The sequence below is a fragment of the Tasmannia lanceolata genome, unplaced genomic scaffold, assembly GCF_043159265.1.
Source record: "Tasmannia lanceolata isolate RefF3 unplaced genomic scaffold, GAP_Taslan_0.1 ptg000007l, whole genome shotgun sequence".
Lineage (NCBI taxonomy): Eukaryota > Viridiplantae > Streptophyta > Magnoliopsida > Canellales > Winteraceae > Tasmannia > Tasmannia lanceolata.
The window spans coordinates 10,078,144-10,219,480 of record NW_027518684.1 but is presented as its reverse complement, the minus strand read 5'-3'; the positions used below and the strand labels follow the sequence as shown (position 1 = coordinate 10,219,480).

The following is a 141,337-nucleotide window of genomic DNA, read 5'->3' as shown; positions in this document are numbered from 1 at the left end:
GTGACCATTCAACATCAACAAGTCCGCCACACTCCTCGGTCTTGGTGATGGTTACTCGACCTTCACCATTTCCCTCATGACCAGGACTCCATTTTCGACATTTGCCTGGCTCCATGTTTATTTCCTATGTTGGCTTTTAAGCCATTGAGGAGTTCTTCTAAGCCTTCCACGATCTCCACTACTAATTCTGACACCTTTGATCTGCTTTACTCATCTAAAAACAACACATGGGAATGAGGTCATGGACCTCATGGTTGAGGTTGTGGATGTGGTAATGGTTATGGATCGCTACATTCTCAATATCAACAATAGCAGCCACCTTATCAAAGCAACAACCTTCATTTTAGGGTTCACATTCCATTACCAATCTTGCTCGATTAGCACGAGGTGGACCGTAGCATGATCAGGGTGGACTACTCCCTACTCTGCATCAACAGTTTTTCTCGTGCTCCAAGCATTCCTTCCCCTTATCGTGTTCCCCACCAGCTCAGAGATATAATAGTTGCCAGACCTATCGCCGACATAACCACAATGCAGTGGATTGCTACTATTGATACGATTCTCAACCTTCATAAACTGATCTCGCTCACCATCTGGGAGATTTATCTCTCACTTCCCCATCCAAGGCTTCGTGGATTATAGCTGCATGCACCACCTATAATATTTTCGATGACTCGGGTAATATCTCCTCTATTCATCCTTACTCTAGCTCTTCATGTAACATTATGAAGGCTTAATCGTCCATTCCAATCTCCCATGTTGGTACTACATCCATTCATCTTCAATTAATTTACTCAGCATTCTGATGAGCATTTTGTCCCTACTGTTCAATAAAAGTTCCTTTCTATCTTCCAGCTTGCATCTCAATTTTGTTGTTGGTTCATCTCTACTCCTACTTGTGTTCTTGTGAAGGATTTGTGAACGAGAAACCACTTTGCTAGAGGTGTTACGGTGGAAAAGTATGCTTCCCGACAGTTGTTTATGGGTTGCCATTTTCACATTCGTGTCCAATGTTAAAACCCTCTCTACATCAGTTTCTTCACTATCATTATCAGTGCGACATCACTGTTTGGCCCACAACAACACTCATATTTTACATTTTCTAGAGTTTAGGTCTTTTATCCCATCATGTAATAAGTCCCTCAATTGCAATTGCATCCCAATTGTACGCATTGTAAACTCATTTATTTTCAATAGTATTATTAAGACATCATTTCCCTCAATTGCAATTGCATCCCAATTGTAAGCATTGTAAACTCGTTTATTTTCAATAGTAATATTAAGACATCATTTCCCTCAATTGCAATTGCATCCCAATTTTAAGCATTGTAAACTCGTTTATTTTCAATAGTAATATTAAGACATCATTTCCCTTTGAGTTTGTTTATCTTGATATTTGTGGTCCTGCCCCAGTTTATTCTATAACTGGTTTAGGGTGTCATGTCATTTTTGTTGGTGATCATTCCCATTACCCTTGGATTGATTTTCTTCGCAGCAAATCTGATGTCTTCTCTACTTTTTCTTGCTTTCATACACTTGTTAATGAGCATTATGGCACAAGTATCTTGCACCGGTGAAGCGATAGTGATCTGAGTACACCTCTCCGGAGTTTCAAGCATTTTGCTTCTCACGTGGCATCCACCAGCAATTTTCATGTCAACATACACCGTCACAGAATGGTGTAACCGAATGAAAGCACATTCACACTACAAAGGCCAAGTTTTCTATGCTATTTCACTTCAGAGTTGGAAGCGTCTTTGGACTGAGACCTTCGAGATTTTCGTGGCCAAATGGAAGCACACGCACACTACAGAGGCCAAGTTTTCTATGCTATTTCACTTCAGAGTCTGAAGCGCCTTTCGACTGGCCTTCAATACTGCCGTGCATGTTATAACATGCTCCCGTCCACCACTCTCGAACATGCACCACGTACACAGGTACTTACAAGGACAATGCTAGATTATTCTTTTCTTAGATCTAGGAGATGCATTTGCTATGTCCATGTACCATTTCACTCTGAAGAAATTCTCCCCCAAGGTTGTGTATTTTTTAAGGATATAATGATAACCACAAGAAGTATCTGTGTTATTCACTACCATCTCACAAATCATTATCTTGAGGCATGTTACATTCGATGAATCTCACTTTACAACCCACCGAATATTAGCCATGAGTTTAAAGGGAGAGATATCTAACGATGCGGCATTTTTGTCTAACACTACTTCTGCATAGACTGTTATCCCAGCACTTGCACTCAAGGCTGTTCCTACTGTTGTCAGTCCCTGAATAACACCATATGAGAAGCACTATGTGAAAAACACATGCAGTAAGAACAATTTTGGACTCAAAATCAATACTCAAAATCCAAAACGAACAGAGCCTAAGTAATTAGTGGGTAGATTGTGCTTCTAAGGTAACAAGCAAAGCAGAATTTTGAGTCGGTCGAAAGGGTCTCACCTAATTCGAAAGAGCATGTATAGGTTTCTAGGTATATCTGGACTGGCTCAGAAGTAAAGTGGTAGATGGCAAAAGCATTAGATTATGCTTACATGGTAGTGAGTCTTGTATAACAACATAAAATGCGACACCATGATGACGGCTATAAAATGTCTCTAGCTCAAAAAAAGGTGGGAAAACGTCCAAAAAATGAAAAACAGAAAAAATGGTGGGTGAAAAAAGAACCAGATTTAAACGGCGGAGGTGTGCTAATCAAATGTGATAAAACTTGTTCATATACACCCAAAGTTCTAAAATAATTGAAAATACATGTCCAGAAATTCTAAAATCTAAAATAATAACCTATGATTCATCTATTCTATCATATTCTATTCACAAAATTATACAACCAAAATTTTAAAACGTTAATGAAAGTGCTACAGAGTGTTAACATGGAATAAAGGGTCTCAACGTGGTCTTTACGACCTATGAACAAAACAGAACTCTATTTTTGTAGTTCCTAGTTCCTACGACGCATTTGAAGCTTATAGAGATAAAATACATCCAACACAAGATCTCTATTCAACACATATTAGATTCCATCGAAGACCTAAGGATGAGTTTGAAAAGCACTTATTTTCTTAGTTTCATCAAAAAATTTACTAATGAGAAGATCCTAATTGAAAAAAAAGAAGGAGAAACATAAATAAAATGAACTAAAGAGAAGAAAAAACACTGGAGGGACACTCAGACAGTTTGAAGTTTTTTCAAATGTTTTTTTTTTTTTAAAAAAACTAATAATTAAGGATTCTTCAAAGTTTTGATTTTTTTTAAGTTTTATTGAAAACAATGCTAATAATACATTAATGGCAATACAACAGAAATAAAACATAAATTAGATTAAAAAAACAGAGAATTTTTCTACTCTTTTTTTCATTGTGATTTTTACCTGCTCGCCATTAGAACGAGATTAATGTAGTCGTGTTTACAATTAGAACTCCGCCATTAATCTCTATTCTTTTAATTTAAAGTCATTATTTTTGAAAAAAAATACCTTTAAAAGAAAAGAAAACCCCGGTCGCCAAGCATTAGGCAGCCAATAGCAAGCAAACATCTGATTTATCCAATGCTGCTTTTGGCTGAAGACCATCACTTGCTAGCAAGAGATAAGGAGAGAGAGCGGGTGTGGATAAATCGGAGATGAGAGAGAGAGAGAGAGAGAGAGAGAGAGAGAGAGAGAGATCACTCTCTATTTTATCTGAGGACAAACTTTATGTTTTTGTTTTTGTTTTTTTGTAATTTATTTTAAGTTTTATATTAATTCAAAAAATTATTATAAGTGGCGACCAGGAGAATTTTGCCTCTACTCCACAGTTGCTTGGTTATACATTCGGTTCCCTTAAGATTTTCCTTTACAACAGAATATATGTTGAAAGAAAATTAGAAAGAAACATATATGATAAATGAAACATAAAAGGCAAAACCCAAATTCCGGATTCAACAGCACATGTAATGTAACACAACCAAGAAAAGAATAAGCAAGAACAACACCTCAGAATATTTTGTTAAGCGAACTCTGAAACTATCAAACTCATCATCTCTGAAGACATTTAGTTGGCACAGTAATGGATGTTTCATTAGATCAAAGATGGTACTTATGCGCTCATCTGCAACTTTAGAAAAGTAACGATTCCCCCTCTTCCCTGCAAAAAAGGTAAGCAAGATTGACGATGACTTTGACAGACAGGGATTGTCCTAAATATGATATGTTTACTGTAAAACAGGTAGAAAAAATACCCGCAATGAAATCCAAAGGCAAAAGGCAAATTCGAACCTGTTGAAGAAAAGAGATAAATTATTTTCAAAGAAAACTTGCAGTTTACCAAAATATTAAAATCAAGCAAAGGAAAGAATATATAAAATCTGTTGAATTGGATGTGTAGTGGACCCCATCGTAGTGCTCACACTTCTCTCTTGGATATATTACGTACAGATGGACCCTATCCTTATATAGTCACTTATAAATCGCATGCTTGTAATATTGGAGAATAAGGGCATATATAATATATTTTGGGATTTTTGTCAGGTACTGTAAACCTCAGGGATTCTCAGTCCCCCCGTTCTCATATTTGTCCTCTTTTTTAGCCCTGGAACTTATCTAGGAACTCCGGAATTGGGACAGAACCTTGAATTTTATTAAAAATATAATAAACAAATCAGATGGGACATGTCACGTAGCCTCTGAACCCAAGAAAAGAAAAGAGAAGAAAGAGCAAGATTATGAGAGGCCTCGATATGTGCCAACACCTAACGCATCAAGCCTAGTATCTCTCTAAGGAGATCATTCCACAAACTAAAAAACTTGTTATCTCTGATAGAGCAAGTGAAATTCCCAAAAGTATTAGCCGCTTGGTTGCTTTCTCAGAATTGGTGAGATGTAAAAGGGTTTATCTGCATCTTTTAAGTGTTCAATCTCCCGTCAGTAATAAAGAATAGAGCAAGGAATGTTATCATTACCTTATATAATGTTGATCAATACCCGACCATCCGATTGAATGCAAAAATCATAATAATGCATGGCCTTACAATACCTAAGACCATCCAGAAGAGCTCTACACCCGACTCGCATATTGGTGCCCATTCCATAATAGTAAGAGAAAGTTAAGATCACCTTAGCATTATTATCTCCAATAATCCCTCCTCCTCTTACTGAATCTTCTGGGTTAGCCTTAGAGGCTCCATCTATGTACAATTTAAGAATATCCCCTGAAGGTCTTTTCCATGACCCTAGAAAAGGAAACTTTGGGTTGGTCAATACCTGATTGCAAGATATTGTTGATGGGACAATCCTTCTGATAACAATAAATTTAGGTCAGCACTTACCATCCATACGTCTTCTAAATGGAATGGGCACTAATCAGAAATTCTCATTTCTAAAGTAAACATAGGTCTGGTCATATAATCCATTTAGCATTAGAGAACCATTCCTCTTTCATGCTAATCATATCTCTCCACATCCTTGAGTCACCCACCTTTAGAGTCACTAAACAAAACTTAGCATTACTTAGGTAATGAGAATTCATTATGGGCATGGATGAAAGAATTGGTTAAAAGAACAAGCGTACCTCTCTGAGATAGAAGTTTACCTTTCCATCCATAAACTCTACTCTGATTTTATTAACGAGCTTCTCAAAAGACTCAAGTCTTCAACCTTCCTTTCTGAAGAGGAGCACTTAGTTAGGTGATTTCACCAAAGCTCTTGCCCGTAGTCGGTTTTCATCTGTGTTCCAAGTTGTGCATAGCTGATATATACTCCAGCTTGGGGGAAGTGCTGAAGTGGATTATGTAGTGGGCCACATTGTAGGGCTGACACTTCTCTCTCAGATATATTACGTACTGAGAGGCTCTATCCTTAAATTCTCCCTTATGAGTGGCATGCCTATAATATTGGGAATAAGAATATACAATATAGTTTTGGCTTTTCGTGGGGTACTCTAAACCTCATGGATTCTCCATTCCGTCGTCCTCGTCTTTCTCCTACTTTTTATCTCCGTTACCATGTTTTAACAAAATCATACAAAGAGCATCCTCCTACTCGGATAACTCCAAAAGAGAGGAAAACGAAAATAGAAAAAGAATAATATCAACCATAAGTTTTATAAACCAAACAATTAGGTACGCCAAGTAACCAGCTTCAGTAAAGGTAAAAAATCCTTATCTAGATAATTAATAGTTTAATTTTGATAGAAGTCTGAATAGTTATTAGCCATACCTTTTTGAGAATGTCATTGTAGAAATCTCCAAAGTTGCTAGAAGAACATTCTAGAGAATCTCCATTACTTTCAAGCCAAACTAGAAGTGCCTCACAGAGTTGCTTTTCACTGTAAAATATTACTAAAAATTTGAGTATTCTAAATTTCTACATGTTCAAATAATTGAATTGGACAATTGGAACAAACTATCAACCTGTCTACAGTAAGATGAGGGTGTTCTAAGCAAGAACATAACAAATTATATGGAACATCGACAAAAGAGCTAGAAGAGATGGCCCGTGTCTGCACGAGGATAAACAGCTTCCATTATTGGAAAGAAGAGACAACTTGACAATAAAATAGTTTAAGACCCATAAAAATATATCAAACTAAATAAGATAACAGGCAAGTAGAATGTTATGCATAGACAACTTTAAAAGGGGAAAGAAGAAAATTAAAAAAACAGTAAAGTTCAGACATTTGGCAAATGAAAAAACAAATTACAAATTCAACTAGTCTGCATGATTCTCATATTTCTTCTACCCTGACGTAGAGATCATAGCTTAAACCATATTTAATGGACAAACTCCAACAATTAGTGAGAAAATGCAAACCTATCTCTAAGGAGAGCCTATATTTACTTAAATAAATTTAGAGATTCTAGTTAGTAAAAGCGTCCACATGCTTAATGATCAATACCAGACTTGTTGAGATCAGCAGGATGGGTACAAGGATGTGTTTAAAAGAATAGTCATATGAGATACATTTCATTATTAATGGACGGGAGAAAGCATGGTCCTATGACAAAACATAAGATGCATGGAGAAAGGGCTAAATCTCAATAATACATGTCACCATGTTCTATTGATTATTGAAACATATCTAGTATGTAAAGTAGATGTATTTTTGAGCTTCCCAGAATGAAATAAAGCAAACATAAAAAAACTAAATCCTTCAAAATGAATACATTGTATTAATGTTGCAATCCACTTCTCTAAATCATTATCATGTGTCCAGCATGCCTGCCATTAGTTATCCAAATATTAAAAACTATTTAGTCTAAATCATGTAAGTGGACATAACCTAAATATTTCTGCATCCTTCCTATCTTAACTCCTTGTTCATGTCACTTTTCTCAAGTGCGGCATTTAAAAATAATAGCTATTAAATGTTTCAAATGAATGCACATTTTCCAGAAGCATATCAGTGCATCTGAAGTACACCCGGGCAACTATACATATAAACTAAATGGGATTTGCTAGGGACCATCACAGAAGGCATTTCGCGGAGCATCTATTGCATGAGAGAGGAGCCACCTCAGATGAATTAAATGAATTAGACAAAATCTGAGCCTATGCGGCTGCTCTCTCATGCAACAGACGCTCTGTGAAATGCCTTCTGCAATGGTGCCTAGCAAATCCCAAACTAAATAAAACAGAACATTAACAAGAGAAAATAGGAACTAATGTACCTACAAAATTTTGTGCAAGATAGCCCTTGCATAGTTCTGGAAAGAAACCAATTGCTGCAATAATGTCAACTCAAAGCTATCAGGATGAGCTTCAACGTAGATACTGTATCAGAAATTAAAATACACCCACCATTCTCTAAAGTAAAGTTCCAGATTTCAATCAATGCATCCAATGACATTTGCAGGAAAGGAAGCCCCCTTACAGAGGTAATCTCACGGAACCAAGCCTCCAAGTCCAACAAAAGAGTCTCCACTCCAAAAAACAGTGTCCCCTGAAAAATATTTTTATTCCAGTAAATTTTCCCTTGATAGATAACAAATTAACCTCTTTAAGGGTTCAAATTAGTATTATTGGTAAGGGGGAATAAATAAAGCATGCAACAAGGTAATTCTTACGTTCCTGTGATAGATAACCTCTTTAAGGGTCAATTTAGTGTTATTGGTAAGGGAGAATAAATAAAGCATACAACAAGGTAATTCTTACCTCCAAAATCGGAAGGAAATTATTAGATGTATAAGTCAATGGATAACCATCAATAAACCGCAGAATATTGATAACTGTTTCCAGGTGCCACTGGATCGAAACACAGTTAAGACTTGATTCACTGCAAGAATGGAAGATTTAAACGAGAACTGAGTCATGTATGTAGTAAACATATATGGTTCAGGCATTGAAGAAATAGTACAGTAATAAGGGCGGCCCAGTGCACGAGGCTCCCGCCACTGCGGGGTCTGGGGAGGGCTAGATGTACGCAGCCTTACGCCTGCTTTGCAAAGGTGTTTCCGTGACTCGAGCCCGTGACCACCAGGTCACAATGGAGCAACCTTACATTGAAGAAATAGTACAGTGGTGAAAGATTATCAATATACTGCCGCCTGCTTTGCAAAGAGGCTGTTTCCGTGACTCGAGCCCGTGACCACCAGGTCACAATGGAGCAACCTTACATTGAAGAAATAGTACAGTGGTGAAAGATTATCAATATACTGAGAGAAATAATAGTTTCTCGAGACATTGTAGACGCAGTTCCATATGTTAATTGGGTGAAGTCCCAAATTTCAAGGAAATATTTATCATCTTCCCAACTTCCAATAAACAGCAAAATCTCCGTCATTTTAGAAAAATTAACAGGAGAGAAGTAATGGCAGGTGAATACAACAAAATATTCCACTGCATATATCACAATTGATATCTCTCATAAGATACAAGTTTAAATAATTGACTAATAATAATGATGGGATATTAATTTCTGAGCAAAGTTGATGGAGGACCATCCACAATAAGGCATCCAAGAGAAGATATGTTGATTCAGTTTTTTTTTTTTTTTTTAATTTGATCTTGTGTATTTTAATTGAGTCTTTGTAAGCTTGGATTAATGTAACGTAATAGTTAGAGCATGTAAAAGGAGAGCACCTATGTAGTTATACCCATCTATCATCTTCTCTTAAAAGAGGGTTATTTTGTACATTATTTTGTGAATGAGTAACGCGATAAATAAAAGAATTGACGCAATGTGCAGGTGGAAATGATTTCCTCCCCTCATGATTGTGGGAGTGATGCCCTAGATTCAACCTTAGAGTGATTCTTTGGCAACTAATAGTGTAATGCCCTACTATCTATTTACATCCCACCTAAGATCATATTTCTCTCCTTATTATCCTTCTTTGATCTTTTCTTTTTCTTCTACTTCTCTTCTCAGACACCAGTTTTCCACTTTCCTGAATTCGCGTGGCTGAAACTCTAATTTTAAATCAATTTCAACTAATTCTAGTGTCAACACCCATGGTAGTGATTCCTAAAGAGTTTTGAACCCTAGATTTGGTCTTTAGATCGGTCACATTCCTTTTGGTTCCCCAATATCCCCCCTCCCCCTATCCAGCATCAGTTTGGTATCAGAGCAAAACCTAGGTTTAACATGTTGCAGTAGGATTCCTATGATAAGGCTAACATCTGTTCAAAAGAATGAAACTCTATCTATATTTCAGAGATACTCTTCTAGTTGAAATTTAACCTGAACTAAATTAGGATGACGATTCGAGACAGAAAGATCTGCGAGGAATGGATGAACTATTTGTTCGAGGATAGATGAAAGATAGATCAAATTTCTCAACACAACGTAGTTTAGTTTCTTTCCAGAACAAGTAAAGTGAAAGCAAAAATCAATTTAAACATGGAAATACATGAATTTTGAACTTTTACCTAAAGCTTCCACCAAAGAGACAACGGAAATACGAGGATTGTTGAATGAGTCTGAAAAATAGAATAAAAATTACAAAAAAGAGTTTCAGAGTATTTGAGTACATGACGAAAAAAGAGGATAAAAAGAAAATAGGTTTGCCTGTTTCGGTTCGCATTGATCTTGACGATCTCGGAGTTGAGAATAAGAGGAAGATTCGAATTGCCAATTTCTAAGGTTGAGATGGAAATCTCTGACTGTAGAAGCTCTCCACTGATCGAAGAAGGATTTCTTAATTCGAGAACGACGAATTCATCGTCCGAGGTGGAATCCATGGATAAGAAATCCCCGCCTCGGAGAAATGGAAGAACCCTAACTAGTCCGGGGACGAGTTAATTCCTCGTGTTGTCTTCGCACCATACTGCATCGATGTTGGATTTTATCAACCGGTAAAAAAAAGGTATGCGCCAAGATATGTACACGCTTGAGAGAGAGAAAGGCAGGAATGACAGATGATATTGGCAACTCCTTGTTTTAATAATTGCACTGACTAACCTTGTCATTCCCAGAAAGCTCTGAAAAGACGATTAAAGGGAGAAAGGACAGGTCACTTAGTGCAATTACAAAACATGACAGGGCTGATATTAGTTACATATAATAATACTAGGAAAAATGCACGTGAGACCCAAATATTAGTTCAAATAGTGCAAAATAAAGTGGCAATCTAATATTGGAGTTGATTAAAATGAATAACTACCTAGGATCTATTCATATAATAGGAAAAACAATATTACTTTACCTTTTACCGAAATTTTCATCTGAAATGGAAACGTCCACATTTCCAAGACGATCGAAATTTAAATTGAAATTTAAAACTCGCTCTTAAGCATGGTTTGAAATTTCGACCAAAATCCAAATCCGGTCAACTCGAAATGGTATGAAATTTCGTTACTCAAAATTTTGTTCCGAAATTTAAGGAATATTCCAAAAAAATATGGATTTTATCCCTTATTTAATATTATCCTGAAATTTCGGCCAAAATTACTGAAATTTTGACTGAGTTAAAGTATCTTTTAAATTGATTTTTATGGATTTCGCGGATTTCGCCTGAAATCCGACTAAATCAATGAACGACTATTTTTCTCGTATAGAATTTTGACCTAAATTTCAGTAATTTCTGTATAATATTAAATAATTATTAATATTATTTAATATGATCATAGCCCTCCAATCGATATAGGCTGATCCTAGCCCTCCAATCGATAGAGGTTTCCATAATTGTTGTTCCTCTTGAGGTGCCCGGAATCCGTCAATATTTTGCAAATGTCCTGCATGAGTAATAAAAAGTAGTTGTTTCGTCATTGTCATATGTCTTTACCTCTTCTTGGTTTTTTTTTCCGTAATTGTCATAGACAGGTACTCGTGTTGGTACTTTTCGTATGTAGATTACGATTTTACCCTAAAGAAAGTAGTCATAATACAGCTGGGATATAGATGGGATTTTTGGCAAAGGGTGGAAGAACTTAACCCACGATTCCACCTTTATATATAGTAGTTAGATTAGATTAGATTAGATTAGAATTTGAATTAGATTAGGAGGAATGCTAGAATGAAGATAGACCTTCCAAAAAATGAGATGAGAGGGCTCCCAGCTCCCCCATTGGCTGCATGTCAGTCTAAAATGTAAAAGTCAACCAATCTCTAATTTTTGCAAGGGCCCCTTCAGTCTAGAATTCTTCCAGTTCTAGTATTAGATACTTGGGGATTTGCTAGCGTCCATCGTAGAAGGCATTTCGCGGATGAGTTGTTGCACGTGACAACAGCCACCTCGTGAATGAAGACAAAATATATTGAAAAGTGAGCATGTGTAGCTGCTCTCACATGCAACTGCCCATCCGCGAAATGCCTTTTACGATGGACACTAGCAAATCCTATATACTGATATCAACCATGTTTTGGTAATGGTGACTAGGGGTGGATATGGTTCGGTTCTCGGGTATCCCCATAACCGATCCAATCCCTATCGGGTTCCCAATATTGAGAACCGGAACCGAACCATGGAACCGAACATAACCAGAACTAAACTTGATCAAGTTAGTTCGGTTCCGAAGAGGGCTACCAATTGGCTATACCTTGACTTCTTCTTCTTCTTCTTCTAGGAGAGATCAACTGGAATAAGAGGGACGGAGGGACCGAGTGGAGGAGGAGGAAGAAGAAGCCCTAACTCCAGCCGTAACCTAAAGCATTAAAAGGGGAGAAGAAAGTTAGAAGACCTAACTCTAACTCCACCCGTAACCTGAAGCATTTAAAGTTAACAATTTCTATTCAAGGGGGTGAATTTATCACATGCCCGAAATACCCCTATGGCCCTACCAAATTACCAATCAATAGGGAAACGTATTAGCAAACCCATGTTTTGTTATCTACACTCTTGCTTCAATGTTCAGGGGGTGAATTTATCAAATGGATCGGTTAGGTTCGGTTTTGGGTCCCAAAACCCCAAACCTAGAATCAAGCCAAAAACTTATGGTTCCCAAATTTGGGATCCTGAACCAAACCACCATTTTCCATAACTGAACTGAACCAAGGAGGCCGGTTCAGTTCAGTACTTCGGGTTGGACCCAAACCATGTCCACCCCTAATGGTGACTCATTTGTGTTTCACACTTCTCTAATTGGTTGCTTAAAGTTTTTTGGAAATTGTAATAGCCGGTTGGCTAAAACATTTAAAACAAAGGGATTGAGCATGTACCTCCGATGGTTGAGGCTTTCTCAACCTTGAGGTCTCCCGTTCAACGCCAGCTTACCTATAAAAAAAAATTATAAAACAACGTGAGATCGTCTCGTTATCAAAACACGGTCGTGAATATCAATCTGTTAATATATTAAAAGGGATTGCGGAAAGCCATTTCACGGCTGGCTTTTGCATTTGAGAACAGCCACACAGGTTGACTTTTGGGCACATTTTGTCTTACTCATTCAATTCATATGAGGTGGCTGTTCTCGCATGCAAAAGCAGCCGTGAAATGGGTGGAAATACATAAGCAATGATACCCACCTGCACTTGCTCCTCATCTTCTTCATGCAACTATAGAAAAATCTGAATTGGATTTTATTGGCATTGATTTACGAGATTAACCAAATAAACTCTCATATTCAAATTTGAATTATAAATTTACAGAGTTTCTCAATTGTAGCTTATCAATACCAAGGGCTTAACTTACATTAATAAACTCTCAAATTCAAAATTTGATAATTTCACTAACTCACATTGTCCTTTCCTATTTAACAAGCTATCAATATTTATCAGAAATTCTGAAAAATAATTGGTAGCAAATTAATAAAGAAAAGACATTGTGAACCAGTGCAAATATCAAAACACGGCAATGCTGATTAGGGCAAGAAGTGTATCACCTTCATGGGCTCAATTTAGCCCATTTCGATTTGTTTATGAGAACGAATTCCTTGTCAACTCGAGTTGATTTGAATCGAGAAATAACTTTGGCTACTGATATTAGCATTACCACGTTTTAATAATTACAGCATGCCTGCTTGTCTTTTCTTGTTTAAACAGATGTCAGAGGTTATTACCGTCCCCAAAAGACAATTTTAAAAATAATTGCACCAACCCAGCTGAGTTTGTCTTATATTTTATTTTTTATGGTAACGAAGGGTGTCCCTACTCTTTGGATGCGCACAATCACCTGGAAGCCACGTGCATCGGGTAAGCAAGGGGGGATTCGAACGCTCGTCACTGGAGCAAACCCATGACTTTACGCCAAAGAGCCTTTTATTTTGAAGTTGTCTTTTGGGAACTGTAGTAGCCTTTGACAGCTATTTAAACAAGAAAAGACAAGCTGGATTAGGGCTGGCAATTTCACCCGAAAAAGAGGGGATCCGCCCCGCCCGGCCCCGTTTGGGGAGGGGATTCCCCGATTTGAAAGGGGAAGGGGAATATAAAAATTCCCCGGTGCGGGGAGGGGAAGGGGAAGGGGATGGAGTTGTCCCCGCCCCGCCCCGCCCCGCCCCACTACGCCCCGCTAATCAATGCCATTTCTTTGTAAATTTTTAAGTGTTTTTTTTAAGGAAAACGACTAGAAACTCTGTGGATCGGCTACAAGATTCCCCCAAACATAAACTTAGCTTGTCTTTTCCTTTTAATTAACTTCTGAGAGCATTTTGGGAACTATAATAACATTTTCACAGATGTTGAAATAATAAAGACAAGTTGAGAGCCTGAGACACTGAGTGTATGCAATTATCAAAAAATCGTAGTGCCAACAGAATTTTAGGGTTGGATTGCAAGTTTTAATTTTCAACAAGAAAAATTTAGCTACTAGAAATTTGTTTCATGTCAACACTAGACTGAATTGCAATTAAAGAAATAAGTCATTTGTTGATTTTGTTCTCTTCTCCATTCTCATTTCTCATGCTCATCTGGGGGTTAACATGCTATACAGAATGAACTAATGAACATTATTTTGCGTGTGTGAGCGCCCACTTATGGACTTTTAAAGTTCATTGTGACTACTGAAATAGTTACTTTTTGCACATTGGCTGCCTGTTAATGAAGGTAATCCTGGTGCTCATTTCCTATTTATCATTCCATAATTTATGCAGAAAATTGCTGAAAGATGAGGTCCTGTTGTTATTTATGTTTGTTGTCTCATCCATGCATTTCTGATTTTGTTCATCTATTTGTTGATCACATGAATAGAATCATAGCATTCATCACAATATTGTCTGTAATGGACGTAGAAGAAAGAAGCTCTGTTTGCTGGTTTGGTTGGGTTCCAAAGAGGGGGCGGGGAGGGGATTTTGTCCCCGAAGGATGCGGGGAGGGGAGGGGGATTCCCCACCATCCCCGCAGAGGGGAAGAGGAAGGGGAGGGGGAAAATTCCCCGCAAAGGGGAAGGGTAAGGGGACCCCAACATCCGGCCCCGACCCGCCCCGTTGCCACCCCTAAGCTGGGTTGGTGCAATTATTAAATTATGGTAGTCCGAAGTCCCAACATCAGTAGCATTTTTTTCGTATCATTAAACTTTTCTGATTATATCTAGACGTGTAGAAACTATGGTGTTTGGATATTTAAAATGGCTAGATAAATCCTTTACTAATCATCTTAGGGTATCAACCAATCTAAGAGCTGCCCGAGCATCTGAATCTATCATCCTAGAACCAGACATGCTTCAACAACCTAGCTAATATGTCATACTCCCAATAGCAACCACTTTACGGGAAAATTGTTTATCTTATAACAGAAAAGACAATAGTTTTAGCTTCCATTAGATAGACCAGTGGTTGAACCAATCTATCAGGAAAAATAAAAATAAATGAGAACTCGAGGTGGGCAGGCGCGTGATAGACGCATGGAAATATTTGAATTCCAAAGAACTATCAAAAAAGAAAAAGGAGAAGGGAAATGATATCCTCACTCCATTATTTTAGTGAGTAATGCTTCGGCCCATCATGGTATAGTGGGTCACGTCTTCAATTGATCCGGACCGTCCAATTGGCAGGCCTTGTTTTGATCTTGATCTATTAAGGTCCAATATGTAAACCCGTTATTCAAATCTAAAATCTAATCATGTGTTTTTTAGTCTTTAAACATGGATAGTAAAAGATTACTTGTCAAAGATATGACCCCCTTTGTAATATGATGAGGTCGGGCCCTATGGAAGCATTATTTTGCTTTAATGATCTCACTGCTCTCTTTTTTTATATTCAGCTTTTCTAATTAATAAAGTAGCAGGTCATTCTCCCTCGTAGAATGAGGTAAGCTAAGTATGGCATTTGGGTCACACATTTAATTGAAATCAACCGTTCACTTGATAGGCCTTGCTTTGGACCTTCTATGGTCCAAAATTGATGCCGATGGAACAGTCCGTAAAATTTGGAATTTGCTAGGCAATTTTGTAGAAAGTCATTTCACGCCTTACTGTTTTATGCTTCAAAAGTGAGCCGTGAAATTGCTTTCAGCGAAATTTCCCAGCAGATCCGAGCTTACCTACCAAAAAAAAATAAAATGGTGAACTTCTAGCTTTTTCATATTAGGTTTGTTTGGTTGCACTAAAAATAAAGAAAATCAAAGTAGAAAGAAATATTTTCCTTTTCTAAGCATTGCTTGATTGCCGTTTTGTTATTCACTCGACAAGTAAAATTTCAAAGAGAAAACAGTTCCTACGAACTCTACACACTAGCTTAAAATACAGTGGAGGCGCACATTGTTTGGGTGATCCAAGCCATCCATTTTAAAGGCCCTCACATAGATAGGGTGTCTATAAAAAATCAGATCCATAGGATCAGCCCAACCCTACGATTTGTGGAGGTAAAATGGATGTCTTTAAACCTTCACAAATTAGTCCATTTTTTGCCTCAACAGTTCGAATGGTTAGGATGATCCTATGGATCTGATTTTTTGTGGACACCCTATCTATGTGAGGGCCTTAAAAATGAATTGTTTGGATCACCCAAATAATATGGCCCCCACTGTATTTTAAGCTAGTGCGTAGATAACTTATCTATACATATGTGTAGCAACCGTTTTCTCAATTTCAAAATACGAGCTATTTTCCGAGTGAGACTTTTCTTTTGAAATCAAGAGGCAAAGAACAATCAAAAGAGGGAGTGATAAATCGACCCCAATGGGCCCCATTTACCTACCCAAAAAAAAAAAAAAAATCTTTTCAAGGGTAACAAAGTAAGAACATTTAGCCTTTTATATCAGACGGACAATTGTCATCTATTCGTAGTCTCAATTCAGGGTCATTTTGGTCATTTTACTTCTACCCAGCCCCACCGCATTAAATCTCTCGTGATAGCTGATAGGGGTGGACATGGTTCCGGTTCGAACCGAGGAACCGAACCGAACCGGCACATATGGTTCGGTTCCATAGTTATATGGTTCGGTTCCGGTTCTAAAAACCTGGAACCGATGGAAATTCGGTTCGGTTCTGGGTTTGGGATCCCGGAACCGAGAACCGAACCGAGAACCGACCCACCTTAAAACCCTTAGATTAATCAGCACTTCCCAAAAAATAAAGTGAATGGACTGATTCCACTCACTCGATTTTATAAAATGTTTGGCAAACAAGCCATAATATTTTAATGGCAGGAAAGAAGATGTGGGAAGGGAAAGTGACTGCATGCTTTTCTTTTTAATATTAACTTTGTATAACGCCCCCACAAAGTCATATTCATCATCTCATTAGAGACTTTTGTGCTCTGCTTTTCCCAACAATGATAGGCTGGAAACATAAAGTTATTCTATCTCAAGAAAAAAATAACCAAACATTCAAACAAAGGAGGAAACTGTTGTGAATAAATTCCGTTGATTTGGTGAAGGTCGGGTAAACCCAGAACCGAACCGAACCGAACCGATTATATATGGTTCTGGTTCGGTTCGGTTCCAAACATATATGGTTCTGGTTCGGTTCCAATTTCAGGGAACCGATTATATATGGTTCGGTTCTGGGTATACCCCAAAACCGAACCGAACCGAACCATGTCCACCCCTAATAGCTGACAAACCTCCGGTCTTGGAGGCATCGAACGATTATCTGCCCAATTTAAATCCAGTCCATTCATTTCTAATCCAACGGTCTTCATTTGATTCTAGTGTTTACTTGAATCCCAAGAGACAACCTTGCGAAGTACTACTTCAGCTTTCGCTCTCTGCAACAAGAAATACGTGAAACTCCATAACTGCCGAAATTAAAAATAAAAAAAAAGAAAAGAAAGATACACAAAAACGAAAATCTTGAAAGGAGAAAAAAAAAAAAAAAAAAAGTTTCTCCAATATTTCGATGTTTTGCAGAGGCCTTTATAATGTTGTTTTTGCAGGTATTTTCCCTCTCTATCAATGAGATTCGTGCCTTTATCATTCTCTCTCGGTACTTTTGATTTTGCGCGGGAGATGAAAGGAGTTACAGATCTGTAAATGGCAGATTTTCAGGTCTTTTTTCCCGATCATGAAACGTTATTTAGAAGCCGATTCGGCTAGGGTTCGAAAGATCTACGTATCGGAAGAGAAGAAGATCGGATCTAGGGTTAGGTCCGTTAGGGTTAAAGCTTTTCCTTTCGGGGAAGTGCCTATGCCGTCTGTGGAAACGAGACGATCTACTAGGGTTTTCGTGCCGAAATCAGTTTTGAAGTCTTCTGATTCTGATGCAGGTAGGGTTTTCGTGCCGAAATCGGTTTTGAAGTCTTCTGATTCTGATGCAGTTAGGGTTTTGAGGTCAGGGAAGAGACAGATCTCATCGGAGTCCGTCATAAAGAAGAAGGAAGGAGAGGAAGATGAATGGCTGAGATTGATTGGGAATCCTCGCAGAGATGCGACTGATTTGGCCGGTAAGGAGTGTGATCCGGCCGGAATTGATGCCGGTGGAGCACCGGAGTCCGGCAATCCGGCTGGAATTTCCGGCTATCTGGCCGGAATTTTCGATAGGGATAGGATGTGTGGAATTGTGTATAATAGAAAGAGGAGGAGATTGCCGGAAGCTAGGGTTTTGATTGATCGAATGTATGGAATTTCATTTGTTCGGAAACAGCGAAGGAAGAAACTGATATTGGCACCTAGAAACGGAATCTTGGAAGGAGACACAGTTCATGAACTGAATAAAGGATGTGAATTTGCTGACACATTCGCAAATTTGCCCAATTTTGTTCGTGGGCGGGCATTGCTCGTTGCTTTTGTAGAGTATTCTCATGTGAGTTCGTATCGTTTTGTTTTGTTTCTGGCATTGGTTTTGGGATGGATGAGAAGGTCTAGGCTGAGATTGTCTGAATTGGCCATTTTTTTGTCATTGGAATCGATTGCCAGAATTTTCTCCATACATGGGGTTCATTTCTTAGCTGTTCCTACTTCAGAAAATGTGAGTTTTTCTTCCTATCTATTTGTTGGTTTTGGATTAAAAGAACAGATTATGGGTCCAAAACTGATTATTGGACACAAATTTATGTTTAATTTTGAGTCCAATAATCAGTTTTGGACTCCCAATTAATCCTTGAAATCTAAAACAAACAGGGGCCTAAGGCTGTTTATGTTGGTAATCACAATATCTGATTTGTTTTTTATTTTTTACTTACAATGTTAAAATTTTCTGTGATCAGCATCTTTCTTGCAGCACTTCTTACAGTGGTGCTTTTCCTGCTGCTGGAATTTGCACAATTTTTGGGGCCCGGCGTTTTGTTCCATTGGTTTCGTTGAATTTCGCTGTTGCTCCTTTGTATTTTATGAGCTTGCTTTCGGGTTTATTTCTTGGTTCTCTGTATCTTCCATGCGTACTTGTAAGATATTTGGAAGGGCCATTTGAAAATGCTTCCAAATATATTGGTTGCATAGAGCGTGATTCTTGCATCCCAACAGAGATGGGTATTTCTAGAAGCAAGATTGTGGGTTCCGGAAGTCCTGCTATGAAGAGGAGTGCAGTGGATTCCACTGTTGAATCAACTAAATTAGCTGCCCAAAATGTAGCAGTACGACACAGTGTGAAGTTAGAAAAACATCAAACTAGGAGGAATTCTATGAGGTCTTCTAGGGTTACTAAAAAACCATTGACAACAGTAAAGAACGGTGGGTTACGTTCCGAGCTCGATGTTATCATGAAGCTTCACTCAGCTGATAAAGCTTCACAAGTAGAAAATGGATTAGCGGTGTCTACGTGTGAAAAATCTCTTGACGTGTGTGGTGGTGGTTTCTTTGGAATTAGGGATAATAATGCTGTATTCTCTTCTCCGAGGACGAGTCACAGGAAGAGGAAGTTTGCTAGGAATAGTTCTGCCGAGAAGGTAAAGGAATTGGATTCGGCCTCAATAGATCTAAAGCAGAACATAGACTCACTACATTGCAGTGTGAATATTTTGGTTGTTGAATCTGATAGATGTCGGAGGGAATGTGGAGCAGAGGTTATGTTGGAATGCTCAGATTCTAAGGAATGGCTGCTTGTGGTGAAGGCACGAGGGTTAACAAGGTACCTACACAAGGCACAAGAAATGAAACCTAGCACATCCAATCACTACACACATGCCATGATGTGGTCATGTGAAAGTGGTTGGAAGCTAGAGTTCTGTGATCGAAAAGATTGGTCTGTATTCAAGGAGCTTCATAGGGAATGTTGTGAGAGGAATATGCAGGGTGCTACTGTTAGGATAATCCCAGTGCCCGGAGTTCGTGAGGTATTTGGTTATGGGGATGGCGAAGCAGTTCCTTTTGTGCGGCCTGAAGTGTATATCACCACATCAGATGATGAAGTTAGAAGGGCTCTAGTGAGCGAGAACACCAACTATGATATGGATTCTGTAGATGAGGAGTGGCTGGACCAGTTGAATTGCAATTTTCTTGATAGCGATGGCAGTGCAGGTCATATTTCAGAGGACAACTTTGAGAAGATTATATATGTGTTTGAGAAGGCTGCTTATATTCATCCCGATAATGTTTCTGACGAGAATAGGGCTATTAGTCTCTGTCTAGACTTAGGGAGGAGAGACATGGTGGCAGCTGTCTATGAGTACTGGTTAAGAAAGAGAAAGCAAAAAAATTCTGGGCTGGTTAGGGTTTTCCAGGTAAAAATGCGTTGCTGTTTATCTCTTCTTTTATCTAATACCATGTTGTATTTGTATTGATCTATTATTATACCATGTTGCATTTGTAGTCTAATGTGTCCTTGTGGAATGTGTCCTTCCGCTATTGGGCGATCTGCATAAGTTTATTCTACCTTTGTCTTTGAAGATATAAATATCAGAATAATATTTGTGGTTAACTTGTACTATTGGTAATCAGGATCGGTATTACTTTTGAATTTTTTTTTCAAGAAAGTATGTCACTGTTGTGTTGGCTTAGCGTGAATCTCTTTATTATTGCAGTTAAGAGTTATGACTGCATATGGAAGTTCTTGAATGAGATGGTCCCAAGTGCCTGATGTTATGCAAGTGTTTCGTGTTTTTCCCAGATCATTTAGGGGGCTGTTTTGATACGCGGATTTTAGAATCCGGAATTTCTTCAAAATTGTAGATGAGAGACAAGAGAAGCAGCGGACCAGCCATCGTTTTCTGATTTCTCGCCCCTCTTTCCGTCAGCAAGAGAGTAGCAGATCATCCCATGTTTCCAGGTTTTAGAAATCTCAGGATGCGGGAGAGATTTCTGTAACCTGGATTTCTTACTTAAAATCCAAGAAACGCTGTCTGGACAGCAGACAGCAGCTTGATCATGAACCCTCTTTTACACTGTTTTCAAACTAAAACCTGGATTCTAAAATCCGCATATCCAAACAGCATATCTTGAACATTGTATTTTTACGCATCACCTCTGTTCCTAGCATTTCTGCAACACCATAGAATTGTGCTGCATATCTTCCCACATGACCCAGTTCCGCGAGGTAAATTGGCTGTTGATGAAAATTTCGTTCTTGAACTTATAATGCTGAATGGTGGTAAAGAATGGAACGCTCAATCTAGAAGTGTAAAATACAAATGCTACACCATTTTTTTTTTCAAATGACGAAAATACTTATTATGGGGAGTGTGTGCTATGCCATATCGTTGCTTTCCAACAATTCCAAGAAAAAACAAATAATTTCTTTCCACTTGAAGGAATTGAACTAGCAACCATTAACAATGGGAATTGATTGTTAGTCATATACCTTCCCGGCATATGTCTACATATTCCCGGCCTACGTCTTTTCTCTTCTAAATCTACTCTATACCTTGTAGAAATATTTTAGGTGTATCAGTGACAGGTTTTGGAATAACTCTTGTATTATTTGTTATACTGCTGCGGACAAATCTGTTTATTAGCAATTTGTCATTTGTTTCCGCTTTATCAGAATATGTTTTTAATTGTTGCTATGACCCCAATTATTCCACATGTTGACCCAACTTTTTATATGTATCATGTAACTTGAATAATCTCTGTGAACAGGGGCAGCCACCAGAAAGAGCTCAACTATTACAAACGCCGTTTTTACGGAGGAAGAGATCTTTTAAGCGTCGGGCAAGCCAATTTGGAAGAGGCAAGCCAGAATGCTTCTTGCAAGGTTGGTTTTGATCTTTCTTGTTTTCCATTAAAGCAAGATCCACTTCACTTGAATGTGCTGCTATAGATATGGTTTAATATTGATTGCATTTGATGAAGCCATTCTAATATGAGCAATGTTTGCTAAATCCTAACCTGGATGCCTTAATTGATCCAGCTTGGTTCTGAGCTGTTAGTCTTGGCTAAGTCAGTCTGGACTAGTACTTTGTTTTCACTTTTCTTTTGTTGGGGTTTCCAGTAAGCTCCGCGAGTCTACACCTTGGCTATGTAAGTCTAAGGGCTATCAGGACCCTTTTCCGGGAATATGAGCCCTGATAGCCCTTTGAGTAAGTCATTCACTCATCTTTTTTTTCTTTTTTTTTTTCACTTTTCTTCTGTTAGGTTTTTTTATTAGTTTTAAGAAGTCCCCAAGGCCCCATCACGCACGCACAACCAAGGCCCAGTATCATTAATATACAACCTGCAAGAGTAACCTTCAGTGCCTTTTTGTTTCTTTGAATGGTTGCAATTTCATTCATAGAAAAGGGAGAGGACCGTGATGCACCTGGTTCCATTGAAGGTATTTTTCGGTTCAAGTGTAGGGAAACCACGAAAGGGGCCTGCACATATTCACTTCACATGAAATTCCAGTGTGCATTTGCGAGTGAGATAAGAATAGCTCGAGCCGACAATGGTTTCATGGACATGGTTCCTTTCTTGAAATTTGTGAAACCTAAGGGCCTCTCTGGATCCATAGAAGTTATGATCTTATATGATAATGGCTATAAGAGTTTGATATCATAGTTAATAGCTTCGAATGTAGCTTTAATGTCCCATTTCCAAATAAAATTAACTTAAAATGATCTTTTCAAATAAGAACTGATCTTGGTGGTATCCAAAGAGGAGAAGTTATGATCTTATATGATAATGGCTATAAGAGTTTGATATCATAGTTAATAGCTTTGAATGTAGCTTTAATGTCCCATTTCCAAATAAAATTAACTTAAAATGATCTTTTCAAATAAGAATTGATCTTGGTGGTATCCAAAGAGGAGAAGTTATGATCTTATATGATAATGGCTATAAGAGTTTGATATCATAGTTAATAGCTTCGAATGTAGCTTTAACGTCCCATTTCCAAATAAAATGAACTTAAAATGATCTTTTCAAATAATAACTGATCTTGGTGGTATCCCAAAGAGGCTGTAAATGTGCATCCCTCCCCCCCCCCCCCCAACCCAACCCACTCCATGCACCCCTCCAATTATGACAAAACCCACCTCTATTGATCTTTATTCGTTTCTCCCCATCTTTCTTCGGTCCGTAATTGCAGACTTTCTTGCTCTTCGTTTCATGATTTTTTCCCTGTTTTCTCATCCTTTTTCTAGTAATATCCCATGGACCAAAGGTTGGGCCTGCAACTCGATGATTGAGGCTTTGTTTCTCAACCTTGAGGTTGTAGGTTGAATCCGCTTACGTACCAAAAAAAAAATGCCATGGACCAAGTCGGGTTGCTAATTTCTCATCAATTCAGCTAAGTCAAGTACCTCCTCGCTTGGAAACCCACAGTCTGATTTGTCAATATTATTTTTTCACGATTGGTCAGCAATTTAGTGTTATATTAATTTGTATCCAAGTAGTAAGACATGCATGGTCAGAATCAATGTGTGGCAATTCGTACATATGCATTAGAAACATTTTTACCACCACCATCTTATTGTGTTCTTCTGAATAGTTCTCAAATTCAGCAGGAGAAACACTACGTCTAATGTATTTTCTTTGATATCCATGTGCAGCCGCCCTGAAACAGGAGGCCATAAAGAAAGTCCAGGAAGCTGAGCACGCGGCAAACAGGGCTGCAGAGCTTGCTATAGTGAAGCGCAGTAAAGCCCAGATGCTCATGCAAAATGCTGACCTCGCAACCTACAAATCCATCATAGCACTCAAGATCGCCGAGGCAGCCGAAGAGTCTCTCGAGGCTGCTTCCATGGTTCTTGGTGGAGTGCTTGACTATGCGGATTAAGCACACAAGCATTATAAATGCAGATATGGCGAACCATATGCATACAACGTCAAGTGCATTTTGTTATTGGTATAGGATTTTCAGGCAACTTTGGCCGTTGCGGGTCGATTCTGAAGCATCAGGTGCAGGATTCGATTTTCCGGTGGGTTTTGGGCATGGTGGGGGCGATTCTGAAGCATCAGATTCAGGGTTCTAAAACTCTACTTAAAAAAAATAAAAATTCTTTAATCTTGTGTAGATGATGATGTTTGTATATAATGTGTAAAATTATCACGTCAAATTTGTGACACTGAAAATTTGGATTACTTCAGACACGAAGAAAAAAAAAGGAAGAAAAATCAAAAGCCCACAGGCATACATGTATATATAGATCTCTGAGGTACAAATTTTTTGACGGGGCTATAATTATAGAGAACTTATATGATGCCCGACCGTCAGTTTATAAAGGGCGGAGAGAGAAAACCATCTCTCCCTTTATTTTTAATCCAAGAGAAAGCCCTTTTTCTGACTTTTTCTTGGTTCAAAAACCAAGGCAACATGTTTTGTCTCTACCTGCCCTTTACATTCTATAAGGTCGGGCATCCTATAATTTCTCATAATTATGTACTCACAAATATCTCTGAATATGTAGTGATATTTAACAATATTTTGATAAAATGATAATTCTGAATTTTCACCAATGCTCTAAAAAAATAACTTGAGATATATTCGTATTTTATTTTTTACAGTGAAAATATGACAAAAATATCACAATATTATTTGTTGTCTTAATTATGTTCTTGAATTATATATATATATATATATATATATATATATATATATATATGAGTTAAGTGAAGCTATACATACGTGTAGCTAACTTAGCTACACTGACGGCTTAAAATACAGTGGGCCCACATTATTTGGGTGATCCAAACCATTCATCTGATAGGACCTCACATTGATAGGGTGTGCCCAAAAAAATCAGCTCCATTGGATGATCTCAACCCTTCAAACTGTGGAGGAAAAAATGGACAGATTTGTGAAGGTTTTTACACGTCCATTTTTGCCTCCACAAATCGTAGGGTTGGGATGATCCTATGGAGTTGATTTTTTGGGCACACTCTATCTATGTGAGAGCCCATCAAATGAATGGTTTGCATCACCCAAACAATGTGGGGCCCACTGTATTTTAAGCCGTCGGTGTAGCTAAGTTAGCTACACGTATGTGTAGCTACACTTTTTTCTCTCTCTCTCTCTCTCTCTCTCTCTATATATATATATATATATATATATATATATATATATATATATATATATATATATATATATATATGAGAAAACGGTTCCGGCACATATGTGTAGAGAGTTCTCTACACACTAGTTTAAAATACAGTGGGGCCCCACATTGTTTGGGTGATCCAAGCCATCCATTTTAAAGGCCCTCACATAGATAGGGTGTCTACAAAAAATCAGATCCATAGGATCATCCCAACCTTACGATTTGTGGAGGTAAAATGGATGTCTTTAAACCTTCACAAATTAGTACATTTTTTGCCTCCACAATTCGAATGGTTAGGATGATCCTATGGATCTCTCTCTCTCTCTCTCTCTCTCTCTATATATATATATATATATATATATATATATATATATATATATATATATATATATATATATATATATATATGGGAAAGGTGTGCGTACTCGGTCGAGTAGATAAGCTTATCTACTCGGTCGGGTTAAAAATAGTGGGGGCCCACATTTTTGGGGTGATCCAAACCATTCATTTGAAATGCCCTTACCTAGATAGGGTGTCTACAAAAAATCAGCCCCATAGGATCATCCTAACCCATGCAACAGTGGAGGGAAAAATGGGAGAAAATGGACAAACACAGCTTGTCCACAAATCTGCCCATTTTTCCCTCCACTGTTGGATGGGTTAGGATGATCCTATGGCGCTGATTTTTTGTGGACACCCTATTTAGGTAAGGGCCTTTCAAATGAATGGTTTGGATCACCCCAAAAATGTGGGCCCCCACTGTTTTTAACCCGACCGAGTAGATAAGCTTATCTACTCGACCGAGTACGCACACCTTTCCCTATATATATATATATATATATATATATATATATATATATATATATATATATGAGAAAACTGTTGGTGAGCTTGCGCACCATTTTTTTGGTGCGCTTAGGTTGTTATAACGCCTTTCATTGGTGCGCTTAAGCGGGACCCAAACATTTAAACGAATGGGAGGCGTTATAACAACTTAAGCGCACAAAAAAAATGGTGAGCTTAAGCGCCCCAATAGTTCTCTCTCTCTCTCTCTATATATATATATATATAGAGGAAAGTGAAGCTACACCGCCGGCTTAAAATACAATGGGCCCACATTGTTTTGGTGATCCAAAGAATTCATTTGATTGGCCCTCACATAGATAGGGTGTCCACCAAAAATCAGCTCCATAGGATCATCCCAACCCTACGATTTGTGGAGGCAAAAATGAACGTGTAAAAACCTTCACAAATTTGTCCATTTTTGCCTCCACAGTTTGAAGGGTTGGGATGATCCTATGGAGCTGATTTTTGATGGACACCCTATCTATGTGAGGGCCAATCAAATGATTGGTTTGGATCACGAAAACAATGTGGGCCCATTGTATTTTAAGCCGGCGGTGTAGCTTCGCTTTCCTCATATATATATATAGGGAAAGGTGTGCGTACTCGGTCGAGTAGATAAGCTTATCTACTCGGTCGGGTTAAAAACAGTGGGGGCCCACATTTTTGGGGTGATCCAAACCATTCATTTGAAAGGCCCTTACCTAGATAGGGTGTCCACCAAAAATCAGCCCCATAGGATCATCCTAACCCATCCAACAGTGGAGGGAAAAATGGGCAGATTTGTGGACAAGCTGTGTTTGTCCATTTTTCCCTCCACTGTTGCATGGGTTAGGATGATCCTATGGGGCTGATTTTTGGTGGACACCTTATCTAGGTAAGGGCCTTTCAAATGAATGGTTTGGATCACCCCAAAAATGTGGGCCCCCACTGTTTTTAACCCGACCGAGTACACACACATTTCCCATATATATATATATATATATATTGGTGATCCAAACCATTCATGTGATAGGCCCTCACATTGATAGGGTGTGCCCCAAAAATCAGCTAGGTAGGATCATCCCAACCCTATATATATATATATATATAGGATCATCCCAACCCTCGTTTTCCTCTATATATATATATATATATATATATATATATATATATATATATATATATATATATATATATTTTTTTTTGATATAAACCTAAAAATGATTTAAAAAATTAAAATTTTCCGAGGTACACCCTTCCCAATATTCAAAGCATCCAACATGAAGTTCTCTCTGCCACTAAAATTTTTTGTCCTTTGCATGTGCAACCTTTTTTCGTAGAATGTATGGCATCTGCATGTACAACTGGGCACGGCCCGATTTACTCTGCCTACGGATTTTACATAGATTTTTTGTAGAATGTATGGCATCTGCAACCTGCTCTACAGCATGTTAATAGTTTTTGAGAAAATTAACATGCTCTAAACCATGTTAATACAGTTCAGCTTTTCTTTAATTTATTTAAATCAAAGTAGTAAACCTGGAGGTGAGGATCCCGTCCTGGTTGTTGTCAGGGCTTTGAAGATTGTCATACAAAGGTATGGTAAAAGAAACATTTGGTAAAATTCATAGTTACCAGAAACTTTAACTTTCAAGTGGGATGGGAATTTGTTTCACCATAAGCTGACATTGGAAGCTAAGCTCTCTTTGGTTTCAAAATTTAGAATAAGGACGCTTCCCACACATTAATTCAAAGTACATTTTCTATTTAGGTGATTAATTTTTCCAACAAATGTAGCTGCTCTTTTATAACCTAAAAAATAATCAGTCATGCATTATTCCTTTTTTCAAAAATTTAACATTAAATCTACTTGAATAAAACTTGTAAAACTTCCTAAACTTATAATTCTAATCAGTTGCAAAGTTTTCTTTACTACTTGTAATCCTTATCTACATCCCTAATTCTACTATACATTACTTATTCCCTTCTCAGAGTACTTTTCACACTTGCTTCCCACTCTGGCAGCTATGCTCATGGTAAAAATAACATCTGATTTTTCTGAAGCACATAAGGTTTACCTCATCAAAGTGGTTGGCCTGACTGCCCTGACATATTAACTTCGGGGCCACTACTTGTTTAACAGAGTACACAAACCATGCCCTCAACTAATAAAGGCCCACAAGAAAAACAAAAAGAAAAAAACTACATATCAAGATTGCTCATAAGACATAAAACCATCAGTGGCAAGCATGCTAACTCTGACCCAACAGACTCCAAGATCCATAACCAAAGTTCTTTAACACACATGGTAAAATTAGTAGTTTAGGTGCTTATGCTACTGGCCTCAGATATAGGGCCATAAGGCTTATGCAAGACACTCGTCGGAGAAGAAGTCGATATGGGTGAACGAAGAGCCTCAGCGAGAGGGCCTCCCATTGAAGCTTCGTGTTGGCTCCCCCACCCTCCCCAATTCGGTTGCCGGTCCCCAACATTCCCTCTGCCTTCAGTGGGTTCGTCCGTGTCACCAGTCGATAATTTCAATGAGAAATCTGAAGATGAGTTTCCTGGTATCGAGATGGACAGGTGAGTAGTGGAAGCTTCTTGACTGGCATTGCCGCTGGTGATGCTGGGTTCTTGCCGCAAACTTGGCCAGTCATCGAAGAAGTGCCGGAGAAGTTGACCCTCAGAGTTAGACCCACTTGAATACTTGGCCAAAATGTTGTGCTGATGGCATTGTTGGAGAGACCCACTTTCTGTTTTACCCTCTGAGGATCTACCAAAAAAGAGAGTATTAAATAAACACCCTTGTTGGCTAACAGGAACTGTAAGAGATCCAAAAGAGTTAATTAAATCTACACTTGCAAAGAACCATACCAGAAAGAAGTCCCACCAGTTTATAAGCAACTAGTTTTGTTAATCAAAGTTAACAAAAGGATTTACAAGGATATTACTGGTGCTTTAAAAAAAAAAAACTTTGGAAAGATTGTCATTTCTCGAAGAATCAAACTCATTGCCTCAGTTACTCAAACAGATTCTGCTGCTGAAAGACACAAGTAGAAAAATCTATTTCATTCTAAGTTGACCCAGAAACTCTTGAGATTCCAAAGTGGGATTCTAACCCTCAATAGAACAGGTTGAGATAGTCATTCCTGAAAAGAAAGCTTCCAAAAATGCCATTGTTTTCTGAAGAAAAGAAGCAGAGGAGACCATTTCCATAAATCTAAAAACCCTTCTAGAAGAATTTATAGAAACCCTAGCAATGAATTCTTAGCTCTTTTTTTTTTTTTTTTTGAAAATGAAAATTTTATGATCAAATGCTGAGCATTCTTAATTCTTCGGGTATCTAATTGTGCATTTCCCAACTAAAATTTTAAAAAATAAAAGAAAAACTAAAGATAGGCTCAGGTGAGACCATCACCTTTGATCAGGTTGAAGATTACTTGAAAATGATGACCCAGACAGCTTGAAATGGGTCTCTTTAGCTGCTGTTGATGATGAGGAACTTATTGTGGTTTTTAAGACAGCGGGTGCAGTGGGTATGGGGATTTCCACAGGCTTTCTTGAACGGTTTCGGCCTCGGTGCACATGGCGCTCACAGTACTTTTGGCCGGTCACAACGTCTCTTGAGCACCTCCACTTCTTCCCATCTGTTCTCCTACATCTTCCTGGCTCCGCGTCCATAACAGTCCTCCCCCAATACCCTGTCTGCAACACTGAGAAAACACAATGGAAATTACAGAGAAACCTTGCCTCCTCGCATATATCCCAGTTCAGATACTGCATACTGATATCACATTCAGCAATAAATCAAGGAAAGAACAGAATAGAAGAAAATGACATAGACAAGATCCACCAACATGTAAATCATGAAAGACTCATTTCAGTTGCTTCTCTGCATATCTGAGAATCAGTACCCATATATGTAGATATATACACACAAAACACAAGAAACTCATTACAGATCCACTTTGCAGGATGAAATAAACAAAGAAAGATTGAAAAGGAAAAAAACATGACATTAATTTGCAAAGTAACTCAAAGAAGACTCAGAAACAAAAAAAAAGAAGAAATACAGGACAAATAAAAAAATAAAAATTAGATGAATGAATAAACCAGAAATGTTAATCGGATTAACAACCTAAGCAGTATAAAAGCCACCTTTTTTTCCCAGTACATTACCACTTCAGCTGCGCCTACTGATACCTAATCCAGAAAGCAACCTAGCAGAAGAAAAACAAGAAAACACAGAACCAAACAAGTTTGCAGGAGAGAAAATGGGAACCCCACACATTTCAGCTCCATAATCTGATATCTCATCCATCAAGCAACCAAGAAACAAGGAAAATAAGCAAAAAAGAACTAAAATTATTCAGTAAAGAACTAAATAAAAATGTCACTATGGGTTTATCTTGCCATATATGATAAAAAGTAGACAAGGGAAACCCTAAAACTCTGAGGGAAATGAATAAGAGAAAAGTAGCCCCCACATCAGCTACACCTTCCTGTAGTTGAACCAGCCAGAGAAATACCAGAGAAAGATTAAATGACCCTAAAGTTTTTTTCATTTTCTTAACAGATTAAGAGACCCAAACACATTCACAAAAATAAAAAATAAGAAGAAAACAAGAAAAGAAAATCACACTGCAGATAACCCCAAATCAGACATCCATCTTACCAGCAAGAAGAACAAGATAAGAATTTAGAAAAAGGAAACAGTCATAACAAAAGCCCAGATAAGGAAAAAAAAAACCCAGATCAGGAAAAAAGAAATTACTATTCTAGAAGAGAAGGAACACAATAACAGTACTCACTAGCTGGTTGATAATAGTGATACTGTTGATACTGATGAGGATGATTATAGTAAGCAGGAGTATTGAGAAGGCTCTTCTTAATTAGTAGAATAAGATCCAAAGGAACAGAAGCCCCAGCCAACATATACTTGAAAATCAAGGCCTGTAGTTCCAGTTCCTTCCACTGAGCCAAGCTGAAAAAACCTCCCATCCCTCCACCCAAAAAAGAAAAGGCAAAAAACAAAAAAAGAAAGACAGCCCATCAATGAAAAGGAAAAGAAAAACAGATTCTGAAAAGAACCCAGAACCTTCCACATCTGGGAATGCAATTTTCTGAAATAATGTGAAGCTGTTCTGCTCATAAAAGAAGTGAAGAAAGAAAACTTACTAGGGGTGGTTGTTGAATCTGGAAATGCTGACAGATTGGTGTTAGGCTCTTGTACAAACAATGGAAGAGCAGACCCAGATGACTGATGCTCAAGAAGAAAATTTGCACAAGGTTGTTGATCTGACTCATGTTGGTTTCTCCATTTCTGCAGAGAGAAGTCCATGGAGAGAGAGACAGAGCAGATGAAAAGAATTCAGATAAATGGGAAGACAGAAAGAGATGAAGGAAAGACAGTGGGACAGTAGAGAGCAGAGATATGAGTCTCAGTAGTCTCTCAACTAGGACTGCATTGCTTTGGAAATGGAACCCAAGGCAATAAACAACACGAGAGTGAGAGAGAGGGAGAGAGCTACATAGTGACTCAAACCCTAGCACCTGAACTAAGTGGCCTCTACTTGTTTATTGTTTGTTAATACCTGCTTATTGTTATTGAACACTAAACTACCAGGCTGTTGAGTACTTTTTGTGATGGGTAGTAAGAGTTTATTGAAAACTGTGGAAGAAAATGCGAGTATCTTTCTCTACTACTTCTCAATAGCAAATCTTTAGTTGGAAACATCTCCCTGTTTCTTAATGGCACTCCATTCTTTGTTTTACACTAGTTTAATGAGATTTTATACGGGTGTAAGCCCTTTATATGGTGCAATTTTGTGGAAAATTTTGATTAGGGAAATGATATCAGCACAACCATATTTTTGATATTTTCACAAACCATCTTGTCTTTAAGTACTAAAATAGCTGTTAAAAGGCTATTACATTTGCCCAAAAGCTCCCACCACGCGATGAAAGAAGAAAAGACAGCTGGGTTTGTGCAAATATTAAAATATAATTATTCTGGTACCCATTCCCTTCTGATTAATGCCATCTGATATTATGGTAGCGTGCATAACAGCTCCAGCTGGCATAATGGTGGTTTCGTAATTTCAAGGGAGCAAGCAACGAACTTGACGAAAAGTACGGAGAGACATACATCTGACGAGTGTCAGAAATTCTAGGGTTTCGAGCCCCTGTCTCCATGTTACCAACCACTTTTCTTTAGCATTCTTTCCACACATTGTAATGATGTGACCATTCGCTCTTCAAACCACACAAAAATCAACCTTATCTTTCATTATAGATGATCATAACCGTCCGATCTGTAGAGAAACTGTAGAAATTTCTATAAATCAGAGGGTTAGGATCATCCGATGGAAATGATCAAATGAGTTACGGCCTATTTTTGCTGTGGCCCCCCAAAAAAAATTGAAGGGATCGGATCATCCTACGAAGGGTGCCTCAATTTTAGCGGGGTCTATCTGGTACATACATGCTTATATCCATAGATCATATATCCGCATGCATAAAACCATTTCCAAGAATAGGAGGGGATCGTACTCTTTGACAAACATGAATACGATATCCTCTCCTTCCCCTGTTCAGCAAAAGAAAGGACCCGATGTATTCTAATTGGCACAGACCGGAGAACAAATGGGAAAAACTCAACTCGGACGCCTCAAGGACAGATGATGGAGCTGGTATTGGAGGCCTAATTCGGAACTCCGACGGCGAAACAAGAGTAGCTTTCTCATACAGTGTTGATCTAGACAGTGTACACAATCTGGAATCGGAAGTGATCCTCTGCGGGCTTAAAATTGCAAAACAAAATCAGGTAACCAAGCTTTAGCTGGAATCGGACAAAATGGTTGCCTTAAAAGGCCTAAAGGGAGAGTTCCCCTGCCCCTGGAAAAAGATCACAACAATAGAAAAGACCCAAGACATCCTAAGCAGCTTCGACTCGTGGAAAGTCACGCACGTCTGGTGAGAAGCTAACAGTGCAGCGGATTTTCTATCCAAGTGGGACTGTCTGTTCAAAGGAGTTATAAATTCCGAACCCCAAGAACCTTTCTGATAGTGAATTGCAGATTCTTATCCATTTGAAACTTCTTTCCGGGGTTCTGGTAAACTTGTTCCATGAAAAATAAAAAAGTTACAGAATTGTGTTAAACTTATTTTCTGTAGAATTTTTTCCCTCTTTTTGTATGTTTTTTTTTTTAGTACAAGTTTCCAAGGAAAATGTAAACCTGCTAAACTATTACTTTTTCCATGGATTTTTTCCTCCCAGATCCAAACTGTCCCTACATGTTATAGAAACGCAGCGATTTCGGTCAATCACTGTCTTCATCGTGACAAAAAATTCCCATGGAAAGAGGTTTTCACGGCAAAGCTTTAGCCCTCGGATTATCCACTTTTTGACTTCTAGAAAAGGAGCGAATTTTAATACAGACAAAAGCTACTTTATTAAAAGATATTTACCCCATTTGGAATCTTTAATAAATAGTGATGATAAATCCTAAAATCCGGCCCTTTTTACCAATGGCCGACCCCCTCATAGTGTGCATATCACCATTTTACTAGTTATAAAACCACTTCCAGGGCGGTGGATTTATCATCTCTTAGTGTATCATATAATAAGTTGTGTAATACTTACTTATATTTCCAACTGTGGGTCCCACCTTGTAATACAATGAATTGCACCCACAAAGATGTAGTGGATCCCACCCTTTGCTGATCAAGACCGTCCATTTGATACGCCTTGCTTTGGGTCCATTTGATAGGCCTTGTAATAGCTCTTGTTATATACAGTGAATTTTAATAATCCAAGGTTCATATTCAATGGCTGAAAATGCATATCATTGGATGTCACTGGGATTGGATAAGCTTTTCCTAGATTGCCCATTAGCTTAGATAATTTATTTTGAATCTATCTTATCCCCAGTTTACCAATTTACTAGTTCTGGTAATATTTCAAAGAAATGATATATCCGCCCCTTTTGATCACAAGGAACACCCCCTGTCAGTGTTCGTTGCAATCAGGGGCCCCTCTTTAGTCATTGATACACTGACAGGGGGGTGTTCCGGTGAACAAAAGGGGTGAATATATCACTTCCCATATTTTATCCAGAAACAAGAGTCGGCGTGAACGAAGGATAGCAAACCTATCCAAGGATAAAATAAACCCCAACTTGCTATCCCCATTGGGAACAGTTAGGATGGGATTAATTAATAAGGTTTGGAAGCCACTACTTGGACATTAAATTTTTAGAGATTAGTGTAGATTCAAGTTAGATGCTAGTTATAACTTCTAAATTTTATATGAATTAAGTAGGTTAGTAAAAAAAATAAAGTGGTAAAGGAGATCAAGGTGGTTCTCTAATGATTTATAAACCAAGGTTGGTAGTGTGTCACATGACAAACTTGCCACAGTTACCTTGATAAATTGATCCTAGCTCAACGCAGTGAGGAACGGCTGTTACCACCAACCCAACCAACATTTCATAAGAAGTACAACAGTGTATCACTTTTCAATGGCCCCATAAGCCCTTCTTTATCCTTCATCTTTTTGTTCTTGCTCTATATCTCACATTGTTATACTTTTAGCCCTATTTTCTTCTCAGCTCTATCTACTTTTGTGCATGCGTGCCTGTTATAAACCACTTCCAATGGTTCTTTAAGCATTAAGGCCCTTTTTTTATTTTATTTCATTGGTGTTGGCAATTCTTAATTTGGCTGATGCAGTGTGTTTGTTGTTGAAGTATAAATGCTTAAATAACACCAACTCTAACAGCTTAAGATTTTGGAGTAATTGGTTGTTTCACATGTATGTGATCTAGATTTGCTCATTTGGCGAACCTCCTTGTGGATGGGCCACAACTCATATCAAAACTTTTCCCATTGGATGCAAACCCAAGATAATTTTTCATATGAAATTAATGCTTCTTCTTCTTCTTCTTCTTTTCTTTACGACTGAGACAGTCACGGGAATAAAGAAAACGTACAGTACAAAAAAGGGAAAGGAAAGAAGAACAAATAGTTGCTCCGGATACCCCTTTGTGAGCTTAACATCAAGGGAATCCCTCTCAACTAAGGGATCATCCTTTTCGCTTTCCGCCAATAGTCTTATACCCCGTAAGATCACCCTTACTTCCGCCTTATTTGTATCCTTATTCCGACCCAGAAAATGCCCAATTAGTATAGCCATTTTCTTCTCTAAGAATGCCAAATGAAATTAAAGCTTCTCTTAATACTTTGCAAAAATCAAGTAGGTTTCGTCAATTTTGCAAAAAGGCACACCTCAGGACCACCCCTTCACTCGTCCCCAAGGACCACTTTGGTTCCTTCATTGGACCCTTTGGGCGGACCACTTTGGTTCGTTCATATGGAGACCCCCGAAACAAAATGATAGATATTGGTAAATGATATATTCGCCCCTTTTTCTTCCTCGGGCCACCTCCTTGTAGTACAAAAGGGAAGTCATAAATACACAAGGGGCCTGGCCCAGCGAAGAAAAAGTGGCGAACATATTAAATGTTTGTATTAAAAGGACAAGATGGCCCACAATGGGTAGAATTTGGGACACAGCTATAGGCCCATCACTCCTAACAAGGCAAACTATTATGGCTACTAACAAAAAAGTGTTACCTTAGGCAAATTGGGGTGTCAATGGGCCAGTCCCACAGATTGATTGGGCCCAAATTTAGGGAAGTAATATATTCACTCCCTTTTCTTCCCCAGGTCACCCCCCTTTAGTGTATTTATGACTAAGGTTTTAACACCACAATGTGGTGGCCCGGGGAAGAAAAGGGGGCGAATATATCATTTCCTCAAATTTATGATGTTATTGGGCCCGACCTAGGACTGGGCTATTTTGCTTTTAGCTTCATCATGTGGAAGGCGTGCAGCCAAATGATTACACACAATCCGCTGCCTAAACGCAAATGGAATCTCAAAGAGCCTCCTTAGATACCTCCATAAAATATTTGCCTATGATCTTATATACATATATGGTTTGAAACTTAAATTTGATTATTTGTAAATAATTATTATAGGGGAGTGATGTCGGCATCGCCATATTTTGACAGGGCACTAATCTCTTTATTTTACACTTTTCTGATGGGCTGGTGATAGGGGTGCAACTTGAGTTGGGTCGGGTTGAGCTTTTGCTAAAAAATGAATTGGAATCAACCTCAACCTGACCCGATTTTAAGGTTAAACCTCAACCCGAGTTGCACCCCTAGCTGGTGAGACCTTTTTGGGAACTGTAATAATAGACTCTCACGGCTGGTTCACAAGCGTAGAGAAGAGAGTAGTGTTATTATCAAAATATGATAATTGATTCAGTTCCTTGTTATAATAGTATTAGAAATGATACAATCCATGGCTTCTGTAGAGGCCTTAATGTCACATTTGCAAAGTAAATTAAGATAAATTAAATTTGATATGCAAATAAGCACAAATTTTGGTAGCATTTAAAGAGGCCATAGGGTAAATTGAACCAATGGCTCAAACTAGACAAGCAAAAGTCCTTCAGTTTGGTTATAAGGATTGTCTAATTGGTTTTGTTTTGGGGCTATCGGCTATTCGGCTGTTCACAGTGAGACCCATCTGATGGATAATTTATTTAGGGCAAGTTTGGCAAACCGTGGAAAAATAATCCATGGAATATTAGTGGGGCTAGTTGTAAGAGATGGGCTAGACGTGGAAGGCAAATAAATAAGTACCAATTTTTCATTATTTTTAATGATTTCTTGTGCTCTCTCCAACCGTGTCCTCTCAAGTCTCTGTCCCTTCCTCCTTCCCAGCTCATCTTTCACACTTGGGTCCCCCAATATTACATGGAATAATTTTTCATGGTTGCCAAACATGCCCTTAGTATAGCCTGAAAGATGATAAAAAAAATGTATTCAACAGATATTTCAAGCCTAATCTTCCCTTTTTAGTAGTCAGAGACTCAGAGGAGCCCTCACGTAGGGCATGCAATGGGTGAGGAGTGAGACATGTAATCATTGAATGTAATATAGAATATAGAGAGACAGAGGGGGGCCAAATTCAAAAGATAAATCCATTGAATTTTGAACTTAGAATGCCTGTCAATTACCAAGGAAAAAAAAACCCTAATCCTACCAGCACTCTTGTTTTGGTCATGGTGCTCTTCACTTTATTAAACACTTCTCTCATTGGCTGTTGATATCTTTATGGTAATGTCATTAAGCTACCTACAGAAAGTTTGAACAGTGGCCTTTTTTTTATTGAGAGAAGGGATTGGGGATATCATGTCCTATTATATTTAACAAGATGAAAACCGCTGAGAACCGCTGAGAACCGCTGAGACATGAGAAAGTACTCAAAGGGCAAATGGGTTTTGAGAAGCAATGAATATAAAAGAAACTGAAAAAGAGTGTGTGATGCCCAAGTTGGAAAGCTAGCTGAGAGATAAAGGTAACTGTCCTATCCTCCAGCTCTGTCTTAACCTCCACGGCTCTCTTTCCTCTGTGTAGGTGAGCCCTTACTGTCTACTCCACAATAAGACGTCTACCTTAAGCACTCAAAGAAAAAGAAGATTTACCAATATTTCTTAGGACCATTCAACAGAAACAAAAAGAAAAAACACCATATCTTCTCTAAAAAAGACCCTTCCTATTGTCTTATGCTTTTCTCTAAAAGGACCCACTAATCTTTGAGAAAGTAGAAGATAAAACACATACCAATATACCATGTTCTGATTTAATGGAAATACAATGTAATATGTAACTTAATATAATATAAGCTACAAGAGACTGATAAACGACTGATTTACTTTCTTAGCCTAATCCTTAAAGTATAGCAAATATTCAAAAAATCTAAAATAAGGGAAATGATCTCTGCACTCCCTTTTTATTATGTTAAATATCTTCACCCACTAAACATTTTTCTTATTGTCTCTTGATAGCTTTGGGGAGATGATATCTTCAGGCCCTGATTTTGATAATGGCGCTCCTCACTTTATGAAACACCTTTCTGATTGACTGCTGATGGCTGTTTGGGAATTCTAACAACCTTTAACAGCTAATTGCAGAACTGTAAGATAGAGGACACTGCAAGAAATACACTCATTGTGTGCAAATTACAATGTGGGTAGTCATAGTAGTTAGTTGAACTGGCCAATATACCAACTTAGGAAAATAACAGGTCCACCAAAGAAGGACCCATCTAAGATTATTGACCAATTAAGAAAAAATAAAAGTAGAAAACACAACAAGAAAGGGAGAAGTACTTTCTCTGTAGGAGGATAGTTTGGTCATTTCATGTGATGCTTTTTTTTTGAAAAGAAAGATTGTTTGAGAACTTTAAAGCCTTCCCATGTTTATAAGCAGCCACAACAAGAGAAAAAGCAAAGCATCACTCACAAACAAAAGATAAAGCAAAAGTAGGAGGAGGAAGGAAGGAGAAGAAACAGAAAAGAGAAGACAGAGAATTCAAAGAGAGGATTACAATTACAGTAGAGGAAGAGATGCAAGCACAACATCAACAATTGGTGAGGGCTAAGAATTCAGGCAACATCCCAAGTGGGGAGGACGACGAGATGGCGAACTCGCCGCTGACTTCTTTTCGGGCGAAAGAAGATGAGATCGAAAGGAAGAAAATGGAGGTGAGGGAGAAGGTGCAGGCTCAGCTGGGTCGCGTGGAAGAAGAAACCAAGCGCTTGGCAGAGATCAGAGAAGTAAGTTTATATATATATAAAAAAAAGATGTTAAGAGTGTTTTGATTATCTTCTCCCTTGATTTGTTCTTTATTTTCTTCTTTTATATTCTATGTCCTGTATTGTTCTTCCCCATGATCGCCTTGGTCATAGTTTTTCTCCTATTTAATATATTACACCATTTCAAAAAAAAAAAAGGAAAGGAAAATAGAAAGCTAACTGGCTCATGTGCTAAACCAAAGCCACATGATCTGAACAAAACATGACCAAAATCTGAAGAAAACAAATAAACATGTTTCAGTGTTTCTTTCTTCAAGACACTCCAACAAAAGTTTTTCATTTTTTTTTCTGTTATTTTTAAAATTTTTTGGTTAGTTATGACTAAGGAAGCTTTTTTTTTAACAATCCTTTCTTTGCTGAATTATTCTCTAACAAATGAAATAAAGTACAAGTATTAAAATTTAAAAAAATCAACTGAATTAGAAGTTAGTTTGTGACAGGCCATCTTTGTGAACTTTTTTCCTCCATTAACTTTCAATATTTGGTAGCAAATACAGGCTATTTAAGGAATATTTTATTTTTGATTATTTTTTGTTATATTCTTGATGAAAACTCAAAAATGGATTTACTTCATCGATAGTTGTTTATAATTGTAGTCGAAAGGAGTTGAAAAATTTAGCGCCATCCATGATCAATACCATTCAAAAAGAAGAAGAAAAGGATTTGGAAATTTTGATTAAGTAATTGCAATTATTATCATATCCACTATGTTTACAGGTAAACATAGGGAAGGACCCATTTCTTTATTTCCTTATGAAAAGTATTTATTAATGTGATATCTATTTATAATAAAACTAATTTTAATTTGTTATCTATTTGTAATAACACTAATTTTAAATTGTTTACTATTTAAAATCATAAGATATCTGATTTTGTTTGTTTTGATAGGAGCTGGAAGGGCTGATAGATCCAATGAGGAGGGAAGTGGCAACAGTGCGTAAGAAGATCGATACAGTTAACAAAGAATTAAAGCCTCTGGGACATACTTGCCAGAGGAAGGTAAGCTAAAATCTGCTTTGAATCAGAGGAAAAAAGAAGAAGAAAACAGTCTTTTCCTAATTTGTCATTAGTCATAAATCTGGTTTTTATTGTCATAATTCATATGCACTTTATTTATTTATTTTCTTTTTGAGTTAAGATTTTTGATGTGATTAAGAGAATCACAGAAAACCATAAAGGTGTGGTGGGTTTTAATTGATCCCAGGAGAAGGAATACAAAGAGGCACTTGAAGCTTTCAATGAGAAAAACAAAGAAAAAGCTCTACTAATTACCAAATTAATGGAGGTAAACTGTCATATCAATACATACGCAAAACATAATGCCATTTACTTAAATTTTACTTCTTTATTCTTACTTTCAAATTTCATTTCTATTATACCTTATTTTTGTTTTCCTTGATGACTGTACGGGCAGCTGGTGAGTGAGAGTGAGAAGCTGAGAATGAAGAAGCTGGAGGAGCTAAGCAAGAACATAGACTCCCTACACTAAGACATGCTAATGTTGCTAAGGAATTAGGCTTCCATGCTTTGTTAAAGAAGATTTCTGTTTTGTTGGTGTTTTGGCTTGGTTTGAAATGATTGTTTTTTTTTCTCCTGTATTTTATTGGACTTTGCCCAAGAATTATGCTGATTTAGGAAAGGAAATACTTTGTAAGCATGTCTGTAACAGAACCCATTGCTTAACTTTGGAATTCTTCTTTCTTTTTCTGGTAAAGCAAGCTGGAGGCTGGTTTCACATGAGCAGATTGAATGTATATCTGATCTGTCACAATTTTAATATCCTAGCTAAAAAACCATGTGGCAAATGGGTAAAAACTACAAATGACCATTAATCCTAAGTGTGTTATATGGGATTTTTTTTAAAAGCAAGCAAAACTCACAAGCAAGCAACAATGCCTGCAGCCAACAAGGCCTCCAAGAATCAGTTGATACAATTGCAGATCACTTGATATGAATATTGCAGGGTCTGTTCGTTTTGGATTTTGAGCAATGATTTAGTCCAAAACTGATTATTGGACTCACAATTAAAAGTGCAATAATCGGGTTTGGACTCAAAATCAATTCTCAAAATCCAATATGAACAGGGCCTAAGCATTTTTTCGGACAGATTTGCCATGCATCTATACCAATGGGTAACCAACAAATTGTGCTGCACAAGAAAATTATGTCCTCTGTTCATGTACGAATGGAAATAAGTTTATAAGAATCCTTCCTTAAACATGGAACCCAAATGTCGAAGTAGTAAACTAATCAAAGAAGTATAAGTCACAAAACTCCTCCTTACTGTCAGAAATTCTCTTAGAACTTTCTCTGTACTACTGCAACTTGCTCTTCAAATCGAGAACAACTTTGGCTAATCATCCATCCTCCATCCGCAACTGAAAGAATGAGAAAAGTTAAGGTTATAAGCTGTTGATCTAGTATACATATGGTAACTGCATGGCCATTTGAAAGGTTGGAAAAAATCAAAGCAACCAAAAAACTTAACTGCAAGGATCACAAATCAATCACCAGAAAATGCAGATTGGTTCTTCTAAAATCTATTAGTGAATAAAACATTTTGATGCAGGATGTCATCTTACATCTCTTCAGTCCGTGGATCCCTAGTCTTGTTGCTCTGCGCTCTCCCCCCCCCCCCCCCCCCCCTCCCCACCCCCCCACTTCTGTTAGAGCAAAAATGCACAGAGGATCCCAGTAGAGACGAAGTCATGTCATTCTTTATGAAGGACTGAATCTCCAAATAACATATTATGCCAACAAAAAATTATAGATATCGTATACCAGCATTTAGTGATTACTGGAAAATGTTAGAAAATGCTCAACTTGCATTATGACATCTTTGATGGAGATGCAAAATCAAGGGAAAATATTGAAAATTGGCCAGCTCTGGTTTTGAAGATGGCCGAGTGATAACATCTAACCAACCCAATTCTGGCTAACAGAGGCACTTGCATGATGGCTTTCAGAATTTGGGCTCATCATTTGATCTTTGTTCTTAATAATTCCAAAAATAGTTTTAAGACCTGAAAGCATCTAGGAATCATAAGATCAAAGAGTGAAATTGTTAGTGATTTTGCATTTTCAAAATCATGTATATTACATGTTTTAGTGTTTTGGAAAATGTTTTATCAAAAGCGTTTGGGAAAAAGAAAAAGTTTTCTTGGAAATATTTGCTTTTACAAAAGGATGTAGAAGTGTAGTTGAAAAAGATAGTTCCACATCGGATGAGAGAAAAGAAAGAGAAGGGCTTATAAAGCACTACATTTTCTAACTCTTGTTGATTGCACATTGGGTTGAACCCATGGTTGGACCCGCGGGACGGTGCAACGCACCGTTCGCACATGCGCGCGCGCGGCGTGGGCAATGGGCTATAGGGCGCATAGTGGCGCTTTATTGGCGCTTTTTTAGGCGCACTTTGCACTTCGCACGTACGCAACGTCGCGAGGAGCGATTGGAGCCTTTAATCAAGATGAAGGTGGACCGGTCGGATGGGTGGGTCAAATGGTTCGCAGGCCCATCAAGCCGAATGGTTCAGTTGGGTTGGGCTTCGGTTCGGGCCTAACGGTCGGCCCAACGGGCCCATGACTCCAACGGTCAAAGGGTGTGATCAAATGGGTTGTGTCCCTTTCCCCAACGGTCATGTGCCAAGGGGGTGCGATCCACACCATAGATGGTTGATCTAACGATGACTGGGTTGGAGAGAGGTTTTACTCAAGCCAACAGTCACATCTAGGATCGATCAGGACCGTTCAATATCAATGGGTGCGATCTAACGGTCAGATTTCAAACATTCTGGAAAGGTGCCCTGTAGAGGTGTTTTTCACACTGAAAAGTCACCAGATGGTCTATAAAATATGTGCAAACTTCAGTCATTTAATACAGAAATCGAATTGGCAATTCTGACTGACTTTACACTCTCTTTTCTACACTCCTACTAAAATCCCCAAGTATTTCTACATACTGTTTTTCTTTTGTTTACTGTTCTAGATACTGTTTTTCTGCAGAAACATAATCTAGAGATTTCTCTAAGGCTTGAAATTTCGGAAGGGCATTTCGGGTTTGATTCCGCTAGTGCTACGCGTCATCAAACATTAGTAGGGCTTCCCTACTAGGCTTCATTGTATCTTGGAGGCAATTCGCGGATCCCCTTTGCACACTACTAGTGGGGGCGAATCTTGTCTTAAGGAAAGTGATATCACGCCTTGAAGCAACAAGTTTCTGTTTTCTATCATCAACAGTACCCTCAACAAATTTTCCAACAGAAATTGGTGCCCAAGTAGAAGATTCATGGTCTGGCCCTGTTGCAACTAATTCAAGTATTAAATAACATGCATGCAAAGCTTTCAGTTAATAACAGGTTGCGATAAATAACAGCAGTGCAATAGAAATTTCATATGAAGTCATACATCAACTGGTTGGCACCTTCAACACCACATTTCACATTTTATTGTATTGGTCTGATATGCAGTTATATGCAACACAACAATTTTCCTTTCAATAGATGCCAATGGGACTACTTCCATCATTCAGTATGCTGTGGCACACATTCAATTATGATGTTAAAAGCACAATAAATCTATAACTAAGAGTAGCTCAGTAGCATTGATCCCACCTTACAAGAACTAGGCAAGATTTCTACATTCTCTCTCCAAATTCCATCGGTTGCTACATTTTAAGTAGCTTCCTCTAGATACTACATAAAAAAGGTCTTGTGATTTCTTTCTTCCTGTAGAGTTTGTGTAGCATCCGCAAAATTACAAAAGAAGTTCACTTCATTCATCTCTTTACCTACAAAGAGAACATTTCTTGGAGAAGATCTTCCATCCCGAACGGCAAAAAGCTTTTAAAACAAGCCAAACCTCACAATCTCTGCCTAGTTAAGAGGGGGATTTTATATTCATAAATGGAATCTAACACTATTTTCAGAAAAAAAGAATCAAGTGCACAAAATCCACTTATGCAGAGAAAGGGAGAAAAAAATAATCTCTTAAATAGCCAAAGAGCTTATTTACTACATTGAACTTCTTTACATGAAAAAAAAACCTATATTTTTAGCTTGAACAATAAACTTGCAAAGATAAGTTTAAGCTCTGTTACATGACTAAACCATATAATCCCACTTACTTTAAGTTACATATATGTTGCCAAGCTAGCTCTTATGGGTCTTATAAGAGAGCTCCACTAGCTTCTCAACAAATACCTCTATTTCTCCATCACCTTTCTTATTCATCTTCTCAGCCATCTCCTTGGCCTTCCTTCTCACTCCCTCTCCTTCATTTTCCATCATCACCACTCTAATCCCCCTTGCAACCTCCTCCCTATAGAACCTCCCATCCCCACTGGGGTCTCTCTTAACCTCCACACCTACACCAACCTCCACCACCAACCTTGCATTAAATGGTTGGTCAAGCTGCAAAGGCAGAGCAATGAGAGGAACACCAAACTTCATTCCTTCCAGCACAGAACTCCATCCACAGTGGGTCAAAAACCCACCAATGCTAGAATGTTCAAGTATCCTTCCTTGTGGGGCCCACCCCTCCGCCACCAATCCCCTCTTCCCAACCCTCTCCAAGAATCCACTTGGAAGCACCTCTTCAATACCCACTTTCTCCTCCTCAAGGAGCCTCAAAACCCATATAAAATTCACATTGCTAAGCTCTAACCCATAAGCTATCTCCTCAATCTCCTCGTTAGACATGAAATACTCACTACCAAAGGAAACAAACACTGTAGAGGATGTCTCCTTATTGCCAAGCCATGAAGTAAACTTGTTGGACTCATGGTTGTCTTCTTGTGGAGACTCTTGAACAAGAGGCCCTACAGGTATAATCTCCTTCCCCATGAGATCCGAGAGGTGATTAATGTATCCCGATTCGATTTCTCTAAACATTTTGATCGCTACAAAGCCCGAAGACCCATAGATGCATTGAACAAACCGATCCATGTCGGTATTGCCACCGATATTGGAATTCAACCTTTGGGCGATCTTTCGAGCTTCATATTCATGAAGGTAGATTGCGGGAAATGGGAATTGGCTACTTGGGTTCAGAAACTTATTCAAGAAGAAGGAAGAGGAGGCGGCCCCAGTGGTTAAGAACAAGATGGATGGGATATTCAAAGATGAAGCAAGTACTGGGGCCCAAGGTTGGATGAAGTCATAAATGAGTAGGTTAGGTTTCAAGAGGCTAAGGATATCAGAGAAAGCTGGCTTTGCTAGATCAAATGCCTTCTTGAGAGTGGGCATTAGATGGGGCGGGAGTGATTTAGTGGTGTGAAATTTTGGAGGGAGGTTTGGGAGGTGAGGGAGTTGGATTTCCACCAGTTGAATTGAAGGGAAGGCCTTCTCGTTTAGTTGTTGTTTGATGGAACTAAGGTTTATGGGTGTAGAACAGAAATATACAAAGATGTTCCTCTGAGTGAGTCTCTTGGCCAGCTCTAAGAACGGAATTATGTGACCATGAGCTAACCATGGGAACATTAGAACATTAAGGGGATGATCCTTAGTCTCCATGACACCTCTCTCTTTCTCTCACACAGTCTCTCTCTCTCTCTGGTTGAATCACGGGTCTCTAAATACGTGTGAGATGGCTGTGGTTATAATTTAGGCAACGGGGAGAGAGAGAGAGAGAGAGAGAAAGAGAGAGAAAGAGAGAGAGAGAGAGGCTAATGGAAGTCCATGGAAGAACGTGAGTGTTTTTTTGTGAGGGAATCTTAGGAAAAAAAATGCTAAAAAGAGGGTGGCTGTTAGGCTCCTTCCAAAGAATCCAAACAAGCACCATTAGAGTCAGCTTTTGCAATGTTTATGTGATCAGATTCTTTATCATTTCGAAAAAAATCTTAGTTCTCAATCTACTAATCCCCATTTAGAGTTCCTCCTTGAACTAACTTACACATGGGTCTAAGCTATTGATTTTTATAGTCCTTTATCTTATACATGGGATATCTGTTCCCATGGGATAAAGACCACTTTTTTTTTTATGAGTGGGATAAAGACCAATTGAGTCTCTTAACGATGATAAAACATATTAATGGTCTAGATTGCACATGCCATGTGGAACATTAAAATTGATCTTTAGCATTGATTATTCTTACAGTATTTTTCTCTTCTAAGAGAAAAGTGCTAAAAACCTGTGGACTACAACCATCTGATAACAACTTAAACAGAATGATAGTAGCCTATTGATCATCAAACCTCAATTAGGGTTTCATGACAAAAACCAATTTTTTTTTTCGTAGTAGTCATTTCAATTCCCTTATGACCGAGAACATTTGAGTCATCTCATGATGTTCTACAAGATCAACAGGCTTGATTACACATACATGTCACAGTGGGGCACTGGGGCCCAAATATTGATAGTTATCATTTATCCCAATGGTGACTCTCTATCTAGTAGATCACATTGTGTACCTGTGGACGTTGGACCTTTGAGTATTCTCGGCTAAAATACAAGTATTGCATGCGTGAGAACATGAGATTTTGAGTGCGACCAAACAAACCTAAAACGTATTCTTCTTGACTTCTTTCGGTTGAAAGTCTAAGAATTTTTTTTGTTCTACTGTGTATAGAACACGTAACATGTGATCTGTACTACTACGATCAAAGAGCTTACACGTATTCTCCTCACTTCTTTTGGTGGAAAGGCAAGAAGGTTTTTTTGTTTCTTCGGGAGATTGAATGGGCTTTTGTTTAGGAAAGTATCATAGGCCCGAGGGACCTGCCCAAATGGTATTTCGCACCTATCTGCATTGTATGGGTATGATCAAAGCTAATCAATGGTTGGATCTCCTACTATGAATATGTCATAGATAAAAAATTACACTGAAGAGACAACCCTGGGTTACCATTAGAATTGCTGTCAAATTTAAGCTTTACTGTATTCGTTTGGTGGAGGTTTCCATTTTGGAAAAGGCTTGCATGACCAGGATCCTTCTATGGAGGGTCCTCTCTCCGGCATCTTAGGAAACCAAAAACCGAATAGGACCAGCTCTGAAGGGCTCTGCGGTACTATTGCTATTGTTTTATAATGGGCTCTTAACAAAAGTTTGCATTGATTAAACAATATTGTGACTATTGGAATGGTGCTTTTATTATTTGTCCCCACCACCTGTTGAATTGATGTGCATTGGGTATATACGATTTTGCCTCCGAGATACAATGAAGTTCAACAGATAAAATTTACCGATGTTTGTTGACGTTATGCACAGACGGTAACTGACTTGAAACACCTTCTGATTTGGCAATTCTGTGAGATACAGGTTTCTGTTTCTACAAAAAAAAAAAAAAACAGAAAAAGAGAGTTTAGAAAACTCTAATATTCACAATGCAATCTAGGATTCTCGCACAAATGGTGTGTTGCTGGTCTATTTATAGTCATTTTGATGCCTTTTTCATGTTGAAATGCACCTTTTCATGGTACCTGATCAATGCGAGCTGCTTATCTGAGATTGAGATCACGCTATATTGTAATTCTACAGTCCAAATCGGCAATCTAGTGACTGTTGGCTTGTGTAAAACCCAGGTCCGCCCCGTAACAATTATTTGACTATTAAATTGTGACCGATCACCAACCTATGGCTCATACTGCATCCGATCATGATTCGTAGGTACACTAATAGTCACTATCGTACGATCCAAATCGCACACTGACTGTTACCACACAATCTTAATATCTAATTGTCTGGATCCCACCCAACCGAGTATAACCATCTGATCACACCCCAAGTTGATCCTGTGGTCAATATTGCACCCGCTCAGGATCGATCACTATACGATCACACCGACAATCAAGATCACGATCAACGAATAAGATCCAATATGAAAAATTTAAGCGCTCCGATCACTCCTCACTACGATGGAAAATGCATGCGCCAAAAATTTCTCACTCGCTTGCATTGCACTGTACCATTATTCCCACAATTTGCACAAGGTAAATGAATTTAAAAAGTGGAAAAGTAGATACTTTTCTCACTTTCTACTGGAGATTAAATTTTTAGCCTTCCTACATGCCTTTACTTCTTTAAAAGCATCTATTTTTTCAAAATAAAACCTTTTTTTTTTTTTTTTTAATCTTCAAAATCAGTTTCAAAAACTCTTTTAATTTGAAAATCACTCATGCGCACAGTTTTTGAACGTATGAATTGGGCACACATCTAATGCTTTGATTGGTACACACCAGATGATATATGAATCGTACTAATACTGTGAGAACCCTTGTCATGTTGGCCCCATGACAACATGAGATTGGGCTGGGCCCATCTTACCGATGTCAGCTTTATCCAAGTCATTCATCTGTTGGGGCCCACTATAGAGGTGTCATATCCCCAAAATCTGATTCAATAAAAGTGGCTCGGGACAGACCAGTGCAAAGGACCAAATCCAATGGGCAAAAGTCCATAATTTTGGACGGTTCGGATAATCTTTTCGTATTTTTGTATCTATAGTGGGTCTCACAAGATAAACGGCCTTGATTGTTCTTTTCAGTGAGAGTAGTGGGCCCTATTAACCCTCTTTAAAAAACCCCACACGACCCTATAGAAACCTTCATCAGTCTTCGGAGAGAGCGAGAGAGGGAGAGATGGAAGAGGGGATCGAGGATCCTGTGGTAAACCCTAACCCTAACCCTAATCCTAGAAAAGCAAAAGTGGTGGTGGTAATGGGAGCTACAGGGTCGGGAAAATCTCGCCTTGCCATTGATCTTGCCTCTTTCTTCCCGGTCGAGATCCTCAACGCTGACTCCATGCAGGTTTTTTTTTTTTTTTTACTCCCATCTCCATATTTCTCTTCCATTTCCTTATTTAGATCCTCTCAACATCTCTCTATCTATCTTTTTTCAAATTTAGGTTTACGAAGGATTGGATGTTCTCACAAACAAAGTCCCGATCAAAGATCAGAAAGGTGTGTTCCGAAAATTCCATAATCTAGCTTAAATTATCACATTTTATTGATCCAGCTCATTTATTTTGCTTCTCGGATTTATTTTAGAGAAATTTAGACGTTCGATTTGATTGTAGGTGAATTAATTTTTCCTTTGTTTGAATGGTAGGGGTTCCGCATCATCTATTGGGGAGCATTAGCACGGATGTCGATTTCACTTCAAAGGACTTTCGTGATCTTGCAATTCCTGTAAGTGCTTGGAATTCATTACTTTTCTCTGTTCTGAGAGCAATCTCTGTTTCATTGAATTGCTGTTTATGACATAGTAAAGAATTGTAGCTTCTTTTGTACACATTCATTGTGGTTGCAAGTAATACGAATTCGTTGGATACAAACCTAGAATTTGTATTAGTGGAATGCGAAATAGTTGAATGTCTTGCTTTGTTTCCTGCCAATTTTATTTAGCCATTAATTTGTGTTAGTATCTCTGATCACTGACTCTGATAATTACATTCAGGAAAAAAGGTCTTTCGTTTATACAAACAAAACATAACAAGTAAACAGCCAGATTCCTTAATTGAAACATCATTGTGAAATTTTAGAAAATGAGGAGGTATTACTTGGAAATTGGAAGCAATTGTGTTTTTAACACAATAGTTTGAATCCAGTTTAGCTTCTTGGAATTTGAGGCCGAGATTCTTAGATAATAGATTTTGATGAGGATGAGCTAAGTGAATTTGCTTGCATTACTCTGTCTAGGCTTGAGCATGTATGTGGTACTTTGTTTGGAGTGATGGAGAGAATTTGCTTGCATTCTGTCTAGGCTTGAGCATGTATGCGGGACTTTGTTTGGAGTGATGCAGATGAAATGAGAACTATCTTTGTTGGAATATGGTACCAAAAAGGAAGGTGAGCTGGTCCACATTGGCAGTCGCCTACCCAAGATGCTGGTTCACCTATAGTTCTAGCTCTGCTTTGGAAGCAGTTATTTCTCCTACTGCTAGCTAACTGTGTGCCTTCTCAAATTTTAGAAAGATACGAGTGGGAGATAAGAAAGCAAAAATAAAAATAAAAATATACAGATATGGTTTCCACATGAACAATAAGTGGCAAAAGATAAAGGCATTAGAGCAAAACAGAAAGAGAATCATGGAGGCATCACATAAAAAATCTGAGTGTGACAACTCCAGATCGGACAAGATGGTCCGTCTCACGGTTGGCCGATCTGATTTGGAAACTCCACCACTTGATCTATAATCTCTTCAATCATTCCAAAATTACCGAAATCGGACGAAATCTGGAACGAAACGATATTTTGGTCATTTCGTTCCCGTTTTCGAACAAAACCGGAATGTTTCGGCCATTTTGCCTGAAACGAAATGAACAACTAGGGTTGGAATAGGTTTTATATTCCTTATCTGTATACTTTTGCACTAATACTTTGGGGTGTGTGTGCGTGTGTGGTGGACTGGTGGTGATGGGGTTGGGAGGGGGGGGGGGGTGATGTGATGTGATGTTGGGGAAGGCATTTGCCTAGGTGCTTTGTGCTAGAGGAGAGGCTGTTTTCATTGTAGTGCATTGCTTATTAGAGTGGATGAGCAGGAGGTTTGGAACCTGAGATTTAGGAATGTCTCTCTTGTGGCGGAAAAGGAAAACTTGTAGGGTGTTCGCATGGCTTGTTATTCATTCCTTAACGGATGCCTTTTTTCATTATTGATATTGGTTGGTTGCTTCATGGGTGGTATGCTCCCTCAAATTGCGTGTTTGTTAATTAGTTTAAATTTTTCTTTGTAGTATGTGGTTTATCAATTGCAGTTACCAAAACCTTGTAATATCATGTTTTTGTTGTCCATGTTTTGTCAATTGACTTGAGATTGGTTTTCAGATTATAAATGATATACTGTCTCGCAATCACTTGCCAATTGTTGTTGGGGGTACAAATTATTACATCCAGGTATTCTACTGTACTATGGAATAATTTATTAAATTTGTATCCTGTCTTGTAGTGTTGATGTTTTCCTAGAAACTATAGAAATTTCTGATTTTGGATAAAAATTTCCTTAGAAAACGAGTTAGCCAAATGGTGGAAAACTCATTTTCCTTGGAAATGTTTCCCTATATAAAATTTCCCAGCATCCAACGTCCAAGGGCATGTTTGGAAACCATGAAAAAATATTCTATGTAATATTCGTAGGCGCAATTGAAAAAAACGAGCTGAGGAGTGGGGCTTTGATGCGATACACATGGAGAAATCCCTCAAAACAGTGAAAAATAACACTACTTCAAATTTGTTTTTCCCTATTTCTTGGGGGCTTTTCATGCTCCTCTCATTCACTCCCTCTCAAGTCTACCCGTTTCCTCCCATCTCTCACAACTGTGCTCACTAAGAATCTATGGAATATTTTTCATGGTTGCAAACACGCCCGCCCTAAGGGTCTGTTTGGATACTTTGGATTTAGGAAAAAGATTATAGAAAAAAAATCTTGTTCCATGGAAAAAGAATTCCAATGTCTATTAGTGTTGCAATTATCCTAGAAAACAAGGATAGCTTTTTTTTAATTGTACCTTTTAATTTCCAGTTTTACAGGTAGTAAATACATAAAATGTTACAATTCCTAAAAAAAAAATGCATAATTTGCAAACATTAAAAAGTGATATCTTTTCCCCCCGTAATTATCACATTCAGGACCAACTCTACTGAGTTGGATGTTTCAGAAACTTATATTTTCGTTCTTTGTAAGCGCTAAGACTTTTACAATAATTTACAATATGGAGCTATGGATGTGCGGAATTTTGCATGTGAAGTCTAAATAAGCACTTACCTCACATCGCTAAAAAATAAAGCCGTTAAAATTTTGTCTTTCGAACCACGTCGGTTAACTGAAAAGTGATGCATGAACCATGCAATCCTTTTGTTCATAAACATCTATGTGAGCCATCAGATTGATCTAGCTTGTGAGCAGTTAAACTGTCACTCATATAGGACCCGCCATATTTTGTTTTGGCCAAAATATTATTGTTGATCCTGTGGTTTTTTGTTTTCCGTTGGCACATCTTTTTCTTTGATATCACCAATAAAAGCTTCCTTTTACAAAAATCTGTAGTTTTTTTAACAGCAAAATTTTTTGGTTGGCCCATAGTTAATTTCTTGATGACTGTTTTAAGTGTGTGTTGTTGCTCAATTTCTTTTTTGTGCAATTCGAACTTCTAACTTACTATGTGGTGCATAAACCAGACCAGAAATTATTGGCTTTTGAATTTTATGAAGAGTCTGAGCATTAGTTCTTGTTTTTGGTAATGTACTCAGGCTCTTGTGAGTTCATTCCTGCTGGATGAGTCAATCGAAGATATGGATGATAACTGTCCTATTCCAGTTGCCCCCCTTGGTAAAGACTTTTTGCTTTACTAGAGTATAATACATTACGTGATACTTGTCATCATCTTATATTCTCACATTTATTACAGGGGACCTAAAGCCAAATTTTAAATTTGATCGGGGTTGTGATGATTTGACTGCTAGCTTTGACCTTCTTAAGAAGCTCGATCCAGCTGCAGCAAACAGGGTACATCCAAATGACTATAGAAAGGTAAGTACTTCTAGCTACTTTGATTGATCAAAAACTTTATTATCTAATAGTAAAAGAAGTGAAAACTTGATATCCATTCACTATTCCAGTTGAAGACGCTTCTTTGATTAAAATGGTATATCAATACTTAATGCCAAATCGTAATTGGGGGACCCTTGTCCCTTCTTTGCTCCTATCAATAAATCGTTACCTTTTTCAAAAAAAAAACTTAATGCCAAATCAAAACATGGCGGCATCACCCAAACGATGCAAGTAGATCGATGTGGATATCTAGTTTTGGTGCTTATACTCTTCCTAATTGATCCAATGCCAAAAACTTTTCTATCATACTATTAGAACTCTGTTTGTAAACTCAGTTATTACTACCTTACATAGTTAATTATCATAATTACTCTAGCATATACAGTACTCTATGGGTAATGCAAATTTCCTTTTTAAATGACCAACATAACCCTAAACTTTCTTATTTATCTGATGACTAAATGACAGGGAATTTTTTTTAAAAATTCCTTTAAAGTTTATATACCAAAGTGCCCTTAAAACCCCTGTCCTTTAAAGTTTGACTCCCCGAGATGACTGCATCAACAGACTACTTAGCCACATCAACTAGGTAACCAAGTACTCGATCGTGTTGTGCCAAGTCAACGAGGATTTTTCTCAGCCATGTTTTGGCCCACATTCACGTTTTGAAACACTGGAAAACTACTATTCTCAAATCTCAACCCATGACCAATATGAATCTTTACGTGAAACAAATATTGTGTTTAGCAAATTAAGCTTTTAGAAGGGCCCTATTAGCTCCATTTAAAAAGAATAAGAAAAAAGAAGGGCCCTATTAGCCCTTAACCTACCCCCCTCCCCCAACCCTCTCTCTCTCTATATATATACATGTATATTTAAATATATACGCACACATATGCACATCGGTGTACTCAATTAACCTTACCAGAAAAATCATATACACTCATATATGCACTTTTCTGCTAAGGTTATTTGTGTGAGCCGTTGTGCATCACATGTGCCCGGCTGTATGTTGCTTTTGTTTATAGGCCAAGTTGATTTATTTATTTCCAAGCATATCTTTGATGTTGGATCGGTCACAAGTTGACTAATCCTATAACTTTTGACACTAAGAAACTAAGTAGGATAGGTATCTACTATTTTAAAACTTTTGGTTAGTGTTGAAGGTTGTATATTATGGTTTTAGGCTCCTTGAGGGAATGATGTCTAACAAGAGCAACAATGATTATCATACTCAAATAGTATGCTGGAACCATAAATTTAACCAAACGAGTTCAAAAGAACTACGGACAATTAACACCTACAATTCACACCTTAGGATCCAATAGAAATGGATTGGGAGCTTCGTTGTTGTTCTAAAAGTGCAGTCCACTTTAAATAGTACATCCAGATTTGGCTTGCCATCCACAACCTCAAATGAGGTGCAAACAACACTCCAATATGGAGGATTTTACCTTTCAATGGTAAATTCCAAGAGAACAAGTTAAAATTTGTTGATTTTAGGGATTTAGACTTTAATGCCATCAATTAAAAGTAGCAATATCCTGTTAAGAAGGCTAAAAGAACAATAAAAAAAATTTAATTGTGAAATCTGGTTTCGATTTGGGGTGGATTTGACAAATTGGGGCGGAAGGATAGTTTTGTCTTTTTGAAAATATAGAAGGGGCTGAGAAGATTGGATAAAATTGATTCAGGGCCTGTGGGAATGAATTTTGATCTAGTTGTGAGTTTGAAATCAGAAATTCAAGAAAGTGAAACCAGATTGAAATAGAAGTGATTGAAAAATACATTGCTTCACGCAAAAATCGTTGTTCTCACACCAAGGAGTCCTTGATTTTGCACCAAGGAATCTGTAAAGATTCACACGCTGCAAGAAAGTTAGAGGCTCACCCAAAATTTTATATTCGTTCCATCATCCTTCAAAAATGTACAATGCTTTCTCTTTTAAGAGAAAAGTTCTGGTAGTTACATAACGATTTGGGATAATTTGAATTGTTTTGTTCCCAAGCAAAGATATCCATGGGGCCTGTTTGTTCTATTCAGATATTCCTGACCAAAGACCATCTCTTCGACGACGTGGACATGGCCCATCATGGGTGTTCCAACAAGAGAGATACAGAAGAAAATGGATTATCGGCGTACCCCTCCCTATGTGATTATCCTCTGGATGAATAAGTATCCATTCGAGTCCTCCCTGTGCTCGACAAGTAGTGGTTGGGTGCCGTCCAATGAAAAACAAAGGAAAAAAAAAGAAATTTTTTGTTTTTTAACGGTCTTGAGAATGGAAACTGAATTACCTTTCGGTTCTCCACGAAAAGAATAAAAAGAGAGAATAACACATAGCAATGGGCCTCCATTAAAAAAAACACATCAATGGATGGTTTTGGTAGGAGATTACTATTTAGGTAACTACTTAGGACTCTCTCTTTTAAAAGAGAGAATGACAAATGGCAATGGGGGGTTTTAATAGGACATAACTACTTGGGTAACTACTTAAGACTCTTTTTAAAAGTGAGAATAACATATGATAATGAATAGTTTTGGTAGGACATAATTACTTGGCATGGTACAAATAAATTTGCACTACATAAAAAATGTTACACACATTTCCTTACCATTCAAAAATAAAAAAATGTTACGCCCCACAATTTCCTATTAGTAGCTGGGTACAAAATTAACTAATACTCTAACGTTCTATGAAACACTGGACAATCTGTGCTCTAGAGTTCGGATCAATCTTGATCAAAGCTCGAAAATCCATCACTAAACAAATGGAGGTAATGACTGGCTGCTGGCGCCCCTGTCTATGCTTGGCACAAGGTTTTAAATTTCAGTTTCAGTTTCGGTATCGGTCATCATTGAAACAGAAATATTTCGGTTTCGGTACGAAATTTCGACCGAAATCCATGAAAGGTTCTTTACCTTTTCTTTTTATGTTTGTCATTTTTAAAATTATCTTAAAGGAATCTCTTTGTTCCTCTATTTTCTGCTATGATTTGGCCGACACTTTGAATTTATTGCCGACACGTGTCGACACTCCTTTAGACACTTTTAAGTGTACTGCTAGAAGTGTCAGTAACTTTATATGTATGTATATGAGTGTGACACTATTTCTAATTTTTTAGGGGTTGCCATGTCAGATATCTCATATCCGTGTTAAATCTCGGCACACAAATCCGCGTCCACAAATCATGAGTATATGTACTTTCTATTTTAGCCGTGTCCCTGTTTCTAACTTTTTGGAGTTTGCTGTGTCTGACACTCCTCGTCCGTGTCGACACGCGACACTCGTGTCCGTGTCGACACGCGACACTCGTGTCCGTGTCCACAAATCATAGCTTTTCTGCGAGTGAAGTTGATTTTTGTCAGGATTTCTATAGAAATGTCGACATTTCAACAAAAACTTTACTTATTTTTTAGTCTGAAAAGTTGCATCTTTCGCATATTTCGATCGAAACATTAACGAAATCCCAAAATTTCGACTGAAACTTGGTATTTTTCCAAATTCAAGTGGATTTCATTTCGATAGTAGTCGAAATCGATTTGTTTTGGCCGAAATTTAAACCCATGTGCTGGCATACTTGAAATCCTAGTTGGATGTCCTCATCAGTCTCATTATATGAAATATGCTTGATAACATGTAACCTATGATATTTGACCTGAATATATTTAACGGTAGTTATTACTGGTTGCAGGTACAGCATTACCTGAGATTGTATGCTAGCTCTGGTGTTCCCCCTAGCAAACTTTTTCAAGGAAAGGCTTCAGAGGTCTGAGCTCCTTATCAACTACTACAATCGCTTGATTTGATTTTGCTGATTTTTTTAAATGAAAAAAAAGCATTTACTAGAATTTTGCTGTAGTTTTATAGTTCCTTTCTTAGTTTTTAGGATGCTTTGAGTTGTAAAACATTTTAATTGTATGCTTTCATCTCTCTTCTCAAGTGCATGTATTTTTGTTTCATATATATATATATATATATATATATATATATATATATATATATATATATAAAGTTGTTGCTATATGATTACACTAAGACTGGTTAAAACATTTACTTGCTACCTTTTTAGGCTATGTTTTCTCTTATGGGGTAAAATTGAATTTTGAACTTTCTGTAATTTTTCTTTATGAGCTGGTATTGCCATCTATGAATTTAGGCACTTCCATTCTTTTTCAGCTTGTCTTATTACTTTTACTTCTTTTTTTTAACATATGTGACAAACTGACCAGTGGAAATGGCTAAGTGTGCTTCTTTCTCCTCTCTTTTCCTTTACTTATCTCTCTCTTCTTCTGCCTATTTTTCCTCTCTTTTTCTTTCCGTGCTCATTTCTTCCCCCTACTTTCTTGAGCGCATGGGTATTTTGATCATTTTCCAGACAAAACAAATTAAGTATTTATAACAACCAAATGGTATGGTTAGCATCACATATAGGGGCCACCACTATGATGAAAAATCAAAATTTACTTTCTCTAGTTTGAATCCAACACGCTTTCGATCATTCAGATAATGCTCTGATATTACACTTGGCAGGGCAGAAGTGGAGTCGAGCTGATAATTTCAGATATGATTGTTGCTTTATATGGGTGGATGCTTCTCTCCCTGTGCTGGATAGATATGTTGACCAAAGGGTAGACTGCATGATAGATGCAGGTTTACTCAAAGAAGTCTATGATATTTATAACCCAAATACAAACTATACTCGAGGCTTGCGGCAGGCTATTGGTGTTCGTGAATTTGATGATATTTTGAGACTTTCCCTCTCAAATAACGAGGCTTTCCATCCTTCCTATGAAGAGAATGATTGTATCTATGGCGCAGGGGTTGGTATTGCTCAAGATGCCAACTTAAAGGCCCTTCTAGATTCCGATGACAACAAGCTTAAGATGTTGCTGAGTGAAGCCATTGACAAGCTAAAAGTAAACACTCGGAGACTCGTCCGTCGCCAGGTAACTCTCTCTCTCTCTCTCTCTCTCTCTCTCTCTCTCACATGCACACACACTGACAAACATGCACGGGAAAGCATGTGGTTTTTTAGAACAGAAACTTTTGAATAACTCAAATTATAGAATACATCTTTTAGTGGATACCTATAAAGTTTCACATTAAAGCTTAAAATTGAGTGTACTTCATTGTTTTTCAGAAACGGAGGCTTAATAGATTGAGGACATTTTTCGGATGGGACCTGCATTATGTTGATGCAACCGAAGCATTCCTTTGTATGCCCTGGTGGTCTTCAGCTGTGAACATATTTATTGCTTTCGTTCCTCTTTGCCCTTGTTGTTCCACACTGAATCAACCCAAATACTCTTCTTGGCAGGCGACTCAGGCAATTCATGGGCAACACAAGTGGTTGAGCCCTGTGTAGACATAATTAAATCTTTCTTATATGAAGATGCAATCTCAGTGAGGGACTCCGAGACAGCCAATGGTGCCGATATCCAGAAGTCAGCTCCACGGGACTTATGGACTCAATATGTCTGTGAGGTTAGTATGCTTCATAAGAAAAAGGAAAAAAAAGTTTCAAGACTCAAACTAAAACTCAATATGGTCTTGTCACCTTTTTTTTTGTTTCTTTTAAGGACATTACAGGTTGCCTGTTTGCCAATTGTGTTATGCCTTGTTTGCTTGTTAGGCATTATATGCGGCATGTTAAAAGTTATGATTGGTCTCGGCCTGCTAACTTGTTATTATCACTTTTTCGATGGGAGCATGTGGAATAGAAAAATCACTTTTTGCTAATTTTGGCAGTGTAGAAGTGCGGGAAATTCAAGACTACTTTGATCATATAGAAATTCTGTGTAGATATGTTAATTTGTTTTGTTTTTATAAATAAAATCCATATGAGGTGGATATGTTAACTTGGTTTTGTAAAGAAATTGGATTTCAAACTCTCTTTTGTTTCACATCATCGTATGCATGTAATTTGGGGTTGAGACTCTAGCTCGATTGGTTAAGACTTTGTTTTTCAACTTTGAGGTCGGAGGTTCAATCCCTGCTTACCTACTCCAAAAAAATCCCATGCTTGTAATTGAAGTTAAATAGATTCCTTTGTCTCGTGAGTTGTTGGTATTCATGCATGTCAGAGGTTGATCTGCATTGGTGTTGTATGGTTATTTTGTCTATTCTTGCTTTCTTTTTCATCCTATGCCCTCCTTGTAAGTAATTGGAATGAGTTCTTTATCGCAACTTTAGCTTGTGCTTTTTTTGAGCTTCAAGTTCTTGTCATGTTCTTGAACTCTTTGTTTTGATTGTGGTTTTGGTGGTGACAATTTGGATTGCTACAGTTTTCAGGATTACATGCATGGATTTGAGACCTTGCATTCCGGAACACAATCGTGCTCATAATTGATAGCTTTACCTCTAAAACTTATTTGCACATAATCTTACTATATGCATGTGGTTTTGAAAGTTAAATATTATTGTTTCCAGCCCAAGGAAGCAGGATTCTTCCCTGGGAGCCTTCGATTCCCGCTCTGGCAACCTTGAGCAGGATTCTTCCCTGCGAGCCTTCGATTCCCGCTCTAGCAACCTTGTTCCAGACAACAGCTATAATAGTTTTAGCAATGATACAGTTATTGGCTTCCAGAGAGACCTTAATGTCTCATATACAAATAGCTTCAACTTGAAATCATTTATTTGCAAATAACAACCCAATTTAGTGGCACCCAAAGGTTTGACTTAGGGGTGGCAAAATTGGCCGAACCGAACCGGAACCAAGCTGAAACCGAACCGAAAATTCGGTTTCGGTTTGGTTTAACCAAACCGATTCAAATTTTGGTTTGGTTCGGTTTGGGTATCAAACCGAACCGAAACCGAATATTTGCAATTATTATGAGTAAGGGGTGGCAAAATTGGCGGAACCGAACCGAAAATTCAGTTTTGGTTCGGTTTTGGTTTGGTAAAACCAAACCGATTCAAATTTCGGTTCGGTTCGGTTTGGGGGTCAAACCGAACCGAAACCGAACCATTGCCACCCCTAGTTTGACTGTTTCCCTGACCCTGGATGTTTTAAACTCAGAAAAACAGAATTATCAAATCTCTTAGCTATAGTCAAAGTCAATTAACTTTCTTTGACCCTGTTCATTTTGGATTTTGAGAACTATCATAAAACTAATTGCGATTTCGAGTTCAATAATCAGTTTTGGGCTCAAAACCGATTCTCAAAATCCAAAACGAACAGGGCGTTCATGTATATGTTTATAGCTTCAATTGCATGCGTTGATTATCCTCTTCCATTCTCTGGCATGTCTTGGACTTGTCTGTTGACAGGCCTGTGGCAATCGCACTCTTCGAGGAGCGCATGAATGGGAACAACACAAACAGGGCAGCAGACATCGAAAGCAGGTCTATCGGCTGAGGAAAAAGTCCCAAAATTCATGCTTGGTAGTTGGTACATCATTAGCTCAAGAATAAGGCAGAGGCTTTGCAACGCTGGATTTGATGCCAGGCTGGTGTCTGTAAATCAAATCATCAGACTATACTGCTGTGAACTTTGAAGAGCATCCCTTGAATCCGATGAAATAAACAACGTCTGAGAAAGCCGTGAGCATGAGGTTTCTGGTCTCCAACTATAATTCCAGTATGTTGATTTCTCTTCAAACTTTTAGTGCAAATTAAGGTTATGAGGTAGGCACTGTTGGTTGAATGCAAATGATACTTTCTGTCAAGTCTTAGGTCTACGGCACCCTGTTTTCTTTAGTTTTGCATGTAAAAACTGATTCCCCCAGCCTGCCACGATTGTCTGGTTGCTTCTCATTCTAGAATCAGAAAACTCCTTTTCCCTGCTTGGATTTCTTCATTTGGAATCTGGGTTCTACTTCTTTTTTTTACCACGTTATGTTATTTCTTCATTTGGAATGAGGGTTCTACTTGTTTAGATAGTGTTTTCAACTCTTTGCTTTCTCTGATTTCCCTGCAATAGGTATGCTTTGCGATCAAAATCTTCTCCATTAATGATCCTAACCCACCTCCATATTTGGTGTAAAATAGACTTCTAAGAACTGTACAAATGGCCTCCATTAATTAAGGGTTTTTTTTAGGGCAGGTCGATTTTTTAGGGAGGGTTGGATTTTTAATGTTTTGCGCATAGTGACTAATTTCAAAGATGGTAGAAAACATTCAAATCTTCACAACAAAAACCTTTAAATGTAAGTCATCAACTGATCACCTCAATGAAACCAATTATATCAATATACTGGAAAATAGTGTCATATTATTAAGGCAACATATAAGTAGTTCATATAACACAAGAGTTGGCTCTGGTTTCGGATTTTTTCTTAAAACCCAATTCAGCACGAAAATAGGTGTTTTTTTTTAATAATAATTTGAAACCTGACTCAAGTCAAGACCCATGATTTCTAAACCTTTCTCATGTTATTTTCGGGTGAGGTAAAATCCGACCCAACTTGCAACCTTACTAGCAGGTATAAGATATAGACTACGCAATTTATTATAAAAAATTATTCCTACTCTGTACTGTTTCTGCTGGCCATCCATCGTAATCGAGCCTGGAGAGAGAGAGAGAGAGAGAGAGAGAGAGAGAGTAACAACTGTCAAAGCGTTTGTTCTGTTTGGTTGCTTATTTTGGGGGGATTGTGAGAGTTTCAAATGCTTGAGATCTTCCAAAGATCTCCCCAAAACATGTTTGGTTGTCATTTAAACATTTGACCACTAGACAACTTGTAGACATCATTATTGTATTTTATCCTAGGCGGTGCTTACGTGGCGGAGATGTTTCCCCCATAATTTTCTTTTCTTTTTTCACCAAAATGGAGAAATTTGTGTGGGGAATTAGGAGAATCTCTATTGTCTTCTTCTTTTTTTCTCTTTCTCTCACTTCCCTTTCTCTCTCTTCGACCCTACATTTTGATAATGACATCCTACATCTTACGCTAATTTTCTCATGCAACCAAACACTACTCACAAATCTTCGTCCAAATCTTTCATGCTTGTCTTTTTCTCTCTGACTTCTTTTTCTCCTAATCTCCCAACCATCTACAAGCAACCAAACAGAGCTACTAGTGACAGGAAGAAATCAACAGCAAGCAAAGTACGAACACACATGAAGATATTTAAAACCCAATCAAACGCCCTACCTTTTTTGTAACCACTGTCCTGATTCAAAGCTTCATGACACTATCTTGTATATACCCTAATCATCTTATAACGGTGGGTATCTTTGTGTTTGTGTTGGGCTCCAGGGAAGACCTTGACATAGATGTATACAAGGCCCCTGCTTCGGAATTTTTCATAAAAATTTAACTTTTTTCGATGGAGCTTGCCACCTGGTACCCTTTGCTTCGTTTCAAAAATCTATGAAGAGATTCCCAAGTTCGGCCTTTAGTCCTAGCACTCTGAATGGCCATACTGCAGCTCAGTCAAATCTTTTTGCAAGATCATTGTTTTCGACTTTGGTCCTAGCACTCTGAATGACCACGTTTGATGAAGACGTCTCAAAATTTTTAGACTTTGAAACTAAGATACTCTGTCAAACCTTCGAGCACACCCACTTTGCAAAGTGAAACAGGTTGGAGAATTAACCCATACGGGTGTGGCTCTTTGGCTAAAAGTCATGGGTATGCTCCCCATTGATGCTAGTTCAAATCCCCCCAGGCTCACCTGATGTGGGTGGTTTACGGGTGATTGCGTGACTGTCCGCATCTGTAGGGAATAGTCCCGCCCTAAAAATTGGAGTGGGATACCCTATGCCATCAAAAAGGAAAAAAAAAAAAAAAAGGTTGGAGAACCATAGATTAGATGATCAAGTATTTGTCCGCTACAACTTGAAGTTCAAGCTAGAGCACAACAGATTAGTGTTTCTCAATAGGGAAGTGAAATATTCGTCCACTTTTTTTCCCGGTCCACCCACTGTTAATGTATTTACGACTACTCTTTTTACACTAAAGGGGGTGGCCTTGGGAAGAAAAGGGACGTGAATATATCATTTCTCTTTTCATCAATGTCCAGATGGATTAATACCCATACTTTACCGTTAAAAGTAAATCAACTAGATTTTTAATTATTTTGTGATAGGTTTTCTCTAAAACAGACATCAACTACTAGTGAATCATTCTCACGGAAATCGTTTAGGAGAGGGGGGGGGGGGATCATTCCCCTATGTTTATAATATTTATATTTGGTATTTGATATGACAAAGGGCGAGTGTCATTGGTGTTTTGCACTAAATTTGATATTAATTAGCCTCATCAAGAGTCAATTTCATGCCTGTGTGTATATAGTAAAATATGCCATTGATGTCATGGTTTCCTGTTTCTTTTAAAATATTTTCTATTGTTAAAATTTTAAACTACTTGAATAAAAAAAATCTCACCAAGATGTTCCATTTCAGATGTAAAAGGAAATGCTCAGAGGAACGGAATCAATAACTAAGATGAACACATCACTGTCAAAACCACCACTTGTTACAGGTAAAAGAGTAGTTGGGTGGGCCCAACCCATCTGATAACCATTAGATTACAATTTAACAGTGGCCATTCTGTTATGCACCTATTATATTAGTAGACACACATGGAATACCCATCAATTTGGCAAATCATAGGTTTTTATAGGTCATCTAAACTCTAAATTCCATGACAGGTGAGCAATATTTTCCATCTTTTATACTTCCATAATAAGTAACATTCCCTTGAGATTTTCAAGGAGGGTAACAAGCTCAAGACCATTTTACCCATCAATCCATCAACAAGATTCCTTGGACTGATCACATGTGAAGTATATTGGGTGCACCCAAAACCATGTGTTTTGTGCAGTAATGGTACTACAATAAAGGACTGAATTTCCCCACATACCAGAGAAAGGTCTGAGAGTACGATGATGGTGCCCATTGAAACAGAGAAAAGACCCATTGAAAGTGAACGAAAAGCATCATTTTCCTATGCAAAAAGACAGATTCCATCGTCGTTTCCTTCTTCCTTTCTCCATTATTGCTGTATTTTTCTGATCAGTCTGCTCCGTTTATGGGCTACGGGTTTGTCGCTAAGTGGGGTAATTAGCTATCTGTGGGCCAACAAAACAGTAGAAAGATTATAGCTTCAACTTCATAAAATGCCAATCTGCACTGGCCTCTTGATGGTGTAGAGCCATGGGAGAGTTGAAGCATTTAGTTCTGGTTAAGTTCAAGGAGGTAGTAGTGGAAGATATACTGAAAGAGATGGAGAAATTGGCTTCTGAGATTGATCTTGTCAAGTCTTTTGAATGGTACCTTTTACTTCTCTTGTCTAAAAATTGTTCTTTACCATAATGTTGCCTTCAAAATAAAGTTCAGTTTTGCTATTGACTTTGTAAATAAGGGAGATTCTTTTGTTTATTTATTTCTCCCACCAAAAATATAGGTTCTTTTATTTGTGCTCTGAATTGATGGTTCTATATTCAGATCTCTGTTGAATGAATTTCACCCACCAAAAGGGGAATGGGGATAGGAGTGCAACTCGGGTCAGGTTAGTGCGGGTTGAGGCCAACACTAGGTTGGGTCAACCGTAACCCAATCCCCCACTAGAGCTCTCAACCCCAACCCATCTAACCTGTTGGACCGGGTTGGGTCGTGTTGGCTCGGGGCAAAACAGAAAAAAATTACAATTAAAAACGTAACCCAAAGATTTTTAAAATAGTTATAAAATCACAATAAAATTGGGGGACGGGGTTGGATCCGGGTTGGGTCGGGGGTCCAAGCCTTTAACCCTAAACCAAGGAAATGGCAACCCAGCCCAATTAGTTAGATTTAGGTTGAACCCATTGGGTTCGGGCCTGGCCCGGCCCAAGTTGAACCCCTAGTTGAGGATTTAAATGTCATGAGTTTCTTTCTACTCTTTTTCTTATAGGGGGCAGGATTCTGGGAGTGATGAGATGCTGAAACAAGGGTTCACCCATGTTTTCTTGATGACATTCAGAAATGCAGAAGACTTCACTGCTTTTTTAAGCCATCCCACTCATGCCGCGTTCTCTGCTACATTCGCTGAAGCCATCGAGAAGATCGTGGTGTTTGATTTTCAAGCAGTTTCAGTCAAATCTCCCACTTGATAAGAAGTATCTTCGGTTATGAAAATATCCCATGTTTAATGGCTGTTTCTAAAGCATCTTTGTTGGAACAGTGGCTCAGATAAAATATTTCGTGTATGCCGGTGTGTTTATAATAATGTTGGTTTCGATAAGGAGTACTAATCTTGCTCTTTTCTATACAATTTGGTAGATCCTAGAAGGTTCCAAGTTCCAACAGCTAATATTACTTGACGTGCTTAACTAAAAGCATAAATGGCTAACAACTTTAACCAAAAAAATGCCCTGGTTTAGCCTGTTTTGAGCGTTCTATCATCTTCATCTCATAAGCTTCTGATAATATGCCTGTCATGATATTTGGTTGCTCATTGGATGCAATATGGGTATTACATTCTAAAATGATATAGTCTAAACTCACAGGAGCCCTTGTAGAAAACGGCTACAAGGGCTGCACTATTGGATCCACGTCGGCTACAAGGGCTGCACCATTGGATCCATGTCATCTGCCTCTACCGTTATCGGTGTCTTTATAAATGCACTAAAATGACGTGGATCCAATAGTGTAGCGCTTGTAACCGTTTTCTACAAGGGCTCCTGTGAGTTTAGCATCCCTCACTATTTTATCCTAATCATACTAGTCTATCCTAATTTTTTTCTAAAATAATATACTCTTTTATCCTAATTATCAAGTAAGCATTAAAGTTTGGGGAGTGATAAATCGACCCCCATATATCTTAAACCGACCCCTTTTAACGGAAAGAACGTTAGGGCATGTGAATATGGGGTCATTTCTCAAAACTTTGGGGTGATAAATCGACCCCATACATCTTAAATCGGTCCCTTTTAACGGAAAACGTTAGGGCATGTGAATATAGTTTTAACGGAAAAAACGTTAGGGTGTTTAACGGCATATGAAAACTATATTCACACGCCCTAACGTTTTCCGTTAAAAGGGACCGATTTAAGATGTATGGGGTCGATTTATCACCCCAAAGTTTTGAGAAATGACCAATTTGGTTTTTTTTTTTTAAATCTAAAATAGTATTTTGATTTAAAAACCCTAAAAAGGCTCTCTCTCTCTCTCTCTCTCTCTCTCTCTCTCTCTCTCTCTCTCCCTAGTAAAAAATTTATTAAAATAATGTGACAGCCACACGTGCTCAAATTTGAGAGAATAAAATATTTCTAAATGGCACTTAGTTGCACCAGATCGAGCGAGCTGGTTTGCATCACTGTTAGCCGACAGCCACACATGCTCAAATTACACCGGGCCCTCCATGCATTCCTGGATTTCTTCAATTGCATTTGCAAATCTCTTCTGGTGCTCAATTTTCAAACCAACCCAAACCCCTTAATCATTAAAACAGTGTGATACGATTAAATCAACTTGTCATTTGCCTTAGTTTGGATCACTACAACATCTAATCAAATGAAAAAGCATATAGAAAATCATACTAATTAGGGCCCATGTTAGCAATCTTGTCTGCCACTTGATTTTCTTCTCAATAAGTGTGAGATGCACTTTATTTGCAATCAATGAAAATTATTAGCAGGTTGGCTTGCATTCTCTTGCTTTTATAGGATTTAGGGTTTTAGGGATTCATCGAGAAAGATCTCTTGTACTTATTATAAGTTCGTGCTTTGATCAACATATTTTGGCAAAAAGAAAAATCATCTCCTTCCTTATAGAGCCCCTTTTTTTTTTTTTTTTCTTGGATTGCAGGGGAAATATTTTTTCCTTGTTTTTGTTTTTGTTTTCACAATTTGGGGGAACATAATAAATTTTCCTGACATTATAAATTAAGGCTATTGATACTGGCACACACGACCATGTTTTCATAATGAGTTGAAATTTATCTCCAACAAGATCTTTGGAGGTAAAAACACAAGCTAAATTCTCAGGTGAAATTCCAAGCTTGAGTATGTTTGGTTGCTTGGGGTCGCTGGAAGAGTAGTGGAATAGGAAGTCAAAGGGATTAGACAAGCATTTTGATTTGCGTAGAATTACCTCGAAGAATTGTGTAGTAGTGTTTCGTTGCGCGCCATATACTGAGAGAGTAGGAGAATAAGTAGGGGTGTCATTACCAATATAGAGAGAGAGGAGAGAGAGGGAAGAAAGAGAGAGCATCATTCCCTAGAAAATTCAATCATAATTCTTTGCTTTTGGAAGAAGGTGACAAGAAAGAGACTAGCAATTATTACATGGAAGACATCCAAGGGAATCAAAAGAATGGCATGCCAAATCCAAGCAAAATTCCGATGGCTGCCGAACTTTTGTGCAACCAAACAAAGCGGGCCTTGTTTAGATTGCAGGAATTTTCTTGAAAAGTGTGAAAAGAAATTTTTTTTTTTTTAAAAATGTCCAAGGTTTTTATTTTTATTTTTTTACACAAACAAGATAATTTGAACCAACCCTAGAGTGACCTTCAATTTAAGATAATATCCCAGTAATTAACTTTAATCATATCATTTCCCTCAATATTTTAGAAAGAAAAAGGTTTCCTATGAAAAACTTTTAAGGGAGAAATGCTTTTCTTCCAAAAGAGGCCTAAAGACAACCTCAGAGCAAACTTGAAGCAGGGCAGTTCCCTTTAAAGTAAAGTAGTAGTCATAATTCATAAATACACTAAGGCCACGTTTGGATACCAGCAAGATTTAGATTTAGTTGATATTTTTAACTGGATTAGATCCTTAGATTTCCAAATCAGCTACAACAGTGCAAAAAATTCCGATTTTCAAATCTTTTCTATGAGACATTATTTGGAAATCAATATTTGTGGCAACTTCCGTCACCATCGCGTCACCATCGCTGCTCCTCGACGTTGCTCTGGCAGCAGCGAGACATCCCTCCCTCCCCCTCTCTCTTTCTTTCTCTCTCTCTCTCTCTTAAAACATGATCATGAAGATGATTGATGTGTTTGTATCCAAAACTCAAATCCAAATCAACATCCAAATGCATGAGCTAGGCAGAGAAGAATTTGATTTGGGTTTCTCACATTTGAAGCCCTTTTTGCATTGTAATTTGGATCCGGATCAAATTCTGGTACGGGCTGGCTGCTGTTGCCCTTACCTACCTTGAATATTCAATGAAAATGAAAGAGGATGGATTATTGATGTTTGAGCCGCTTCGAGGGGACTAAGACCTCCTGTTTCACACGATAGTGTATAATAGAAATCTGGCACTTTTTCTTTATTCCTCGCCCACTTAAATAGAGATTACACCAATCGTTCATACCAACTAAAGAAGACTCGAGTTGAAGAGTCCAAGTAGATAGACTCTTTTAAGATAAATCCTAATAGAAAGCTGACTCTATCTAAAAGAGAAGTCCCAACTCAACTAAACTCCTAAAACAGAGAGCTCAAATAGGAAACTAAAACTTATTCAAATGACACGTCTCTAGACAAATAAATCTTATTCCAGAAGCTGTAACAAATTCTTGGATTTCCAATTCCGCAACTGACAGTGAAAAAAATCAAATTTCCAAATAAGCTGTGGAAATAAGAAATTGGAAATCCAAAGATTTGAGCTGCCGGATCTATTCATTTTGTATTCAAAACTTAATTCCAAATCCAAATACAATATACATGGTATCCAAACTCGAAATTTTGAGCCCAGTAATCACAGTAGGCTGCCACAGTCGGCTGCAACAATCTTAAACAAACAGGGCCTAAGTAAGAAAAGTGAGCGAATTTATCACTTCCCAAAAGTAAAGAATCTACGAATAAAGGACCAAACGATAGAGAAAAAGCAGATTATTCTCTTTTTTTGGACCTTAACTTTTTACCTTTTTCACAAATGTTCAAAGTTTACCACTGAAAATTTCTTTGCCCTTCATACCATCCAGAAAAAAAAGAACTCAAGGAAAGATGAAAATGGAGACACCCAAGAAACCCACCTTCCTTTTTACCCTCCTTAATCTCCTCTTCATCTTACCATCTTCATCACAACCTACGCTCAAAAACTCTACTCCAACAAGTTACTGTGGCAAAATCAAAATCCAATACCCCTTCTCTCTCCACAATTCTATCAACTCTTCTCCTCTGAATCAAATGCTCCTTTGTAAATCCCCAAACCTCTACTTCAGAACCACTCTCGGCCTTTTTCCAGTCTCCTCTATTGATTACAAAGAGAAAACACTCACCATCTCTCACCTTTCTTGTTCTTCTTCTCATCATTTCATCTCCCCTACTCTTCTCTCTGCTGGTTTTCCTTCTCTTCCACAACCCAATTCACTCCTCCTCTTTAACTGTTCGAATAGGGAAAAACCCATCTCTTATCTTCCTCAAAATTGCACCCATTTCTATGGTTGTAGACCTTTGACTGATTCTAATAAACAAGTAGATAAGGGACCTTTTTCTTGCTTATTCGTTGATGATTACGAGAAATTGGAAACGGGTTTTGATCCGAAAGAGCTGAACTGCTCCCATTACAGAAGAATCTACAGATCTTCTTCTTCTTCTTTTAATGAAGGTTTTGAGTTTGGAACGAGAGTTTCTTTTGGTATTCCTGACCATATTCCAAATATCTGTGACGAATGCTCAAAGCCAAGTGGCAATTGCGGGATTGGGCTGAGATGCATTTGCCATCCAAGCGAGTGTAGTAAGTGATTGAATTCTTCTTTGCTTTGAAGTATAACTGATTAAAAAGCGGCTGTTCGATCAAATATCAAGGGCGCGGTCGGGCACCGTATAAAAACTCAAATAACACAATCTCTAAAAGCTCAAGGACCTGTTCATTTAAGATTATGACAACCGATTGTGAACACCAAACCCATTATTGGACTCAAAATCATGTTTAACTTTGAGTCCAATAATCAGTTTGGCATTCATAATTGGTTGTCATAATCTTAACTGAACAAGGCCCTAAGCTTCTGGAGTAATTGGTTATTTCACACTATGTACTTGGAGTATTCTTATCTTTTTTTTGGTTGCTATTTGATTTGTTATTCGTATTTGTTTGGCATGGTGATTTTATTTTTCTTGCAGAGGACAAGGTCTTTTCTAAAGGGGTATCTGCAAATCCCTGTAATAATCTTCTTTTCTCTTTGCTATTATTCACTTTTCTACTGGTTTCTTTGATGGCTTAATGTGAGGATGGGCAGGCAGTTGGTGAGAGCAATGCCATTTTACTTTTATTTTTTTCTAAATGCGGATATCAAAATTCAGTGCAACTTCAGTACTGTAGGGTCTCTGTTTGCAGGGAATTTTTGGGTTTTAGCAATGCAGAAGCTTTGCCAAGCTATCCACTGGCCCACCTCTTTTGAAAAAGCTTCTCTTTCCCTTTTGACATTTGTGGGGGACTTTACTGCTAGCTTTTCTCTGTACCATCTGTTACTTCTGAAAAGGAATGGTTTTGCACTGTACATTTAGTGTCACATAGATATGATGTAATGCCACTATTTTGATGGTCATAGAATTTACTAGGGCTGCAACTTGGGTCGGGTTTTACCCCCACCCGCATCGACCCAACCTGAAAATAGCTTGGGTTGGGTTCATGTTTCTCGGGTTTCGAGTCGAGCCGGGTTTACGATCCAAAAGCTCCCATGAATCTCGGGTCGAGCCGGGTTTGAAGGGGCCCGACCCGACCCGAGTTACTTCAGTTATAGTATGTATTTTTTTTTTTCTAAAACTTTGTTACTTTAAAAGTGAAAACTTAAAAGTAAAACCCAAGCACGCACGCAATCACAGGGACTCTTTCCATCTTCTGTTTGTTTCCCCCATTTAGCTTTAGGGTTTCAAGTTTCAACTAAATAGTTAATACACTAAATAGTTTGTTGTTTATCTCATATGAGTGTAATCATTTTCATTTGGTAATGCATCAATTTATTCTCTTTGAACTAGTTATTAGTTAATGCACTAAAGAGTTTGCCATGCTTGAGTTTTTCTACTTCCATGAGTTGAGTTGCCTTGCCAAACAAGAGTTTTCCTTAAAAATTGCGTCAACGAAAAAAAACCCGACCCGAGATTTATCATGGGTAGGGCCAGGTCTGAGAATCGTGGGTTTTCTGGAAAAAAACCCGACCCGAGATATTTCTCAGGTAGGGTTGGGTTCTTCAAAACCCGACTTGCTTGACCCGAGTTGCAACCCTAGAATTTACCCACTTTGATAGATTGTGAAAATAAATAATGTTTAGGTGAATCATGTGGCTAAAATCTCTAGTATTGCTCGTAACAACTCTAGTGCATTCAATACAGTGTAGAAAAACCCAATTCCTACTTGCCAAAATTAGGTATTTTATTAAAGAATTGAATTTGGGAAAGCAAATTTATACCATAATTCACTCTCTAGGCTCTGTTCACTTCTTTTACCCGAAAAGGAAAGGAAAGGATTTCGTTTTCCTTTCCTTTCCAAGTGACGTGGTAGAAGGAAAATGAATCCAGGGAAACTGTCAAGGAAAATGTTTCGTTTTCCTTGGAAAGTCTCTTTCCGATATATTTAATCGGAAACCAAATCTCGAGTAACAGGGAAAAAGTCAATTTCCACGTCATTTTCAGCTTTTAAATAAGAAATTATGTCTTGTCAGGGAAAAAAATAGACTGTTGCACCAGGGAAAAGAAGTGAACATAGCCTAAGTGGGGATGATATATATAGGGTAATGGTTGGAAGCAATAACTCTAGAGAAGTGGGGCTTTCATATAATAAGTGTTCCTTTTGATGTTGGTTGATTGTGATGAAATTTTATTTTCTCAAGTGCTAACATTAATGATTTTAGCCATGACAGGGAAAGCTTTACAAGATTTTCAAATCCTTGGTTTGTAAAATTCTTCGTTCCTTTCTATGCGTGCATAACTTGTCCTCTCTTTCTTCATATATTATTATTTTCACCGTATTTTTTAACAATAAACAATAGTAACTCCTATACGTTCTTCAATAAAACACCGACAAAATACAATCGAGTCTATATACTTGTATTTTCTCGTGTGTGCACGCTTGTAAAATTTTCAACTCTCATTGGGTAGAACTCAACGAACAAAAGATCATAATGTAAATAATTGATCTTAACTCTTGGTGTAGCCATAGCAAGATCAATGGCCAGGATCTAAGATAGCTAGATCATTAAAATAAGCCCCAACTTGGTATTCCTATAGTGATGGGCTTAATTTCACTGAAAATTTGTATGGTGTGTAGCTGTATGGTCCATTATTTTTCAAAAGGTACTGTACGGTCCACTCGATAGGATGATCCACTGATTCTAACCCTCTGACCGAGAGAGGTTTCCCTAATGTGCAGTCCCTCTATAGATCAGAGGGTTAGGATCATCCTATATGGAAATGATTTTTGACTTAGTCTATTTACATTGTAACTCAACAAATGGTTGGTTTGGATCTTCCTGTGGAGTGGACCTTAATGCAGTTTTTGAAAAATATTACACTATACGGCCACACCATATAAAAAACTCAATTTCACGAGATAGTCAAGAGTAGCATTTAACGGAAACCAGACCAGTCTCTACCCCAACCACCCACCACACATGTACCCAATTCACTCAATTCTGGGGAAAAAGAAACCAACAGCTAAAGCATCTAGAATTTTAAAATTAAAAACTAAGGACTAGAAACAAGAACATTTTTAAAAGGAAGTGGTAGCAGGGTGTTTGAAAAATATTTTTTATTAAAATTTTTGCCTTTGGCATGCACCAAATGTTTCATATTGTAAAAGAAAACGGAAATTTTCATGAAATAACTTGTCACAGAAATGTGAGGGTAAGGTATCCCTTTTTCAGTGAAATTCTATGGTGCAACGATGCAAGTCCCTTGATTTTTTATCCACCAGCAACCTCTTATAAATTCGGCTGCTGTTGGATCAGATATCAAGCCTGTGGCTCTTCTCTCATTCATGTCAAAGAAATGCCCTTCCGTGAAATTGACATGCAAATCCCATAATTTTTTTATGTGAATTATAAAGAACCCCAACCACGATAAAAGTAAAATATCATCCAGTTGTACGACGGGCATGAGAACTCTCCGAATTCATGTACACTACGGATACATATAGCGTTGGGCCCCCAATGACTTGCAAAATCCCTTTTGTTAGTACAGATATTGGCCACGCCCCTCAGTGGATGAACCACTCTGTCCTAGTGGAGTACTGGTGAACTGATAGATGTGGAGTGACACTCATGGTGTGTTTGGTTGTTAAGGATGGATGATTTGTTTGGATGCAAAATTGGCATTTAGTACTAGTAGTCTCCTTGTAGAGCAGTGGTGAAACCCATGAGAACTCCCACCATATTACAAAGACTTTACTGTGTCCTCTTATGAGGCCCATCAAATCAATGATCCCACTAACCAAATCAGTGGGGATAGAATTTTCAACTTGATTTCCAACCATCTCTGCCATGAATACTGCTCCCCTTTAAGAAATTCTAGCCAAGGACATGTCAAATAAGGCCCACCACAAAATCAGTAGCAATCTGCTTATTATATAATATGACCCACACAAAGCAAAACCCTTTTCCTTCTTAAATAAACTCACACCATATAAACTATATATCACCAACCACACTAAATAATTAAAAAAGAAAAAGAAAAAGTAATACAAACCCAGTGGACCCTACCTTTTCAACCTAGATAAGACAAATCCGATCAAACAACCTCCACGTGTCAGTTTCCGTCAACCGGAGTCATATCCATAACACCCAACTTCTTCCTCGGTTTGATTACGGCCTGTAATGTCTTCTCCATAATAACAGTGAACTCAAACTTATCAGTAAAGTCTATCGTGCGCTGGGTGGGCAGTGCGCACCACTCGAACTCCTGCACCAACCTAGCCACCATAAGATTAATATGAAGAGTAGCCATAGACAAACCCGGACATATCCTCCTCCCCGCACCAAACGGAATCATCGTAATCCCCTTAACCCCCGTTATATCGGCGTCCTCTTTACCCGTTACGAACCTTTCCGGATCGAACCGGGCCGAATCGGACCACGCTTTCGGATCCTCCGACATGTGCCGAATGTAAAAATCCAAGTTGGCATCCGTAGGTATGTCGTATCCTGCCAACGTGGCAGGTTCTACAGCCGCATGTGTGAGCGAGAAATACGTTGGAGGGTGTTTTCGTAATAACTCTTTGGTAAAGGCATTAAGATATAACATCTTTTCCACGTCCTTATCTCCCACTTTTTTGTTTCCAACAACCGTTACGATATCTTGGTAGAGTTTCGCTTGAATTTCGGGGTTCTCGATTAATCGGGCCATGGCCCACTCGATGGCTGTGGCTGTTGTGTCGGTCCCACCGTTGATGAACTCGGAGCAGAGTGTAACGAGCTCGGGGTCCGTTGGGGCTGATTTACGACCCTCGATTTTGAGATCGAAGAGGGTGTCTAAGTAAGCGAACGGTGCAGATTTTTTGTCCGGGTTTTCGAGCTCAGATCGACGGCGATTAATGAGTGGGATCAGGGTTTTTATCTGCTCTTCTCGGACTTCCATTGCTTCTTTCTGTTGTTTCCTGAATAACGGCCTTAAGAAAGGAATGTAATCGTCGATTCTTGGATTGATGGTCACGATTAAAACACGCCTCAAGATCCTTTCAACGGTCAGGATCGTCTTTTCGTCCATGTCTATGCCGAAACACATGGATAGAAGGATGCAGAACACGGCGAATCGGGCGTTTGCCAGGACCCAGACCACCCCTTGAGTCGACTCGGACTGAGTCGACTCGGATAACTTTGCTTCGTCTCGGAGTCGCTCAATGAGTCGGTCCATGGCTGATTTTCTAACGTGGTGAAATTCTCTTAGCCGAGTTGCACTGAGCATGCCGGAGACCATATTCCGGCGAAGAGAGCGCCAAACCGGGCCGTAAACCGCAGCATTTACGGTGAATTTGTTGCAGCTAAAGATAGTACGAGTTGGGTTTTCACGGGGTCGACTCGCGAAGGTCTGACTCTTTTGGACTAGGGCCTCATGGGCTAAATTTGCACTACTCACTATTATGAGAGTCCGAGTTCCCATCTTCACAGTGAAGATGGGACCATAGATAGGAATCATATCGCGAACGAAGTGCATGAAGGGCTTCCCGGTTCTTACAACTTGGAGAAGATTGCCCACGATTGGCCAGCCCGGTGGGCCAGGTGGAAGGTTGAGACCATTTGATTTGCTTTTACGTGAAAACAAGAAGATGAAAAGAGAGAATAGAAATGCAATGGTAGTAGTAAAGAGTATATGAGTGTAAGAAGAAGGGAATTTCTCTTGAGGAGAAGAAAGGAGAAAAGAAGCCATTAGAGAGGAGGAGTGTGGAAAAAGAGAGGTGGGCAAGTGTTGATGTAATACTGTGGAGAGCAAAGTTATGTTGGGTATTTATTAATAACCCGCCATCTTCTAACCTGTGAACGTATTAATGAGAAAGGGAAAACGGGTAAGGAAAAGAAGAGAAGAAAAATAGAAAGGGTAGTGAAGACATGATATGAAGAGATGAAAGCATGTTTGGTAGATTGATTTGTCTAAGCCTAATCCTAAACCTTAAAATGCAAAATCAACCGCGACACGGCCCCCCTGAGACTTACTCTGGCGGCTCTTTAATGATTATATACTTGTTCGTTGGTAGACCTGGCAAATGGGTGGGCCGGGCCGGGTCAACCCACGGGTGATGCGGGTGCGGGTCACACAGGTCGGGTCAGGAAATGACCCGCATTTTTGCAGCTCAGAATTTACGTGACCCGCGCGGCCTGCGGGTGGGCCGGGTCAACCCGCGGGTCACCTGGGTTAAATTCAAACGATTTTTTAAATTTAGAAAAATGTTAAAACTTAAAAGTAGGGTATGGCCGGCACCGTGGGATGATCCAAACCGTCCATTAGATGGCCCACAGTCTAAATAGGTTGTGCCCCAAAAATCATTTCAATAGGTTGATCCCAACCCTCCGATCTATAGAGGGTTAGGATCAAGTGATCAACCCTCTAACATTCAGATCGGAGGGTTGGGATCAACCTATGGTGCCAGCCACAACCTATTTATATTCTATGAAAATATCAAAAGAAAAGATTGGGTTTGTGGAGGGATTGAGAATCTGAGATAGTTTGATTAGTGCGTGCCTTTTTCAGTATCTCTACGTAATCCATTTGGGGCCCACACACAATAGAAGATTGGATTTTATTGAATGATTGAGATTGTTTGATTGGAGCAATTTGTGGGACTTTGACCTTTTTATGGTAGGACCCGCAGTATGAACGGTTGTGATGACCCCCTGTCTTTTTCGCGGGTGCCCGCGGGTTGACCCGACCCGACCCTTGTTTTTGCGGGTTGGGTCACCCGCGGGTTAGTTTTGACGGGTCACTAAAAGTCAGACCTGTGCCCGCAAATTTGCGGGTGGGTCGGGTCGAGTTTGCCAGGTCTATTCGTTGGTAATGACGTACACGTATGTAGAATGTATATGTTCTCGAGACTGCATCAAAGGAGAGCACTGAAGAAATGCAGTCAGTTTGAGGAAAAAGATGCTGTCATAGGGGTGGAAATAGAAATGTGGGGGTTTGCTAGTGGTATATGAAGTAATAAAGGAAATGATAAATTCGCACTCTTTTTTTTAAAAAAACTTGGGACAGCCACCTCTGGTGCAAAATAGTAGTCATAAACAAGGTTTAAAATTTTGGTTTCGGTAATCATTTCGGACCCCACCAAAAACCGTTTCGGTCCGAAATTTGGCATTTTGGTTCCAAATTCCGGACCCAAATTTCAAATTTTCGGACCCGAATTCCGAAATTTTGTAACACTTTTTTTTTTAATAGATAATGCCATTAAACCGAAATTTCAGACCGAAATTTGGCAATTTGGTTCCAAATTCTAGACCCGAATTCCGAAATTTTGTTACACTTTTAAAAAAATAAATAAATAATGCCATTAAACCGAAATTTCGGTCCAAAATTTTGTAAATGGCAAAAATTTGAATTTCAGAAATTTTTGGTTCGGTTTCGGCTCTGTTCCGGTTCGGCTTGGCCAATTTTGCCACCCCTAATCAGACACATGTGAATCATCTAATTACAGTCTACCAGATCAACGGCCCTGATCGCCCAATTTCCCTGTGACATCTAACGTTGTCCTTCCACGAGATTTTACATGGTGTAAGCCCTTATAGTCCCTTACTTTCAAAAAATACTACACGGACCTAGGATGATCCAAACCGTCCATAAGATGGAACACAATGTAAATAGGTTGTATTATCCTATGTGGTCCGTACAGTACTTTTTGAAAAATAAGGGACCATAAGGGCCGACACCCTATAAAAACTCGTCCTTCCACATAGCCTGTTCCCATTTATAACACGACATGCGAAGAAAGGTATAACCGTATGACTACTAAATACTAACTACCGATGATCATGCTGTGGCACATCCAAAGGACTCCAGCCTTTGTCTACCAAAAATGAATAATGAAATGTACAAAAAGCGGTTGATAATGGCACTGGCAGTTTAAATAGTTGCACTAACTCATCTTGTCTTTTATCATTTATTAAACAGCTGTCAAGTGTGCATGGGACTCGAAAGCAAAGAGAAGTGAACCGACAAAAAAACATGGCCTAAATTTCTGACAGAATAGAAAAATAAAGAATAGAAAAATGGATTTCGCACTTTTTAATTATTATGAATTAGGAAGGGAAGTGATATTTACGCCCCTTTTCATCACCAGGGACAGCGTCAGTGTATCAATGTCAAAAAGGGGCTCATGTACTTTATGTCAGAAAAATCCAGAGGCTTAGATTACAAAGTACACTGGCAAATGGGTGTCCCTGTGGAAAAAAGGGGCGTAAATATCATTTCCCATTATGAATTATGAATTATGAATTGGTTGGGAGGAAGTGGCGGTTGAAAAGTTGAGCGGTGTTGTAAATAGGAGGGTCATTGTGGGGCCATCTTGTACGTGCAAAGCAATTAAGAGATGAAAATGAAATGTGAGACCTTATGATAAAAGGTAGAGGATTGGTAAAATGTCGCAACAGCACATGAGGCCATAAATTCAGTGTTTCAAAACCCGAATCGCTCAAAATACGGACAAAGCAAATCCTAGTCAAGTCGGTCAAGTTATCGGTTGCAAATCCGAGTCAACAATCAAGTTCTGGGTTGATGAGACTAGAGAATTTTCAAAATATGGTTATAATTACTACGGAATGGATTCTACGGAAAACCTAGTCAAAGAATAATATACCCTTATTTTCTTACAAGTACCACACTTTTCTAGAGGCATGCTACACTGAAGGGCGCCCAAGTTGCATTTATCATTCCTTTGCTTTTCATTTTTTAGAGCTATTACAAGTGCAGCTTCTTTGCTACTGATTTTGGCAGGGGGGGGGAGCACTTCAGTTTAGCATTCCTCACTTTTTTAATGGGTAGTTAAATTTTGTTATGATCCATTAAAAGCTGTCGGCATGCCGAGATAAACTGTAAAATAAAGAGAGGAGTGCCATTATCAAAAGTAGATCACTTTCTCCCAAGAAAAATATAAGGACCACCTTTTCAATGATATAAGCTCTCCATTTATTGATCCCAACTGTAACTAGGCTGTACATCAACAATCTCCCCATTGTGCACTATGCTAGCCGTGGTTATCGAATAGACGTGGCACAAAAAATTAAAAAACAACAAAACAAAAATCTCGAAGAAACAGAGAGCAAAGAGTGTCCTAATATTTTGCTATATGAACCATTGATTTTGAGGCCCGACAAATGAATGTTATTGGTCGTCACTAAACAATTGCGTCCCACATTTACTTTTTCCACCAACACTAAAGAACTGGGTCCCACACCATATAACTCCTCAAAAATCTAGTTCCTATTCTTAATCTGAGTCTCTCATTTTAGCCAGTTCCGTTGTAAGACAGCATGTAAAAATGCCAAGGCCAATAATCGGTTGTCACAGTGAACAAGGCCCGAGAAATGAGGAAAGAAAAGAAAGGACTAGTGGTCCAAAGGGACAGTAGATGTGATTGTCATGGGAATTTTGAAAAAAGCTACTTCATGGCTCACTTTTTCAGGATAGAACAGCCACCTCAAGTGAATTAAATGTTCAAGTCAAATTCTGCTAGGTAGTTTTTATTATTTACATTCGTCATTTTATTTGTAGCATATTTTGTGGGTGTTAAAACTTGTCCGTTTAGCTTGATATTGGTATTTTTAAAAAAGTTTTTCGATTACCTATCTAACGACTCAAGATCACGCGATTTGGACGTGATTTGAAAAAAAAATATAGACGATTTACGAATAGGGTAAATGCTTATTACGTGATTTCTATTTTAGAATTTTGTAAGGTTTCTTCCTTTTATTTCAGCTACTTTTGATAAAAGACTAAGATTAATTATTTAGGTAAGTAATATTTAGGGTTTCTATTCTTGAGTTTTGGCATCTATATAATGTAATGAGATGAGGAAGATGGATTAGATTTGAATAAAATTAATTTGTGGAATATCAGTTGTGAAGAGAGCCTTGTGTCACGGGGAAACAGTTCAGGACACAACCGGTATTAAAATCCATCTCGTCTTGTCTCGTTGCGTCTTGGAAATGCGTTGTTTATAGCACCTTTGGTCGCCACTGGTGGTTAAGGGGGTTGGTTGGCCAAACACTATAGGAGGAGGTGACCCTGTGACTTGTGACTTCTCCCCCGTTAGGCCCAGCAGGTGTGGGCAGGAGCCTTGGTGGCTTGCTCATGGGTTGCAAGAGGACTTGCTTGTGCATCTGTTGCACACAGTAGGAAATCATACTTCAACTCGTAGGCGTGCCCTAAGGGAGCTTTGGGTGCGGACTGCGAGCTATCCATAGGGATGCTCCAGTTTCTTTGGTTGAGGATGGGGCCCAAAGACAGTGCATGTTGGATTGGGTTCCCACATGCATTGCGCGGCGGACCGGTGCAGGGGGCTACTTATACTGTTTGCCCCTCTGCACCGCGGTACGTCTCGTGGGTAGGCCATTCTCTAGGCCTTCCATGGGTTCGTGCCGGGGCGACTTCGGTTGCCCTCGCGAGGTGTACACCTTGCGGATCAGTCCATGGGGAATCTTGCTCCTTGGATGACCAAGCCCTAGTGCTTGGCGGATTGGTGCGTGGCATCGTCATGCCTCGTACTCGATGGACTTTGCATTAGGCCCCAAGGCCTTATGTTCGATGTACTCGTGATGCAGGCTGATCATGAGTGTGGGTATCTAGAAGCGCATGTCAAGATCTGAGCCAAGTAGCCTGTTGAACAGCTTAGAGTTTGTGTGCACATTTGATGCATCAAGGGGTGTTGGCGTGCAGGGCCTTTAAAGGCTTGCACGATTGAAGGCTGGCCCTAGCATTCGTGCATGTTGGGGCGCCGCACGGGTTATTCCGTTGCTCAAATATTTGGCCCGTGACAGTTGGTATCAGAGCAGAATGTCCAAGCTATGTATTCAGAGTGGGCTTTGAGAATTGGTGCCAGATGGTATCTAGTGCCAGATTAGAGCAGGTTGTGAATCAAGAGTTTTCAAGGAGCTATGATACAGTTGGTGTCTGTGCTGGCATAGTTGCAGCAAGTGGCAGTGTTTGCGGCTATGATTAGTGCATCTCTAGTGCATGTTGCTTTGCACAAAGGAACGGGAAATGCTTTCTGTTGTGGTGGAGTTGGAAAGAGCTTGAATGTTAGCACACCAAGTTGGAGGTGCCAAGTGCGGATGTCTTTGAATCTAGCACTTTGAAAGTCCATTAGTCAGCCGAAGAAGAGCTGAAATTGCGTGGGTATGTTCCTTTCTGTGGACTCTCACTTATTCTACTTGAGTCGCGCAACAGAGGCGTGTTGGCCTGGAAAGATTAGTACCATCAGTGTTTGTTCAAGCATTGCTCAATGGATTTGCTCGAAGCTTGATACAGTGTTAGAGCTGCAACCGTCGGCGAACAGGTTGGCATCTTTCAGTGACCCACCGATGTGTGAGATCGGAAGTGGCAGTTGGGGAGTTGTGAATGCTCCGTTGCAGTGTTGGCTAAACATTGATGTGTTAGCATATGGCCTTAAGGGCTTGCTTTGACAAAGGGTTGGCTGCTGGCATAATAAGCCTTCCCCTATCAGATGAGGTGTTGAACGTGTCGGCACCAAAGCGCTCATCGAAGTGAATTTGCTTGCTTAGTGTGATGGCATAACCAATTTGACGAACTAGCAGACATGCTCAGGATGAAGAGCTGGTCAATGACTGAAGTACTTTTATGGCAGTTCACAATTATAATCGAGCATGTGTGATGCTCTTCTCAAAAGACCTTGGAACGAACGCCAAGGCCACTTAGATTTGATAATGGGTTTGCTGTGCTGGTATGGGACAGTGTGGTGAGCTCAGATGGCATATGGGCAGACTGTGTTGGTATGGGTCGACATGGTATGTTTGTGTGTTTCTTGCTGCTTTAGAATATCTTTGTTTGTCGAAATTGAAAGGACAGCTCAATCTGAATGATGGAATATTTGGGTGGTTAGCAGTGTGAGTACTAGCCGCAAGTGCCCAAGGAGACCATTTGTGGCATAAGGGTTGATTGTTCAAATCAAGTTCTATAGTGTTGAACAGAAGCAGGCAAGACTAAGCGTCGCGTTGATTGATCCCAACAGGGGATTCTTGGCCTCAGGAGGAGGCGAGACCGATGTGGTGGTCTCTTTGCTTGGGAGTGCTTTTGGACTCCGTGGTTGGCTTGCACTTTGCGGGTGGCAAGTGCTGCACTTGGCCGAAAGTGAGGCAGGTGATGTGCCAGAAGTGGTGGCACATTCAGGGAGAGACGAAGCCGTGCAAGTTGGCCATTTCGGAAGACCACTCCAGAGGAAGCTCGAGTGTAGCTGAGGAGGAACTTGAGAGTTGCTTGAGGAAAGGATTCAAGGTTGGTCGCTCTGCCCTCATGGAGTTTGGTGGAGTGCTCAGAACCATCATCACCGGTTGTAGGTGAGCCAAAACCTTCCGTGTCGAAAGTGATGGCACGTTATCCGGTTGTAGGTGAGCCAAAACCTTCCGTGCCGAAAGTGATGGCACGCTACCCGGTTGTAGGTGAGCCAAAACCTTCCGTGCCGAAAGTGTTGGCATGCTACCCGGTTGGAGGTGAGCCAAAACCTTCCGTGCCGACAGTGGTGGCACGTCATCCGGTTGGAGGTGAGCCAAAACCTTCCGTGCCGAAAGTGGTGGCACGTCATCCACAAGCGTTTGTAGGCACCGTCAGAAAACCTTCGCCTAGTTTGATGGAGTCCGAGAAAACCATCGTTGTTGAAGATAACTCCAGCAGAGCTATAGTGCAGTGATTGGCAAAACTTGAGGCAGTGTGGTATGCAGTAGAAGTCAGAATACGCTGATCGTCGAAGTACCAGTGGCAGCTGTTTTCAAGATTGAAAAGTCATTGTTATTGTGGAACTGAGCTTCACAGAGTGTTCAGTGTCGACGAGGACGTCGACGTTATCAGGTGGGGGAGTGTCACGGGGAAACAGTTCAGGACACAACCGGTATTAAAATCCATCTCGTCTTGTCTCGTTGCGTCTTGGAAATGCGTTGTTTATAGCACCTTTGGTTGCCACTGGTGGTTAAGGGGGTTGGTTGGCCAAACACTATAGGAGGAGGTGACCCTGTGACTTGTGACTTCTCCCCCGTTAGGCCCAGCAGGTGTGGGCAGGAGCCTTGGTGGCTTGCTCATGGGTTGCAAGAGGACTTGCTTGTGCATCTGTTGCACACAGTAGGAAATCATACTTCAACTCGTAGGCGTGCCCTAAAAGAGCTTTGGGTGCGGACTGCGAGCTATCCATAGGGATGCTCCAGTTTCTTTGGTTGAGGATGGAGGCCAAAGACAGTGCATGTTGGGTTGGGTTCCCACATGCATTGCGCGGCGGACCGGTGCAGGGGGCTACTTATACTGTTTGCCCCTCTGCACCGCGGTACGTCTCGTGGGTAGGCCATTCTCTAGGCCTTCCATGGGTTCGTGCCGGGGTGACTTCGGTTGCCCTCGCGAGGTGTACACCTTGCGGATCAGTCCATGGGGCATCTTGCTCCTTGGATGACCAAGCCCTAGTGCTTGGCGGATTGGTGCGTGGCATCGTCATGCCTCGTACTCGATGGACTTTGCATTAGGCCCCAAGGCCTTATGTTCGATGTACTCGTGATGCAGGCTGATCATGAGTGTGGGTATCTAGAAGCGCATGTCAAGATCTGAGCCAAGTAGCCTGTTGAACAGCTTAGAGTTTGTGTGCACATTTGATGCATCAAGGGATGTTGGCGTGCAGGGCCTTTAAAGGCTTGCACGATTGAAGGCTGGCCCTAGCATTCGTGCATGTTGGGGCGCCGCACGGGTTATTCCGTTGCTCAAATATTTGGCCCGTGACACTTGGCTCTTTTCCGGAGTTTTTCTCTAGAATTGTGGTTTGGATTTTTACTCGGCTCACCTTTTCAGGAGAGGCGAGCCTTGGCGCAATGGTAAGGTTGCTCCATTATGACCTGGTGGTCATGGGCTCGAGTCACGAAAACAGCCTCTCTCCATTGTTTGATCTCCATCTTGTGTTGCTGCAGCGACGCCTCCCTACATCAGTTGCTATCAGAGCATAGGGTATCTTCTACTCATGCACGATAGGATTAATAAGTCGTGCACCTAACGTCAGCCATCTTGATCTAGCCGCAGAGAACGAAGAACTCCAACAATAAGTGGAGACCTACACACAATTATCGCTACCCGAAGCTCACATTCATGATGACGACATCCATGGATCTGAGAGTGTCTTCGAGAGCTCTTTTATAGCTAAGCGCCATATAAGGGATCACAAAAAGATGAAAAAAAAAGAAGGAAAGAAGAATAGATGATTAATGCAATACCGAATGATTAGATTTGGAGGATAATGGCCTAAATTCGAGGTTAAGTTTTCCTCAAGCGAGGGTAAATGATGTAGAGCGTGTGGTATTGAACAAGTCTTTTATTTTTTATTTTTTATTTTCGTCATTATATTTGTAGTATATTTTTTTGGGGGTCAAAACTTGTACTTTTAGCTTGATTTTGGTGTTTTTAGAAAGGCTTTTCAATTACCTATCTAACGAGCCCAAGATCACTCGATTTGGACGTGCTTGCTTATTACGAGATTTCTATTTTAGGATTTAATAAGGTTTCTTCTTTTTATTTCTGTTACTTTAGATGAATGATAAAGATTAATTATTTACGTAAGTAGTCTTTAGGGTTTTTATTTTTGAGTTTTGGCATCTGTATAATGTAATGATGAGGAAGAAAGATTTAGACTTGAATAAAATTAATTTGTGAAATATCAGTAGTGAAGAAAGAAAGCCTTCGCTCTTTCACGTGGTTGAAGGAGCTTACCCCCTTCCCGTGTTATTTGTAGTTTTTCTCCAAAATTGTGGTATGGATTTTTCAAATTTCTACGAATTATTTTAGTTGCTCTCTGTGTGATCTCCATCATGTGTTGCTGCCACTATTATTTTAGTTGCTCTTTGTGTGATTTTTCAAATACTCAATCATTATTTCACTGCAACTCTTACGAAAATAAAATAAAATCAGAATAGGCGCCAGCAGGAAGAAAGTTGGATGTTCATCAGCGAGAAGAAAGAGATATCTCTCTACCTCATCAAAGCCCTTGCATGCCTTCTAATTCCGGCATCCCAACAATCGTTCCACCATATTGGGAATGCCAAAGGCAAAAAAGAATTTATTTGCAAGTAATAAAAGGAGAAATCCAACTGCTTCAAATGGAACATTGTTATTAGAGCAATGGAATCAATCTGTGCATCCTAGAAATGTTTTAAAGAAGACAAACAAAAATTGAAAAAAAAATAAACAAATGTACCAAGCTCCAAATATATACAAAAAAAGGTATACCACGTTATAAGAATTACCGATTTACAGTACTAATTTAAAATGGAAGGCAAATGCAAAATAAAAGCAAAATTAGTAGTGTAAATCGGTTATCTTCAAAACTGATTTAGAATGTAATAGCGTATTAATAGCGTATTTTAAGATTAAAAAAAGAAGAAAAAATTGCCACGTTGGAAAATTTTGTGCCACATAGATTCTAGGGAGGAAGGGGAGGGCTGCCACCTCAGCAGTGAACAGTGAACCACCCTTCCTCTTTATTATATATAGATAAGATTAAAATTAAACAATCATATTTGCAAATAAAACCAATTTTGTCAGTATAAAAAAAGGCCATTAATTAATTAGACCTTGTTTGTTTTGGATTTTGAGAATTAATTTTGAGTTCAACTGATTATTAATCGGAAGCATAATTGCATTTAATTTTGGAGTTCAATAATCAGTTTGACTCAACATCACTTCTCAAATTCCAAAATGAACATGGCCTTAGTGACGAATTAACGGTAAAACCAATTATAAAATTCTGGCCATGTATCATGTTTTGTGCCTCAGGCCCTGTTTGGAATGCAGAAATTTTCTTGAAAAGTTTGGATAGTAAAAAATATTTCTAAAGGTTCCCACATTTTTACACACGAGAAAAAGATAACTTAAACCAACCTATTCAATATTTACTTAAGAGTGACCTTGAATTTATGATGGTATCCCTCTAAATTAACCATAATCATAACTTTTCTGCCAAAAATGTGTTTCTTTCAATCCAAACAGGGCCTTAATGCATGCATGTGAGACAGCACTTGTCATCAATAATCAAAAGCTAAAAACTTTCCTCTATAGTATGATAGCAATTCTTGCCTGACAACTCACTCTTTAAAAAAGATGGAATCAAAGAGAGACCAAACTTTTTGAAGGACATGATCAACAGCTGTCTTGGCCGGCATCCTCCTTATATTTAGTCTACAAGACTCCAACCCTATTCACTGTAGAGAAAGGCCAAGCTATTCTCTTGAAACCTTGAAACAATATATGGCCATGTTTGGCAACCATGAAAAATTATTCCATGGAATATTTGTGGGCTCAGTTGTGTGAGAGCGGATAAGGAGGGGGAGAGAAATGAGTGGGGAGGAGTAGAGATAGCATCAAAAATCACTAAAACCTACTGAAGCGAAAATACATATTTTGAATTGGTTTTTTGTTTTCCTTGTTTTGAGGAGCTTTTCATGGTCTCTTTACTCCCCCCCTCTCGATCAAGTATCTCTATTTCCCATCCATGTCTCATAAGTCATAACTGGCCCCACAATTATTTCATGGGATATTTTTTCATGGTGGCCAAACATGGCCAATAGCATGTGTCTCATCAAAAAAAAAAAAATAGCATGTGTCCATAGAACAAGCTTTTTTCTTGTTTTTAATTAAGAATGCCCTACTCAAATTGATCTGAACTGTTGGGCCCCACTTAAATTGGCCTTAATTGATCTAAACTGTTCATGTAGGTGGGTCAGAAAATGGTAAAACCCCGCGCAAATCCATTTATAAGTGGACCCATCTAACCAGGGCGGGACCCACTAGATCTTTCCTGAAGAATGAAGACAGCAAAGGGAGATGATATTTTCGCCCCCTTTGCATTACTTGCACGCTCCGCTTATAACATGATTTAACGTGAAAAGTGGGCAACTTTATGTCAAATCACGTTATAAGAGGGGTGTGCATCACGGGACCGCAAATTAGAAAAGAGCCCGCGTGTCTTACAGGCCCTGATGTCATAGTTCAGGGTCGGCAAAGACAGTGGGGACACGTGGAGTTACAATGAATCATTTATATATATGCGTAGATTCATCTGAGCCGTCCCTTGCATCTTTCAGCAACCTGAGGGGAATCTGAGTATCAATACAGATCGAGTTTTTATATGGTGGCCGACCGTCCACCAACAGGGGCAGAGAGAGAGAGAACTCTCCCCCTCGATTTTTTATCCAGGCCCCACCTTGATCAAAAATCAACGTGGTTGATATTTTCTCTCTCCGCCCTTTACATATAAAGGGCAGCCACCGTATAATCTCTCATCAATACAAACGAAGAGTTCGGGGGGTGGGGGGGGGGGGGGGGGGGGGGGGGACAAAAAGCTTTTACTTTTTTACGACTTTTTCCATCGGGATGAACGAAGAAAGGGAGCATTTTTCTATGTTTGACAAGAATATATGTGTACAACATGGTTCCCAGCTAGGTTAATGGGACTCACCTTCCTGTCCTCGGCCACCCTAATCAATCACCTCATCATGTTTACACGTGATCATGGAAACACAGTATAGAGCCATAGTGAAATGTAAACAATAATACTCAATGGAAAAATTGTCGTGTACGTTTGCAATTTTCTTTATGCTCCGTTTGGTTGCTCCGGTGTGGCTCGGAGAGTAGTGAAATATGAAGTCAAAAGGAGTCTTTGTCTAGAATTACCTCGAAGAATAGTGTAAGTAATGTTTGGTTGAGCAGATATCCTCGGAAAGTAGGATAATAGATAAGTAGGGGTGTCATTATGAATATAGGTAGAGAGGAGAGAGAGAGAGAGAGAGAGAGAGAGAGAGAGAAGGAAGAGAGAGAGATAACACCATTACCTAGAAAATTCAACCAAAAGTCCTTACTTTAGGAATAATTTAGTTTAAAAGTCATAGGAGGGGACAAGAAATCCATGTCACAAGACAAGCAATTATTACATGAGAGACATCCAATGGAGTTAAAGAGGCATCCAATACTATTTTGGCAACCAAACGATAAATTTGTCCCACGTGGCAGCTATTCTCCAGCAAACTTCCTAGAAAATAAAAACACAATGGCAACCAAACGGATTAGGGGAATGATATTTTCCCCCCTTTGACGGTTAAAATAACACCCCACCCGGCGAAAAAAAAAAACGTTATCCGTTAAATTTTAAAGGCAAAGAAAAACGTTAAAGAGGGTGAATTATCCTCAAGTAGTGAACCATTCTCACAGAAACCGTTAAGGCCGGGGGATTGGGGATTTTATCCATTACTTCATAAGGCCACCCCTCTAGTGTATTTATGACTTATGTTTTTCAATTAAAAGGGCGTGGCCCAGGGAAGAAAATGCGGGGGATACATCATTTCCCAATATATTCCATGAAAATTTAGTTTACAAAATGTTGAAGAATCAACTTCCATTGAAAAAATTGCAAAACAAATACTCTGTGCACTAAAATTGCTCTTAATTCACCTCTTTGATTTTGTCTGGAATCATTTGATATGGAAAATTTTGCTCAAGTCGACTGTCTCCTAGTTCAAAGACTTCTGCAGTTTAGCTTACCAAGCTGCCAAATCCGGCATCCATACTCTTCTGCCATCTCCTGGGAAAATTAGAATCGGGACCGTCCTGTAGGGCCTTTTTCTTATGTCACCCCTGTTAAGAAGGGTGGCTATGGTTTCCAACAGAGCCACATATCACCAGTGCTGAATTATATTAAAAATGTAGATTAGTAATAGATCTTATCTCTATGGGGAGATAATAGTTTTAAGACTTTTTAGTAAAGTGTTAGGTGGGCTAAGGATGGATAAATACGTAAATGGGCACACCAGCTAACACGTGATTAACAAGGATTAGCTTATCACCAACACATAAATTTTTATTTTTATTTTTTTTTATTTGAAATGTAAAAAAAGACAGAGGTGCAACACGAGGACTTCCCAAGAGGTCACCCATCCTAATACTACTCTCACCCAAGCACGCTTAACTTCGGAGTTTTATGGGATCCAGTGCATTTGTGCTGGTATGATCGCACCCACCGACACATAATTTTATTCAAGATAAAATCATCCAAGCGAGGTAGCCAATTCCTAAAACATCTTATCCAAGGATGGATTTATTTTTATTTTTTTTAATCTTCGGGGTGAACAGTCCAAGGGTGTGATTGCGGGGGAATAGAATATTGAAGCCCACCGTATCAATTTCTTGGTGTAATCTAGACCGTTGATCTGGTGGACCATCATGAGGCCGCTCACAATCCACACTCCGCCAACAATCATCCCAAAGATCCAAGCTTCAGTTTCTCTAAGGTGAACCCTCAACGAGGTGTAATAGATCAAGGGGCTCGGATAATTTGATAAAATCTCTATTGATCTGATCAAAGGACTTGATTAGATCCACGTGGCACATGTGGGCCCAAAGAAAATTCTTACGAGTTACATGACCGGGTTCAGCTCATGGCTAAATGGCTAAATATGGCAAGTTTGTAATAGTATAGTGACAATCACATGAAATTACTAATCTACCCTTCTACTGTCAGGAATTTTATTAAAGTTTTAAGCCTGGAAAAATGATAAGTCAAAAAGGCTGGCACTGTACATGCGTCAGCTTTCCAGTGCCTGCCTTGGATTTCCATCCATTGTCTTCCTTCACGACATGTGTCAATCTCCCATTAGAGGGCGATGATATTTTCACCCGCTACAGTACGCATTCGCCCCCCTATTGAAGAAAGTGATTTGACGTCAGAAGGCGTTAAAGTTGCCCACTGTTCACGTAATGAGGGTGCGAATGCGTACTGCAGAGGGGTGAAAATATCATATATTATTACGTATGTTGAGCTCTCTCTGCTTCGCGTTTCGTACTTTCGTCACCTGAAGGATTATTTTTTTTTCGCCCCCCCCTAAGGATAATACAACCCCCTTTTTAAAGTGAATTGTGGCCAGACTTTGACGCTTTTTGACGTCAAATCACGCTGAAATGGGGGTGTAATATCCTACAGTGGAGCCGAAAAAATCATGTACCTAAATTAATTCACAACTGTTTTACTTGGGACAGCCCATTATAGTGTAAAAGAGTAGTCATAAATACACTAAAAGCTGCTGTTTCAAGTAAAAAAGGGGCTACTATATCACTTCCCGCCAACAACTCGGTGTATAAATTCCAGCAGCTTTTCATGTACAACACGATCGAAGTTTCTCCCTCTTCCATGAAAGGCTCTCTTTGCCTTTGATGGGGGAACAGTATGGCCTAGGGCAACTGATGGGAGGGAAAACCCATTTTTCTGGCCCAGTCGGAGATCCGGCTACCGGCCACCGGAATCCGACCTCCGGGCAGCAGGATTACGAGATGATGATGATATTGGGTAGAGAGATTTTACCTCGAACGTTGGATTCTTCTTATGTTTCCGCCTTTGAAGAGGGTTGTGTAGGGGATGGAGGTACAGGGAGATGGCCAAGGTACGAGACTCTCACACTTTTAGAAATCAGATCTCGTTTGGATGCAAACTTTAAGGAAGCTACTCAAAAAGGACCCTTGTGGGATGAGGTCTCTAGGTATATTATTACACTTCTCATTTCCTTATTTCATTTCTACTACTGCACATATATAGAGATGAACAATCCGTTGATGTTTATTTTTGAAACTTAGGCCTTTTATTGTGTTGGTTTGAGGTACAAATATGACAGCCTTTTCACGTTTACTTAGATGCCTATCTATTTGTTTCTGTTGCTTAATTTAAAGTTTTGACAACACTCTGAAGCTCTTACTTAGAACTCATTTCTTTGTTTCGACAGGTTTTCAAGTTTTTTAGCAAGAGACACATTCATGTTTTCCTGGTTTTGTCTTGTTTTTCTTGATGTTGAAGTTTTTCAGAACCATGTTCAAGTTTACTAGTAAACCCATTATCTTTTCTTCTTCTTCTTTTCTTTTCTTTTTTTGTGTGTGTTAAAAATGAAATGCACTTGAGATTTGGTTGGAGAGCCAAGGCATGGATTTAGAATGATTTTGTGTTTGAGAAATAAGAGAAATTGAAGCTTAGACGCCCTTTATCTGTTTTACTAGTTTCTATATATGTTAGGCACAAGACAACCATTTGAAGTTTGCTTTGAGAGCACACCTGTGTTTTGCAAGATTCATATTAGAATATGATTTTCTTTTGAGTTTAACTAAAACTCATACCTTTGTTAGTGGTTTTTCTGTTAGAGAACTGGCATCAATTGCACCTTGTCTTAGACCCATTTATTTTTCCTTATTGTTTTTTTTTTTTTTTTTTTTGGATAGGGGAATTAGTGAGTTGTGCAAGTACCCATGAAAGGAAAAATTCATTATTTTGTAGCATTTGATGATAAATAATACAAGAATGACAGATCTATCTTTCCAATGACCCAACTATTTTGATATATGCTTTTTTCTAGAGTGAGAAAAAGGGGATCTTTTCTTGTTGCAGGATAATGGCAGAGGAACACGGTTACATAAGGAGTGGGAAGAAATGTAGAGAAAAGTTCGACAACTTGTATAAATACTATAAAAAGACTAAAGAAGGGAAGGCAAAACGACAAGATGGAAAGCATTACAGGTTTTTTCGGCAGCTAGAAGCTCTCTATGGAGAAAACAACATTCCATCCTTAGAAACTAACCTTATTGGAAATAACCCATGTCCCCATTTCTTTAACCCTCCAATTCAAGAAGTTTTGCAATCACACAAGCTCTGTGAGAGCCCTAGTCTATGTAATTCTTCAGACTTTGACTCTTCATCCTCTGAGGATTATGATGCTATAAATACAAAGAAATACAATAAAAGTCTCAAAAGGCGGCGAAAGAGCTGGAAATCCAAGATAAGAGAATTTATAGACTTCCAGATGAAGAAATTCATGGAGATACAAGAGGCCTGGTTAGCAAAGGTATTGTGAACAACCAGATGCTTAAGCTGTTAGAATTGGCGTTACTTAATCATTTATACTTCAACATTCCCCCTTACATGTGGCCCCACTTTTTGGGTTGGCCATACACGCTGATTTTTAATATCAAGGAGTTGTTAGTTTTTGAACCTAGGACCTAGTGTGAGGCCTCTAAAAGCTTAAGCTGTTAGAGGTATGCTTACTTCAACACTCCCTCTCATGTGTCGCCATATATAGTTTAATTTGATTCTGATACCATGTGAAACAACCAATTACTCCAAAAGCTTAAGCTGTTAGGGTTGACATTATTTAATCATTTATACTTCAACAGGTATTGACCACTCTAGAACATAAAGAGCAAGAGAGAATGTGTAGAGAAGAAGCATGGAGGAAGCAAGAAGCTGCACGATTTAATCAAGAACTTAAATTTTGGGCTAACAAGCGAGCTTGGTGCGAAGCTCGAGACGCTGCACTAAAAGAGGCCTTGGAGAAAATTCGGGGGCCAGAGTTACCGGCTCGGTCACCAGAGGAGTTGACGGCAATGGAGCTTCACGATGATGGTGAGAATGAAAACGAGATCGAAAGCAAAACAGTTGAGAGCTCCTTAAATAATAGGAGATGGGAGGAATGCGAGATTTCGAGCTTAATTAAACTGAGAAGCAGTATGGAATTAAAGTTTGAAGAAGGTGGGTGTTTGAAGGGTAATCTATGGGAAGAGATATCAGTGAAGATGAGTTGTTTGGGATACGATCGGAGTGCGAAGAGGTGCAAAGACAAATGGGAGAACATCAACAAGTATTTTAGGAAAACTAAGGAATGTAACAAGAAACGTAAAGAGAATTCAAGAACCTGCCCTTATTTCCAACACCTTGAGTCTCTTTACAAACAAGAAGGTGGGGTTTGTACCAATGGAGAGGATGACCAAGTTCCTAAGACAGTCCGGCTTCAACCCGCCGATGGCCAGTCCGCAAACGATAGCTCCTTGAGCTTTCTGATTTCGCAGGGAGAAATTTTGTGGGAGAATTATGGTATAAAGCTCAACGATGGAGATAACCGGTAGTGTTAGTGAGGAGTCTAGCTCAACTGGTTAAGGCTTTGGTCGGAGGTTCAATCCCAACTTAACTGAAGTGGATTATTTCTTTACAAATTGTGTCCAAAAGAAAAACAGTAGTGTTAGTAGAAGGAATAAGAGTTTTTACATGTCTGTAACTCAGAGGAGAGATGTAAGGGATAATGTTTAGAGTTGTTGAGGAGAATGAGTCTGGAGTTTTAATATCTTGAGAGATTTGTGTTTTGGTTTTTGAGAGAGTAGCTGACTGAGGATTTATGTTAGTTGGAATGCATGTTAGGTGGGTTTATGGCATGAAAATCAAAGACATTCTAAACAAAAACTTGCAGGAATTCTATTACCTTAACTGGGAGAAATGAATTATTGCACTAAAATAATTCGATACCCATCTTTCGATGGTATTGTACACTAGTGCTTGAATTAATGAAGATCACTGGAAATAAAAATAGAAATTCTTCCTTAATTTCCGTTTGGTCTTTGATTATGCTTTACAAGCATATATATTCTACTGGTGCATGATTTTGGCCAAGATTATATTTTTAAATGTAGGGATCAAGTGATATGGGGTGTTTAGTTTCCAGCCAATGCAATGTATTGTATTTGTAGGGAATCTAACCGGGTAGAACTCACCCCTAAAAGCTAGCATTTAGAGGGAGGGTGCCCATTCCCTTATAACCCATCCACATCCATTTCACATGTCCGATGTGGGACTATTGCTTTTGCATGGAACCCCAACCATCTACCCCTCCACGCGGAAGCAACGTGGACCATCTCGCCTATCCATGCGGTGGCAACGTGGGAACCACGAGATAACTACACCAGGAGTAGGGAATTTTAGAAATATTTTTCCTTTCCAAAATTTGCCAGAAAATTCCTGCAATCAAATAAGGACAATATTAATTTCAAATACCCTGGTACCGAGTTGTAATGATATTTCTTGCAGCAGGCGTGCCAATTGATTTTCCAAAGAGTGGGAATTGTTTGGAGAGCTGGATTGAGTAGATTTTAATTTTAAGGGAATGTGACAGGTAGATTTAAGGGAGGCAAATACAAATTTAGATTTAATAGGGATACCAAGATTTTCTTCCATTAGCATATGGCTGATTTAGCCAGAAAGAGTGGTGTTTGGATAGCTAAAATCTTGTATTTTACAATCCACTGCCATGTATTTTAATTATAGTATCCAGGTTTAGAAATCTCCATCCCATTTGCTCAAGATTAGGAACTTAGGGCACGTTTGGCTACCATGAATTTTATTTCATGTTAAATCGGAGTCTCCAGATGGAGATGAGGGTGAAGTGGCTAAAATCAGTAGACAAAAATCTGTACTCAAAATCTGATCTACTTTTTCCTAATTTTTAGCGTAAAAAATTCCTGGCAGACAGAAATGGCCTTAATGACACTAATATTTGAGCTATTTCCATCCCCAATTTGAGTAAAGTCCTTCCAAGATTGGGATAGATCTAGTAATCGCCTTCCAAGATCTTGAATCTAGGTTTTTACGGTGGGGATAGACTTTCTCAGCAGGGCATTTGTGTATCACGATTTTAACCCATAGGGACCCGTCTGTGAGAATATCCCAACCTTGGCTGGCTAGATATGCGCGGTGTAAGGGACCCCACATCGGATCAAATCCCCATATTTAGATCCCTCATCAGTATGACCCTTCTAAGTGCTTTTCAGAATGAAGGGGCAAAAAAAAGATTTTTTCGTTCAGTAACACCCTCCATTTGGAACATAACAGAGAACATAACCTTGGATAGGATAGAATGGAAGAAAATGATCCACGTAGAAGAGCCCAACTAGAACCAGGATTAGAGCCGGATAGATTCCTTTTACCTTCTTCATGAACTTTTTTCTAAAAGATTCATTTAGCCGACCCCAACTAGCTTGGGACAAAGGCTTTGTTGAGTTGAGTTGAGCACCCTCCATTTGGATCTAGGACACATCCTCGGATTTTGTGGCTTTATGACCCAGTTGCTGTGACCAAATCCTGCCCATTAACATAGGATCCATTGGACCATCTAGGTCCATGAAGGCCTTATTCATTGCCAAACTTAATTGCACGGCATGGCAAATATGAGGATTGACAAGTATTAGGTCTCGTTGACGTTTAAACTGAGAAGCTTCTACTGACAAAAAGGGTCTATGACTATGAAAGTACAAATGCTTAATTTCTTGGTGAAGAGAACTTCATTGATGACAAAAGGAAATGCACCACTGCAGGCATGCACAACCATCTTCAACAGCCTCAATAATCTCAATTTAAACATGGAAGTGATACATTCGCCCCCTTTCCTTAATTGGAACAGTCCCCTCTAGTGTATTTATAACTACTCTTTCATACTAGAGAGGGTCTGTGGGCAAATATATCATTTCCCTTTAAACATTTGTGTTGCAAAATTTGCCTGCCATTTTACTCGAACAATAACATAGAAATTAAAGCCCATTTTGAGGAAACATAGAACAGCAACACATCACCCGCCCTCGTTTCTCAAGTTCAAACCTCAAGCAAGTAAAAAATGCTTGAAATCCCCACCATAACACCAATATAGATCAATATCACTTCATTCTTAGAATGAAAAAAAAAAAAGGCGAGAAAATAAAGGGCACAGCAAAAAGTAGTTCATGAATCTTCAATGTAACTCGAAAATGCAGGCATGAAGAGCAATGTAAAAGTAAGTCTCATGGAATCTCATTAGTATTGCTGATACAAGATTATCTTTGGATCGTCGATGCACCCAAATGCAGAGAGCCACACTTCACTGAAGCAACTAAAACAAAACATAAGCAACAACATGCAAACCACATTAGAGGGGGGAGGAAAGCCAATTGTGTAACCTTTATGTGCATATATTTCATTCAAAAATATGGAGTGAAGATAAACATGGGTTGGGCGAATTTTTCCCTAGTTTAGATCACAAGCCAATTAGCATGGACAGCATGCACCTGTAATCTGTTAGAGTCTGATTTTTATGCTTGTGCCTGCATTACATAAGAATGGTGTGCATTCTCTTTAGAATATCAACCATCTGTTTGATCCTGCGTGAGAAAAAAAAACAACAGATAAAGATTTAAACATGTAATAGTTGATCTATGCCCAAAAACTGGTAACTTTCCAGACCATTCTCCAATATGCTAAAGTTTGCCCAGTCTCGATGTTTCGGAGTTTGGTGCGGGCTAAGGTCAAGAGCAAAGATTTAATTTTGGCAGTGAAGAGTAAAGGTTCACATTTTCATTCTTTGACATATTTTAAGGCTTAAGGGTCTTGGTGTCAATCCAAGTTTGGAGGGTGCTGTGGCTTCTGCTTTAGGCCGACCCATGAGGAAACATTAGCTATCTTACCAGACAATGTAAGTAGGACAGGAGTGGGCTACATAAAGGGAGATTATAAATGTGACCCCTCAGTGTGTTCTGACTAAAGACAACAAGCTTCAACCTAAAGTCATAATACCACTACAAGACCCATACAGAAATAAGCTATTTTAGAAACTGAAACATCTAGGAATCACAAGATTCCAAAATGATTCCAAAATGTAACAGCCTAAGTAGATGGTTTGTGCAACTATAGAAAAATGATTGAAGAATCTGGCCCAAAATAGTGCTGTTTTTGGCTACCCAATTTGACTCGTGTTAATGGTGCCTAACTAGGATTGTTGGCACTATCAACACTAAGCAAACAAAGCATCACCACTATGAATTGACTTGAGGTCATTTAGAGAATATGAGCACATACCACTTTATCATGTTCAGCCACTTCGAAATCATTATTTTTAGATATACAGTGGGCGTGCACAATAGGACCCTGTGCATTTCTCTCGCCTGCCCCTCCCTGGTCTCCTTTCCCAGCCTGTATAGTCATATAAACTGCTCCTTTGTACATCCATTCATTCCTTTCAAGACTGTAAAAATCTTCAAAGGTCTCGCCACATAATACACATACGCACTGGCTATCATCTGCAGGGACCATTGGCTCACATCTCTCTGCTGTAGGGATCGTCCCTTCCACAGAAGTGGAAATAGGTTCAGAGTTGGGTCCCACATTCCCAGCTACCCAGTTGCTGAAACTCGCATACCATTTTCGTGAAATTCCGTGCTTCTCTGAAGCATGGCAATCCATGTGTCTATCAAGCTGTTCTTGAAGTTTGAGCCGAAAGCCACATATGCTGCATTGATAGGAAAGATCATCATAGAGCGCACTTATTGCTGATGGATGCAATTCGCGGATAATTTCTGGCTTGAACTCTGTGCCTATTAGGTCCGTAATCTCTCCTGTTGTGGCTTGGGACAAGGAATTGCCCTTCGCAGAAGACTCTACGAAAGGGTGTTCCTTCACAGAAGATGAGGGAGGTATGGTTGAGGCTGCTGAGCTTGAAGAAACCAGCATGGAGGAGCTGATAGCAATGTCTGCACTCTGACTATGGAGTTTAGTGGGTACCTGAGGTGGACTAAGGACTGGCAATTCTGTTGCTGATGCCGAGATTAAGCCTTTTGCAACTAGTGAACTCAGAAGATTTGAAAGTGGATTTGGGACAGCACTAGCTGTGCTTGACATCTGCGCTGAAGTACCTACCAAGGACGAGGGAGGTGGCGGGCCCGGTGGCAGTGGAGGCGGTATTGCTCTCAGAGGCTGTGTTGCAATGGCTGATAAATTACTGGAGGATGCCTTCAGTTGGACTGGAGGAGGTCCAACTGGTAGAGGGGGCTGAATATTCAAATTCAACGGCATTGATGAGGACGGATAACTTGTGCTTGGAAAACTACTAGCAGCAGAAGTATTCGTGACTAGTCCATTCTTCATAATAGAAGCCAGTAAACTACTGGAGCTAGATTGTCCCAGGACCTCTGCAACAGCATCGTTTGAATTCCCTGATCTAGGGTACCCTAGTGTCTGGGGTACCCCAATATTAGAGGGTTGAGATGGTGGCTTCTGCATCTGACCAGAGAGCTGAGATTGAGTCTGCTGCAGTGATGCTTCAGACTCTGGCTGCTGTGAGAAAGGTAAATGATGTCTTAGCTGACTAAGAGACATTAAAGGAGGCGTAGAACTTTGTAAATGTGGAAGGGGCTGTGACAAAGGCAACTGTAAGGACTGCAAGGAGCTGGATGGAATGTGATTTTGAGGCGCAATAGCAAAAGAATTGTGAGAAGACTTCTGAACCAGTTGAGGGAAGGCTGGAACTTGTGGAAGGTCAAGGTCAGTCAAACTAGGTGGTTGGTGATGTTGATGGGTTGATGACAATGAAGGTGAGTGGAGACGTTGGTGTGTGGATGCGGATTCAGATGGTGAAGCAGGTCGTGGAGGCTGGTTCCTTTGATGCCCAAACATTCCACTTGATCTTGAGATTGAGTTTGCCTCGGATTCAAAGCTTGAAGAGACAAATCCTACAGATGGTCCCATATGCACTCGAGGTCCTGTCCTGTTTAAAGATAAACTCGAACTTGTTTGTATGTTACCAGTGAAAGCGGTAGGATGACCCTCTGATTGACCTGAAAGTATTGAAGCTTTGAAGACATCTACTGGGTGTGGCTCAGGTGGGGGCCACACCGATGGTACCCGATGCCCAAATGCAGCTTGTCCTCCTCCAGATAATGAATCAGTGAAAGCTTCTCTCTTTTCCTTTGACCCTATATCTTGTCGGCCACGAGGTGATGGAAGGTAATCTTCAACCTCCTGCGAAAAAAATAAAAAATAAAAAAATCAAAACCAGCCATGCACACTCACGGACACACATGCACACACACTCACGGACACACATGCAAACACATGCACAGACAAAAAAGACATTAAAGAGGAGAATACCCTTTCTCTTCGCAGTGGAACTGTATCTTCACCACCAGAGGGTTTCTCCAACCTAGAAGAAGTACTGAGTGTGTTCCGCCGAGTGTCTAGATGTTCAGTCTCCAAAGGCATCCATTTGCCTCTTTGCGAGCTTATCAGCTTTTCTGCATCATCGGGATTCCAACCATCTTTCCTTGAACTATGAGTCACTCCATGGTCTGTCAATCTAGAGTTCATATCCTCCCACATGTACTCCTCTTCCTCAGAGTTCTTCCAGTTCCCCGATGTCCCTCTGCCGCTTCTATTTGCAATGGCCTGAGTTGGATGCAACCGGCTAATGGCTCTTGTGGATCTTTGTGCACGGTGGTTTTCAAACGCAGTAGGAATATCAAAACTATTCCTTCGGCCAGTAGGGGCGTCTGCAACATTATTACCAGCACCATACCATGGTTTGTCAAGCCCTCGCTCTGCAATTTTTTCTCTGGATTTTCCACTTTCTATATCAGATTGTAGTGGAGGATCAGAAACAAATTCGTAATCTCTGTATCCTGCACTAGGATTCTTCTCAAGAGTTGCCTCATTCAATTGTTCTCTTTGAGGACGTTGAACATTCTGCAAAACTTAACTCAAATTAAAATTCGACATGAAGGGATGCAACAAATTTCGGATTTCAATTGGGTCCAAAATCAATAAATTTCGGATTTCAGTTTCAAAATTGCCCAAAATGAGCTCATTTTGACCCAAATTGTAATAATATCGGCCGAAATGACCGAAATTTGCCCAAAAAAATCGGTTTCGGTAGGGACCGAAACCAAAATTTAAATCCATGTGAATGACCACATAAAGCAAATAGCAAAGAGATGAATAAATTGCATACATGTATCTTAACAGGAAGATCTGGCCACGGCCTTGCACTCTTAGTGATAGCCGTTCTATCAGGCTTCTCTACATCTTCAGCGGAGCCTGAGCCTGTACTCCCACTGTTGTCACTGCTTATTCCTTTCGACTTCATCACATAAACCAAGTGAACAATCCAAAAAGTAAGTCTACAGATGCCATATTGGGCAGTTAAACCATTTTGCATTGCAAAGGCGACAAACCTATGGATTTCTTTGTACAAATGTGAAACAGAAGCAAAATGACAAGAAACAAATCATTATTCCAAAAAAAGACATTTGAAACCAAAATATCAAAGATCTCAGACCAAGATTTGAGCACATACTAACATTATACAATAGCGCAAGTAGTGCTACCATAAAACTTTTCACATTACCCAAGAAAATCAAGATAACAAAATAAAGCTGAATCCGCATTAACCAAATTTAACTTCTGGGTGATTAAAAAACAAGAACTTCCCTGCAATGAAGCTGATTATCACCAAAAAAAACAAGAATAGATAATTTAGCTATGTTTCTATGGCAAGATAATTGTCCTCAATAATCATATGGCACATTGAATGGTTTTAGCAGATTCACCCCCAATAAGCATTCTTTTAGCAGCACTCCTCACTCCACCCAACCACACACCACCCCTAAAAAATCCACCAAGTGCTAATTCAAAAGGTTGCAAACATTTGCTTTTTAACTACAAAAAAGAAAAAGCCAAACAACACAATTCACAGCCTATACAAATACATGGACATATGGATGTGTCGGTATGATTCTACTGGTTGTTGTTGAAGGCCAACTTGAGCACCTCGGCAAGGGTGAGTGGGGGTGAGGACGAGATGGATGCCTTAAGGTCCATGCCAAATGAAGCTTACCTTCTTTATACCATATTATCAATTGTACTGCTAATTCCGGACCACCCATTTTAATTAAGACATTGAATGCTATTTTATAAATTTTCCATTCAGAAAAAAAAACTATTTTAGAAACAGTGGCCTCTTTTTTTTCTTTTTTCTTTTTTGAATAACAGAAACAGTGGCCTCTACAAGTACATTTCCGCTGTTCATTACCATCTCAATGAGAGATTGCTATGCTTACACTGGTTATATTACAGTAAACTTACTATTTTGTGGCATGCAATCAGCAATTACAAACGCTCAATCTCATAGGTAGTTTTTCATCACAGCATTTTGTTGCCATGCAACAGCAAGTAGATCAGCAGGTGAGCTTGTTTCATAAGTCAGAAGACCATGCAAAACCAGTATGCGGCCAGCTATCAAAGGAAATACAGGAGATGATTACATTCCACCAGCTCCTTTTTCACATGAACTATTTTGTCAGTCTTAAATTTAAATGAACCACACAGAAGCTGAAAATGGAAACATATGAGTGTACTGCATTGAGAGCTTATTTCACATGTAATAAGTTGAAAAACAGATGGACCGTTAATTTCAACAAAGCAGTTCAGTTAGGTTCACAAATAAGGGCAACTCATACAAAAAAAATATCCAAGCAATTAAACCTACATCATAGTGTCTTAACTCTGAAAATCCACAACCCAATGCGGTGACTAATGCTTTTTGGATGTTATTGTGCTACTGCTACCTCGAGCATACTAAAAACAGCAGCGTATAAAATTGAGAAACAATCCACTAAAGATTAGGAGATAACCAACAGGATTATAACAGATGGCATACATCAAATAAATCCATACATCTGCAATTACATGCAATATTTTACCTACCCTGCTTGACTGCTGGAGACGCTGCCTTGCCTCTAAGTACTTGGGATTTACATGGATACTGTGTGGTGGATTCTGTGACTGAGAATCAGACCTAGATGTTGTGGCTCCAGAAGATGAACCATTGATGGCAGGAGGGAAGCCAAGTTCTTTTTCGATGATTTGAAGTGATGCAGGGGGGAAAACCCCTTTCCAAGTCCCAAAAAGATGTCGCATACTAGAATGTATTGAAGAATCAACCTGTCCATAAGCCTTGCAGAATACCTGTAAAAAGGAAAGCCTTAATAGAGATTGACAAATAGCCATAACAATAACAACAAAAAACAAAGGGGACAGCAAACATGACATAGTGGCTATACATAATTAAAGTGCAGCCTAATGAAAAAAAAAAAAAAAAACCTTCAAAAGGATGGAAGCAGAAAAAATCGCAGGACATTTGAAATAAAATTTGCCTTGAAGTAAAACTTCAACATGCCAGGTGACTGGATGGCGTAGTCTTCCTTTTTTCAAAGAGTAATGAGAGTTTTATTAAGAAGAGAGAAGAGAATAAAATGACATGACCAAGGAGGTCATGATACAGCAGCCAACAGAAAGGAAAAAACATGACCAACGAACTCAAGAGGGTAATCCTGTCCCACACATGGTTTTAAATTTCCTCAGATACCAACACGAAACCACCGAAATGTTACTGTTTCCACCCCCACCGAAATGCATGCCGAAACCCAAAATGGAAGGTATTAGTGGTATACTATACCAATATGTGTTAAGATAATTATATTTATATGAATATTGTTGTATAAATATGTATACGAATTACATGTGAAATGCGGTATGCACTGAATTATCAGGCATGCATGACAGTGCATGCCACTGGGTGTTCGATGCTGTTAAACCATTATGGGCAGTGTTTTTGCTTATGTGGTGATTTTTTTTGTGTGCATTTGTGCTTATTCTAGCACTTCCAAAAAGTTCCATCTTAAATGTTCAGATTCCGTATTTTACAAGATTTTCACCAAAATTCCATCCGAAATTGACGTGTTTCTTTCATCAGGACCGAAATGCATACCAAAAGCGAAACCTGAAACCTTGGTCCCACACAAAGCTCCTCCCTCCTAACCCCTTCGTTGGAGAAAAAGCCAAGAACATCATCCTCCTCTCCTATAACACGCTTGAAAAAAAACCTCCATAACCCCAAGCAGCCGTGAGAAAGGAGATCTTATAACACCAAAATGACCTTTAATTACCCCCTCGATGCTCGTCGGGCCCAGGTTACAAAACAAAGAGTCATCAAAGTTAAACTTATGATGATCAGGCTAAGGGGCTACCAAAAAGTTGAGATCCTGGAAAGCGGGATTGCTGCTCTTGATCTCTTCCCAATACCTTTCAAAGTTGCCATTAAAGAAATTTACTCCTTTCTCACTAGCACAATAGGTAATGAGCCCTGGAATCTTCGTCTCAATTAATTCCACGATTGGTTGCGCTCTTTCCAAATTTCACACCATGGGGCTAAAAGGTTTAGGTACCAAAGAATGGTTTCCCCTCAATGGAAGGAACAGAACATATTAGGCCTCAAGGAAAGCCTCAACAAACCAAGAAACAGCCAACTCACATCAAACAAAAAGCCATAACAATTCAAAGAAAAAAATGTCACCGAAGCCATAAGCAAACGGGTAAAGCAGAAGAAAAGAACCATGCCTCAAAGAAAGCCTAAACAAAACCAAGAAACAGCCAACTCATGTCGAATAAAGAGAAAATATGACACCAGAGCCCATAAGCAAAGGGGCAAAGCAGAAGAAGACGGACATTAGTCTCCTCAGCTTGACTACATAAATATGTTAGGGATGCACCAGCCTCAAGTAATAGTCCACCACAAAAAAGCAACAACTTTGGAAGGACCAGGGATAGACCACAATCTACCAGTATGCATGACGGACTTACTACCCCCCTCAAGACCCCTAAAAGGACCTAATAGAAAAACCTTCATCAACTTACTTTCTAAACACGATAGTCCTTACCCTTGCTACGACTATGAACACTCTCAAGAACGAACAACAATCCAGCACAATCACTGATATCCACATATTTTAGGTTTCTAAGAAACATTGAGGACCAAAAAATCTTATTCAAGTACTCAATTTTTCAGTGAAGAATTACAAGATATAGCATAGTTCATACTTTGCCCCTTTTTCAGTGAAGAATTACAAGATATATGTATACACACACGTCGGTATAGAATTAAATGATATTAGCCTTGACCTTACATATTATCTTCATTATTCCTGAAGAAACAATATCAATAGCGAAAAGCATACATGTATTATGAAAGAAAAACAATCAAAGCATCTTTGAAATAATTATGCCACAATGAGTCGGATGGGAGATTCAAACAATCGAAACGTCCTTGAAGTAATTATGCCAAGATGAGTCAGACAGGAGATTCAAACCTCAGGTAGTTTGGCAGCAAAGTATCTGATGTAATCTCTTCCGATATTCTTCACAATGCTATCTAGAAGATAGAGGGATGGTAGCTTTTGCTCGCTAGGAACCTGTACATTAATTGTAAGATTAGATAACACATCATGGCCAAATTCTTGCAATAACAACAGTGATAGATGAAATACCCATAATGAACATAACCCGCATCAGAATGCTGAGTAATTTAATCTAATGATACAGAAAGTGCAATTCATCAGGCACTGACAGGAAATGCAACAGCATCAACCCGTAACATATTCATTTCCATGCAAACAAAATTTTAATAAATAATAAGAAAATGATCAGGGAGAGCACAGCACAAAACTTAATGATTCCGAATCTGAGGAAGTAAAATTGGGACCATGATCCATATGATAAAAGCATTCCACTTCATTGTGAGAATGGGGGCTACAGATTGTGGCCCCTACCACATTCATTTACATACATGAAGACTCTTCGCATGAGCGGACCCTTGGGCCCTTGTAAAACCATCATATATGCCAAGTTTGGAGTTTAATGCCAAGTTGGGTACATATTATGTTTTGGTTGAAAAAAATCATTCATAATTTGCTTATATGCTTGATAAATGATTGAGATATTAGAAAGGTCGGTCCAGGAATGTGATATGAGAATAAAGCACAAAGACAACAAATGACCAAAGAAACATAAAATGAAATCGATTACAAGCTAAAATACAAGTGGGCAATTTAATTGTTATCTTCTATATTGGATGAAGAATAAAGAGGAGAGGATAAGAGAGGAGATAAGAGATGAAGGAAAGGTTGGGAGAGAGTCGTTTACTCTCCCACACGAAAATTTTATATATATATATATATATATATATATATATATATATATATATGAGGAAACTGTTGGTGAGCTTAAGCTCACCAAACTTATGGTGAGCTAGCTTGCCCAATCACATGGGGGCCCACTTTGTTAGGATGATCCAAACCATTCATTTGAAAGTCCCTTACATAGATGGGGGGTGTACCAAAAATCAGCTCCATAGGATCATCCTAACCCCTCCATTTGTGGAGGACAAAAATGGACAGACACAAATTTGCCCCATTTTTGTCCTCCACAAATGGAGGGGTTAGGATGATCCTATGGAGCTGATTTTTGGTACACCCCCTATCTATGATAAGGCCTTGCAAATGAATGGTTTGGATCACTCCCCAAAATGTGGGACCCATGTGATTGGGCAAGCTAGCTCACCATAAGTTTGGTGAGCTTAAGCTCACCAACAGTTTCCTCTCTCTCTCTCTCTCTCTCTCTCTCTCTCTCTCTCTCTCTCTCTCTCTCTCTCTCTCTCTCTATATATATATATATATATATATATATATATATGGGGACATTGTTCGTGAGCTTGAGCTCATATAAGCTTATATGAGCTAGAGTGATGATCCTATGGACCAGATTTTTGGTACACACCCTATCTATGTAAAGGCCTTCCAAATGAATGGTTTGGATCACCCCAAAAAATGTGGGACCCATGTTTTCGTGGCACTCTAGCTATGTGTGTGTGTGTGTGCGTGGGTGGGTGGGTATAATATAAAATGACAAGAATGCCCCTAAACATGTAAATACATCTAACAGTAACATTCTCATTACAAACTAATAGAGGTGATTGATTTCTCATTCGAATGATAAGAAATTTATTTGGAGAAAGATACAAAAACAGAAATACCCATGACCAAGGTGGTCATGAGACGGAACAAAGTCAATACGCATGACGGGGCAGCATCCAATGAAAGGAAATCCCTAATATATTTATCCTCTCTTAGCACACAACTACAAGAAAAGGAATCAACATCAGCATTGGCTGAATTGGGCAAATCCCGGAACGTAATCTATCCACAATACAATCCAAGACCTCTTTGAATGCATCGGCAAATCTCCAAGGAAGGGTCTTCGACTGTAACTAGAAAATGGCTAAATAAAAGAAGCTAACGGCAAGATACCACAATTCATCACCATAACCTCAGCTCTATTAGAATCCATAATGCCACCCAGCACGGAATAAGCCAATCTGATGAAGCCATCATGCCCCTTAATAATTCCCCAAAATCCAGCAGGGCCTTGGTTCCCAAACAAGAGCCAACAAAGTTGAAAGCAATCCCATTCCCAGGGTTAGGGGCTTCAACCACCGAGTCAGGATATCACATATCACCATGTTGTGGCAACAGAAATTCCAGGAATTGGGAAGCTCAGAAATAGCGATAACCACAAAAGCTTTGCTTGAGGCAGCCCACTAAAGATTGCTACTGAAAACCAAATTTTTCAACACTACAATAGAACTTCCCACTCCATTGAAGATTCTTCTATTTTGCAACACGTTGCATGAGTCATTGACATCAGCTAAGATAACTCGACAGTCCGAACTACTGTCGACCACAAGATCCGCTGGTCCGCTATATTCACCACAGCCCACAAGCAAAAATCGTCAGCACAGAATATAATCCCAAAGTACCCCAAAGACTCAAATATAACAACCTAGATACAGCTTGGTAAACACACTTAATATTAAGGATTGGATACAGATGTAGCTTCTTCGAAGCATCAGAGTACCAAGGAGAATATGAAGCATGAAAGTATCAGTGTTATAACCAGTCCATTTCATTAGAAAGAAAATGTCAATAAGACAGCAACATAAGCACACCAAATTTCAAAGTTAAGCATCCAAGTAGCAGTTCACACCTCACATACATTTTAGAGGTGTCTCACGCTTCTTGGGTATGCATTGGCCTCAACTCAACTGTATTGTTGCCTCTCAAACTTTAGACAGTGTTGGAACTACAGGAAATTTATTCCATGTTAACACAACCATCACAAGAAAGCAGTACCCATCAGTCACAGGGCTGATCTTCCAAACAATGAGATTATTCAATTCTCCAATAGCTTACTAGAATACATATAAGCATCTCTCGCAAAATATTATACAAAAGAAATGCAGCAACACATCCCATAGAGTGTGATTCGAGAACATTATCAAAGCATAACCCATTAACAATGAACTAAAATGATAATCTAGTAGAAAGGGCTGCCCTCTGTCATAAAAAAGTGGCGAGAAGCAGTAGGAGGGTGCAGCAGAAGGCACTGCAATAAAAAGTTTTTTAAAAAAGGTATTTTGACTTTTTTCAAAATGTATGGGATTCATTTTTTTTGTAATTGCATTGCAGCAAAATGGAAAAATTACAAAGGACAAGCTTTCCTTAAATAACAAAGGTTACAATTAAAGCATAAAACAGAACCCAAACTACACTACAGGGAAAACATCACTGATAATCAAGCAGCTCCATTCTGTGCCTTGTGTGGCCAAAACATCTGTCACTGAGATGGTCGACTTCCATTGATGTTGTGAATGCAGAAATCTTCAAGATAATGGATGCCAACTTCCACAGCCCCACCGATAACTCTTTAGCCCAAGAAATGCCCACTTTTGAGTCACCTTCAAAAAATACAATTGCGGACAAAACAGACCCTAAGGCCTTGTTCGTTTCAGATTTATGACAACCAATGGTGAGGGCCTCAACCGATTATTGGCCCAAACCAAGGGGCCCTCACCATCGGTTGTCACAATCTGAAACGAACAGGGCTTAGATATGCGGAGATCGGACAGTAGTGTTGTAGCTTCTGCCTCGTTTGATTCCGTTATTCCACGAGGTGACGAGTAAGCACTCGAGAGTTCTGCCTTCATGAACCTTAAAATTCCACCACAGTGGGAATCATAGGATTCCAAAGAAAAGAAGTTGTGTAGTGCAATTAGAAGTACCATGCAACTTTAGGACCAACTTCAACATTCCAGATCATGTAAGCCAATCTCATCACCACCATAGTTTATTACACAAAAACTTAGCCATTAGTTTTTTACCAACACCACACATCACAGGGGATTCTCACTACAAAACTACCCACGAACCAGTATACATCTCAAACTTGAATCAGACACAAATCTAACATCTTTTCAGTCAAAATCGAAACTTAACACTCTGCGATCAACAGACCACCAAGCATTCTTAAAATTAGAGACACAATTTAGCTCGGAAGTGACAACAATTCACTAATAGCCACTTCATTGCAATTAATATTGTTATTGCAACAAATAACGCACATAAATCAAAGATCAAAGCACACACTACAAAGACAGAAGCTTTATTTTTTTCCTTTTCTTTTTACATTTTTTTCCAAGAAAGATAAAGCGATACCATGGATTAGAATCAAAGACTATGAATTTTGACTAAGAATTTCAGATTTACAATGCAATACAGTGACCGGAAACCTAATTTCACCTCGATAATGTTAGCGCAAACAGTGGCAGCAATCCACTTGGCAGCGTGAAGATTCTCTCCGGCAATGATCGTGAGATTTGTGATGATCGGCTTCGAATTGAATGTGAGCTCTGCGAGAGCAGTCTTGTACTGTTCAACGATCTCCTGAAAAGCTCCTCGGGCCGGATCTTCTCTCTCTTTCTCGTTTGCCCTAATCCTCGGAATCAACGGTCCAGGAACTCGCTGTGGAAACGGACGGTCTCGATCTATGATGGATCTTCCGTTGGAACTGCTGAGATTCGGTTCGGCCTCTTCTGCCAATCTCGGCTTCTTTGTGCCTGGTTCTCTTGCCCTAGCCATGGATCTACCAGAACTCTCCATCGCCGTATACAAACACACACACACACACAAAAAAACCCTAACCCTAATTTTGTCTATGATTACAACGGCATCAGAGAATGGAAAAAAAAATGTCATAAAATAATACCAAAAGCGGGATCTGATTTCGGAAATCCGAAATCATAAAAAAAATCCATCGAAAGCGATTTACACAAGGTGAGAAAGCTCATCATAGAGCACTGAGAACGTTCCCCTGTAGAGTGATTAAGAGATAGAGAAAGAAAGATTATGTAATTTGAGAAGATGCATGGGAGATTTGAATCGAGAGGGGGGAAAGTGTTGGATTTGTCTCTACATGCATCATCTGTGTTTGAATTGAAAGCATATGCGGAGTGAGCTTCTTCTTCTTATTCTTCTTCAGTTCTTCTCTTTCTGCTATTGATTTTTTTTTTTTTTTTTCTCCCGACCGCCAATGGAGGACGGGGGCAAGAGGGGCAAGATATTTCCCGTTTAGGGCATTATATTCGTGATTCGTTTTCTTTTTGCCTCGAAGTTTACGGAAATACCCTGCGGTTCTCTGTAGGAGCGTATACTGTTGCCATTGGATTTGAGAATATTATCGAAAAGGCCACTAATTAGACTTTGTTATTAGTGGGGTCAACGGACCCACTTGGGATAGGATCCACTTGTGTTCATTTAGATCTTTTATCGGTCTGACAGACCGGATTGGGAGTGTTAATTGGACCTACTTGGAGTGTCCAAGTAGGACCAATACTTACACTGTACATAGTTAAACCCTCGTAAGAGTGAGAGTGAAGACGATCCGCATCAACAGCGTGGCCCAGTGAATTAGGGGGTATCTAATCCCCATCCCCACGCCTCACACTAAAAGGCAAAGGCCAAAGGGTGGATTTGAAATTTATAAAAAAAAAAAAATTAATATAAATTATGTACTGATAAGGGCATCATGCAAGGTATTAAATCAGGGTGCGGCGGCCAGGCCCGAGACATCCCTGTCCCGGCCCTGATTTTCATGAAATATAGGTATTTTTGGCAATTTTCATGAAATATGGGATTTTTAGTAATTTCCCCTGGAGGTATTAGTATTTTTATTTATATTATTTTCTATGAGATAGGTGCATGTTTGGTCATTTTTTCATGACGTGAGGGTATTTTGGTATTTTCACGAGATATGGGTATTTTTCCATTTTTTACATATGCGTATTTCACTCTTTTTTCATGAAATTCTGATCAATTTCTACAAGACACGGTTACTAAAGTTATTTCTCATCAGATTTTGATCAATTTCTATGAGGTATAGGTACTTGAGTTTTTGTTTTTCGTCAAGGCTCCATTCCTTTGGACGTAAAAACGTAAACATGAAAGGAATGGAGCCTAAGTTTTAAAGGCAAAGAAAAACGTTAAAGGGAGCGAATTTATCCTCAAGCAGAAGCAGTGAACCATTCCCACAGATTTTATCCGTTTAAGAGGGGGGAAGGGGATATCATTTCTCTGTTTTTTTTATGAGAGGGATATTTTATACCCATGAGATAGAGTTACTTTGGCTATTTTTCTACAAGATAGCAAGAGCGTCGGCTGATGAAATTCCCCGACCCCCTATTTACCCCCTATTTACCCCCTTACCCGAAGGAATAAATATAAGAGAATACTTCCATTAGATCAATCACCATTTTAGCGTAGTGGGTAGCTGAATATGTTATTTTCTATTTACCCTCGTTGGAATTGACCCTGATAATATGACAATTCACCCAATTTCAAAGACCATGTGCGCAGACCTTAGCAACCTCAAGTGTCTCTTCTTTCTCAAGGATCTAAAGGCAATTCGTGGGCTAAAATCCTCTCTAGTTTCGGCTTGTACTCACCCACATACATGAGATGATGTTGGAAGGATATATGTTATAGCAGGGATTATGAGGAGTCTGTAGTTCCGAGAAGGAAGCTGCAGACCCGGGTGCCTAGAATTAATTTTGATGGGTCGAGTTGGGGCATCCGGGTCCGACATGTATCAGAGAGCTTTGCGCTTTCTCGGATCCGATTGACACAAAAGACTCCTACAAGGTGGAGCTAATAGCAGTTCTTTGGGGTATTGGAATGATGGCGAGGACATAGATGGATGATCTTATAGTGGAAGGAGGCATTCTTAATGTTATCATGTGGTTTGAAGAGAAATTTCCCCCTCAATTGAGATTTTTAGAGTTCTTCAACGAGACATTCGATAGAATGAAGGGCCACTCAGTTCGTTTTCATCGTGACAGGTGATCAACGAATGGAGAGGCGGATCGGCTAGCCAGGACGGGAGTGTCTCAACCGGCATTAGATTTCTTTGATTTTCTCCCTCCCCGAAATTTATTTGTACCCCTCTCTCTTTTCTGCTCCTGTACTCTTTGCTCCCCTGACCATCTGTATTTCAACGGGGTGTTTTTTATTGAATAAATTCTAATCATTAAAAAAAAAGGGAGAAAAAAGGGATAAAATTAGGCCTTTTCCATCTATCTATCTATTTATAATATGTGCAATGATAGATACAATGGAGCCCTTGCATAGAGAGCCACAGAAGGGCTCTTCATTGGATCCATGTCATTTTCAGTTGCATTTTAAAATTAGTTACATCTGATGACGTGGATCCAATCAAAAGCCCTTTTTTGGCTCTTCATGCAAGGGCTCCCTTGTATCTATGATTCCTCTTATAATATATACACTAATTAACCATGTTTTTTTTCTTTATCATTCACTTTTTTTCCCAATAAAATCTTTTATCGGAAAACCTTTACTTCATATCTCATGTTTTGTTTATACCCAAGCATAGCATGTCTGGGGGCCGCCATTTTACACCTGATCTGGTGGGCCCATCCTTTACCCGTCTTAATCTAATGGTGTGGGGCCCACCATTTTACACCTCGAACCTATGTATCAGTGTGGGGTCCACCATTTTACACTTCATGCTATTGATGGGATTGAACCACCATGTTTTTTACAGGGTGGGGCCTACTATTTTTCACCTCAAGTTTTTTATGGAGTGGGGCCCACCCTCTACCCATCATGTTTTGATGGTCTGAGGCCCACCATTTTGAACTTTTTATGGGGTGGGCCTACCATTTTACATCTTAGGTTTTTTATGGGGTGGGGTCCACCTTTTACACATGTTTTAATGGTGTGGGGCACACCATTTTACACCCATTCATAACATGAACCCATCGATATAGACATGGGGCTGATATCGGCATTCCATATTTTGATAATGGCACTACTCACCTTGTTTTACAGCTTTTTGTGATTATTACAGTATTATCAACATGTAATTAATAAAATGTAAATTTAAGTGAGTAATGCCATTATCAAACTATGGTTATGCTGATATCAGTCCCCTGTGTATAGTGTAGAAGATACAGATAGGTAGTTCTAATCCTTTAAATGAGATTTTAGTAGAAGCAAAATAAAAGCAGAGTTTTTATATGGTGTCTGCGTGTACTTGCACATCTTCATTAAAAATTGCAGTGAGGCTCCCATGGTTAATTGATCCAAACCATTAATTTATTCAGCCCTAACTTTAATATGTTTTGCCCAAAAAATCATCCCCCATGGAGTGTGAAGATCATATCCTAAAGAGATGATTTTGGTGGCAGCCTATTTAGTATTTACGCAAGGATCCAGCCAGTGAATGGTCTGGATCCAAACCATGTGGGCCCCACTGCACTTTATAAAAAAAAGTGCAAGTACGTAGGGACACAATATACTATCTCAATAAAAGCAACCATAAATGATATATTTGTGCCCTTTTCTTCCTCAGACCACCCCCTTGTAGTGTAAAAAGAGTAGTCATAATTCATAAATACTCTAGAAGGGGTGTCTCAGGGAAGAAAATGAGGCAAATATATCACTTCTTGTGAAACAACCAATTACCCCAAAAGCTTAAGCTGTTGGAGAAGGTGTTAGTTGATCTCGACCTTTGTTATGGTGCCATGTGAAACTACCAATTACTCGATCCAAAAGCTTAAGCTACTGGGGAAGGCATAATTTAGGGTACGTTTGGCTACCATGATTATTTTTTTCATGATAAATGGGTATTTCCAATCGGAGATGAGGGTGAAGTGGCTAAAAATCCGGAAAAAATGGGAAACTAGTGTCTTCAATGATGAAAAGTTGCAAAAATTAAAAAACAGTCAGATTTTGAGTAGAGTTTTTTGTTTCCACATTTTTTAGCCCCTTCTCACCCTTGGAGATGCTAGTTTCCTGTATTTTATTTCCTGATATTTAGTCACTTCATCCGCCTAACTTCTTAACCCATCTCTCACCACTTGGAGGCTCCAGCTTATCATGAAAGAAAAATCATGGTAGCCAACCATGCCCTAAATATTATAACACTTCTCAAAGCAACCCGGTGTTCTGGTGGGGTCTGTTTGGCTGCTTTTAAAACCAACTCCTCCTGCCACGTATCATCAACATAAAAACTTGGTTCACATTATTCTCTTTGCCATATTCAAACTCTTAAAAGTAATCCCACTTGGAATGTTTGTAAGAAGGATCATTAACATCCTGTATTAGATTCTTTGAATTTTTCCCCTTTCCGGCATCGCCCGTGGTCCCTTCGATTTCCAAGTTGCTGTGATTGAATATAAACTACTATCTCAAAAGATTATAAGATTAGTTTAAACGTTAATTATTTAAGTCCACTTGTTTGTTTGGACACCCATGTCTTTATTTTTAAACCACAATAAGGGGGGCTTAGTCATGGAGGATTTTAAAGGTTGTGTGACCTCTCACAAATTGTCCGGGACACTTGAGAACTTGGACTTTGAATGTGCAGATATTGAAAATTGTCCGTGACACTTGTTTGTTAGGTAAAATTTGCTCTGATTCAACTAGTTGAGAACAGGGTTGCTGGTAGCAAGTTCATGATTTATAATATGCTTGTCTCTTTATTTATCTCCAAATTGGATGCCAAGCCGTCCAAAACTCAGAAGAATCCATTAGAAAGAGCTAGTCAATGATTACTTAAGAAAAAGAGGTTCTTGCGATCATCAAATTTTGCCAAAAAATATTGATTTTCATGTTGGCCCAGATCTAATGTATAATGATGCATTTCAGCACAATCATATGGAATAAAAGAGGAAGAAGGTATAAAATCGAATTAGGTTGGATGAAGAGTGCAAATCACTTTGCTACTTCATTTTGTGTTGTTTGATCGGTGCAAGCCCCCATCAATAAATAATCTAGGGTTTCTGAAACCAAATCCTAAAAATGAAAAAGGCAAATTTCACAAAATTAGAGAAACTAAGGAGGAAAACCCTATGGAAAACCAAGAAGAAGGAATTAGGGTTTCTCTCTCAAACAAAAAGAGAATCAAAGAAGAAGAAAAAAGTACTGAAAGGGAAAGAGGGAATTAGGGTTTCAGAGTCTAGAGCTTTGAAACAGGAGAAGAAAAAGAGAAATCTTAGCTTCACCAACCCAGAAAAGAGAGCAATGATTTGTTCATCTTGGTGGATGGGAGAGGGGGCTAGGGCTTGAGAAGATGGAAGGAAATGATCGATAGGTGGGGATCTTTCAAATACCACCTATTTCAACGTGACAATTGGTTGCTCACTCTTATTTATATGCGGAACTTTAAGGTCCCGTCCCGTTAGAAGTTCACGCTTTTGGAGAATTTGCGACTAACGGATGATTTCATAGTTCCCGAAAATTGACGCCCACGACTAACGGGTGACAAGCCAAGTCCGCCAAATGTCGCTAAAATCCCTTGCGACTAACCCCCCCTAATTGGCTGTTACAATCCCCTTGTGGTGTAAAAAGAATAGTCATAATTCATAAATGGGAACCCCCAGACTGTAGCTCTTATAAGTTAAATTCGGATGCTTCCCTAACTGCCGACAAAGCAACTTTAGGTAGGTGGGCTTATCCATGATTCATCAGGCACTTCGATCCTAATGTATTCCTTAGATGCTAAGATTCAAAATATTACTGACCTTGAGCTCGATGCCATTGCTCATGGGCTAAGTATGGCATCTGCTACTAGTGTTCATAATATTTGGGTTGAAACAGATTCTTTGCTTGCAGCCAAGATTATCAAAGGTGAAATCAGATGCCCCTGGAGGAAACTCAACACTCTAGATAATGTCCTTAATCTTCTTAGATCATTCTCCTCTGGGAAAATTTCCCATACATGGAGGGAAGCTAACAGAGCTACTGATTTCCTCTCTAAAAAGGATTGTTGTTGTAAAGGGCCCATGTTTCTGCCTCAAGAAATCCCGCCCAATCTGGGCTCTATCTTGTATGAGGATTCCTCGGGATCTATCTACATCCGTTTGTAATATCAGATGATTCTTCAGAGGAGTTGTCTTCATTGAGGTTTGAAGGTCTGGCCCTTGCCCAGTGTTCGCTCCAACTTATAGCCCGCATTTGGACATATATGCTTTGGTGGACTCCCTCTTCTTGGGTCTTATGGATGTTTCATCCTTGTGATAGGAATTGAACTTCCCTGATTTTATGGTTATTTGTATGTCTTTGCTGCCCTTGTGACCCCCCTTGTCATCCTGTTTTCTTTTCAATATATCTGGTCGGGATCTGCCTAATCCCAGCTTGCCCAAAAAAAAAAATAATAATAATTCATAAATACTCTAGAAGGGGTGTCTTAGGGAAGAAAAGGAGGCAAATATATCACTTCTTGTGAAACAACCAATTACCCCAAAAGCTTAAGCTGTTGGAGAAGGCGTTATTTGATCTTGACCTTTGGTATGATACCATGTGAAACTACCAATTACTCGATCCAAAAGCTTAAGCCAATGGAGAAGGCATTATTTAGGGCACATTTGGCTACCATGATTATTTTTTTCATGATAAATGGGTGTCTCCAATTGGAGATAAGGGTGAAGTGGCTAAAAATCCAGAAAAAATGGGAAACTAGTGTCTTCAGTGATGAAAAGTTGCAAAAATTAAAAAAAAACAGTCAGATTTTGAGTATAGTTTTTTGTTTCCTCATTTTTAGCCCCTTCTCACCCTTGGAGATGCTAGTTTCCTGTATTCTGTTTCCTGATTTTAGTCACTTCACCCACCTAAGTTCCTAACCCATCTCTCACAACTTGGAGGCTCCAGCTTATCATGAAAGAAAATTCATGGTAGCCAAACATGCCCTAAATATTATAACACTACTCAAAGCAACCCGGTGTTCTGGTGGGGTCTGTTTGGCTGCTTTTCAAACCAACTCCTCCTGCCACGTATCATCAACATAAAAACTTGGTTCACATTATTCTCTTTGCCATATTCAAACTCTTAAAAGTAATCCCACTTGGAATGTTCTTTGTAAGAAGGATCATTAGCATCCTGTATTAGATTCTTTGAATTTTTCCCCTTTCCGGCATCGCCCGTGGTCCCTTCTATTTCCAAAGTTGCTGTGATTGAATATAAACTACAATCTCAAAAGATTATAAGATTAGTTTAAACGTTAATTATTCAAGCCCACTTGTTTGTTTGGACACCCATGTCTTTATTTTTAAACCACAATAATTGGCTGTTACAATCCCCTAACAAGCTGTCAAAAGCAAAAAGAGAAGTTTAAAATTGAGAGGGTGCACATATCAAAACAAGAGGTGACAAGTCAGCTCTATTTCACAAGGCGTAACATCTCAAATTCTAAAGTTTATGTCAATGAGTTGAATCCCAATCTACTATGGGTCAACCGATCAACTTCAGATAGGATCCATCTATGTCTTGGTCACAATCAGTTCGGATCCCTTATTGGTCGGGTCTTTTTTGGAGTGGATCCTACTTTTCAGGTTTGGGTCACAATCCATTTCAAATCGGACCGTCCATCAGGGTTCCTAAGCCCTACTTACATTGTACACAAGCATTGCTCAGAGTTAGGAGTGAGAAGACGAAGAAACTCCAGAAAGAGAGCGTAATCACCAACAAAAATAAAAATATAAAAATGAAAGGTTGTTTGTTGTTTTGAGCAGGGGTTTTAATGTTACGAAAATAACCCTCTTGAATAGACATAAATTAACAATAATATGAAAAGATTTTCGTATATCGGCGCACTCCCTTCCGATCTAAGGTGCTCCATCCGATTTTGTGGCTACATATATTTTACAGTCCAAAATAATTTAGCACCTTAGGATATGAATCCAGTAGACATAGTTTCGATCTAGTTGTTGTGCACAAATTCTATGAATTAATTAGCATTTGGAACGTTCGGATCTGTCGGACCATATGGGTCCATATTATTAGGGAGCTGATGTTAAGAAACTCTTGTTTGAATATTGACATTCAACTCTTTATCTAAGCATTATTGGTGAGTGGTGACATGTTGCTTCAAACCGATATGGGTTCAATATCAAAACATTTCATATATTTTTTTCCTTGGTTAGTAATGTTTATGTTTCTAGAAGACTATGACTGAATTGACTGATAGAGTGGACTACCTTGATTTTTAATTTTCTACTATTGTTTAAATCATCAAACAATCATACGCGACTGACTGAATCCTTTATTTTCCTTCTAAAGAACGAATTGTTGCATTTTTCAAGAGTCTCTTGAGATTGGACCACCGACCACTTTGCAACTTTTGCAAGTGTGTATTTTTCACTTTCTTTTAGGGTTTCTTGTATTAGATTTTGATAGGTCTATTTCTGGTGGGGGTTTACCTAAACTAGTTGTACTTGTATATAGAGTGAGATGTAAAAAAAAAAGGAGTAAAGAGATCCAAATTCCAGATATGGGTGCATCAATCCTTCTCCATTGAGATTTTTAGAGGTATTATTCATAAAATAAAAGATCATTCACCTCTATTAAACTTACTCTTTATCTTTTTTCTCTTTAATTTTAGCTAAGTAGGTCTCTTTTGATACTTCTATGGTTTATTTTCACATAATCTTATATGGAAATAATGGTTATAATAGATTTAATATCTTTCAAATAGGCCTTGACGTTTGCAAATAAGATTAACTTGCAATAATTTATTGAGAATTTAAATGACGAGATTTGCTACTCAGAAGTGCATGAATAGTGCTTCAGCTTGAAGCTATAACAGGATTGGATAATGGCACATATGGAAGCATGTGAGCAGCTTAATTGGCTTTAACCGGATACTTCCATTATGCCTGACTGTGGGGATTCCCTCTTGAAGCATATACCTCAGCTAGAAGAGAAATTTGGACAAGCGATTGAAATCGGTGAAGAACTCTAATTGCTGAATGACTAAAACCCCATCCCCGCTGCGAGGCATGAGGTTGGCATCGGTTCTCAATATAAATATACGTACACAAAGACCATGTCTGGCCACCAGGATTTTTTTCCATGATAAATTGGTCTCTCCAGTTGAGACGAGGGTGAAGTTCCTAAAAATCAAGAAACAGAATCCAAGAAACTAGTGAAACAAAATTCAGAAAACTAGTGTCCGTCGTGATGAGAAGTTGCTAAAAATCAGGAAAAAGGTCGATCCTATTTTGAGTTGAGTTTTTTGTTTCTAGATTTTTAGCCACTTCTTATCACAGGAGACACTAGTTTTCTGGATTTTGTTTACTGATTTTTAGCAATTTTATCCTTAGCCAAACTTGCCCAAAAAGTACGTTGGATGATATAAACCATTGAATTTGCAGGTGTCTATTATAGATAAGTGGTGTCCCAAACATCTTAACATCTTCCTCGAAGTATGATCGTAACCCTTCAATACATTTGGTGCAAAAATGGACAGCTCATTAATTTTATTTTATTTTAAAAGACAGTATAGAAAATTCCACAAATCTAACTGTTAGGATCATTCCAACAAAAGTCATTCGAAGAGCTGATCCCGACTGCACTTTTTTTCCGCACAAACACTCTAATTTTATTTATGAATAAGGACCGATTTTGGTGTTATACATAGATACCAGTACACAATACATGGGCTAGTTTCTTTTTGGCACTGTGGGTGAGGTATTGAGGTTTTAACTGAACATGGGAGAAATGGCATCCGTACGTACACTAGTTTTGAATCTTTTGATAGTGGGAGGGAGGAGTGTCACTATCAAAACAACTTCTAGTATTTAAAAAGTTGTCAAAAGGTAATTACATTTCCCAAAAAGCCCTCACAAGCCAATTAGAGAAGAAAAGACAACTGGGTTTGTGCAAATATCAAAATATGGTTGTGCTGGTATCATTACCCTAACTTCCATCTAAATATTGTAATTTATTTATGCAACCAGTCCTCGGACTTACAAAGTTGGTAATTTACCCCTTTCCCTCGTGCAAGAGGGACGTGATCCATGATTGGATTTGGTCGAAGTACTTACCTCGTAGATTAGTGGTGTAAGCAATCTACGGGAGGAAACAAACCTTCGATTTACCTGGAACATACCTCATAGAACTGTAGTTAGTAGTGTTTGGTTGTCAACCTCGTAATGTAGTAGTATGGGATGTCATTCCCAATACAAAGAGAGGAAATGCAAGCAAAATTCCACCTTTTTCTGGAGAGAGAGAGAGAGAGAGAGAGAGAGATTCACCTTTTTTTGGATGTTGCCTTGGATTTCATACGGAGGGGATAAGGTTGACACATCAGCAGACATGCAATGATATAGGGGACAAGGTTGACACATTAGCAGACATGCAATGATATTAACGGCCGGTAGATAGCCCTCGGTCTCTTGAGATGTCAATGCTATATTGGCAACCAACCAAGGGGTTTTATTGACGTGACACCCAAATGCCAAGCAAAACCCCTGAGCCATCTAGGCTTTTGTGCAACCGAACACAGCTGTTATTGTGCTTGTTGAAAGCGACCATGGTAAAAAATACTCAACAATCAAACAATCCTTAGCCAGAGAGAGAGATAGAGAGAGAGAGAGAGAGTCATCATTAATTTTAAAATGAGTTTTTTTTGTCAAGATAAACCCGGATTGAGACTCATGCAAGGAAACACCATCTCACCACAAATTCTAAACTGTAATAATCAATAGTAATTTATTTGGAGACATCATGATTTATTGATGGTTTTACGTAATAGTTGGAAAAACCTAATTTATATACTGTCAATCAATTATGATTGCTGGTAAATGTCAATTTGTAAGGTGGTTACTTGAAATTGCTGCTAAAATTTGTAATTCTCATTTTTTGATACTTAATATTATTTTTCAATAAAAAGTCTTTATCGGAAACTTTTACTTAAAAAAAATATATTTTTGCTTTTGCTGGTGGTCATAGCTGGCTGTAAAGATAAATAAATATAGACAGCCGGTAAAAGCGAAAACTACAAATTTTTAAGAAATATTGTAGTGGTGATTTTGATCTCAGGCAACCAATGCTGACAAATGATTAATCTGCTGATACAATCTTTATCAATGCCACATGTAGCAATGGACTGAAGACCACCTGTATAACGTTTACCGGCAGATTTTATAAATTTTATATGCAATTTTTACTGCTTGAGTTAACTTATTTGAAAAATAATAATTATAAATAATATTAAAATTATAAAATTTTATTGGCAATTTTAACTGCTTTTGTTTGAAAAATAATAACTAGAGATAATATTAAAATTTAATTGTAATTATCTAATAGGGGATACTATACATGTTAAGTATAATCAAAGCAAAATTCTGACGTTAGAATTGGAAAAAAATGATTTTGCCACTATAGTGTTGCCTTCGAATAAAATGTAATTATCCAAATAAATTTATGTTAAGGCCCTGTTTGTTTTGAATTTTGAGAATTGATTGCGAGTCGAAACTGATTATTACACTTAATTTTGTGCCCAATAATCATTTTTGCAGTCAAAATAGGTTCTCAAAATCCAAAATAAACAGGGCCATAATTAATTGAAATTGTAATCACCTTTGATAGGAGTTAAAGCTTAGTTAGAGTTGTGGAGAACTACTTTGGAATCCAAAAGTTTAAGGATGAGGAGGACTAAAACATAATATATGGAGTGCAACTTTAGTAACGTAAGGAGGCGGGGCAATGATGTAGTAAATATGATTGGACAGGAGGTACCTAAGAGGGATATCTTTTGCTATCTTGGTTCAACCCTTACATAAGGAAGGAGAGATTGAAGAGAATGTTAACCACAGAATAAGAGCAGGTTGGTTGAAGTGGAAGCATGGTTCAAGAGTTCTGTGCGATCGTAAAATACCTACAAAGTTATAGGGAAAGTTTTAAAAGACAGCTGTGAGGCTAGCCATGCTATACGGCTCTGAATGTTAAGCCACCAAGAAGCAACATGTGCATAAGATGAGTGTAGCGAAGATGCGAATGCTAAAATGGATGTGCTGCCACACAGGGTTAGATCGAATTAAAAATGAAGGCATCTGTAAAAAGGTGGGGGTGGCACCAATTGAGGAGAAAATAAGAGAGCACCGCGTAAGATGGTTTGTATATATCCAACGCAGGCCTTTGGATGCTTTAGTGAGAAGAAGTGACTCATGCCAAGTTGATGGAGTAAAAAGAGGTAGGGGCATACTGAAAACAACTTGGGTAAAAGCAGTGATTGAGGGATGACTTAAGGGCTAGGAACATAATAGACCATGACATTGGATAGGATAGAATAGAAGAAAATGATCCATGTAGACAAACCCAACTATCAGGAGTAGATTTAGTCAATTTGAGCCGGGTAGATCCTTCCATCTTCTTCATGAGAATTTTCTAAGATTTAACTAGTTTGGGACAAAGGCTTAAATGAGTTGAGTTGAGTTGTAATCACCTTTGACAGCTAGTTAAATTATAAAAGAGAAGCGAGTTCGTGTGTATTATAAAAACATGGTAGTGGAAATATCAGTAGCATTGGATACTAATTAATAGAGAGGGCATATGCAAAATGCCTAGGACGAATTATATATTTCCCCCCTTTCTCTTCTTCCGGCCACTCCCGCGTTGCATAAAAAGAAGGGAAAAATACACTTAGACCCCCTGTGGTTTCTGACACATTCAACTTAACCACTAATGTTTAAAAAGTTACAAGTAGACGCCCTGTGGTTTCAATTTGTGTAAGGTAGACCCCCTCAGTTGACGGTTCGTCCACAGATTGAAGGGTAGGATGATCTAATATAGCTGATTTTTTAGGCACACCCTATCTATGTCAGGGCCCATCAAAGAACGCTTTGGATCATCCAAACAATGTGGGCCCATTGAGTTTTTGGCAGTGTTTGGATTCGGGTATGGGCCCACATTGTTTGGATGATCCAAAGCGTCCACATGATGGGCCCTGACATAGATAGGGTGTGTCCAACAAATCAGCTCCATTGGATCATCCTAACCCTTCAATCTATGGACGAACCGTCAACTGAGAGGGCCTACCTTATATAAATTGAAACCACAGGGCTCTAAGTGTATTTTTCCCTAAAAAAAATTGTAACGAGGGCGACGATTTTTTCGCCCCCTTGAAGGATAATGCGCCCAACTGTTCACGTGATTTGACGTCCAAAAGCGCTAAAGTATCAAGTCTGCCCACAATTCATTTTAACAGTGGGGCGCATTATCCCACAGGGGGGCGAAAAAATCATATCCCTTAATAAATACAGTATAATCTATAGGGGGTGAACCACGGAAGAAAAGGGGGTAATAAATATATCACTTCCCATTCCTCAGAAATAAACCGCCTATGGGGCATGGGGGAAATAAAAGGGGGCGCATTATCCTACAAGGGGGCGAAAAAATCATCTCCCTTAATAAATACACTAAAGTCTTTAGGGGGTGGACAGCGGAAGAAAAGGGGGTAATAAATATATCACTTCCCATTTCTCAGACATAAACCGGCCATGGGCCCCCAAAAAGCTGAATTTCAGACATTCCGAAACCAAAGCAGCGAAAAAACCCCGAAGAAATCTCTCTCTCTCTCTCTCTCTCTCTCTCAGATACCATTCCGAAACCAAAACAGTATCAGAAAAAATGAAACTTTCTAGGGTTTTGTAAACCCTAATCCTTCCCTATGGAAATGCCGGGAAGGAGATCGAATTATTCCCTCCTCAGCCAATTCCCCGAAGAACCCCAACACAATCAATCAAAATTCCCACCTTCTTCCCTTCCCTTCTACGAAACTCTCTCCGCAGAAAAAAACAAAGGAAAATCTGAAAGACCTTTCGATTGGACAATCCCCTCCGATGATCACCGATCTCGGATCGGAAATCTCTTCCCGTCGGCCGGATTACAACGCCAATCTAGCGGCAGTAGCTTCGGCGAGAGCTCTCTTTCCGGCGATTATTACTTACCGACAGTATCTTTAGCGAATGATCCTGACCTTTATAAGATGGTGCCGGAGGAAGGGTTTAAGTCCGGCGCCGGAGTGGAGGCTGGTAGGTTGAATCTGATTGAGGCGGGGGCGGGATCGTCTTCTTCTAAAAGTTGGGCTCAGCAGACTGAGGAGAGTTATCAGTTGCAGCTTGCTTTGGCGCTTCGCCTTTCAAACGAGGCTACTTGTGCTGATGATCCGAATTTCTTGTGTCCTGATGATTCTGTTGTTGGATCGAATCTTGTTTCTGCGGAGTCCATGTCTCATCGGTTTTGGGTAATTTAGCTTCTTTTTTTTTAATGTTTGGTTGATGGAATTAGGGTTTGGTGTTTTGTTTCAGTTGGTTAATTAGGGTTTGTTCTGGGTAATTTGGCTTTTTTTTTAATTTTTTATGTTGGTATGTGGAATTAGGGTTTGGTGTTTTGTTTCAGTTGGTGAATTAGGGTTTGTTCTGGGTAAATAGGTTTTTTTTTTTTTTAATATTGGTAGATGGAATTAGGGTTTGGTGTTTTGTTTTAGTCGGTGGATTAGGGTTTATTTAATCATTTCTTAATTAATTGGTATGGATTGGTTTCCACCTTTGATGATTGCTGTTGGTTTTGATTGTACGTTGTATTTGCAATTGAAACAGTCTCACAAAACTTAGAAACCTTATTCTTCTCTTAGATGGCATCAAATCCTAGATCAAGTTTCCAGGCTATCATAGGGTTCAGAATGTCTTTCGTGATTGGTTTGCTCATATGGTTTGTGACTTGTTGGGGTTGTGCAGATTTTGTAACTATGACTTCAATATAATGTCCCTTCTTTGGATTTTTAGTGGTTTATACAATGATATCATAAAATTATTCTGAGTACCGCTACAAGCTTTCTTCAGTTTTTGAAAATGACCTGAAAATCAACTATGGTTATAAAATCGTACATGTCAATCTGTAGCAATAGTTGAATCTCACCTGCATTGCCATTTCATTTTCTCCAATTCATAAGATAAAAATCATGTCAAACACATATTGAATACCGGTGTTCTAGGACACCATCCCATGCTCTACTCTTTTCAATTGCCAATCAATTTTGTTGTTGAGCTCCAAGATTTGTAGACTGAAAGCGGCTATTCCTCATTCAGTTGATAACTAATGTTTAATGGCTAAATCTGTACACTAGGGTTCCTTTCTATTTTTATTGGGTGATATCTATTCACCATGTTGATAATATGTGAGAAGGATTGATAGAAAGCACATAAACATAATTGAACACAGACTATTGTTTGGAGATTGGTGCATCCAGCTACCTGTACCTGTACCTATGTCATGCTCTATGCTTGAACTCTTAGGGGTTGCTTGGATCCAAAGAAAACTCACTCAAGTCAACTCAACTATGCCTTTGTCCCAAACTAGTTGGGGTCGGCTAATGAATCCTTTAGAAAATCTTCATGAAGAAGGTGAAAGGATCTACCCGGCTCAAATTGACCAAGTTTAATCCTGACACTAGTTGGGTTCGTCTGCATGGATCATTTTCTTCCATTCTCTCCTGTCCAAGGTCATGTTCTTTGTTATGTTCCTAGCCCTCAAGTCTTTCATCACTGTTTCTATCCAAGTTGTTTTCGATCTGCCTCTACCTCTTTTTACTCCATCAACTTGGCATGAGTCACTTCTTTTCACTGGAGCATATCCAAAGGCCTACGTTGGATATGCCCAAACCATCTTAAGCAGTGCTCTCTCATCTTCTCCTCAATTGGTTCCACCCCTACCTTTTTACGGATGTCATCATTTTTAATTCGATCTAACCTTGTGTGGCCGCACATTCATCTAAGCATTCGCATCTCCGCTACACATGGCTGGCCTCACAGCTGTCTTATAAAACTTTCCCTTCAACTTGGTAGGTATTTTACTGTTTGGATCTGGAAAAAAATTTCTAAATTTTTTTCTATGAAAAAAATTCCAGGGTGGGGTTGCAATTTTACTAGAAAACAAGGAAATTTTTTATTTTGTGAAGTAAAAATCTTTATTTTGAAAATTTCCAGTAATCTCTTATCACCTTTGTTTATGTCGGGTTTGAGCCTCTAGCTCAATGGTAAAGGCTTTTCTCTTTGACCTTGAGTTCCGTGGTTCAATCCCAGCTTACGAAAGAAAAAAACCTTTGTTTATGCCTATGAAATGGCAGTTAAATATCTGGCAGAGGAGTTGTTGCATTCTATACTTATTATATTATTTCTAGCATTCGATTATCTTTCTATATTTGACAATACAATTTCCATTCCTGGCAGGTAAATGGCTGCCTATCTTATTATGACAAGGTCCCAGATGGGTTTTACCTGATTCATGGAATGGATCCATATGTATGGACTATATGCACTGATCTACAAGAAAATGGGCGAGTTCCATCAATTGAATCACTGAAGGTTCTTGATCCTCGCGATTCTTTGGTGGAAGTAATTTTGATTGATAAACGTTGTGATCCTGGTTTGAAGGAGCTAGAAAATATGCTACTCAGCCTTTCATGTAGTTGTGAAAACACAAAAGAGGTAGTTGATCAGCTTGCAAAACTCGTCTGCAATCGGATGGGGTGAGTAATCTACACAAGTTTCCACTGTCAAAAAATAAAAATAAAAATCAAACATGTTTACATGACTAGAATATCTCTTCGTTTGATGTCTCTGTTAAACAATATTTCGTTTCTATCACAAGGGGTGCAGCTTCTACTGGAGAAGGTGGTTTAATCCCCCGCTGGAAGGACTGCAGTGGGAGTCTCAAGGATTGTTTAGGATCTGTTGTGCTTCCTATGGGTAACCTATCTGTTGGTCTCTGCAGGCATCGTGCTCTGCTATTCAAAGTATAGTTCTGAACTTCATGCTATTTTTAATATATGTGTCCTGTACTATCTTGATATTTGAAATTTCTCTTATCAGTATTTTTTTTTTCTTTTCTGTTTTCATATTGAACCAGTTTGATGGTGCATGCAGAATGGATCAATGTGCAACTAACATTTGTCTTTTTCCTATTATAAGTGGCATTTTTTGGCACAAACACGCCTTTTGAATTAATAGCTTCCTTTTGTCATGATTAACCTAAGTGTTATGGATATCACAGGTGTTAGCAGACACAATACATTTGCCATGCCGAATTGCCAAGGGCTGCAAGTATTGTAGGAGACATGATGCTTCTTCCTGCCTTGTGCGGTTTGGTGTCGAAAGGTATGGGGTGTTGATTCTTCAGTCGATAGACCGATACTATGATTTAATGAATTTTATTAATCTATAAGATACTATGATTTAATAAATTTTAATCTATAAATTCTGTTGAAAGGTTTGCAGTCTTCTTTCATTAACTACATATCTGGCAATATTTAATAATCCTTTTCTTGGTTCTTTCAGTGAAAAAAAAAAACTCTCAGTTCAGTGCATAAGATTATTGATTGCCCTTGAGTAACAGAAATTCTCTCTCTCTAGTAGGTAACTAGGTCAATAACTGTTATATGCTGATGCAGAGAAATATGAAGTGGACAGATAACATTCGTTTCTGCTTCATCACAAATAAAATAAATTCAATTCCTATGCTTTCAATAACTTTGTTGTATTTTCCTCTTCTGAATTTAGAGGCATGAAAATTCAAGTTCAAAGCAAAAGAAACACCTGCTGAACATTTAATTATTTAGAAAGTATCATCGATAAGTTCATGATAATTAAGGTGATTGTTACGAGAAGTTCCTTCAACCTGAAACATCCTCACAATGAGAGTGGGCGAGTGAAGGCTGGACCAATATACAGTTGACGACAAGAGTTAGATAAGGCTGCAAAGTTGCAATTGTGGGATGATATAGGGACTGGAGATGTAGTGAGTGCAAGTATCCCAACATCAGTTACTGGCTGTGGTGCCTTGAATGTGAGAAAATTTGGAGTTCAAATGGCATGAACACTGGTAGATGTAAGCATTTTTTTTTGAAATGTGGTAGATGTAGGCATTGTTTTGAAGATATTATGATTTATGATTCAAATCTTATGATTCAAATCAAATCTTATGAATCTTGATTTGAATCCCATGATCGAATCTAATTTTTTATAAATCTTGTAGTTTTTAATTAGGTCATGCTATTAAATCGTAAAGCGTATGATTCATATGATTCATGCTATTTATCCTTATAAAGGAAAATAAGGACTTTCTTTCAAATGACCCCATTTTGCTACCTTGTTAGAAGAAGTCCTTGAAAACCCTATCGTGAGAAGGAAGGAAAAAAAGAGGAGTTTGAACGAATTGAACCAGTTTGGACTAGCAGGAAGGAGAAGACGAATAAGAATAAAAAGAAATAGGGAAAGGACCAGTTTTGCTTGAAGCATTTGAACCAGTTCAAATAGGTCGAACAAATTTTGCAGATGTTACGAACCATCGTAAAAACAACAAGTTGAAGAAGACGAAAATGAAGAAGAAAGAGAACTTGTGACTGTTGTCACTTTCCACCTGAACAAGTTGCCTTTTGTCTGAAGCAACTCACCGCCTGAAGTAGATGAATTCTTTGTTTTGTTCCCAGCTTCTTTGGCAGAGATTAGAAGTAGGTGGGGACTACAAGCCAGAATACGTACTTTGTCCTCGTTTGGCGAAGCTTCTCATTCTCTATCTTTCTGAGCGAACAAAACGGGCAAAAATAAGAGAATTAGTATCGCTCGAAAGACTCCGCATCACTCTAAAAAAGCATGTTTTTTGTCACTCAAAATGTGGGATTTGGAGAAAAGAGTATCGTGGGTCAAGATTGCAGAACACATCCTTCTCGACTTTTTTGTTTTTTATTATCCGCACGGAAAAACCATAAAAACGCTATGAAGAATGATTGTCGAATGTCACAATTCTCTTCTTTTTTACACTAAGATAAGGAGTAGGTGGGAAGTGGGATCTGCATGTCACATTCTTTGGCTGATATTAGAAGTGTGGATTGCATGTCACCTTCTTTGACTGAGATTAGAAGCAGATGGTTAAAATTCTTTGCTTATTTTCCATCCTTTTCTTTTGTTTATAGTGACTACATGTGCACTTAATTTTAAAAAATGAATATGTAGATGCATATTAACATTGCTTCATACTTTCTCTTTTGTTTCACTTTCTTTGGGAACTCATGTCGGTATGCGCGCTCAGTCAAGCACAATGAATGTGCATCAGGACATTACTTACACCGATGAGGGAGATGCTGATAATGAAGACAACGACGACGACTTATCTGTTTTCGATAGTTGATATTTGTCATTTCATGTTTGAGAATTTGAGAATTGATATGAACTTGTGCCTTTTATTATTATTATTTTTAGATTTTTATCCGATATATATAGGTTTGGATGGGAAATGGATGATTAGTATGTGGCAAGTTTGTTAGGAAATGATTCATATTATGATGTTGAATAACTAATCACAATAGTTTCTATTTAAATTAATGATTTGGATGGAAAATAAATAATTAGTCATTTTATTATTATCTCTGATTTATTATAATTAGTATGCAACAAGTTTGCTAGTATGAGAATCTGAACAATGAATTGTGCTTGCATTCTATGGCTATATGTTATCATCATGTTTCTTTTTCTCATTTTTGGTAATCATTCTGGTTTTGAGCCAAGTTTTACAGTCGTCACAAACTGCCTTACTGATGCTTGATGTTGCATTGCCATGAACTTTTTGGGTTTAATAAAGTTGAAATGCTGGAACTCCCTTATTTACCAGTCACTAAATGCATTTGGTTCTTGGCAGGGAATATTTAGTTGATTTGATTGGGAACCCAGGATTCTTATGTGAGCCCGATTCCTTACTTAATGGTCCAACTTCCATCTCAATTTCTTCACCCTTGCGTCTTCCGAGATTCAAATCAGTTGAAATTGCTGAGGACTTCAGGTCTTTAGCCAAAAATTATTTCTCGGATTGTCAATCTCTAAATCTCATGTTTGATGATGCTTCTTCAGGTGATTCCCTCAGGATATCTTTTTCATACTAGTTATGTAGCAATCAGGCTGGCAAATACTAGTTAAAAACTTATAGCATGCGTATATTGTGGTGGGCTCATGTTCTTTTCATCTGAGTAATTATTATTTTTTCTTTCAGTCATTTTTGTTTTACTATTAGACTCCTTGAAGTGTCGAACTGTTGCAATGAGCAAGAATGGCAAATATGTATTGGCAGGTGTATTGGCTTGAGTCAAAATCACATGTATTGGCTGCACGTATCGGCTGATATGATTTATTTATTTATTTTGGTCAAGGTCGAAGAAAACACCAATAGTATGTTTTCAACACGGATCCCATTTACTTTTATTTTTAATAAATATCTTTGTTATGAATTTCTTAATGGGATTTATAATGTTTAAAGCATACTAGCGAAGTAGCAAGCCATTCAATCGTGTTATGTTTTCTTGTCTATCCATTTCTTATGTACTACTTGAACTAAAAGTATAGAAACAAGTGAACGACTAATGAAAGAACAACATAAGCATGTAATCTACATACACAACTACATATTTGACACAATGAAAAGTAGTAGGTACACTTAGACAAAGTACTGCAATACTACAATCTACATATGATCAAAGATACTATTACACAAAGATTTAAAAAAAAATAAAATCTTTATGTAATAGTATTACATTATGAATATTCAAAATTTTAAATAATAAGCTAGCAATGTACTAGTATATTATCTACCTTAATACCAGAAAGAGGTACATGGGAGCAGGAAGCAGTTAGCATCATTAGCATTGCATCCATATATTAAATAAAAGCACAAAATAAAGATGAAAATATAAAAAACTGTAAAATACGAAAATAAATGAAAACAGAAAAATAATATGCAAATTGATGCACAACGTCATAGGTCTTGCCTCAAAAAAAATGTAAACGCATAAAATGAATACAGAAACGAAGATTGCACTAAAAAAATGAAAAGTTAAAAAAGGAAACAAATGAGAAATTTAGAGTAAAAAACCATCAAACATCATCAAATATTACCAAAAAACATACATATTCAATAAGCTATGCATGGATTCATTTGATTGTTTTTGATGTTGTGCAATGGATCCATGACATATAAATGGTAAAAAATTAGGTGTTCTAGCTCAGTTGGAAAACATTCCTAATTTCATGAATTTGCTTTCGATCTGTTGATATGCTCTTCAGTTCATTTTCTATTTTTATTTTAAATAATATTTCCTAGTAGATCTTGGAGGGATTTGGTGATACAGCTCCTAACCAGTGAAACAAGTGCAATTATAAAGAAATGCTGTGAAAAAGTGAAAGAAAGGAGTTCAGTTTGTGTTTTTGGGCCCCCGTAGCTAACTTGAGCCGCTCGCTAGCTAGCGACCGTCCGATCTCACGAATTGAATTCAAACCAATATCAGGCTACTTTCCCTATAAAGTCTTTGTACGGAACCACTTTTCATTCCCGAGCTGTGTGCAGGAAGGTGGAAAAGTTGCCTGTTTAACAGGAGCTTACTTTTGTTAACCCTTGACACTTGAACTTAGAAATCTACCCAACTCCTTGGGGTTGCCTATCAAGATGTTTGGTTGGTTATTTTGAGCTGATTCAGTTCAAATGTTACAACTTTCATGATGTTTACATGGTTCATAATTTCATTTAATTTTCAGTGTGGATGAGTTTTTTGATGAATAATGTTGATATCTTTTTTTTTTTTTTTGAATAATATTTTGTATTTTTATGAACTATATCTTGTAAAAGATTTCAGTGCAGCAATTGTATGATTTCTTTATGACAGGTACTGTTGTTGGTCAAGAAGATGCTACAGATCCATCCTTCCCTAAACATATTGATAGGAAGTATATGGATGCGAAGAACCTAATACCTTTTTCAAGTGACAACGATGAACATGGTCAGCCACCCAAGCCCTATAATCAAAGAATTGCTCAACGAAATCCCTTAGATGAAGATTCCCATATGCAAAAATGGCACACTGCTTCTCAGAATTGCGGGGCCCAACAGTGTTTAGTTGAGGAATCCATCCCACCGATATTTATCCAGAGGCATGATCACAGAGATATTCCTCCAATTTTAGCCAAATCTGAAAGTAAAACATCTCTTGATGTGGATGACTTGGACATTCCATGGAGCGATCTTGTTCTGAAGGAGCGAATAGGATCAGGTACTTTTAGTTTTTTACAAGGAAGGGCATCAATTAACACTGTCAACTGTCGTAACTATTTATGTACGATCCTGTTCATGTGGTGTTATGAATTTTTGTATGTTTCAGGTTCTTTTGGGACTGTCCATCGTGCTGATTGGCATGGTTCAGTAAGTATTTTATACTTTATTGTTCAAGATTAAAATTTTATTGACTTACTACTCCATATTTTGGTCAAAGAGGTCTTTTATTATGAAGTGTGTATCTGTTTCTTAGAAAAGCAATTGCTGTTTTTGGATGAATTTATTCATTGATGCTGTAATGGTTTCTTAGAATTCTATTATAGAAGTTTTTTTTTTTTATTATAGAAGTTTTGTGACTATTAAAAAGTGACTTACAGGGGCACATTGTTTATATGTTTTATCTGATACCAATTCCTGATTTGTTTTTACATTAATCTTAGTAGATCCTGTTAAATAAAACAATAATAAAAAGTATTTCTGGTTAAATTGAATTGAATATATACATAGAGAGAGTGAGAGAGAAATTTAACCAAAATAAGCTAATAAATATTAAAATTTAATCTATCCCCTGATAGTACACACACTCAAACATAATAAAGTAAATAAACTTCCAACACCCCCTCAAGCTGGGTTATAAATATCTCCCATGTGATGCTTTGGTAAAGATATCTTCCAACTGATGCTCGAACTTCACATATGGACTAGAGATCTGCTTACTCGAAAACCTTTTCTCGAATAAATTCACAATCTACTTTATGTTTTCCTCGTGAAATAATGAATTGCTTGCTATATGAGTTGCTGCCTGGTTATTACAATGCATCTTTATCGATTTCTCAACTTTACAACCCATCTCTAATAGAAGAGTTTTCGGCCACATCAACTTACAAGTACTGTGAGCCACTCTGTACTTTTTTATTTTTCAAGTTACCGGGTTCCTCCAACAAAGGTGCAATATCCAGTGGTAGACCTTTTGTTTAATTTATTTTTGTATTTCGTAATACCTTTCCTCAGAGATTTTTTAGTTAACCTTAGTTTTTCCATCCTTCATAGCATAATGCCAAATTGACTTGAAAATTATGAACTTTTCAAAACATAAAAAGTAACAGAAAGTATGAACAGTATGAAATGTTTTGGAACATATTGCCCTTGCATTGAAATCTCTCTCTCTCTCTCTCTCTTGAAATGTAAAAAAAAATCTCATTTTGCAAAAGTATCTATTCCAAAGTCTCAATGATATTCGTTATGCTTCATATTAGTTCATTTTAAGTTATTACAGCCATATTGTTTAGTTTTTTTGAAATGAAACAACCATATTGTTTAATTTGTAAGTAATCTTCATTATATTAACCATCACAGTTTTTCTTATTAGCTGAGCTGTATTGATAATTTTCTTGCTGGAAATTTGACACTAATGCTTCGTTCTTTTGTACCTATACAACAAATTTAACTAACAGGAAGTTGCTGTGAAGATTCTCATGGAACAAGACTTACATGCAGAGCGCTTTAAGGAGTTTTTGAGAGAGGTATAGCTGTACGAAATTTCTTGTTGTACCAAATTGGCTCGTGGTCTTTTTGTTCAAGCTTTGGGACTTCTCATTGACATTATGGAGTAAGTTGATACAATTGTAATGGTCGAGTATTTATCCTCAATAAGCTCATCTATACCAATGTTACCGAGATTGCCCTCCCACCCTCCGAGCCGCGATTTGGGGTCGCATGACCCCAAACATGGGTCGTTTGAGACCCGGATCATAAAAAATGGCGACCCGAGAGAGAGAGAGAGAGAGAGAGAGAGAGAGAGAGAGAGAGAGAGAGAACAAAAAAAACAACTCTCATTCCCAGCTTTAATCTAATCACATCTTGAAATTCCAAGGGTAGGCCCGAGTACTTACTCTAATGGCAACTTATGAGGAGGTAAAGTTAGGTTCCTAACAAGTTTTAACATTTTGAAAACTTCTAATCCAATTTTGAAGATTAAGAAATCAAGAATGAAATTTAAGCACACAAGTTAAATCCTAAGTGCAATGCAAATGTAAAGCAAGAGATAAGAGAGAGTGCACCCGAGATTTAAAGTGGTTCGGTTCTCCAAACGGAGGCCTACTCCACTCAACCAACCAAACCCGTTGATGGCTTCACTATTTGATCTTCCCAACTTCGGCGAAGATCGGTGCCGATTACAATTCCGAATGCCTTTAACCTTGGTGGCAATCCTCACCACGGAGAGTGGGCTCCGCTTCTCCGAACACTCCCCCGAATACAATGTTCTTGATAAAGAAAGAAAGAACAAAAAATCCCTCACAAGGGTTTACAAACTTTGAATAAGATGTACAAATTTGAGCCTATGATCCAAATCCTAATTCTAGGGGATGAGAGGCATAAACAAGCTTGATTCACTCTTGGGATTTTCCAATAGGTTTTTAGAGTGTTAGGATTGATAATTGGGAAGTAGAGAATGCCCATATATATAGAAAAACTAAATATGACCGTTTGAGGGGCATAGTCGTAATTCTGGCAAAGTTCCCAACGGTCACAAATTTCTTCCCGTTATAGTGTTCTCGGAGTTCCGAGAGATTTTCTCGGAGTTTCGAGAAATTATCTTGGAGTTCCGGGAATTGAAACAGAAGTTGGAAAAATGCTACTGGACCATTTCTCGAAGTTCCGAGAAGCCTATGTCAAGCAGATTTTCAATTCATGTTTTTGGGCTTCCAACTTTACACCAAGTTGGGATTGTTATGAGGGTTCCAAAGTGTTGGAACACCACAAGAACAATCTCTTAAACATTTTAGGGTGTGTGAGATTTATTTTATTTATGCCTCTTAAACACCTAAATTTGGATTGGATCTTATACATTCTAAAATGACTTTGATCTTCAATTGATGCTTCAAGTCTTCGTTCGTCTTGGATCTCCGATGTCTTTGGCCTTCATAAGCGGTCCAATGAGAGCTTCTTGGCCTTAATCCAAGCAATCTTGTCTTAGCACAATTATGATCTACAACTTAGACAATCAAACACATTAGTGATATAAAATCACTTGTGTATTGGAATCATCAAAAGAAGATGTGAATGCCAAGGTGGGAACCATTGGGCTTACACATCTCATTGGCCAAAAAAAAAAAAACAAAAAAAAAACAAAGAAGTAAAGATACTGACCTGAAATAGATGATGTTCCAATAGAAACTTCTACTGAAGATCGCCTGTCCAAATACAATCCATGTACAGTATTGTAAAACCTCATTCCCTGCTTCCTTGTTTTTGCAGAGAGAGAGAGAGAGAGAGAGAGAGAGAGAGAGAGAGAGAGAGAGAGAGCTTGTAAATGGCACAAGAGAGGAGGGAAAAGGGAAACCTAGAAGGCATGCAGCCACTTAAAAATTTGAATAAAAAAATCCGACCACAACACAAGCCTACTAATAGGGCTGCAACAGGGTCGGGGTGGGTTGGGTTTTTCAAAACCCTAGCCCAACCCTGGATCCCATTATCTTAGCCCTGACCCGCCCTGACCCTAAGTCAGGGCTGAAAAACCTCAACCTATTGCTTGCCCTACAGGGCTCAGCGCGGCCCTGGCCTGCCCTGATTGGCCCTGATTGGGCAGGGCTGGCCCTGATTGACCCTAGTGAAAATACCTGTTAAGAGTGCCACAAATAAAGCAACCACATATCATATAGAACAAAATGACAAATAAACAGAGAAGGGGAATAAAATAAGGCAATATGAATTCAACAACATGATGGGCAGCAGAGACAATTAACAATAATAATCTAAAGAAACATCAATCCAAGATAATAGAAAACATTAGCAAAAGAAACATGCACAGATGGTTCAATTCTATAATAGAAAACCTAGGGTCGGGCCGGGTCAGGGTGACCTGAGGCATTAACCCAGAACCCAACCCGACCCTGAGTCAGGGCCTAAAAAATCAACCCTGACCCGCCCTCAGGGTTGGAAAATCCAGCCCAGACCCTGTTTGGGCTCAGGGCGGGTCAGGGCTGACATGGCCAAACTTGCACCCCTACCCAAGGTTTTAAATCTCGGTTTCGGTACGAAATTTCGGACGAAATCTTGTGAAATTTCCGAAACGTTTCACTGAAATTTTGTACTTCACCGAAACGTTTCACCGAAATTTCCGAAACGTTTCACCGAAATTTTACCGAAACGAAACGTTTCGGCGAAGTTTGGTACTTTCCGACTCACAGTGAATTTCGTTTCGGTTTCCACCGAAACCGAAATATTTCGGCCGAAACGAAATATTTCGGCTGAAACGAAACGTTTCGGCCGAAATTTAAAACCATGCCCCTACCTACTAATATTGGCTCTACAAGTTTTAACATATTTTTTAAATAGTTGTCAAATGTTATTGCCTTTCCCAAAAACTGATATTGGCACTACAAGTTGTAATCTCTTTTTTAAACAGTTGTCAAATTTGATTAACTTTCCCAAAATCAGCAGCCACCACTTGATATGCTTGATCGTCATAGTTAAGATAAGGCCTAACAATGCTTTAGCATCTCTTGGAATAACGTTAAACTAGAGAGAATATCAGAGTGATCTGAATTAGAACTCCAAACCAACCAACGACCCCAAATAGTGAACCAACTTAGCCTACCCTTATCGTACTGCGTATTAGGCCACCATCGTACCCCGTACCTGTTCCCGAACCGCGTACCAGAACGAATTGCGTTCTAGGTAACATTGATATATACAACTATTTAAAAAAAAAAAATTTATTACCTTGATCCTTCTGTCAATGCTTGCTGATTGTTCATTTGATGAGTTGGTGTTATTGTCATCTTGGCTAAAAACAGTAGTTGGCGTTAATTTGCATAAACTTGCTGAAACTTTCTATTAGCGATGTCTAAAAGTTTATTACAATTCTCCTTTTTCTGGCCATCGATTTTCTTTGTTTTTTCATTTGAACTCTCTTTCAGATGTCCATTTGTCATCCATATCCCTCTTTTACCGTACCTTGTAGGTGAAACACTATTTTTTTAAAAAGTTATGATTACAGTGAAAAAACTTGTTGTTTTCTTAGTTTCATTTTCCAATTGTGTTTCACTATGTTTATTTTGCATATCAGGTTTCAATGATGAAACGCCTGCGGCATCCGAACATTGTTCTATTTATGGGTGCAGTTACTCGGCCCCCAAACCTGTCCATTGTCACAGAATATTTATCAAGGTTCTTTTAATGATACCTTTTTTTCATTGTCATATTCTTTTCATAAGCCGATTCTTCTTTGGAAGAAGTACACTTCGCATAATGATTTTATGTCGGCTGGAACCTCAGAGGGAGCTTATATAGACTTTTACATAGACCTGGTGCGAGAGAAGCTTTGGATGAGAGGCGTCGGCTAAGTATGGCTTATGATGTGGTATGTCCATAAATAACCTCGTCTTATTTATATTTAGGAATACTTGGATCCCTCACCGTTAAATAACTTTGTTTCAGAAAAATTTCCTCTACTTATGCATTGTAGTTGTTCTCAAGCCAGTTCTTCCATATCTAATTATGAATTTTCATATTGGTTTTAGTTTATGATCTTGTAGTTGCTTCATACAGGCAAAGGGGATGAATTATCTTCATAGGAGTAATCCTCCCATTGTTCATCGCGATTTGAAGTCTCCAAATCTTTTGGTGGATAAAAAATACACCGTAAAGGTCAGAGCTTTAGTAACGTTTTTCCTACTGGATGGGCTATAATTGCTTTGCTGAACTTGCTTATTTTCATGAGTATGGAATGTATTTTCTGTCCACATGATATGCTTCTGCAAGCTTTGAAATTTGAGAAGGTAAAAAGATCTAGAATAGTTCTGATTATAGTAGTAGTCCCGAGGGTCTGACGGAGTCCCTAGTGTCACATATTAAAGAATCCCCATTTGCAGCCTTATCAGTTCGATTTGCTGTCATTTTGGCTATTCTTTCTTAATGATGAATTGATGGTTGGATATTTTACAAGAGCCCTTATTTTTGTGGAATAATTCAAGCATTGCTCTTAAATAATCTGCGTGGTCGAAGCTATTTTGTAAAATGCCAAACCATACAGCCATGGTTTATCCAAGGTTTAAAATTTCGGTTTCAGTTTCTGTCGCCACGGAAACGGTAGTATTTTAGTTTTGGTTGGAAATTTCGGTGGAAATCCTGTAAAATCAAGGAAACATATGCAAATGATAGAATTTAAAGATGAAACTTCAATAAATTCTAGATAGGGGTTGGCCTGTAGCTCAATGGTTGTGGCTTAGGTTTGATTCCAGCTTACCTACCAAAAAATGCTAGAATAAGCACAGATACACACTTAGAAACCATCACATACAAAACAACTATCCATGATGGTTTAAAAACATCGAACACCTAGTGACATGCACTGTCACGCATCTTTGATAATTTGGAATATACCAAATTTAACATGTAATTCATATAAATATTTATTCATAATACATGCACCACATTTTGCATGCAATTCATATAAATATCTTTATGTAATACATACTAATATTGTATACCACGTAGAAGAACCCAACTAGAACCAGGATCAGAGCCGGGTAGATTTGCCAAAGCAGGGGTGCTAAAGGAGGAGACCATAGTTAACACAATTCTAGTTAGCACGGCTGGTTGAAATTTGTATTGGGACTACATTTATGATTACTGTCTATGGTATACTTGGATTTATCCGCTTTTGTATATTGGCGGGGACAACTTGTCCCAACTCCCAACCATTACTTAATAAAATTGTCCACTTTCAAAAAAAAGAAGAAAAAAAGAACCAGGATTAGAGCTAGGTAGATTCCTTTTACCTTCTTCATGAATTTTTTCTAAAGGATTCATTTAGCCGACCCCAACTAGTTTGGGACTAAGGCTTTGTTGAGTTGAGTATACTAGTATAGTATACCACTATTAAACTTAAAATTTTGGTTTACGCATTTTGCTTGTTACTGAGAGAGAACGACCCTAATGAATTTTCAAAAGAACATAATTATTGCCTTGGGGAGAAAGGAGAATCGTAAATACTTTGTTGTTACTCCACTCTTTTAAATTATATTTATGAAAGATAGTGGAGGCAAGCACTTTATTAGAAGCAGCATCTAGGGCGTGAAGAGAATAAAGAGATTTTCAAGGACAAATGAAGGTCAAATTTAGATGTTTTAGAACTAGATGAGGTTGAAAGTGCTGAAAGAAAGGATTTCAATTAAAAGAATGAGAGAAGAAGGTATTTCGAAGAAAGGAACCTTTCTATCTAAAAATAATGTGTGCGTACATGAGATGTAAAGACAAAAGTACCCTTAACTGAAAATAAAAGATGCTCTAACAGTTTATAGAATCTGCAATTCCACTTTTTTTGTTTGGAAATTTAAAAAATGTGTTCTAGAAATTGTAGGGTTGATGATTATTTGGATAATTGCCTAATTTCCAAGTTGGTTGCTAGAACCTTGGGTGATTGCCTAGGCTTACTATAAGTCTACAACATAGCAGCTTTACCTTTGAAAAAACACCCCTGACTAAAATATACCATGCTCTAACAATTCGATGGGCAAGGATTGAGATTTCTAATTCCTCTTCCTTGTTTTTTTGTTTTTTTACTACTTGGAAGGTGAAAATGAGTTTAATATATAGAGATGGTGATTTTCACCTCAGGTGTCACCGTGTCGGATGGTTGCCTAGCCGGCAGCATCTCAGTGAGACTGCCTAGGGATCTATGCCCTGCCCCACATTGCATGAGACATATTGCAAACATAAAAAAGATGAATTTAACAAATGTAGAAAATAATACTTAAATATGTTGAACTTGCATCTTTAACAATGAATCCATGGGTATGAGGTTTTCTATTCATTCATTGCTATTCATTTGTAATAATTGATTCCCCGATTCATTTTCATAACATTTTTATTTGTACCCATCTCAGGTCTGTGATTTTGGCCTCTCTCGTTTTAAGGAGAACACATTTCTCTCCTCGAAGTCATTAGCTGGAACTGTAAGTATCCTCAAATAATTTCTTGTATTTTTGTAGTATTTGTAAAATATTTTCTTCACAGAATATGAATTTATGAATTTTTCCTTAATTTCATTAGCCTGAGTGGATGGCACCGGAAGTTCTTCGTGATGAGCCTTCAAATGAGAAGTCTGATATTTACAGCTTTGGTGTTATACTATGGGAGCTTGTGACATTGCACCAACCATGGAATAATTTAAATCCAGCTCAGGTTTGTAATATATTCTCTCTTATGGATGTTGAAGTTACCTTGGTATATTTGTTTATATGCAAAATTACCTTCTATATTGATATAGCACAAATGTACAATTGATGCTCATGTAGGAACATTTGGGAAGGAAATCTAACTCTTGGTAGAAATTGACATCCAATATTGACTCTTATTGTTCTGATACTAATCTAGGATGCCACTTATAACATAAATATAAAGTAGTAGTCGATGGGTAGCTCTTGATTGTAATTATCAACAATATACTTCAAATTTAAAAGCAACTAGAAGCTAAATTACTGCAAAAATGCCAGCAATAACCTTCAATTGATGATCAATCTACAGGAATGAAAATTACGGCAGAAAATATATCTAATCTAGGTTGATTACAGCCATAGATCAAACTCACAAAAATCCTACAGAAATTGCTATAGATCTTCGCAATTTTAGTGTTTCTTTTCCAAAGGAATACCACGAGCAGGAAAAAGGTAGCAAACCCAGACTAATTTCTTTCTTATTCCAAAAGATGCAGAAAATATCTAAAAGCTAAATATATATATATATATATATATATATATATATAGAGAGAGAGAGAGAGAGAGAGAGAGAGAGAGAGAGAGAGAGAGAGAGCTAAAACTCTAAATTAAAAAATCCCTACTTTGGACAAAAATACTACGTCTAACACATTTGATTTTTTTTTGAATGGTTACACATTTGATTGCTTTCTTAAAGAAATAAACCATTATTGTTTCATGGGGAGTGATTAGACAAAAATACTACGTCTAACACATTTGATTTTTTTTGAATGGTTACACATTTGATTGCTTTCTTAAAGAAATAAACCATTATTGTTTCATGGGGAGTGATTAGACGGGCCAGATGACTTAGATTAGCACCATGCTAGATTAATGGCTGAGGTCTTTACATTATGCTATAATGAGAGTTGTCTATTTTCTCTATCTTTTCCCCCTTCCTATTTTTCTTTTTCTATTCTATATTTAAGCTAGCAGTAAAGTCTAACTCCGAGGAATACAAGTGTTCTAGGATATAATAATACAACTCAACCTTGTAACATGAACTACTTTTATTAGTTTGATGTATCCTAGTGCCTTCTCATGCAGGTGGTGGCAGCTGTTGGTTTTAAGTGCAGAAGGCTCGACATTCCAAGCAATGTGAATCCACGAGTGGCTTCTATAATTGAGGCTTGCTGGTTAAAGTATGTCAAAATACGTAGCTCTTTATCAGCTTCCATATACTGTTCTCCATTCATATTCGTGCCTTTTGTGATCATTGATAAAACAATCTTAAAACTGCAGCGAGCCCTGGAAACGACCTTCCTTCTCCAGTATCATGGAGTCCTTGAAGCCATTGATCAAGCCTCCAATACCTCAACCACTTCGATCAGAAATGCCAGAACTTACATGAAGGGCATAACATCTGCATACATCTGTCATTCTTTTGGTGATATCTAACAGCTCGCTGGATCTCACATTGCTTTGATATGATGAGGTGCCTTTCTAATCCATGGCTTTTCATTCTCGGAAACTGGGATTCTACGTGTAAACCGACTTTCCAATTTCCTAGTTCAATTCCACCAATATTTTCTTAGGTCGGAATTGGGAAAGACGTGACAAAATCAACTAGACTTAGGCATTTCATGCCATATATTAACTTAACTTCTACTTTTAGTTATTGCATCCACTGCTAATTTTGAAGCATAATCAAGATTCACCTTATCTCACTTCAATGCGATCAATGCAGGGCCTTTACCATCATACTCATTTCTGCTGCTATCGTGACTGCTGAGAGCTTGAACGGACCCGGAAAATTGCCATCGTGTACCCGAATTCTTATTCCAAAAGTTCATACCTTCCTTCATCAAGTAAAAATGTGCAAATATATTTATCTGTGTATGTATTACCATGTAATTAAAGCTGAAACACATATAGAGAACCAGTGAATTTTGCAGGCTGTGCAATTGCTTGTGCACCAGAAATTGGGAGTTGGGTGATTGGAAAAGTGCAAGAACCAGAAGCTCTCCTCACAATCTTTGGATGCTCTTTTCTTTTTCTTTTTTTCCTTTTTGAAAATGATCCTTGGATATTCTCTTCTACCATTGTTTTATGAGATTTGTCTTGTTTTATTGATATTTACATTCTTTGAAGTCGTTGCCCCACTGTCTTTAGTTGCATTCTCCTTCCTGTGTTGATGAGGATTGTTAAGTCTGATTTTAATTCTTAGTCACCAGTCACCAGTCACCATGCTTGCTTGTACATGGTCACAAATGTCTCCAGACTTCTTCAAAATATCACTACTTTATTGTTATTTGGTAAAACAACAATATAATCTGTATCTCGTCGTATTTTCATTTTTATCATTTACCGTGAAAAATATCACAAAACGATCGCTATAATTTTAAGATATTTTTTATTTTATCTTTTCTTGAATTATATATTTTTAATAAAATTTTAAATATTCTATTCTTAAGAGTTTTTTCCCGACATAAACCCAAAAATAAGAGAAAAATATAAAATCTCCCATTCTGAGAAACTCCTCAGGCAAGTATTTGTAACGGTGGCAAGGCTATGTTCAGCTGGATACTTGTCAGATCCTATCATAATTAGAAAATTGCTCGGATACCGTTACAAAAATCATGGATTGTATGTTAATACCTACAAAATTGAGTAAATATTGATATATATCTTATAAGTACTTAAATATCCTTCTAATTTATACTTCATCACGTTGTTAAAAATTGCTAATATTCTCTTATAATAATTTACACAGAGAAAACGGTTTCTACACACATGTGTAGATAAGTTATCTGCACACTAGCTTAAGATACAGTGGAGGCCCACATTGTTTGGGTGATCCAAACCATTCATTTGATTGGCCCTCACATAGATAGGGTGTCCACAAAAAATCAGCTCCATAGGATCATCCTAACCCTTCGAACCGTGGAGGCAAAAAATTGACAAATTTGTGAAGGTGTATACACGTCCATTTTACCTCCACAAATCGTAGGGTTGGGATGATCCTATGAGCTGATTTTATTATTGACACCCTATTTATGTGAGGGTCAATCAAATGAATGGTTTGGATCACCCAAACAATATGCCCTTCATTGTATTTTAAGCTAGTGTGTAGAAACCGTTTTCTCATTTATAAAAGCCGTACAAAACATTTGACAATATATTCTTGCTGCCATGACCGCCTTGGTTGTGGTTGCTATTTGTAATGAAATCTCACCATTTCAAAAAATAATAAAAATAAAAAAATAAATTATATATTGCTGTGATTCTTGGGATCCTAATCAGATCCAGACATGCCTGTGGATCTTGAATATAGATCCATTAATTTTTGTATCGTATTCAAATCTCTAATATGAATGTCCGAGATCCATTTTAATCGGATAGGATCATGTGGATCGTTGGATGTCATTGCACTACCTAATTTTTGGTCTAAAGCTTATTAATTGGGGAACTCAGAAATAATAGGATCAAATCTCTAAAAATAATCTCACAATAGGGAAGTGATATTTTCACCCCCTTTTCGTCCTTGGCCACTCCCCTTATTTAGGACTACTCGTTTAACACTAGAAGGGGGTCTCCTTTTACTCTAGAAGGAGTGAGGCTCAAGGATGAAAGGGGGAGTGAAAATATTACTTCCTTAATCTGCGAAG

The 141,337-nt window shown here is 38.5% G+C and overlaps 12 protein-coding genes and 1 non-coding gene across 18 annotated transcripts in view; 7 read left to right on the top strand and 6 right to left on the bottom strand.

Moving 5' to 3' along the window:
- LOC143881825 (ubiquitin-protein ligase) overlaps positions 1-10,335 on the bottom strand; it is a 26,524-nt gene extending 16,189 nt beyond the window's left edge. The window contains exons 1-9 of one of the 3 annotated variants that reach the window (XM_077385118.1): positions 9,996-10,335; positions 9,857-9,907; positions 8,144-8,264; positions 7,790-7,931; positions 7,664-7,713; positions 6,403-6,491; positions 6,209-6,317; positions 4,234-4,270; positions 3,988-4,139 (exon numbers count right to left, since the gene is read on the bottom strand). In XM_077385118.1, the coding sequence (XP_077241233.1) occupies positions 3,988-4,139; positions 4,234-4,270; positions 6,209-6,317; positions 6,403-6,491; positions 7,664-7,713; positions 7,790-7,931; positions 8,144-8,264; positions 9,857-9,907; positions 9,996-10,168 (924 nt within the window). In that variant the 5' untranslated portion in view covers positions 10,169-10,335. Of the gene's footprint in view, positions 1-3,987; positions 4,140-4,233; positions 4,271-6,208; positions 6,318-6,402; positions 6,492-7,663; positions 7,714-7,789; positions 7,932-8,143; positions 8,265-9,856; positions 9,908-9,995 lie in introns of those variants that run through there. The other 2 variants (XM_077385119.1, XM_077385120.1) reach the window with 2 other exon arrangements.
- A 7,162-nt stretch (positions 10,336-17,497) lies between these two features.
- LOC143881824 (uncharacterized) lies at positions 17,498-24,230 on the top strand. The gene is made up of 4 exons (XM_077385117.1): positions 17,498-18,705; positions 18,944-20,395; positions 21,750-21,864; positions 23,639-24,230. The coding sequence occupies exons 1-4, from the start codon at positions 17,803-17,805 to the stop codon at positions 23,863-23,865; spliced, it is 2,697 nt and encodes an 898-aa protein (XP_077241232.1). The 5' UTR covers positions 17,498-17,802; the 3' UTR covers positions 23,866-24,230.
- A 3,911-nt stretch (positions 24,231-28,141) lies between these two features.
- LOC143881823 (growth-regulating factor 4-like) lies at positions 28,142-31,735 on the bottom strand. Of its 2 annotated transcripts, none has more exons than XM_077385116.1 (4): positions 31,130-31,735; positions 30,763-30,954; positions 29,392-29,664; positions 28,142-28,716 (listed from the first exon to the last, which is right to left on the bottom strand). In XM_077385116.1, the coding sequence occupies exons 1-4, from the start codon at positions 31,290-31,292 to the stop codon at positions 28,274-28,276; spliced, it is 1,071 nt and encodes a 356-aa protein (XP_077241231.1). In that variant the 5' UTR covers positions 31,293-31,735; the 3' UTR covers positions 28,142-28,273. The 2 variants fall into 2 exon arrangements, with proteins under 2 accessions (XP_077241231.1, XP_077241230.1); XM_077385115.1 differs by having other exon boundaries at positions 28,142-28,724; positions 29,370-29,664; positions 31,130-31,712.
- A 6,563-nt stretch (positions 31,736-38,298) lies between these two features.
- Positions 38,299-40,398, top strand: LOC143880948 (uncharacterized). The gene is made up of 4 exons (XM_077383928.1): positions 38,299-38,645; positions 39,573-39,683; positions 39,889-39,969; positions 40,099-40,398. The coding sequence occupies exons 1-4, from the start codon at positions 38,436-38,438 to the stop codon at positions 40,171-40,173; spliced, it is 477 nt and encodes a 158-aa protein (XP_077240043.1). The 5' UTR covers positions 38,299-38,435; the 3' UTR covers positions 40,174-40,398.
- A 417-nt stretch (positions 40,399-40,815) lies between these two features.
- LOC143880947 (UDP-glucosyltransferase 29-like) lies at positions 40,816-45,509 on the bottom strand. Its single transcript, XM_077383927.1, has 2 exons — positions 43,809-45,509; positions 40,816-41,062 (listed from the first exon to the last, which is right to left on the bottom strand). Exon 1 carries the CDS (start codon positions 45,193-45,195, stop codon positions 43,834-43,836), a length of 1,362 nt encoding a protein of 453 aa, XP_077240042.1. The 5' UTR covers positions 45,196-45,509; the 3' UTR covers positions 40,816-41,062; positions 43,809-43,833.
- Positions 45,510-48,106: 2,597 nt separating this feature from the next.
- IPT2 (tRNAisopentenyltransferase 2) lies at positions 48,107-62,910 on the top strand. Of its 3 annotated transcripts, XR_013252025.1 has the most exons (13): positions 48,119-48,427; positions 48,525-48,579; positions 48,728-48,807; positions 50,444-50,512; positions 51,866-51,944; positions 52,024-52,145; positions 55,862-55,936; positions 56,706-57,116; positions 57,311-57,386; positions 57,488-57,654; positions 59,440-59,749; positions 62,519-62,597; positions 62,767-62,910. XR_013252025.1 is itself a non-coding variant. In XM_077385112.1 (11 exons), exons 1-11 carry the CDS (start codon positions 48,260-48,262, stop codon positions 59,581-59,583), a joined length of 1,446 nt encoding a protein of 481 aa, XP_077241227.1. In that variant the 5' UTR covers positions 48,119-48,259; the 3' UTR covers positions 59,584-59,968. The 3 variants fall into 3 exon arrangements, 2 of the variants coding, with proteins under 2 accessions (XP_077241228.1, XP_077241227.1); XM_077385112.1 differs by lacking the exons at positions 62,519-62,597; positions 62,767-62,910 and having other exon boundaries at positions 59,440-59,968; XM_077385113.1 differs by lacking the exons at positions 59,440-59,749; positions 62,519-62,597; positions 62,767-62,910 and having other exon boundaries at positions 48,107-48,427; positions 57,311-57,396.
- A 216-nt stretch (positions 62,911-63,126) lies between these two features.
- LOC143881822 (stress-response A/B barrel domain-containing protein At5g22580-like) lies at positions 63,127-64,347 on the top strand. Its single transcript, XM_077385114.1, has 2 exons — positions 63,127-63,387; positions 64,008-64,347. The coding sequence occupies exons 1-2, from the start codon at positions 63,272-63,274 to the stop codon at positions 64,204-64,206; spliced, it is 315 nt and encodes a 104-aa protein (XP_077241229.1). The 5' UTR covers positions 63,127-63,271; the 3' UTR covers positions 64,207-64,347.
- A 3,587-nt stretch (positions 64,348-67,934) lies between these two features.
- Positions 67,935-69,542, top strand: LOC143881820 (uncharacterized). Its single transcript, XM_077385111.1, has 3 exons — positions 67,935-68,779; positions 69,166-69,288; positions 69,380-69,542. Exons 1-2 carry the CDS (start codon positions 68,047-68,049, stop codon positions 69,264-69,266), a joined length of 834 nt encoding a protein of 277 aa, XP_077241226.1. The 5' UTR covers positions 67,935-68,046; the 3' UTR covers positions 69,267-69,288; positions 69,380-69,542.
- A 3,040-nt stretch (positions 69,543-72,582) lies between these two features.
- On the bottom strand, positions 72,583-74,534 carry LOC143881819 (cytochrome P450 77A2-like). Its single transcript, XM_077385110.1, has one exon. The coding sequence runs from the start codon at positions 74,398-74,400 to the stop codon at positions 72,784-72,786; it is 1,617 nt and encodes a 538-aa protein (XP_077241225.1). The 5' UTR covers positions 74,401-74,534; the 3' UTR covers positions 72,583-72,783.
- A 13,068-nt stretch (positions 74,535-87,602) lies between these two features.
- On the bottom strand, positions 87,603-87,720 carry LOC143882365 (5S ribosomal RNA). The gene has a single exon (XR_013252206.1). It is a non-coding gene; the product is annotated as a 5S ribosomal RNA (ribosomal RNA).
- A 1,159-nt stretch (positions 87,721-88,879) lies between these two features.
- LOC143880946 (trihelix transcription factor PTL-like) lies at positions 88,880-92,004 on the top strand. Its single transcript, XM_077383926.1, has 3 exons — positions 88,880-89,234; positions 90,128-90,581; positions 90,910-92,004. Exons 1-3 carry the CDS (start codon positions 88,912-88,914, stop codon positions 91,636-91,638), a joined length of 1,506 nt encoding a protein of 501 aa, XP_077240041.1. The 5' UTR covers positions 88,880-88,911; the 3' UTR covers positions 91,639-92,004.
- A 2,316-nt stretch (positions 92,005-94,320) lies between these two features.
- LOC143881818 (polyadenylation and cleavage factor homolog 4-like) lies at positions 94,321-107,650 on the bottom strand. The gene is made up of 7 exons (XM_077385109.1): positions 106,825-107,650; positions 102,502-102,603; positions 100,061-100,321; positions 98,307-98,435; positions 97,451-98,041; positions 95,384-97,321; positions 94,321-94,689 (listed from the first exon to the last, which is right to left on the bottom strand). The coding sequence occupies exons 1-7, from the start codon at positions 107,278-107,280 to the stop codon at positions 94,672-94,674; spliced, it is 3,495 nt and encodes a 1,164-aa protein (XP_077241224.1). The 5' UTR covers positions 107,281-107,650; the 3' UTR covers positions 94,321-94,671.
- A 13,274-nt stretch (positions 107,651-120,924) lies between these two features.
- Positions 120,925-139,819, top strand: CTR1 (Protein kinase superfamily protein). The gene is made up of 16 exons (XM_077385108.1): positions 120,925-121,624; positions 123,609-123,907; positions 124,030-124,174; positions 124,432-124,535; positions 127,072-127,280; positions 129,083-129,466; positions 129,575-129,615; positions 130,923-130,991; positions 134,540-134,640; positions 134,749-134,833; positions 135,022-135,120; positions 137,361-137,429; positions 137,527-137,658; positions 138,777-138,871; positions 138,972-139,164; positions 139,417-139,819. The coding sequence occupies exons 1-15, from the start codon at positions 121,049-121,051 to the stop codon at positions 139,078-139,080; spliced, it is 2,517 nt and encodes an 838-aa protein (XP_077241223.1). The 5' UTR covers positions 120,925-121,048; the 3' UTR covers positions 139,081-139,164; positions 139,417-139,819.
- Positions 139,820-141,337: the final 1,518 nt, after the last annotated feature.

Excerpts from the sequence above, each read along its gene's own strand:
- LOC143881824 (XM_077385117.1), top strand. The coding sequence starts at position 17,803 with ATGAAACGTTATTTAGAAGCCGATTCGGCTAGGGTTCGAAAGATCTAC. Across the intron at positions 18,706-18,943 it reads CTGTTCCTACTTCAGAAAAT|CATCTTTCTTGCAGCACTTC; the intron begins GTGAGTTTTTCT and ends TTCTGTGATCAG. Across the intron at positions 21,865-23,638 it reads GCCAGAATGCTTCTTGCAAG|CCGCCCTGAAACAGGAGGCC; the intron begins GTTGGTTTTGAT and ends ATCCATGTGCAG.
- LOC143881823 (XM_077385115.1), bottom strand. The coding sequence starts at position 31,292 with ATGGACTTCTCTCTGCAGAAATGGAGAAACCAACATGAGTCAGATCAA. Across the intron at positions 29,665-30,762 it reads TCACTATTATCAACCAGCTA|TGTTGCAGACAGGGTATTGG; the intron begins GTGAGTACTGTT and ends GTGTTTTCTCAG. Across the intron at positions 28,725-29,369 it reads AATCTTCAACCTGATCAAAG|ATCCTCAGAGGGTAAAACAG; the intron begins GTGATGGTCTCA and ends CTTTTTTGGTAG.
- LOC143880948 (XM_077383928.1), top strand. The coding sequence starts at position 38,436 with ATGCAAGCACAACATCAACAATTGGTGAGGGCTAAGAATTCAGGCAAC. Across the intron at positions 39,684-39,888 it reads GACATACTTGCCAGAGGAAG|GAGAAGGAATACAAAGAGGC; the intron begins GTAAGCTAAAAT and ends AATTGATCCCAG. Across the intron at positions 39,970-40,098 it reads TAATTACCAAATTAATGGAG|CTGGTGAGTGAGAGTGAGAA; the intron begins GTAAACTGTCAT and ends CTGTACGGGCAG.
- LOC143880947 (XM_077383927.1), bottom strand. The coding sequence starts at position 45,195 with ATGGAGACTAAGGATCATCCCCTTAATGTTCTAATGTTCCCATGGTTA.
- IPT2 (XM_077385112.1), top strand. The coding sequence starts at position 48,260 with ATGGAAGAGGGGATCGAGGATCCTGTGGTAAACCCTAACCCTAACCCT. Across the intron at positions 50,513-51,865 it reads GTACAAATTATTACATCCAG|GCTCTTGTGAGTTCATTCCT; the intron begins GTATTCTACTGT and ends TAATGTACTCAG. Across the intron at positions 52,146-55,861 it reads ATCCAAATGACTATAGAAAG|GTACAGCATTACCTGAGATT; the intron begins GTAAGTACTTCT and ends TACTGGTTGCAG.
- LOC143881822 (XM_077385114.1), top strand. The coding sequence starts at position 63,272 with ATGGGAGAGTTGAAGCATTTAGTTCTGGTTAAGTTCAAGGAGGTAGTA. Across the intron at positions 63,388-64,007 it reads CTTGTCAAGTCTTTTGAATG|GGGGCAGGATTCTGGGAGTG; the intron begins GTACCTTTTACT and ends TTTTTCTTATAG.
- LOC143881820 (XM_077385111.1), top strand. The coding sequence starts at position 68,047 with ATGAAAATGGAGACACCCAAGAAACCCACCTTCCTTTTTACCCTCCTT. Across the intron at positions 68,780-69,165 it reads TTGCCATCCAAGCGAGTGTA|AGGACAAGGTCTTTTCTAAA; the intron begins GTAAGTGATTGA and ends TTTTTCTTGCAG.
- LOC143881819 (XM_077385110.1), bottom strand. The coding sequence starts at position 74,400 with ATGGCTTCTTTTCTCCTTTCTTCTCCTCAAGAGAAATTCCCTTCTTCT.
- LOC143880946 (XM_077383926.1), top strand. The coding sequence starts at position 88,912 with ATGGGGGAACAGTATGGCCTAGGGCAACTGATGGGAGGGAAAACCCAT. Across the intron at positions 89,235-90,127 it reads TTGTGGGATGAGGTCTCTAG|GATAATGGCAGAGGAACACG; the intron begins GTATATTATTAC and ends TTCTTGTTGCAG. Across the intron at positions 90,582-90,909 it reads AAGAGGCCTGGTTAGCAAAG|GTATTGACCACTCTAGAACA; the intron begins GTATTGTGAACA and ends ATACTTCAACAG.
- LOC143881818 (XM_077385109.1), bottom strand. The coding sequence starts at position 107,280 with ATGACATTTTTTTTTCCATTCTCTGATGCCGTTGTAATCATAGACAAA. Across the intron at positions 98,436-100,060 it reads GTCTCCAGCAGTCAAGCAGG|TCGAAAGGAATAAGCAGTGA; the intron begins GTAGGTAAAATA and ends TATGTGATGAAG. Across the intron at positions 98,042-98,306 it reads ATCTTCCTGTTAAGATACAT|AATGTTCAACGTCCTCAAAG; the intron begins GTATGCAATTTA and ends TAAGTTTTGCAG.
- CTR1 (XM_077385108.1), top strand. The coding sequence starts at position 121,049 with ATGGAAATGCCGGGAAGGAGATCGAATTATTCCCTCCTCAGCCAATTC. Across the intron at positions 129,616-130,922 it reads GTGCTGATTGGCATGGTTCA|GAAGTTGCTGTGAAGATTCT; the intron begins GTAAGTATTTTA and ends TTTAACTAACAG. Across the intron at positions 134,641-134,748 it reads GTCACAGAATATTTATCAAG|AGGGAGCTTATATAGACTTT; the intron begins GTTCTTTTAATG and ends CTGGAACCTCAG.